At 32.1% G+C, this 144,179-nt stretch overlaps 3 protein-coding genes and 2 long non-coding RNA genes across 28 annotated transcripts; 3 read left to right on the top strand and 2 right to left on the bottom strand.

Moving 5' to 3' along the window:
• Positions 1-9,660: 9,660 nt before the first annotated feature.
• LOC121219874 (uncharacterized) lies at positions 9,661-10,676 on the top strand. Its single transcript, XR_005916880.1, has 2 exons — positions 9,661-9,986; positions 10,310-10,676. It is a non-coding gene; the product is annotated as an uncharacterized lncRNA (long non-coding RNA).
• Positions 10,677-33,511: 22,835 nt separating this feature from the next.
• On the top strand, positions 33,512-39,191 carry LOC107901322 (uncharacterized). The gene is made up of 3 exons (XR_005916879.1): positions 33,512-35,319; positions 35,581-35,635; positions 39,133-39,191. It is a non-coding gene; the product is annotated as an uncharacterized lncRNA (long non-coding RNA).
• A 21,812-nt stretch (positions 39,192-61,003) lies between these two features.
• LOC107930641 (inactive poly [ADP-ribose] polymerase RCD1) lies at positions 61,004-67,106 on the bottom strand. Of its 20 annotated transcripts, none has more exons than XM_041098463.1 (9): positions 66,830-67,106; positions 65,586-65,786; positions 65,399-65,440; positions 64,180-65,330; positions 63,525-63,766; positions 63,065-63,162; positions 62,164-62,349; positions 61,549-61,644; positions 61,004-61,457 (listed from the first exon to the last, which is right to left on the bottom strand). In XM_041098463.1, the coding sequence occupies exons 4-9, from the start codon at positions 65,322-65,324 to the stop codon at positions 61,377-61,379; spliced, it is 1,848 nt and encodes a 615-aa protein (XP_040954397.1). In that variant the 5' UTR covers positions 65,325-65,330; positions 65,399-65,440; positions 65,586-65,786; positions 66,830-67,106; the 3' UTR covers positions 61,004-61,376. The 20 variants fall into 20 exon arrangements, 18 of the variants coding, with proteins under 18 accessions (XP_040954397.1, XP_016717804.1, XP_040954402.1 ...); XM_016862315.2 differs by having other exon boundaries at positions 61,004-61,439; XM_041098468.1 differs by having other exon boundaries at positions 63,065-63,123.
• A 15,264-nt stretch (positions 67,107-82,370) lies between these two features.
• On the bottom strand, positions 82,371-97,654 carry LOC107930628 (uncharacterized protein At1g32220, chloroplastic). 2 transcript variants are annotated; one of them, XM_016862300.2, is made up of 7 exons: positions 97,422-97,654; positions 96,925-97,027; positions 96,758-96,846; positions 96,562-96,617; positions 95,957-96,103; positions 95,740-95,865; positions 82,371-82,677 (listed from the first exon to the last, which is right to left on the bottom strand). In XM_016862300.2, the coding sequence occupies exons 1-7, from the start codon at positions 97,526-97,528 to the stop codon at positions 82,442-82,444; spliced, it is 864 nt and encodes a 287-aa protein (XP_016717789.1). In that variant the 5' UTR covers positions 97,529-97,654; the 3' UTR covers positions 82,371-82,441. The 2 variants fall into 2 exon arrangements, with proteins under 2 accessions (XP_016717789.1, XP_040954395.1); XM_041098461.1 differs by lacking the exon at positions 82,371-82,677 and adding an exon at positions 89,731-90,182 and having other exon boundaries at positions 97,422-97,650.
• Positions 97,655-132,218: 34,564 nt separating this feature from the next.
• On the top strand, positions 132,219-139,882 carry LOC107930654 (glycerol-3-phosphate acyltransferase, chloroplastic). Of its 4 annotated transcripts, none has more exons than XM_016862346.2 (13): positions 132,219-132,733; positions 133,765-133,862; positions 134,438-134,524; positions 134,649-134,746; positions 135,295-135,352; positions 135,941-136,042; positions 136,141-136,202; positions 136,285-136,395; positions 136,523-136,601; positions 138,338-138,457; positions 138,527-138,637; positions 139,130-139,300; positions 139,420-139,882. In XM_016862346.2, exons 1-12 carry the CDS (start codon positions 132,454-132,456, stop codon positions 139,262-139,264), a joined length of 1,341 nt encoding a protein of 446 aa, XP_016717835.1. In that variant the 5' UTR covers positions 132,219-132,453; the 3' UTR covers positions 139,265-139,300; positions 139,420-139,882. The 4 variants fall into 4 exon arrangements, with proteins under 4 accessions (XP_016717835.1, XP_040954394.1, XP_016717837.1 ...); XM_016862347.2 differs by lacking the exon at positions 132,219-132,733 and adding an exon at positions 132,742-133,608; XM_041098460.1 differs by lacking the exons at positions 139,130-139,300; positions 139,420-139,882 and having other exon boundaries at positions 138,531-138,638.
• The last annotated feature ends 4,297 nt before the right edge of the window (positions 139,883-144,179 follow it).

The raw sequence follows: 144,179 nt of genomic DNA, 5'->3' as shown, positions 1-144,179 counted from the left end.
GGTTACGTGATATGGTAACGAATATAATGGAATTACAGCATGTGTATGGAAAGTATGGGAGTGCCTCTTGTTGATTAATTGATTAATCTTATGAATTTAATTAAATGCCCGATTGAACATAGTAAACGGTTAGGATACGATTGGAACACCAATAGGGTTACAATACGCATGTAACACCCCCATACCCAACCTGGTCGTCAAGTCAAGGCATCAGGATGTCACATTGATTGCCGAAGAAACTACTGAAAATTTCAAATCAATTTATCATATTATTTAATTAATATAGATCATTAACTCATTTTAGTAATAATTGAATTTACGATAAAACTAATAATGAGATAAAGGATCTCATTAAAACATCCACAACTGATCAAAGGCCAAACTATAAAGTTCATAAAAATTTTTTGAATTGTTGTCGCGACGTTGGGGTTTCCATGTCATGACATAACAAACTTGTCATCGTGACGTTGTCTCCATTTTTCACACTTTATTTTTATTTATTTAATTTTATATATCATTACTTGAATATATATTCAGATGTCATAACCGCCACTTCATTTTACATATCATCCACTTACATCTATTCCTAATATCAAGTCCTCATAAAAAATTATATTCAATCAAAGATAACAAAGTATATAAAATTAACACAAATATTAAAGTTTTACAAATAAGATCATTGAAGGACTTGCACTTTGAAAAGTAGTTTACCCACTTTACGTATATTTCATATTTATTTCTAAATTGTGCCAATCAATTTAATTCTTCATAAAATTTTAGCAGAGAATCCAATATCACATCAATTAACAATTATTCACTTATTATTTTATCAATTCATTTAAACATACTCACATGTATTAATCATCCCATCACTTACAACTATTTCGAAACATTTCAAATTCATCTACTATATATATATTCGTATATTTTTTTCCTCCTCCTCCTCTCCATTCCACACCCTTTATGTATATATTTGTTAGAATTTTTAACTTTTATTATATAACATGCTTATATGTAATATTATCTATAATTCCACTATTTACTTATGTGTTCATATCAAAACTGTCCACTTGAGTCATAGTCACTAAATTATATATATCTTGAGCTAAAAAATTCGAAATTAAGATCCGCTTGATATTTTTGAAACTAGAATCAAATATATTTTTATCATAAAAAATTTAGAATTTATGACTTAACCAATAAGTACAGTAAATTCTTCAAATTTGTCCCCGTTCTGCTGTTTGACAACTTCAACCTTTCTTTACTAAAGATTAATTATCTCTTAGTACGAGGTTTGGATGATGTTTCTATTTGTTTCTCTTGAAAATATACTCATTAAGAATTTAAAAATATAAATTTAAAACCATAAAAAAATTTTACAATTTTTTTATAATTTTCCAAAATTAGAACAATGGAACCCGAATCTTCTGACCTTGCTTCACAAAAATTAATATATCTAAAACTATAAAATTTTGTTTCTTTCACCGTTTCTTCCATATGAAACTAGACTCAATAAGCTTTAATTACATATTTAATTAAATCTCTAACTAAATTTCTATAATTTTTGGTGAATTTTCAAGTTTAAGTCACTGCTGTTGTCAAAACCATTTTAATGAAAAAAAATATTTTCTTTTCCATGGTTCTTTGCACTATCTTTCATTCATTCACACATAATTTTCATGCTTTTGATTACTATACAATTTAGACACTTATGTTTATGTGTAAATGTAACGCCCAAAAATTTTAATTTTTGGTATTGTGAATATGTGACACAAAATATCTGTATGCTTTAGTGGTTATGTGTTCTGGGTGTGTTTGGGAGGTCTCAAGTTCAAGCCAGAACTTGAGAAAATTTTAGTATTTTATCTTTGGTCAGTAGGCTTTTAAGTAAAAGTTGGCAAATAATTAACAAAATGGGCATGTTGGTCTGGTGGATAAGTGGAGTGTTGGTGTGAATGAGGTCTTGTGTTCAAATCTTGGCGTGGGCATTATTATTACTCTTGCATCCAGGAGAGTTTGAGATAGACTAAAAATCTGAGTGGTGGATTTAGTGGGGAGTTTGATGGAGAGAAATAAGGGATTGGGATGGTTATCAACTCGTGTCGCTCTACGTTTGTCTGCGATCGTTCGGTAAGTTTTAGATTAAATTATAGGCTTTGGAGTGCTCGGGGACTGTTTTAGCATCAAACAAAACCAGGTGTGTACCCTAAATGCAGAAAATGGGATTCGGCGAAAAGCTAAAATTTCTTGCTATTTGGATGACAGCAGTAGGCTAAATTTGAAAAATCACCATAAATTGTGGAAATCGAATTAGAGGATGAAAAAAATATGAAATTAAAGCTTATCGATTCTAGTTTCTCATATAATAAATTTTGTGAGACAAGGTCAGAATGAATTCGAGTTTCCCTATTTTAACTTTGGAAAATCATCAAAAAATGGAGAAAAATAATTAGGTGTTAAAATTTATATTTTTAAATTATTAATAAGTTTAATTTCAATAGAAACAAATGGTAACATCATCCAAATTTTTTACTAAGAGATAATTAATTTTTAACAAAGAAAGGTCGAAGCTGTCAGACAAGAGAATAGGGGTAAGTTTGAAGATTTTATCGTACTTATTGGCCAAACAAAAAATTCTGAAAATTTTATGGTAGAAAGGTATTTGAGTCTAGTTTCAAAGACATGAAGCGGATCTTAATTTGGTATTCTGTAGCTCAATATATAAATAATTTAGTAATAGTGACTCAAGTAGACAGTTTTGAAGGAACATATAAGTAAATAGTGAAAACATATATGAATATTTAGCTAGCACGGGTTACATTAAAAATGGACCACGCGGCCAAGACCAACTTGGGCCGAGTGAGTCACACGGGTAGACCACATGGGCGTGTGAGCCCATTTTTATTAAATTTATTGCTAAGGTTGCACGGGTCACCCAAGTCGACTGTGAATCTAATGTAGGATCGGTAAGCATCACTTAGACCCCTAATTGTACGAGCTGACTGTTTTATTTATATATGTGTTGAGCATGATGATAGTATGCTAGTATACTGAGCTGGTTATATGTACTGATGTCCTGAGATAGCATGTCATGACTTGTATGTTGTATTGCATGGGGTTGGGTTAATTATATTTAGAGGAAGTGTACTGAAAGGCTCTTAAGCCTAACATACTGGCAGCTTAGCTGCAAATTACTGTTTTGTACGTATTCGGTACTACCTGGAGTGTAGGGATGGGTGGGTTGATTTGATCCCCACATAGAGTGTAGGGTTGGACGGAGATAGTGTGTAGAGGCTGGTTGGGTAGGACTTTGTTACTGAATACTGCATGACTGCTACTTATACTGTGATGGGCTAAGGCCCTACTGCATATATGATACTGTACTGAGATGGGCTAAGGCCCAAACTGTTACTGATAATGAAAAGGGCTTAGTCCGAGGACTGCTTTAACTGTGCACTGTAATTTGCCATTGTTTATTTTCTGTGGGATTACACACTGACTTTTCATAAACTCACCCCTTTTGTTTAAATGTGCACAGGTAATCCCCAGATCTAGACGGATCAGTGCGGCGGAGGACTCGGCAGTGACTTTTTGGACTTTCATGGTTTTTAACCCATATTTACGATAATTGGTTTTATTTCTATTCTATTTTACTGGCTAAGTTTTTGGGTTGTAATTGGACTTTTGGACTTTGGTTTTGGGTTTTCATTGTCTTTACCTTATGGATTACAACTACTAGTAGTAGGAAACCCCCGTTTTTAAAAGAAACAAATATTTTTCCTAAACGCAAGATTGTTTAATATGTTTTAAAAGCTTCCGCAACGAATAACGTTTTGAAACTATCGATTAAATGAGAACACAATCTTGGAACTAATAAGATATTAAGATAAGGAATTCAATGGAAATGTTTTAATGTGTCGACACGGTTTTCAAACACCCTATCATGTGACATCGCTAGATCCGACCATAACGTCTGGGCCGAGTCAGGGGTGTTACAGTAAATTACATATTTATTTCTTAATCTTAGTACTTTTCACCATACAAATCACATTCTCTCTTACCAATTTAGTGTTTTAAGTTTCTATTCTTCATCAAATACTTTCTATTTCTAGTATTTAGATTAAATACATGTTTCATACATCTCACTCAAAACATTGTTAACTCAATCTATTGAAATACAAGTAGGTTTAATATGAAACTTACCTCCTTTGTCAAGAATTTCTTCATTTCTTCTTTATTTCCATGCATTTCTCATCTTCACCACTTTTCTTCCTTTTTCTTCTCATTTTCTCCACTTTCATCTACTATTTTCTTTCTTTTAAATTGATGAGCATACTCTCCAGAATCTCTAATTCATCTTATCTTTTTAATATCTAAGGAATTTTTCAAAAATATTGTGTAAAAAGGTAAGTTTTCATTGCAAAAGACTAAATTGTAAAGAAAAGAAAACCTTTTTTCTCACCCTTTACTCATGTTGGAAGGATGATCTATTTCCTTCATCCTTCTTTTCTTTTTATACTACCATTTTTCTAAATAAAATAATAATAAGTATCTAAGCAAAATTTTAATAAAATAATATTTAACTAATTAATTAATTAAAAAAATCACCAAAATATCATCAACATCATCATTACATTCTAGAACTCTCCCTCTTGCTAATTGATCATTTTTTCCTTTATGATCTTTCAAAATTTCATCCTTCAATCATCACTTAATTTGGCAAAATTACGATTTAGTCCCTCACAATTCTTCACCTATTCAATTTGGTCCCAGCATGCCAATTCCATATATTAGTAAATTGGATTATTTTCACTTTTGGTCCTTCAAATTTCTCATTTTTACACTTTGATCCCCTAAATTTTGAATATTTACACTTGAGCCAAAAACTTTCCACATATTTACGATTTAGCCTTTACTTTAAATCAATATACTAAAACCTACTTCTTAATCATTATTATTATCATTTTAATACTCCTCAATATCCTCTTTTATCCGCTTTATATCATTTTCTCATTTTACCAAAAAATCAATTATACATTATTCAATTTATTACTACTTTTATTATATATCAATTGTAGGGATGTTACATTTATGCTTGTGCTATAGAAATTTTTGCATATTTGCAATTTAGTCCCTTCCTTAATACATCATGTCATGCTTCGTAATTTAACTCTCTTTTGATATATTGTAACTTTCATTTTCTTTGATCTTATACCTTATTTCGCTAAAATTTTATCTCATATTATTTACGACCAAGGGGGTTTTGAGGATGTTACAGCGCACTTGTACTGGATTGCACTTCGGTGCCTCTATTTTTTTTTCGATGCTCTCTGGTGCGTTTTGGGGAAAACCCGAGTATTCGAGTCAAGTTGCTACAACTCAACGGGCCATGGAATTAGATGTTTAAGGTTGAATGATTCATTGAATTAGATTTATGTTTATTGATATGTTTGTGTGTATATATATGAAAGTATGAGATGCTTTGGTTTGAATCATTGTGGATTATGAATTATTTAATTGAATGTTTTGGTTCTAATGATATGTGATTTTGGAAACGGTTGTCAGGATTTTAACAATTTAAGTTCATTTAATAATCTTTTATAAATTGAGGTAAGTTGAATTGAATTTTAACTATGGACTTACTAAGCTTCTTAAGCTTACTCGTTTGTTTTTCTTGTTTCCTGTAGTTTCGTTTTGCGAAACTGGTCGGGCGAATCAATTTCAAAGCTTACACTATCAGACTCTCTCTTCAGTAGCTTTATTATTATTATTATTATTATTATTATTATTATTATTATTATTATTATTATTATTATTTTGGTTTGTGGCATGTATATAGTGATGAAGTAAGAAGTTATGTTTCATGTTTACCTTATTTGGTATGGTAATGTTTTGTGCATATGTCTTGAGTGATTGAAAATATGAAATAGCCAATTTGGTAGATGACTTTTATTAATGAAAATGATTGATTTACTTTTGGTAAGTGGCTTGGTTAAATGGTATTTTGGTTGAATTGCTTGTTGTGTATGCATAAATTGAGGTGCTTGTGAGGGCATATTGGTTAGGCACATAGGATGTGTTACTTTAATATGTTTTAGGCGTGTTCATATGTGCTTTTGAGTAGTTGAAATTGATTGTAAGTGGTATGGCTTGGTGTCTAAGTAATAGTGGTTGATTGGGCTTGAAAATGAAGTCATTTGGTTGCACACGGCCTGAGACACGGTTTGTCACATGGCTGTGAGTCGCACATGGCCACCTCACACGGTTGTGTGTCTTACTAGTTTTAGGTGTAGGATTTTCCACACTAGTACAATGTGTTACACGACTTGGCGACATGACCGCGTGACCTTATTTTGAATTGTACACGGTGTGTGACATGATCGTGTGACCCTATTTCGATTTGCACACGATCTACGACACGGTCGTGTGACCTATGTTTTCAGTTTTTATTGAATTTTTTTGTTTTATTTAAGATACGTCTCGAATTGTTCCCGAATTGATTTTTAGGTTTCGTAATCTCAATGCAAGGCTCGTATTAGTGTATATGCTATGAATAGTGATTGGTTACTATTAAAATTAATAGTTGAATGAATGTATGTTGTTATTTGTTCTGATATATATTGTAATATTTCGTAACCCTATTTCGACGACAGTGACGAATTAAGAGCGTTAGAAATGTTCATCATGTCTATGCTGATTTGACCTTGAAAATATGGTCCTTTAATGTCAATAATACTAATCTTAAAGAATTTTAACTAAAACATGCACCCATTTTAATATTAGCTTAAATAATTTATGGGACAGCAGGATAGTCATATTCTACAACTTAGGGTCCGTTTGTTTACATGTAAAAGGTTTTACGGAAAATATTTTCTGCATTTTCCTGCGTTTGTTTCACAGAAAATAGCTTGGTCAACGAAAAACGACTTACAAGTCAACGGAAAATAAGCCTTTTTCCTTGTAAAATGACTTACCCTTTTGAAAAGCGTAAGTCATTTTCTGGAAAAGAACTCATCAATAGATAATTTTACTTTTATATAAAAATTAACTTAAATCAATTTTAATATTAGTATATTGATAATAAATTTTATTTTTATTTTTAAAAATATTTAAAATTATTAATATATTAATATAAAATATTATATTTTTAATATTATTAAACATAGGTATTTAATTATTTATATTTAGCCATGTAATAAATTATTAATATAATTTATTATTTTTAATAAATTATTTAATAATTAAAATTTATTTTAATAGTAAATTTTAAAAATAATAATTTTAAATAATATTATTCACATATTATTGAAAATATCAATATTAATATTTTAATACTAAATATTTATTACAATTATAAATATATTAATAATAAATGTTTTGTAGTATAAATGTTAAAATATTTCATAAGTCTATATACTCTTCACAAATTTGCAATTTAGTTTCTGTACTTTTATTTTCAAGAATTTAGTCCCTCTACTTTCTAGATTTAAAAATCAAGTCCAACTGTTGACATTGTTGATTTTTTTTGTCCATTTTGTTAATGTCACATTTTTAAATAATAATAATAATACTCAGTTGGTAGTCATAGAACTAAAAAATGATCGTTGCAATGAACCTAAATTTAACAAAATATTTTTAATATATGTAAAAACAATGTAAAATATAAAATTATTGATATAAAATAAACTCAATTAAACAATGAAAAAAATTCAAATGTATGTTTGTTTAATTGAAAACGACTTTTATGAAATATTTTTAAAGAACCTGCCAAACAAAAAAAAATATTTTACTAGATTCATCCAAACACCAGAAAATATTAGCTTTTCCAAAAAAGTAAGTTATTTTCCAAAAATTATTTTTCGGAAGCCATTTTCAGTGAAATAAACGGAGTCTTATTCTAACACACCATGGAACAATTTTCTAACATATATTATCGTGCTTTTAATTTCTTAATCATATTATTTGTGAAATGTTATAATTTTAAAATATTAAAAAATAATTAAAATAATTTAATCAATACATATAACTAATCAATGAATATATAAAACACCTTTATAGTAGATGTTGAAACCATTTTTAAAATTTGATTTGAAAATGCGAATGGGAGTCGCGACCAATCTTTTATTGAGGTGTGATCGGATCACCTTAAAACAATTTTAGGTCTACATATTTAGAGAAAAATAGGTTCGGGAGTCGGTTACGCACGAGGAAGGGTTAGCACCCTCGTAACGCCAAAAATTGGTACCGAATTGATTATTTAATGTTTCAATGCCAAAACTTGAAAAGATTTTAAAATACGATCCCTTGAAATGAAAACCTAAATAATTGAATTGGTTAAGTGGACGGACCCATTTCAAAGAAACAAATCGCCACACTCAGTGAGTTAGAGTGCAACAGTTAAATCTTCGAAGTTAGGTTCGTCCCTTTTTAAAAAAAATTTAAACATGTTTTAAGAAGGATATTTGACTATTTAAGTCAATCGAGAAATCAGAATCCAGTAAGTTAGGGTTCAATTTCTCAAAATTCTTAAACATCAAACATTGCCTTTATTTTAAAATCGAGATAACAAAATGTCGTATCCAGTAAGTTAGGATCCCACATTTTGAAATCTAAAGAATTTTATTTTAAAATTGTATAAAATGGATACTTGATGATATAAATTCATCGAGAAGAATTGAAACCCAGTAAGTTAGGGCACAATTCTCTCGAGAACTATTAAACACCAAGCTTTTTTAGGAATTTTGAACTGAAACGATTATAATGTTTTAATGAAATGCAATGCTTACAAACAATATAATTGAATAGCAATATATAATGCAAAAGATAAATAGTAATCTAAATTTACATTAAAGAGCAACCAAACATATAATTCATCCATATTGATAATTAAACACTTAATAAATCAATAATCAAATTCCTAAGGATGCCTTGATTTAAACAATAAAATAAAATGAAAATAATAGTTAATATGAAGATTTAAAAACAAATTTAAAATGCAATGATAAGCTAAATGTTAAAATAAGGATAAAAATGATGAGTTAAGATATGAATTAATTTATCTAAAAAAACTTTTGTAGACAACATTAGATATGAGAAAAATAATTTTAAAATTGATAAAAATAATTATGATAATATTAGCCAATATTAAAAGATATTAAAAATAATGAATTATTAAAAATTAATTTATTTAAAAAGAATTTGGAAGCAAAATTAAATACATAAACATTTTTGAAATCGAGAACCATGATCAACAAATTTGAAATCAAATATCAAACAAAGTTAAAATGACAGTATAAAAAATATAATAGACTTAAAATATTAGTATATAAAGAATCTAAAATACAAAATACCAACTAAAATAATGATTTATTTACACTTTAAAATATAATAATAAATTTTAACATTATCAGAAATAAATATTATAAGAATATTAAGTACTATAGTATACAAAAATAGAATTAATTATAATAAATAAAAAAATAACATTGAATTTTGAGAAAGAAAACTAAATTGATATTAAATTAAATTTTATTTAAAAAAAACAAGGGACCAAATCAGTAATTATGCGCAAACATTAAGATAATTTCAATCAATTATCGAAAACGGCACCGTATGATCTTGGATCCAGACATAAATAGAATAAAATGTAAGGTAAAAATTACAAATAAATAAAGAAAATCAAATCATAATCCCGTTAAACACCGAGGGACCTATTAGAAAAGTAGACCAAACGACGAAAGGACGCGGATCCTACCCCATATCGTCACCGCATGGATCTAATCGTCAAACGACGCCGTTTTGCAGCAACAAACGGCGACGTTTTAGTCCTGGGTTTAAAAAACTAAAATCCTAAGCATTTTCATTTCAGAAAAACCTAAAGAGAACAAGTGTTCTCTGCGCCGTTCTGACGATTCATCGCCTCTGGAGACCTCCAATCTTCGCCTCAACTCTGATGGCTGCGGAGAGGGAAAAAATCCGGCCTTCAGGTACGTTTTCCCTCCCTTTCTCTTTCCTATTTCTCTTTTAAACAACAATTGATGAATGTACGAACTAGAAAAAGAAAAAAAAAAGAAAAGAATTAAGTAACCAGCAAGATAGAAAGGAATAAAAACGCAGAAAATCACCTTTTTGTTTTTTATTCTTTTGTATTTTCAATTTTGTATATTGAATGTGTAAATATTTTACAGTGTTCGAATGGCTTTCTTATAGCCCGATTTACAGAAAATAAAATGAAAAAAATAATTAAAAAATTCACCCCTATGCTGTTGTTTTTCTATTTGCTGTTGTTTCCGTGTGTGTTTTTTTACAGGTACTCGGCCAGCCTGGAAGTACGGAGGTGGCCGTACGGAGGCATGCGTGGCTTGACGCAGCGCATGGAGGCGTGGCACGTAGCGGTGGCGCACATGAGAAGGCGCACGCGAGGGCAAAGGCTCGACACATGGGGACGAAGGCCTTGGTGGCTGCGGCGCTGTAAGCTGTCAGAAACCCTAGGGTTTCTGTTTCCGTTTTGGGCTGTAATTGGGCAGGGGTATTTGGGTTTGTAACCGGGTTTGGAGATTGGGCTAATTAGGCTTAGGTTAGGTTTGGGCTAGGGGTTTTGGTTAACTATCTGGACTGATGTTATTTGTAAATGGACTTTGAATTTGGTTTTATTTATTTATTTATTTGGGTTTTAATATTTGGGCTAAGGCCGGGCAAAATTTAGGTATTACAGCAGACGTTAGAAATTGTATTCTACTATTAAATAATGTTGCACACAATGAATATAAATGTTCGTCTTATTTCGCAAATTATATAATCTGAAAACTATCTCAATTAAACTACTCAAGACTAAAATTTAGATTATTTTACGAGTGAAAATAATTTCGTAACATATTTATTAAAGATTGACATGAAAATCAAATTTTGTTTTGGTCGAAATTGTAAAATTAAGAATATATATGTTATGGTATTTCGGGTTTAAATCCTATTATAAACATGTATTTTTTTAAATTTTATATAAAGAGATAAAAATATTCTCAAATTAAATATTTATTACTATTACTTTAAAAAAATAATGATATATTGGTAATTTAACAATTGAGTTGAGACCCAATTATAAATAACATCAATTCAATCAAAATCTTTATATATAATATAGATATAGATTATACCCTTTAGGGTAAAAGTACCATGGAGGTCCCTATTTTAGGAGTCGGATTGGATTTTACCCTCTCTACTCAAAAAATGTGTAAATTAGTCTCTGTATGTTAGATCAAAGAGCAAATCGGTCCTTATGTTAAAAATTTCATTCATTTCTACTCTTAAACACTAGCCCATGTACGTCAACATGAGATACACTACACATGCCATGCCATGCCATGCCATGTGCCACTGTTAGGTTATCCCATCAACCACATTAGATTTTAAAATATTACAAATGGGTAACATTTTTAACAAAAATGATCAAATTACTCTTTGGTCTAACGTATAGGAATAAACTTACCCATTTTCTAAATAAATGGAGCAAAATACAATTTGACTCTTAGTCCAAAAATACATATACACAAGAATATGGCATGACAACCCTAGACAACATGGCACATGTCACATACATGGGAATTATGCCAAGGAAAATCTATTTTATATATTATTCCTATGCGACACCCAAAATATATATATATATAAAAACAATGATGTCGATTTAGTCTTAACTCGATTGATATCAGTATTATTTCCAATGTAGGGGGTGGGTTCAAATGTACTGAAACACGTTATTCTCCAATTTAGGATTGGAGAGGGGCTATGAATAGTTTTAGGCATTATTTAAAAAAAAATTTAAAAGTAATAATTTTTAATAAAGTAATAATTTTTAATTTTTATCAATTAGATTTTAGTTGTACTGACAAGGTTGGGATATTAGAATTTTGTACGTTCAAGTTCAATTTTTTAAGATTGAGATGTTTATTTTATTTTTAAAGTAAATTAAACTATTTATATAATCCATTTAATGTATGACTTTTATTTTTAAAGTTCCATTATTTATTAAATTTTCAATTAAATAGGTAATTGGTTAATTCATGATATCAATTTGGCCAATGACTTAAATGATAATATAAATATAAAAAATAGATTCTATTATACTCACAATATGGATGAAAGAAAAAAAAACTCACGGGTATTTTACATAAATAATACAAAAAAATTTAAAAAAAAAAACCAAAATAGTACAAGCATTTTATTATGTACCAAAATGGCACAAACAGTAGTGGAGGGGCTGCCACAGGCGGCACCAATGGTGCCAGTGGCAGAAGCGGCACCAAAGGTGCCATTGCCACAGGCGGCACCTCACCTTTATTCGTATTTTTCTTATTTTCCGATTTTTTTATAAAAATAGTATTAAACATAAAATACCAAAAAAATATGTTTATGAAAAAAAATACGAAAAGAAATAAATTACGAAAATAGGATATTTACTGAAAGTAATAAAATCCGAAAAAAATAGAAACAAAGGGCCAAAATAAAGGTTTTTCACTAAATTTATATAAAAAGCACACTAAAATAATACATTTCAAACATTATGTACTAAAATAATATAAAATAATAAAATACGAAAATAGTATATTTTTGAAAGTAATAAAATCCGAGAATAAGAAAAATACGAACAAATGGCCAAAATGAGGGTTTTTTACTAAATTTATATAAAAACACACACTAAATTAATACATTTCAAACTTTATGTAATAAAATAATATAAAATAATAAAATAGTATTAATTTAGTGTGTTTAAAATGTATTAATTTAGTGTGTTTTTTTATATAAATTTAGTAAAAAATCCTCATTTTGGCTATTTGTTCGTATTTTTCTTATTTTCGGATTTTATTACTTTCAAAAAATATACTATTTTCGTATTTTATTATTTTATATTATTTTAGTACATAATGTTTGAAATTTATTATTTTAATGTATTTTTTTATAAAAATTTAGTGAAAAACCCTTATTTTGGCCCTTTGTTCGTATTTTTCTTTTTTCTGGATTTTATTACTTTCAGTAAATATACTATTTTTGTTTTTTTATTTTTTTTCATATTTTATTTTTTCATAAACGTATTTTTTCGATATTTTATTTTTAATACTATTTTTATAAAAAAATCATAAAATAAAAAAATACTAATAACCACTACTATTTGTACCATTTTGGTACATAATAAAATGCTTGTACTATTTTGGTATTTTTAAAAAAATTTTTGTATTATTTATGTAAAATACCCAAAAACTCTATATTAAAAATTATGTTTATAAAATATTTTATTAAAAAATTGAATTATAGACTTTTTTTTTTTTTCTCTCAACCTATCTACTACCGCTTTAAAAAGAGAATCTTTCAATGTCGCGTGAGCGACTGCTTGGCTATTGGCCAACATCGCTTGCCCTCTGTCGTTTCCGATCTCCGTACTCTTTCCCCTCTTTCAATCCACACACCTTCCATCTCTTTAGTTTGCATATATGTTTTATGTGCATTTTTGCTATCTCCGTGGGATGTGATGAATAAACAATAATGTTTACCTTCGTTGACCCTTTACTGGTCACCAACAATTCCTCTTGGAAAGTAAATTGACTGTAGATACTTGAATGATAATCTTTTGTTACTTCTTATTATGTTTTTGCTTTGAGGGTATTTTGAAATAATAAATGATTTTACGAGTTAGTTTGAAATCAAGTTCTTTTAGGTCTTATATATTTTGTGTTCTTTTTTTCCTTTGTTTAGCAAGTTTTCTCTTTTTTTCTTATGAAAATGATCGAAGTTTTTGCCTTGTCCTGCTTTCGCATGTAGCCTTGCTTATACAAGTAATTTTAGGGATGCACTTGTCATCATCCTCTTTCATTTTGTGGATGCTTGATCTTCTTGTTGATTCTGCCTGCACCCCGCCAAGGTTGATTTACTTATTGTGATATGTGCTTGTAGTTACCCTAGATATGCGTGCTTAAGTTGTGACAAAATCGTTTATCAGTGTGTTGTAATTATTCTATTCTTCTTAAGGCTGAAACCTTTGTTTATGTTTACTTTCATCCTCAACAACATGTGTTTGTTGTATCTTTTTTTTTCTTGGATTGTATGATCCTATTCATGACAAAAATGAATAAATTTTCCTTTTAAAAAATTGAATCATAGATGAAGTGGTAAAGTACTCATGAGTAAATTTTTATCAATCTTCGTTTTAATTCCTAACACTTGGTTTTTAGTTGTTTTATTTAACCATTTCATATAAAATTAGTAAAGGACAAAAATACCACTATAACAAAGTCTCTATATTATTAGATTATGGTATGCCTATGGTGAGCGTGAAAAAACTTTATATAACAAATATATATTATCTTGATTGTATCGAGCATTGGTTAACTCTCTTGTCAAGCACTCATGTGACACGAATTCAATTATTCCTCAACTTCAATATTGTATCAAAACAAATATATTTATTAAAATTTTATATAAAAGTTTAATATTCATATAGTTATTTTTTTATAAGAAAGGAAATAAACAGCAGCCCATTCCGACAGGCGAGTGTCTTCTCTCATATCAACTTGTATGAGTCCACGAGTCTCGATCGGAGCCTCCATAATTTTTATTGATTTATAAGAAATAAATATTTTCATAACAATAGAATTTATTTTATAAAAAAAATGATTTTTAATAATTTCTTAACTAATTATTAAATGAATTAAAAGCTTTATTAGGAGAGATATAGTAAAAACAAGATGTTTTGAAGTCCTGTTATCACTCTTAATTGCTACCCTCAACTAACAACCTGTTGATATATATTTCATCTTCCACTTAAAAGAGAGAGAGAGAGCCTTTAATGTGCAATAATGCAAGTACGTAGTATTCATTCATATTATTATTTTCTACATTTTCCTCTTATCGAGCTGCTAATACTTGTGAAATGTCTCGTATTCTTTAGCCCCCAACTATTAATATAGGCAGAGTAGCAGAGTATGAAGATTCAAAATTGACCCAGACACACAGACATTCACTGCACTATTTGCCTTGCTATTGCGTATAGCAGTAGTAGAGTAGGCAGTGCCCATTCCAATGCCCTAAACAAGGACCATATTCAATGACATGGTCGTATAAAAGATTTAAAATGGTTAATAAAAAAGCAGACTCAGTCAGTCAGTCAGTCAGTCAGTCACTCACCCCCCACCTAAAAGCATAAATAAGGTAGATGTTTCGAAATTCAAAGAGAAGGAAAAAAGAAAAAGAAGGGGTGGGTATAGGTGAGAAATAAACAGCAAGTAGAGTATAAAGACAGAGAGAAGCGGACAGCAAATAAACAAGTACCGTAGCAATGGAACAAATAAGAGTATAAGGCTATTCAAACACCCCCCCCCAAAAAAAAAAACCTCATCAGCATAGGTAGGTAGATAGGGAAGAGAGGCCGTACTCATGGGGAGGGCTGTTTTTTTGTTTTTTTGGGGTTTTGTGGTCAGTCTCAGATCACCAATTTCACCCATTCATTAATAAAACCATAACTGCATTGCACTGAGCACCACTGTCATATGCACATATATTCACAAATATACAGTCCACAGAATGTCAAAACAATTATTTTATCATCATTACACTATCATTCTCCGTCCACGACCTTCTTACACGTGTCAAAATCAAGCTGGTTTGATGTGGTCGATTCAAGAGGCTGCCTGCCATCCGATTTATTCATTGATTGGGCAACTCGATAGCTCTTTTTGCATGAAAAAGTTACAGTGAGTATGAACCAAAGGAGAGGAGGGGGGAGGGACCATGTTTTTACCATACGGCCTCAGGGAATGCTATATTCATTCATGCAATAAAACCTCTTTTAATTTAACAAAATTCTCCTGCCCCACAAATAGAATTTTTTTTCCATGTGGCAATTAGCTTGCTAAAACTAAAAACAGTGCAAAAGATAAATAAAATTTTGTCGATTAAATTACTAAGTAATCTCTTTGATTATTTTTTTCTTAATTACACTTAGAAAAATGTTTTTATTCTTTTGTATATATATTTGCAGTTCTTATACATATCTTTCTTTTATCTGTATAAATTTCTTAATAAAATCATGCAAATATCCATTCAAACCTCAATAGATTTCAATGCAAATCAGCAAAACATCCACCAGGCTGAAGTCAGACAATTTTTAAGGGCTGAAATTAAATTGTAATTTTTACTATAGTAAAAATACAATTCCACCATTTTAATAGTCTATATCTTTCTAATTTTTAAAAGATTAAATCAATTTTTTTTCATTTTTTGGGGAGCCAAACTGTAATTTTACCTTTACTAATTTAAAATTTTAAAAATTTTAAAGGGTCTAAATAGAAAATTTTCCATTTTAGAGGAAGTGGTCCCCTGCTAGCCCCCTACGCCCTGCACCAAACCTTTTTTTTTTACATAATTAGGTTATATTTAAATAAAAATATGCTATAAGTCACTGTACTCTTCGTAAATTTAGAATTTAATTATTGTATTTTTTATATTTTAAAATTCAAGTCTAACTGTGAATACTGTTAAAATTATTTTGTTAAATTATGGTTCATTACAATTCTATTTTTTAAATTAGAATGCTACCAAGAGTTTTTTTTTTTAGTTTAAAATGTCACACCAACAAATTTGATAAAAAAAATAGTCTTAACAATTGAACCTAGATTTTGAAATCTGAAAAATAGAGGAATAAATTCTTGAAAATAAAAGTATAATGATTAAATTTCAAATTTGTGAAGAGTATAGGGACCTATGACATATTTTAACCTTGAATTTAATACAAGACAAAACCCAAAATTCTTTTATATTTGGGATATATCTCATAACTATACATGAACTATGGTTGAATGTGCAATTGTATACATGAACTTTGGTTTTGATCAAATTCTTATAAATTATTAACACAATTATTGACATAACATCATTTTATATTTATATATTGCATACATAAATAATTATATTTATTCAATATAAAAAATAAATTGATATATTTACTTCTTTAAATGTGTATGATTAAATCAAAATTAAAGTTTCAAGTATGCATTTGAACCACAATTAGATTTTCACATGTATAGTTGCACCAAATTAAAATTCATGCATACAATGGCACATTCAATCAGAGTTCATGTATAATTTTGAGATTTATCCCTTTATATTTATATGTAAAGTGGGTGAAAGTAGCATAAAAGCCCCTGCAGTGCATCTTAGATTACAATTTGGCCCCTGATGCTTGTAGCAAAATGGTCCCCGCCATAATATTGAACTTATACGCTGTTATGGATTAAATGATGTGTAAAAAATTTATTAAAAACTGCACATTGCGAAGAACCCTATCTCGGGATTTGCTATCCCCAAATCACTCTGTAGACTTTGGAACGATTGTTTTGTTTTGTTACATTGTCATGAGAAATTCAGACAGATTTCTTCTTCTTCGTTTCGAATCTAATTTGCTGTTTTTCGTTCTTTGAAATTCTTTTAGCGCTAATTATCTGTTTTTTCAATAATTAAATTAATTTTTTTATATTTTAAACAATTTTGCCTCATATCATTACCTAAAATCCAATTAATAAATGATAAATAAATTAGCAAAGTAAAAAAAATCCTTTATTATGATAATTTCACACAGAAATGGACTTTGAAATTATGAGACTAGACACCATATAATTGCTTGAATTCAAACTAATTACCTAAATTTCAATACTTAAATCCTTTAATTTATTTGTATTTTCTCTTAAACACTTCATTGGAAATTATGCTGTACATAAATTTAATGGATTTAGAAATACAAAGGAAACGCAAGGCATTTCGGATAAACTTTCTTCCTTTTTATTGCGCACAACAATCAGAAAATATTATTCCTACTATATTATACCTTTTCCTCAAATTCAATCATTTATATTGTACTTTTGAATGATTCTAAATTAGAATCAATCTAAATGACCCAAATTTTAGACCAATCACAAAGCTTCACTGTTAAATTAAAATTATTGGTATAATTATTATTTTTAGTTAATTAAGAGATAAATAATAAAAATTTTATATTATCACTAATTAAATTAAATTAATTATTTGATAATATTAATAATTATTTTATCTCTAATTAATTATATTAATAAGAGATGAGTAATAAATAAAGAAGTTTAAATTCTTATAAACAAACCAAATAAAGTAGTTAAATTCTACTATAACTTTTTTTTATTCAAGTAGTTGGCATTATAAAAAGAGGTCATTCTACATACACACAAGTACAAGAAGCCTAGAAGATCTCTTGAGAGATCTCTAAAAAAGTTGAAGGACTTAAAATTCTAAAGAATGTTGCATTGGTTCTTAAGAAAGCCCTCCTTTCAATCTAGTACAACCGTGGAGGGGGAGATAAAAGTTGTTTTTTAGGAAAGCCGTCTTTCAATCCAAATCAACTGAATAAAGGAGGTCCAAACCTATTTCAAGAGCTAGTCAATGATAAGTACTAAAAGTAACATGTTTTATATTGCACTCCAAATAGCAAAAAAAAAACGAGATTTTCAAAGTTTTTCGGGCATTCTGAGACCTATATATGACAAAAATAAGAAGACAGGAGTGAGCCGTCATAGAATACTCAAGAAAATAACTCGAAAAACACTATTGAAGCGGACTCTGAAGCAGATTTCCATCAAGATTGAAGATTCACATTTGATTTCTTCGGAGATTATCATGAGTTTCTTTGTTTCTTGTCGTTATATTGTGTTTTGAATATTTTTATTTGCAAGCATGAACTAATTTTTTAAATACCTAGGTAGATGAACCCTATGATGAATTTTGTCGTTTGATTTCTATTTTACGCAATAAAGACTTAGATATTGTTCTCAATTATATCTGCTTAATTCTTGGTTTAATATTTCTTGACTATTGATCCATGTTTGATGTGTTTAAATCAGAGGAGGAATAGACCATGTTTAAAAGTAGATCTTGCGTAATTGAGTGGAGTTGCATGCAGTGTTAGAAATAAGACGACATAAATTTACCGGATTAGAGTCAAAACTAATAGGGGAATCCATAGATAGAGTTAAGGCGATAATAGGAGTTTTAATTAGAAAGAAATTTCAATTAATCAACCTAGAGTCAATTGGTCTTATTCTTGAAGAGAGATATTAGCATAATTTAGGAATTTCTACTGATCAAGATACTAAGTGAAGAAATTGCATAATTTAGATTAATAATGACAGATGAAATTTAGGTGAACTCTTTCCTGCGTATTGTTTTGCTTCTTGGTTATTATTCGATTATTTTCCTGATTTGTTTGGTTTCGCGTGCGTAGTTAATTAAATTAGTTAATTTTAGTTTTAATCAATCACTCAAAATTATCGGTTAAATGATAGAAAGATGGTAATTACTAGTACTTTTAGTCTTCGTGGGAACGATATATTTGCTCACCGTAGCTATACTATTAATTGATAGGCGCACTTGCTTTAGTCAGATTTTTAATTGGTTTCGTGGACATTAGTCAATATGACACTTAAATCAATTTATATCCATCTAAGATCAAATCAGACGAACCTTGGATTAAAACTCAAACCAAATATTATAACTTTATATTTAAAAAAAAAATTGTCAGAAATTATAACTTTGTTTTAAAGTTATTAATAAAATTTGACTCCGAATTTTCAAGTAAAATTTTGACTCGAAATTTATATGTACAATATTAAAAAAATGTTTTGTAGTGAATATTTTACTCACAATTTAATTGGAATGAATTCAAGAAATAAATTATTCTCAAGTCTCCAACAAAATAATTTATTATATGTAAAATGGCACAAATATTCACTAAAAGAAGATGCCAAATAAACATATTGTTTGAACAAAATGAAAACATTTATTCATTCAAAACTTAAAAAAGAATTACCTAGAAAATCACATAACTTTCCCAACTAATTTCATTCCTTTCTCACGTTTCGTATATACATATTTCTTTCCCTTTCTTTCCGCTCTAGATTGTTGCATATTGTGAATTATAAATATACATTATACATTCATATATAAATAATATTCTAATTTTACTTGAAAATATTTAATATACATTATATATTCATATATGTTAGATTTGGTGTCCTAAGTGTAGCGTATTTATTTGTATATTTATAATATTTCTGAATAGATTGGCTAATAAAATTATTCTTGAATTGCATTAATATCATTTGTATAATGTCCTCTTATGGTTTTTGCATGTAAAGCAAAATAGAAACAAATATTAGATCACTAGTTGTCTAATGTTTAACTAATACTAAGTGGTATTACGTGGTTGGATCATAATACAGAAAGACAATTTATATTAGTAGACAAACCTAAACATGTCCTTAGTCTAATCGAAAATGAGAAAACCGATTGAAAGACTAATATGTCATCTATCAAGTCCAATTGCGAAGATGTTTTGTATTGGGTATCGAAGTGAATGACTCCTAGAAGATAGAGACATAGATGTGGCTGATTGAAATGATAACACATCAAACTAGATCCAAATAGAATAGATCCTGAATCCGTTTATGGATTTACTCATTTGTGACGTTCATAGTGTGGCACACATTAATCCTAAGTGGATGATGGACTATGTATGCATGACTCATATATTTTGATGTAAGTAAAAGCCCGATAGTAACTGACTTTTCATCTTTGTGATGAATGACTTAATTACTATTTTATAGTAATTGACTTTTCATGAAGGGAGATATAATGTTTATCATGAGGTCAAATAGGATCATATTGGGTGAGCGAATTTATCTCAAAGAGATTAAGGATATCCTATGAGGGTAACACATTTATGACAAGGTCATTGGATAAGAACTGATCGAGTAGCTTTCATAATGGTATGTCATTAGGGAGAGCTCAGTCATGATACTATAATGGAATGACTTCATGACTAAATGAGTTTATAATTAATAGGTGAAAAGTTGGAACTTAATTATAAATCATTTGAGCCATAAACACATATGTCCAATCGGTCCCTCTGCTAGCTCGTTGAAACCAGAAATGAATTGCTTGTTGAATGAAATGAACAAAAAAGGATAGAAATGGTAAAGTTAGAAAAATGAGAAACATTCATAAATGAATGTGGTTTTCTCACTAAGTACGGAAATGACCTGAGAGTTAAGTTTTTAGTTTTTTGAATTATTAATAGATTAATTAAAGTTCGAAAATGGAATTAAATTAATTGGTCATTGTGAATCCGTTGAATGTAGAAAATTAAATATATTTTCTCTTAGACTATTTTACGGTAAAGTTGTCATGATTTTAACAAAATTAGAATTTAGTTGAGAAAATTATTCAATTGGAAAATTAAATTAATTTACCAAATAATATTTATTTTGGGAATAGAGAAACATGTATTGGATTGGATAGAATTATAAAGTGTTATGTTAAAATTTTAGGAAACACATATAATTGGACCCAATATAGGAGAGACCCGAATCCCTATCATAATACATATGAAGGAAGACACACCCTATTAGGCCCCCACTCTCCTAGTTCAACCAGGGGATTGGTTTTTCTATTAAATTAAGTATTATTTCTGTTCTACTAATTCATCTATGGTTTCACTTCATTTTTCTATAAATAGATGACACTGTTAGGGCTACAAACATAATAAGTTACATACAACTTTTGAGATATTGTTATTATGCACGAAAATAGTGAGAATTTATTTCTAATTATATATTCTATTTTCCAGGAATAAAAAATTTTGCCGGTTTCTTTTAGGGAGAGTTTTACTTTCCCACTAAAAGTAAAGGAAATAAATTTTAGATCTGTGTTTGATTTGAATTTTTCTGAGCCCATACTCGAAGCAGTTCGTGGTATGAGAATAGCAGAGAAAGCTATTCGGTTGAAACTTGGGAATGATAAGGATCCATCTAGCCCAAAACACAAGTTGTAACACCCTTTGCCCGACCCGATTGCTAAGTTCGAGTTATAGGATGTTACATTTGTTGTCGGAGCAACTACCGTCTAATACACCGTAAATAATTCATTCAAACATTCAATCATATAATCAACATTTTCACATTATGATACACAATTAAATTCAAGCCTTAATCGAGCTTATTAAAGATTTTTTGTTAACCCGAGCATGAAATATGATCAAACTGTAAAGTTTTGAAAATTCAAGGTTGACGTCGTGAAGTCACCTCATCCGCATTGTGACGTCACCAAACAGTTTTTCATTTCGTGACCTCAAGCCACTCGACATCGCGACGTGACTCATTGTCGGTCGATGTTGCGACGAGCAATGTTGTAACACCCTGATTCTCGACCCGATCGTCGTGTTTGAATTACAAGATGTCACATTCGTTGCCAAGGCAGTTACGATTAAAGCTCAAACATTTCATAGCAGTCAATATTTGAAATTCAATTAAAACATATATTTGACATGAAATATAGTCAATTTCGAGTCTTATCCAAGCTTACATAAGTTTTTAAGCTAACTTGAGCTACAAATAGGACCTAATTGTGAAGAATTCAAAATGCAAGATCGACGTCGTGACGTCCTTCTTACCACGTCATGATGACGAAAAATATTTTGTCACGTCATGTGGTTAGGCCACTTGACATCACAACGTCACTCACTATAATTGCCTCATCGAGATGACAAGTTTCCTGTTACACCGTGACCCTTTAGGTCATTCCTCTTCACTACGATGTTCGAACGACATTGCAATGTCACAAGCTATTTTGACCAAAATCTACCCATTGGTACCTATTTCTAACCCATTCCCAACCTTCTATCATTTGTACCCAAAACAATCTTTCTTTACCTGCATTAAAACATACCAAAATATAAACAAATAACCACATTAATCACAACACCGACACCGACACCAACACCAACTTCAACATTCAACCTTTCATTTAACCAAGTCATTCTAAATACCAATACATATACCTTAAACACATTCCAACCATCACGAAAATATGTCATCTTTATCTAATTATCAACATATCATACTGGACTTCCATATTAATTTTGCATTCACACATCATTATATGCATTCACACATAAATTCAATCTAAATCAAACTTCAACTACCAACTTCATATACATACACAAGAATATAAACATAATTAACACCAAAATGACTCAACCTAGGTACATGCCTTTCTTAACACAAAATAAGACTGATATAAACTTTCTTGAGTCCAGGATTGGTGGTTTGATGTTGAGTCGATATTCAAGATCTGGTACATAACCTAAATTGCACATGAAAACAAAAGAAGATTGCACCTATCTACCATGAACTTATAACTTGGACCTAACAAGCTTTATATCTTCAATACCGACGTGTTTGAAACCGTTTCGACCCCCAGGGCTCAATTTCATTTGATTCACATACTCTATTGTATGACTACAGAAATTCGATTGCATTTAAACAAAAAACACATTGATATAATCCTATTAACCTAAATCGGGCTTTCAAGACGGATACTAGAATTAGTCAATCTGCATTTCAAACTAGTACCCGTAATGTATCATCAGTTAACCCGAAATATAGCCCTGTACATTTAATAGAGTAACCAATTTGCAATAATCCTATTAACCTGAATCGGGCTTTCAAGACGGATACTAGAATTAGTCAATCTGCATTTCAAACTGGTACCCGTAATGTATCATCAGTTAACCCGAAATATAGCCCTGTACATTTAATAGAGTAACCAATTTGCAATATCATCACATAATTCAATTCACATCCCATCATTCTCAATTCAACATCAATTCATCATGTAATATAACATATTGATTGCCTTCAGACATACTAACATCCACAGTGTGAATATTGCAGCAAAAGATATAAAATTGAGGTGGTATCAATACGTATACAAGTCGAGTTGTAATATAGTTACAACGGAGTAAGTAAGTACTTCAAGGATCGAACCCAAAGGAGACTAGATCAATTTCAACCTAAACACCAAAAGATATAAGTAGTACTGGAAATAGATTATATTACAAAAATATAAATAATAAGGATTTTTAAGGGTTTTTATAGTAATATAAAACTCATGCCAAACTTATCATTTCTCTTAATCATTCACATTCATTCATACCATGATTCAAACACTTAAATAAGGTTTATATCACATGACCAAAACAACTTTCTATGAACATATTCACACCAAGATTAAAGGCACCTACACAAGTAAGCTTATACCAAGCTTAAAATATAACATTTGTAATAAGTATCTAAACATATACAAAAAAACACCTATAACATGCCATATAACCCAAAATAAACATATCAAAATCTACCAAAATGTATCTGGATAGTGTGATCTTCAAGTTGATCCGATCGCTCGACTCCACAAAACGTTATCTACAAGGAAATAAGATAAATAACATGAGTAAGCTTCTATAGAGCTTAGTAAGTTCAATAGTTAAAACGAAAAAGCTTACCGAATTAAACATAACAATACTAAAAAGTAAGAATTTTCTATCAACCACAATCCATAACAGGTGAGTATGAGATACCCATACAAAATCATTCATTTACAAGCCACAATACTATCAATAAATTCATGAATAATCATCCAATGAATTTATCAACAAGACATTTAACACAAGCAACATTGCCTGATGAACGATATATGGATATGAGTACACAATTATCAATCTAAAACACGCCAAACGCTCAAACGATTCAATCCAACCGAGAACATGCCTCGGCACCCAGTGCCTAGCCCGCAGGCTACCATCCCTCCAAAAACATGCCTAGGCACTAAGTGCCAAGCCCGAAGGCTTTACATGCATCCCCGATAACACGTCAAAATCACTGTAATTTATCACGATAGTTCGCAACAAATGCTGGATTACAATATATTAAGTGTAAAATCATAGGTCAGGAACCATCATCTCATCTCTAAACAATCTCCATACCTCACGCACTATAACCTATTGGCATGTCAATCATATACTCTATCCTACATTCATTAGCTTAAGAGATATTACTGCTAAACAATGTCCAACAATTTATTATTCTCATTCATACTAATTTAACATCGAAATATTTAATTTAACAATCAGTAACTAAATTATCATTCAATTCATGTTGTAAAATTTATCAAAATAAACTGAACAAATTTACCAGGGCTAGACTACAACAGTGAAAAAAAGTTCAAAGACTATTCCACAACTTTCCCTTTCCCTCAGTCATTGACTTGTTCTTGATCAATAAAATAATTTCTTTCAATTATTAGCCTTAATTTCATATATTATTCAATTTAAAACATATGACTTCTTATTTACAATTTTACATATTTGTCCCAAACTTTTACACTTTAATCAATTTGGTCTTTAAGACCAAAACAAGCATATTTCTCATGATTAAACTTTAAACCCGTTTAACCTAAGTTTTAACCATTCTAAAATAGCCCTAAAATTCTAGATTTATCAAGAAAAACCATGTCTATTTTAGTTTATTTTCAATTTAGTCACTAAAGATGAAAATTACTAAAAATCACTTTACAAATTAGATGAAAAATATTATCAAGCTTCATGCACAAGAAAAAATATAAAAAATACTTCAAGAACATTAATATTAATTTTTCTAAACTTTGGAAACTTTACAAAGTAGTCCCTCAACTAGTTAAATATCAATACAACAATCACAAAAACGTAAAATTCATGAAAAACGAACCAAGAAAACATTTACATGCAAGCACGAAATCAAACCAAAGCTCCCCCAATTCTTTCCATGGAGCTTCAGCAAACATAAAAGAAGAAATGAAAAAGATGACACCATTCTACATTTTCTTTTGTTTTAATTTCAACTTAATTACAAAAATACCATTACTTCATATTTTTAATTCATTTTCATTTACCTACCACCCACTATTATTAAATAAGGTTTAATTACCTTGTAAGACCCTCACTTCATGTTTAAATATCCATTTAACACATATAATCTATTAATGGCTTTCTTCTGCGACTTTTACAATTTAATCCTTTTTACTTAATTAACTATCTCAACATTTAAATTACTAGTCTAAAATTTGATACAATACTAATAACCTCCTAAATATTAAATAATTAATATTTACAAACTCACACGTCAGAATTGTGGTCCTAAAACCACTGTTTCGGACAACACTAAAAAACAAGCTGTCACACTAGGTACATATAAGCATGTGATGTGATAAGTAAATTTACCTAAACATCTTACATTCTATTAAAGTTTCAATAGCACAGCAAGCAATCCATAAAATTTGACATAAAATTAATTTTGATTAAAATCTACATTAAGATCAAATCTTTTACCATCCTTAAAATATAGAAATAAAATAAATTAAACAAAATCATCATAATTATTTAAGACTTTTTAAAAAATCCAATATGAAACATTAAATAAAATCTCCCCGCAGGCCTCCACGTACCAAGTGCCCACATATTTCTTTTGGAAATCTTCTTGGAAATATTCTGAGGTTATGCGTTCAGCTTACGTACCCCTTACCACAAACTAGCACCAACGATAGGCCTCTTCTCTAAGCAAGGACACAGTGTCTTTCAGCTTTTGCTTCGGAGTACAATCTAGATCCTCCAAAATCCTTTTCATCGACTCCATCCAATATTCTGGCATAGTAGGAGTCGTTCCAACAACACCTCTGAAAGTTTTAGCCCCATTCGATCGAAGCCTTTCAGTTATAGATCCACGGCTCCCTAATTCAGTTGACATAAATTTTAAAAAATATATTATTCAGTTGTAAACAAGTGATTGGATAATTATTTGAATTATAGTATCTCCAACTTATTATTACACTTCATAGGTTCCACGTTCCATAATTTAACCAATCGATTTAAATGTGCTATATTCTGCATTAAATCGGGATTATTGAAGGGGAATTTATGATAAAAACGTTAATTTCTTCACTTCCCAATTTTTTTTCCAAAACTCAAACTAAACATTTTCTTCAACAAAACTAAGCATTAGATAATAAATAAATCCCGAATTAAAAAATTATGTTACTATTTTCAATTGAATCTTACATTTTTATCACACCATACATATGATTCTCATAAAGTAAATATGTTATATCAGAAAAATGGGGCTTTTAAGGGCAGTATCATATCATGTATGATATATATATAGTACGTACATAGGCATTTGAGGAAATTTTAGTTGATGATGAGTCCACATGATAACATGTCTTTGAGTTACACATTAGCATTTTGGCTAGATCAATGGTGTAGGTCCTGTTTGTTTAAATTTCATATATTATTTAAATTAAATAATAAAAATAAAAATATAGGCCCAGAAAATAGGCTTGGGAAAAAAATAAGGTCCATTTAAAAAAATAGGTTGGGCCTCGGGTAAAGCTTTCTTGGCCCGACCCGAATATGCAAAAAAAAAAAACTACAGTTTTCTTTTGTTGTTTTTTATTTTTATTTTTACTATCTTCTTGTTGTTTTTCACTATTTTGCTACTATTTTGTTGTTATTGTATAACACTTATTTTATTTTCAATTTTGTTACTAATTTAAAGGCATTTGCTTGTTCATTTGCACCTATCTTAGTGTTATTTAAGTATAAATATTTTTAAAAAACTTTATTTTCAATTTTTTGGAAAACATGTATTTTAATATTTTTAGTATTTTTAATGTATTATATTTTTAAAAAAATTACATTAAAAAATAATATAAAAATTAATACTGGTCGAGTCAAGCAGGGCTTGGGTTGTAACATTTTTATCCAGGCCTAGCTTGGGCAAAATTTCAGGCCCATTTTTTCGGCTCGGGCCTAAAATTTTGGCTGGACCCAGCCCAATCCATGAGCACCTCCAGACACACGGCCATGTGACTAGACCGTGTGGAAAGCCCTAGATTGTGTAAAGGGGGTACACAGTTGTGTGGCTAAGCCGTGTGACAGACTGTGACTATGTGGTAATTGCAAAATCAACCTACAGGGAAGACACAATCATGCAAAGGGTCGTAGGTCGTGTGAGAATAAAAAAACTAGGGTTTCAAGGGGGACATGGTCGTGTATGAGGCTGTGTTGCCCTATTTTGAGGCACAATTTGCCTCAAATCACTTGTAAAATAATACACACATGTTATAAGGAGACCGAACGACATCCCTCTCGTTCAAATCTGATTCGGGGTACCTAAATCGAGACCTTCAAACAACATTTATGCAAGAATTAGTAATGGATTTCAAAATTCGTCAATATTGTTGAAATATTCGATGAAAAATCAAGAGAGATGGTTTAATCGTTCACAATATTATCGTTAGATAGAAAATCTATAAAGATTCAAAATCAAACTTCAGGATTTGAGATGTACTTACCGCTTCTTGGTAGATTAAGGGGTTTCTAACGACGATTTTGAGTCTGAAAAAAATGAGTTAATATCAGGGATGGACTTTGATTCGGGTTGCAAAACAAAAATAATTTCAACAATGGGAGAAAAATATTTGCAAAGAAGAATAAGGAAAAAGAAAGGGGGAAATAAGGAGAAGAAAGCAAAACTTTTAGTTTAATTGGAAAAAGGAAACTATAGTTCTATTTTGATTTGAAAAAGAGACTAAATATCTAGGGTTTTCAAACTTTAAGGGCTGTTTGGGCAATTAATCCATCTAGGTGAAAATAAAATGGAAATAAGAAAAGAAATGGTGTGGCTTAAACATGGGTGCAAGGGAAAAGGAGGGTGCTTAACCATTGGGCTGCTACCCGTACTTAATAAGTTTATACTCCATTTAATATTTATTTTAGAGTGTTTTTCATCCTAGTTTGCTGAAATATAAAAGAAAAGAAAGGGATGAGGTATGGATAGGACCTAAGACCTCTATGATATGAGGGTGGTACCTAACCATCAAGCCTAATCATTTTCTTGATTATTTATTTCATCTTATTGAACAATATCAAAACAACCTGGAGGAATTAGTTTGTTAAAGAAGTTGTTAAGTTGTTAAGTCAGTTATGAAAGCTTTTTGCTTAGTTCCTTGCTAAGTCTATAAAATCATACTTTGCATACATTGGAAGAGTAATTTTTCTGAAGCAATACATAAACCAAATTTTCTTTTATTCTCTACTGTTATCTATTTCTAAGTCGTTAACTTTGTTGCTGCTGTTTTCCTTGTTATCTTTGGTTGTCTTCCTCATAGCTGTCACCGGAGTACTGTCATTTTCATATGGTATCAGAGTATCTATTTTTCGACTAGTAGATGGACAATTATTTATCTTTTATGGATTTATCATCTATTCCTATTGCTAATCAGGCCAGTCCATCCTTTACAACTAAGTAAATTAGTGTTTGTCTTAATGATCACAATTTTCTTCGCTAGAAGCAACAAGTGCTGTTTACGGTTCATGGTAATGATCTCAATGGTTTTCTTGATGAAACTGTGGTTGTACCAATACGATTCGTCATGTCCGCCACAGGTGAGGCAGTGGTGGTCAATCCTAAGTTTCGTAGGTATAAAAAATAAGATTGTGCTCTTGCTTCTTGGTTGTTGTCCACTATCAATCCATATATTTTTCCTAGATTGGTTGGTGTTTAAACTTCTCATTCTATTTGGAATACTTTGCTGAGGTTGTTTTCCACCAGTACAACCACCAAAGTCATGCATCTCCATTGTCAGTTACGTGCCATGATGAAAGCAGATCTTTTAATACGTGATTACATCACAAAAATCAAATAAGTCTATGACACTCTAGCTACTTGTGGAAATGCCGCAACGGAAGTTGAAAAAAATGCCACAATCTTGAACGATCTACCATTTGAATATGATTCTTTTGTGGCTGTTATAACTGTTAGTAAGGAACCCTATGATCTTGAGAGCGTGATTTCTAGTCTTATGGATGCTAAATCAAGGTTACGAGACTCTCTGTGTGTTTCTCTGAACATCAACGATGCACAATTTGTTGTGAAAAATTTTGACCAATCACTAGGCATTTATCCTTTCTCGTCTGGTTCGAACTAAGTACAACAATGCATACCTCGTGCTCCGAGCAGTTATGCAGGTAGAGGACGAGGTCAATATAATAATCGATTGCAATGCCAACTATGTAGGAAACTTGGACATCTTGTGGATCGATGCTTTCATCGTTTTGATCAAAACTTTACTGGGTGACAGCTCAAGCATATAATCTTTTGTAACACCGCTAACCCGTATCCGTTGCCAAACTAGGGTTAAGAGGCATTAACGAACAATTCACATCATTATAAAAAAATTTCATATACATTGATCATGTATCATCATATCACATTTATTTATAACCACATTGTCTCTTAAATAGGTGTACGAGATCTAAAACATGCTTTTAAGAAGGTTCGAGACTAAACTGGTTACACATAAAAATTTCTGAAACTGATGCAATTTTGTTAAGGATTGGTCAAGCAATTTAACCTACTTTTTCCATTGGTGCAATTTAACCTACTGGATCTTCTAATGAGATTGGTCAAGCAAATTCAGTTACTGTTGTTGTTCTATCTGTTTCCTCTTGCTTTCCTGACTCTGGTGCAACACATCATCTAACCAATGATTTTGCTCACCTTCATGTCAGTCAACCTTATTCCGGGTCAGGTATGATAACTGTAGGTGATGGTGCTTCTTTAAATAGTGGCATTAGCGGCGCTTTTTGAAAAATGCCGCTATAGGTCGAGCATTAGTGGCACTCTTTGAAAAACACTGCAAAAAATTAAGCACAACGGCGTCGTTTTATGTTGAGCTTTAGTGGCATTAGCGGCGTTTTTTGAAAAACGCCACTATAGGTCGATCATTAGTTGCGCTTGTTGAAAAACGCCGCTATAGGTCGAGCATTAGCGGCGCTCTTTGAAAAACGTCGTAAAGAAATTATATTAATTAAAATGCAATTTATTTTTAATTGAATATTTAAATTCTTCAGTAAAAAATAAAGACACGTAGAAAAATTTTGAAAGTAAAAACATAGAAAAATATTTGTTAAAAATGAAAAAAATTAAGAGACTATTATTTATATATTAAATTTTAAAGTTTTTTGGGTACACGACTGGTTGTTTTTTAATTTATATATTAAATAATTTCTTATATAATCGTAAAAGAGATAGTATTAATTTTAAAATATTGAATTAATTATCATTATAGTTTAGGGTTGATGGTTTAGGGTATATGGTTTAGGTTTTAAAATTTAGGGTTTATAAATTATGGTTTATGGTTTAAGGTTTAGGAGTTACTATTTAAGGTTTATGGATTATGGGTTTAGGGATTATGGTTTATAGTTTAGGGTTTAAGGGTTTAGTATTTAGGGTTTAGGGGTTAGAGTTTAAGGTTTAGAAGTTGTGGGTTTTGGGTTTAGGGTTTAGAGGATTTAAGAGTTAGAGGTTTAGGGTTTAAATTAATTAGTGTTTTTTAATCAAGCCTTTTTCACCCATACTTGTAGGGTTCTTAGAATGTCATATGTTCGTGCTCATGTTTGAAACAAGTTTCAGACACGAATACTTGAAGTAAAATCAAGAGTCAAAGGAATAGAATTATCATTTCAATTAACCAATCATGAACTTCTTTTGGATTGTTTTGATCCTTCTAATTTGTTCGATTCTATCGTAACATCATAAGCTTTGTCTTCTTTGATACAAAAAACTACGTATTCTTCCTCAAGAAGACATATCCAGCTCGAGTTTTCATATTATTTAAAATTATTTTCATACACAATTATAAAATTTTACAAATTAAATATATAATTTGGAACAAAACAAATTTAATTTAAAGGAATTTAAGAAATAATTAAACCTTTCAAATATAGAAACAAATTTAATTTAAAGGAATTTTGTTTTAATAAAAACGGTGTCGTTTTATAGGATTTGTTAGTGGCGTTTTTGGTGAAACACTGCAATATGTCGGGCTGTAGCGGCGCTATACTAAAAATGCCGCAAAAAGTTATTCTGTTTTTATCAAAACGATGCTTGTTTATTTGCTTCTTTAGTGGCGTTTTTGGTAAAACGCCGCAAAAGATCAGACTTTAGCGGCGCCAGGTGAAAAACGACACAAAATGTTATTTTGTTTTAATCAAAACGTCACCGTGTTTGTAGGTTTTTTAGTGGCATTTTCAGTTAAACGCCTTAATATGTAGGGATTTAGCGGCGCTATTAGATAAACGTTGCAAAGTTTGATTTCTTTTAGGCAAAACATCATCGTTTTGCTCTCCTCCGTTTTCCCCCTTATTCTGAATTTCATTCCCCTTTTTTCCCAGCAGCCCTAAGTTCCCCAACCTTTTAGGACGTGTTTGGTTCGCCGTATTACTCAATCCATTACGCCCCGATTACGTGCGTATTACATTACGCCCCTATTCCGGCGTTTGGTTCGCTGTAATAGGTATTACGCGCGTAATCGGTTACACCCCTAATCCCCAAATTCCCGTGTTTTCCAATCCCTTCCCTTTTCGCTGTATTAGCTATTACTTCCGGCCTCCCTCCCCATCTCCCTGTTTTACCCTCCCTCCCTCCCTACCCGACCCTCTCCTCTTCCGTCCTAATCATTTTCTCCTCCCATTTCCCACTGCTTCCGTTGATTATTCTGTCGTCATCGTTTCTTCTCGTCTCGGCGTCTAATTTCCCTTCCCCATTTCCTCCCAACCCTATCTGCGCCGCACACCAAAACTCTCTCTTTTTCTCTTCAATATGTTCACAAAATTGGAAATTCCTGATAGCTTAATCCATTGAAAAAAGAGTGAAGCGTTTTTCGGGTCATCACGTAGCATCCAATATCAGGTGAGTTTTAATTCTGACCTAAAATAATCTGCCAATTGTAGTACATGTATCTCAATGTTTTCCCAATTGTAGATAACCCCTCTGCATGCTTTTCTCTTTACTTTTTTAAGCTTAATCGTCACCTTAAGTGTTACCTGTTTTAGTTCCTACAAGTTAATTTCTGCTGAAATTGCTATTTTATTTTATTCATTGTTGCTTATTTCATCGAGATTATTGTGTATATGGATGCACTGCTTTTAAAGCTGCTTTCATTGGAATTATTGTATAATTGCGCTTGTGGTTTTTTACTCTTCAGTAGTTTAATGCTGATTTCATGGTTATGAATCTTTTATTCTTCAGTAGTTTTAGTTATCGAACGAGGTTATATTAGAAAAAGAACGAAGCATAAAACGAATATTAGACCAAAGAAAGAAAAAAGATGGCAACTGAACATTTGTAATCTGCAATTTTCTCTTTTACTTCCATTGTTGCCTCTGCATAATTTTCAACTTTACTTAAAAAGAAAGAAGAATATATTCCAATAGGGATTCAATTAAAAGGGTAGACCAAAAATGGAAAGGCAGAGATATTGGTCTGGGATTTTCATTTTGTAAAGCTAATTGATGATTGCTCAACTTGTCCACTATCAACCCCTATTTTCTGTCACCAATTAAAAGAAAAAAAAAAGAGTCAATGATTTCATCAAAAGATGTGGCTTTTCATTTGATATCATAGATGTTTGATCCTATTTTTATTAATAAAATTCATCAAAAGAACATTTTCCTTGTGCAAGAATTCTCCATTCAAGACTACCAGAATATATTCCATTTATATGGACTGTGACATAGCCATTAACAATGTCAACTAGAGTTTGCTTTTAAAAATATATAAATACCAAGAATTGTGTTCACCATTGGTGTGCATAAAAACTGAGAAGGAGAGAGGTCTTACATGATGAAAAGAGTCGTGTTTGGTAGCCAATGATGACTTGCCTGCATCTTTCAAAGAGGTTCAAAATCTCTGTATCAACCATGGAAAAGAACCAGAAGCTCTTTGTGAGGGTGCCAGGCAGTCACCTTGGCTAATCTAACAGGTTCTTGTCCCTCATGTTAGACTTTCTCTGCTTTGTCAATTATCTATCTGAAATTATTTATTTTTTTATAAAAAAAGGGGTCATAGTCTGATATATGAACAAACTGGGAAGATTCTCAGGTACTCAAAACTTTGGTATAATATGAAATGACATGTATTTCTGAGTATTTGCATAATCCAAAATAATAGTAATACATTGAAGTGATTTTGATTGAAATGAAGTTTTTGTGTGTTCACTGATCAAAAAGTTATGATAATGAGGCCTTGGCATTGGATCATGATAAAAAGGTAACACTTGTATCATACTAATAAATTCTGCAAATTTACATCTTGTAGATGCCATCAAGTATTGGATGACTTTTTAAATATACAGTGAAATTCTGCTCATTATAAATATTATATACATATATACAGTGAAATTTTGCCTTGCGGACTTCATTTAAATTAAGAAAGCTTACAAAAGACACTCCCTTTCCATTTTTTGTTATTCTTTGCTATGAGTTGGAGAAAGAATAAACAGGAAACTGTTTGCAGATTTTGCTTTATTTTTTCTGTACAGTATGGGGGCTTGGTTCTTTATTAGGAAGAATTATTGTAATGAAAAGAGGACACTTGCTCCTATCCTAACAGCCATTCCCTTTTTTAATGTTTAACAATGTTGCTTCTTTCTCTTTTAATTATCTCTTGGATACTGGCCAAGGAACATCAAATGATGATTACTTTGTTCGATGCTAAGCTTTGTCTTAACTATGAACCTCTAGAATCTAGATAATTGCATGCTATTGCTCATGCTATGAACTAGAAATTTTTGGTCATGTTTGATGATTGCATATCTAAAGCAAATGATGTTTCTCCTACATTCTTCAGCCAAATCATTGGCTAAATTAGCTTATCAATTGTTGTTGTCTCCTTTTGAAATTAGGTTTGATGGATAAATTATGAGCATCAAATCACTTTTGTAGTTAGTTTGAATCTTTTTGCTCGGTTGATGATACATATGCCTGCATTGTGTTGTTTGCTAATGGGGATGAATGTGGGGGAATTAGAGGCCAGTGGTTTGTTATGTATTAACTGAGTGCAACTTACTACATGTAGGATGTTAGGCACTGAATTTACTTAATATGGTTGGTTTTATGGTTGTGCCATGACTGCTTCCAGCATTCTTGAAAAACAAAAGAAAAATTATTATCTAGTCTTCTCATATTGTAATGAAAAGAGGACACTTGCTGGTTCGGCCTTTTATTAGGAAGAAAAGGGAGGTGAGAACTAATTACAAATAATGAGGGAAATGAGGAGGCAGTTCAGTGTAGGTTATTGAACTTGGAATTGGGTTTAATGGTTTGTCGCCTGGTATCATACAGAACAAAGAAAATCCAGTGAATCCTTTGAAAGCTATGCAATTGGACTTAATAGTTTCATAGTTCCCTCTTTTTGTGTTCCTGCTTATCAGTATCTGCTATAAGCCTATAACCAGTGGCTAAATGTTTTATTTTTCTTATGTTTTTGCAGTAAGAGAGAGGTTAATAAGAAAGTTCTCAAAGTTCCTGGAATAGAGCAGAAGGTAAGACTACTCTAGAAAGTTAACGGTCCATTTAAGTACTTAAAAGGTGATTGTTGCATAATTGTAAGTATTGATGATTGGTAGGCAAGGGGATTTAATAAACTATCTAGATACTGTTTTGATCGATATCATATTTAAAATATGGCTCATGGATGATGATTGGTGTATGGTTGTTCTGTGCTTTGATATACTATATTTAGCTATAGCATAAATATTTTCCCCAAAAAAAAAAGGTTGATCCGAGCACTTTTCTCATTACAGGTAACATTTTTCCAACACTTCCACATCGCAGTCGTCCCAGATTTGAGCATTACAGGTTAGTATTGATGTAGTAGGTTCTGTTGTTTCCCAAATGAATATGGTTTTGTTTGTATGTTTGTAATGCTCATTAAAGCTTTTGTTTGTATGGTTATGGTTATTGCTGCATGACCATTGTTCTTTTTGAATTTATCAGCCAAGTTATATGTTTTTACTATTAGGTAACATTTTGTTTAAAGAGCATTATGCCTACAAATCTTTTATGAGATAAATTTGTACATGTAAATGAGATAAAAGTTATATATTTTTTATGAAATTATATTACCATTTAAAATGTTATTATCTAGTTTTAAAACTTCAATTTCATTATTAAACTAAATCTTCATTCTTCATTTTATTTATTTTGAAATTGGAAAACCTTAACTAAACTAATCATCAATAAAAAAAAATTTCAATGATCAAACTTTGAACATGCTTTAAGTAACTAATCAATATATTTATACGATATCATTTTAGGTCAATTAATTTGGGTGATTTTAATTAACTAATCAATATATTTAAATGTCCAAATTATAATGAGTTTAGTTATAATCTAACAAATACCAACCTTCAAATTTTACCTCAATTAATTTTACCTCAATTATACATAATATATTAAAATTTAATATAAGTTTTTGAAGAAATTAAATGCTCATGGATTATAATTAACCTTTTATGCACGCAATACATGTTATTTAAAACAAATGTTAATTGATTCAAACATTATTTTTCCCCTATAATGGAAATAATGTTATCTTAATTATAAAAATGGATAAATGGACTGAAATTTATTATTGTCTAATTCTATCTTAGATTTTAAGTCAATTACATTATACATAAAATATTCCTCATTCATAATATGATTTCCCTATAATACATAAATTATAATTGTGAAAGTGTAAGGAAGTTTTTAAAATTAACGTATATATAATATGATAAATAAAATTATACAAATTTTACTTAAAAAGTCAAATTTGGCTGTTAAATTAATAAATTCTATAGAATTCTGAAATTTTAATAATAATAATTTTTTGATGAAAAAATGCTAAACATGTATTTTTAAACTTGATACTAGACAGATAAGTAACAATTCTTGTAAAAAATAAGTCCTCTTCAAAGTTATATATATTTTTACAAAATGAAATTACCATTTAAAATGTTATAAAAGTTATAAAACTTCAATTTCATTATTAAACCAAATCCTCATTCTTCATTTTACTTATTTTGAAATAAGAAAACCTTAATTAAACTAATCATCAGTAATTAAATATACTCTTTCATTATTATTTGGGTGATTGATAAAGAAATGAAATTAAAGTTGCAACGATATCATTTAGTAGATAATTTTTTGCTTCGTGTGTTCTAAATTTGTGCTGTTTATTTTTATTCGATAATGTGTAATTGCAACTTCAATTCTTTGATAGTGTGTTCTAATTTTAAAATGTTGCAGTAATGGCTCGTCTGCCTTTAATTGCACAAAGTGAGGCGTAAAAGAATTAGTATTGCTGTGACAATATGGTTGGAAATCTGTAGAATCGCGGTTTGGTTCTTATTTAGAATGGGTGCCAGCCTTAGCCTACATAGACCAAGGATTAGGTCCTATACCGTAGATTTTTATGCAAAACGGGATTATGTGAATAGGCTTGTATATGCTAGTGACGAGACTTGTATTGAACAAGTTAGGATGAATAGAGCTGCCTTTTTTAAATTATGTGAGATGTTAGAATCGATAGGGGGATTGAAGTCGACAAGGTTCATGCTTGTTGACGAGCAAGTAGCAATGTTTTTACATATCATCTCCCATCACCTGAAAAATCGAGTTATCAAGCATCACTTTAGAAGGTCCGGGGAAACTGTTAGCAGAGCATTTCATAGTGTTTTAAATGCTGTCATACGCTTGCAAGATGTGTTATTTAAAAACCCGGAGCCAATTACAGCCGATTCTTCTGACACAAGGTGGAAATGGTTTAAGGTATAGGACTAAGTTTTATATATAGCTTCAACAACATTTACTTGATTTAGATTTAAATTAGTATTCTAACTCAAGGTTTTATATCATGTGATATAGAATTGCTTAGGTGCTCTTGATGGAACCCACATCAAGATTAGGGTTCCAACAGTTGATAAACCTAGATATCGGACGCGAAAAGGTGACATAGCAACAAATATGCTAGGTGTTTGTACACCTGAGATGCAATTTGTTTATGTTCTTCCTGGTTGGGAAGGTTCAGTTGCTGATGGACGGGTTCTTCGAGATGCCATTAGTAGAAGACATGGATTAAAAGTTCCTCATGGTAAAGTGTATAGTTAGAGGACTTTGATTTATTCATTAAGATCACACTTTGTGTGCTGAATTAATCATTTTTTAATATGAAACTTATTTTATAGGTTGTTATTATCTAGTTGATGCTGGATACACAAATTGTGAGGGATTTCTTGCACCATTTAGAGGACAACGATATCATTTGAACGAGTGGCGTCAGGGTTATCAGCCAAGTTCTCCGCAAGAGTTTTTTAATATGAAACATGCCTCAGCACGTAATGTCATTGAAAGATGCTTTGGCTTATTAAAACTTAGATGGGGAATACTTAGGAGTCCATCGTTCTATCCTGTAAGGGTGCACAATAGAATTATTATTGCATGTTGTTTGCTCCATAATTTTATTCGAACCCATATGAGTAGTGATCCCATTGAAGCGGAGGTGGGAGAAGGATTACCTACAATTAATGTGGTGGATGACGATGAACCGAATATCACAAATATTCATCCATCGGATGCTTGGGCTACTTGGAGGATGGAACTAGCCAACCAAATGTTCGATGAATGGCAAGCATCTAGAAATTAGTTTGTGAAACTTTTGTGAAACTTTTGTATTGATTTTTGTATTGTACTAAACTACAGAAATTATAATATAATTTCTTCTAATTCAGCATGTGTTATAATTTTAAATTTTTTGTGCTATGGAACTTTTGATTCATGATATTCAACTTAATTACTTAGATTTTATAAAGTGTTGACCTTTTGAATCATGATATTAAAATAGTAATTAATATAATTTTTTTTTTTGTTCTTAAGATCATTATGTCAGGTGTTCCAGAATCAAATGCTCAAGCTTCTCGAGGAAGCAAAAGAAAATGGGTTCCCGAGGAAGATGCAGCATTAGTTTCCAGCATGGTGGACCTGCACAATGTTGGAACATTTAATGCTGATACCGGGTTCAAAGCCGGTTATTTGAACGAGTTGGAAAGAATGCTACAAACGGTTTTACCAAATGCAATGTTGAAGGCGAAACCTAATATTGAATCAAGGATTAGGTTACTTAAAAGGGAGTGGTCAATCGTCTACGACATGCTTAATGGCCAAAACAATAGCGGTTTTGGTTGGGACGAGCATAGGCAGCTCGTTGTTGCTGAAGATGCGGTTTGGGAGTCCTATTTAAAGGTAAGATTATTTCAAGTCTTTATTATATTATTTTTACCAAACTTACGACTAATATGATTTCCTCATTTTTTTAGAGTCACAAAGAAGCCGCCCAATTCAGATTTCGTACTTTCCCTTACTATGACCAGCTTACTACCATATACGCAAGAGATCGAGCAACTGGGAGAGATGCTCAAACAGCTGCTGATGTTCTTGAAGAAATACATGCTGATGATGAGCGTACTACAGATATGAATGAAGAGAGAAACACATTCTATGACTGCGAAGCTGACGTCTTTTTAGATGACATGGATGTTTCTGGTACGGATCCGCGAGGAGATCGAGACCAAGGGGGTTCCTCATCTTCAAACAAGAGAAAGAAGAAATCTGATGCTCGTGATAATGTGTTTTCTTCATTTAATGAGGCTGCCACTTTGTTCGGGGAGAAAATCCAGGCCGTTGGCGATCAAATCAGTAGGAGTTTTGCCTCCGAGGTGGTAGTTCAGCAGAAGTCAGAACAACATATGGAAGAGAGAGCTTCAAATTTATATTCAGCCTTATGGTCAATTGAAGGTTTAACCGACGATCAACGATATGATGCATTGAGTAAAATTCCCGACCATCCAACTCAAATGATCGTTTTCTTTAGTTTACCTTCAGTTGCCCGATTGGAATGGGTTAGGAGATTTCTTTCTTACCATTAAATATCAATGTTCAAACTTTTTGATGTTGTAAAACTATATAACATATGGATTTTAATGTACAATTTCATTTTCATCTAACCTTTTCTTAATATAAGTTAATTATGTTTATGCATAATATAATTCTCAAGTTATATATTGATTTTAGTAAATTCATATAAGAACATTTTATTATTAAGAATTTTATGAAATTATATATCACTATATAATTATATTTAATATTAATTATTTTAAATTGTATAAATTCATATAAGAAAATTTTTATTATCAAGAATTTTATGAAATTATATATTATTATTAAATTATATGTAATAATTATTATTTTAAATTATACAAATTCATAAACTATAATCATATTAGTTATAATAATTTTAAATTTTATTAAATCATATATTTAATTAAATCATATTAGTTATAATCATATATTATGATTTGAGTAAATTCATATAAGAATATTAATTATTAAGAATTTTATTAAATTATATATTTTAATTATATTATATTTAATAATAATTATGTTATTTTATATTTTACAGTATCATATATTATGGTTTGAGTAAATTCATATAAGAATATTAATTATTAAGAATTTTATTAAATTATATATTTTAATTAAAATATATTTAATAATAATTATGTTTAAATATGATTAAATTATTTATTATTGATATTAATCTTATTAAAATTTAAATAAAATAATTTACCAAAACAAATTTCTGCTAATTATTAAGAATTTTATTAAATTATATATTTTAATTAAAATATATTAAATAATAATTATGTTTAAATATGATTAAATTATTTATTTTTGATAATAAATAATCTTATTAAAATTTAAATAACAATAACAATAATCATTTACCAAAACAAATTTATGCTAAGGGTATTCTGGTCATTTTAGTTTTCTCCATTATGCTATTACACCTCTATTACATTCAACCAAACACAGTTTTACTATTACGCCTCTATTCCATTACATTCAACCAAACAGTTGATTTGCTATTACACCTCTATTCCATTACACCTCTAATCTAATCCAATACATCTCTAATCCAATACAGCGAACCAAACGTGCTCTTAATAAAGTTCTATGAACGTTCATAGATATTTGTTTTGTTACAATGTTATTTGCATTATCCGCCTTTGTTCTGGAAGGTATCAAGAACTTAATGAACTTTAATTGCTTGAGTCAATTGGAACAAAAGAAACGTTAAATATTATTTTATCACTGAGATTTCTGCAGTTTGAATTCTGAAATGCATTGTAGGATGACTTCCCTTTTAGAGAAAAAGCTTGCTAAGCTTACTTCATCAATAGTGTTAGCAGTCTAATCAATTATTTGTACTTCACAATTAGGATGGAAACTAGAGTTTAACAAATTTAGAATTATCAGAAGGAATTGTTCTTTATCTCAAAATGTAATTAAAACATTAAAGGCTGATTAATTTGTTGACTTTGGTATATAGGAGAGAATCTGTGGCATACCTGAAATAGAATGTCAAAGGTATAGTTTTTATGAACTTGCTTAAATCTTAGTTCTGAAACATTTTTTGTTGATCGAAAATATTGAATTAAGAATTTCCTGCCTTGATTTCAACTTGATTTCAGTTTTTATGAATAGTTAGTACCTGTATTAAAAATGAAACAATCTGTCCATTAACAAGGAATTTGTTTTGGGAATGTGATCAATTCAAATGAAGCAATCTGTCCATTAAAAATGAAGAAATTTGTCCATTAACAAATGAAGCAATCTAGTTTTTCTTATGTTAATTCAAAATTTGAAAATCATTTCCGGCTGATTTGCGCTATTGTTGAGTTCGATTTTGAGTTTAACTTATTCAATTAAATTATTTAAATTGTTGATTAATTTTTGGTTACTTAAGTTATAATTCAGCCTAAATTGATTAGAGACATTTTATGCCGTAATAATTTACTTGCACTCCAATTCAACAATTTAATTTTAATTTTATTTCATGTGCAGGTTGATGCCCGTATAAGTTCAATTAGGAAGTTAATCCGCATGAATAAGCTGCTGAATGACGGTCATATGCTGGTTGAAGGAATTAAATTAACATTGGAGGAACAGTCGGTCCAATTAGAAGCCAAACATGCGACAAAATTAGCAGGGGAATTATTATTTCCTTCTTGCTAAGCGGTGGCCGACTTCAATTTAATCAAGGAAGCCAAATCAGCTTTGAAGAGTTAAATTAAAACTCTACTAAGCTGAAGCTATTTTTATGCGACGGGTTCAGCTAGGAAACGGGGGATAAGATTGAATTTAATTTTTGAATTGTTGAAGGTTATTATCCCATAAATAGAGAAGACCAGCAGCTGGAAAAGGGGGAAAAAGCAGAGAAAAAAATATACAGCAGCGTAGAAAGGCGTGACACAAGCAAGCAGAATTTTCTAAAATTGGACCAGCAACCCGATCAAGGAGCTGGAGTAGCAGCTAGTAAATTCGGCTAATTGGGAGAAGGGAAATCGGACGACTTGAAGAACTTCGCCTTCCAAGAACCAGTTTGTAATTCATGTTCTTTCCAATGGATTCGTGTTCTGTTTTACTAGCTATGAGTGGCTAGTTTATTTAAGCTTAGTTAGACACTTATGAAACCGAGCACAAGTGATTTGAAAATTTATTTTGTTCTAAAATCGAATTCGGCATTCTTGAATTGTTTGATTTTATCTTCCAAGGAATTTTTCTAATTCAATTGGATTGATCACCTAATTAATTTGGGAATTTTTCTTATAATCATTTAAGTGCAAATTGATAAATCGAATTTCTCAATTATGCTTAGAATTAGTGATAATTAATTGGCCGCAGCTAATTAAGACAACTTCGGATTTAATCTTAGAAGCCGCTGGTGGATTTTCTTTGGTTAAGGCTAGGCGAAGTCTCTAAAACTCTAAAAAACCTTTAACAAGTCGACACAAAGATAATTAAAGGTAGATTTCAATCATGAACGTTCTCTAATTGAATAATTTACTGGGGATAGGAAGTCGCTTCGTAAGTGATTTTTCAGCCTTACTGCTAATTTGAGCAATCGTAAAACATAAACCCCCCTTTTCTCTTTTTTCGCATGCCTTTTACATTACTTTAATTTTAAATCACTTCAAATAAATTTGTTGCAAGCTTCTTCGTGGGATGATTCCCTATTTACCTTATATTACCAGTTAATGTTGGTTAAGTAAGTGGATTTAATTTGGTGGCCGTAACGACAGCTATCAGCTATTCTTTTCTGCGTGTTTGGTTTGATGGTCTTTTTCTTCTCTTATAAATTTTCAGAAAAAATTGTTTTCCCCGATGATGAAACATGTTCTAGTAGCATCCTAGTCTTAGAGATAAACTGTTTATATATTTCCAGTTCTTCACAACTCAATTCTTTCTGATTGTTCCTTATTTCTTGATAATTTGTGTTGCATATAGATTTGAGTTGTTAACAAAAGCAATATATTTTGTTCTGGTTTGGTAATAAGACCTTATGATACTAATGCTTCATACTTATTTGTTTTAATCTATAAAGAAAAAGATTTGTGAGCCTAATGGATATTGTTGTTGATATTAATACAAGAAGAATTTAAGGTACTAATTTACCTCTGTTTTTTTTTCCAGAAGTTTGCTTCGAATTTGAGTAAATTTAAGGTATTTATTCCTATGTTTCCCTAACATGTTTTCTTAAAAAAACATCTCCAATTGTGGAAAATTTTTGTATGGTTATATTTTAGCTTTATATTTTAATTATTATTTTTGAGTTTTAAAAGGGAGTTTTAATTATCATTTTAGCTTCAGCTATATATTTCACTTATTTTGATAAATATAGACAAATTAATTCTATTTTATTTTGCCAACTTAAAGTCTTATTTTTTTATATTTTACTTATTTTGATAAATATAGACAAAATAATTATATTTCAATTTCTTCCCCGACTAATACAAGGAAAGCAAAATCAAAATTACTCAATCATATAAAATAAGATAAAATATATTCGTCACAAGATTATTAATAAAAGCTACAAAATGATCTTTGAATTATTTGGAAATTAAAACTTCTATTTTAAATGAATATATAATTTACATAACTTACATAAATATATATCATATCAAAAATTACATAATTTATATAATTTACATAACTCACATAACTTACATAATTTAATAACCATATCACAACTTACATAATTTACATACCTTTAAAGAATTAAAAAAAAACTTTGGATCTTAACTTAATACCTTATATATATATATCAGATCATAACTTACATAACTGACATACATACATAACTTAATAACTTATATATATCATATCATAACTCACATAACTTACATAACATAATAACTTATATATATCATATCATAACTCACATAACTTACATAACTTAATAACTTATATATATCATACCATAACTTACAAAACAGACACATAACTTACATAATACATAAATATATATCAGGTCATTACTTACATAACTCACATACATACATAACTTAATAACTTATATATATCATATCATATCATAACTCACATAACTTACATAACTTAATAACTCACATACATACATACATAACTTAATTATACATAACTTACATACATAACTTAATTATACTTATCCCTAAACCCTAAACCCGTGTAATTTATTGTTAACTTTAGACTTCAAAAACTACGAAATGGACCGATCTTGGATGAATTTGTCAAGGGTAAGTAACGACTATCGAAATGGAGTACAAACTTTTCTAAATTTTGCATTTCAAAATGCAAGCCAAGAGAATATGATTCTTTCCCGTGTAAGAAGTGTGGCAACATTAATTGGCATTATCGTGAAGTTGTCTATGACCATCTAATTGTTGATGGGTTTATTCAGGGTTATAAAAAATAGCTTTTCCATGGAGAATGCACACCTAATACTTCCTCTTCAACGATAGACGTATCTTATCCTCGTACTGCTTACCATCGGTCTGTTAGAGAATATGCCATGGAAGGTATGTTGCAGGATGCATTTAATCTGCGCAATCATGATTTCCATTTGTTTCCACCCGAGTTTGTGACATCCGATGATTTTAATCTCGGTGGAAATGCTTTTACTGAAAGGGGAAGAAGTGTACCTCATGAAGAGACGAATGGAGAAGCAGTAAAGTTCTACACATTACTTAATGAAATGAGTAAAGAACTTTATGAAGGATCAAAATTTTCAAAAATATCTTTCTGTATTCGTCTTTTTCAGTTAAAATGTTTGGGAGGGTGGACCGGAAACTCTTTGACAATGCTGTTAGAGTTTTTGAGAGATATGTTTCCGTTTGAAAAAATCCCTCATTCATGCAAAGATATTTAGAAACTGATAAAATATTTAGGCCTTGGGTACAAAAAATTCATAGTTGCCCAAATAACTACATGTTGTATTGGGGTGATCGGAAAAACCAGCAGTGTTGCCATGTATGTGGCCAATCTCGTTGGATGAATAAAAACATAGAAGATGGGAATGACGATGAAAATGATGCATAGTCAAGGAAGAAGCCAATTAAGATTTTACGATATTTTCCACTAATACCAAGGCTTCAAAGGCTTTTCATGTCGTCGAAGGCAGCCGAGTCTATGACGTGGCACCATGATGGACGAACCAATGATGGATTATTAAGGCATCTGGCGGATTCTTTAGCTTGGAAATCATTTGACAGTAAATTTCCATGTTTTGCAAGCGATCCTAGGAGTGTGAGGCTTGGGCTAGCATCTGATGGATTTAATCCTTAAAAAATCATGAGCACTGCGTATAATACTTGGCTTGTAGTGCTTGTTCCTTACAATTTACCTCCATGGATTTGCATGAAGCAATCTTCCTTTATCTTATCTATGATTATCCCTGGAGAGAAAGGTCCTGGAAATGATAATAAATTTTATTTAAAGCCACTGATTGAAGAATTAAAACAATTATAGGCTGGTGTTGAGACATATGATGTACTGAAAAAAGAGAACTTTAATTTACGTGCAGCTTTGATGTGGACTATTAATGACTTCCCGGCTTATGTCAATTTATCTGGTTGGAGTACCAAGAGACATTATGCTTGTCCTTGTTGTGCTGCACAAACATGTTCGCAATGGTTATATAACGGGAAGAAGTTCTCTTACATGAGGCATCATCGGTGGTTACCGGGAAATCATTGATTTTGATTTCAGAGTACTCTATTTAATGGTACTAAAGAGTTCAGAAAAGCTCCTTCGCAGACCTGTGGATCTGAAATCTTGTTTATGTTGAAAGATATGAATTTCAGTTATGAGAGATGAATCAACCGCCCAACACACAAAGAAATAGAAGATCAAAGGATGAATCTGATGATGACTCTAATGAAGAGGATGATCCTAATGAGGCGGACTTATGGAAAAAAGAAGTATTTTTTTTAGTTACCTTATTGGGAGCATCAGATTTTACAACACAATCTTGATGTCATGCACATTAGGAAAAATGTTTGCGAGAAAATCATTGGGGTAATTTTGAATATCGATGGAAAATCGAAAGACAATCTTCAGAGTCGACTTGATTTAGTCCACATGGGAATTCGGCGTGATCTTCATCCCCAAGCACTTCCGAATGGGAAATATCGGTTGTCGCCTTCTATTTTTTTAATGTCGAAGACGGAGAAAGAAGTGTTCTGCATGGTGTTGAAGGATATAAAGGTTCCAAATGCGTATGCATCAAATATATCTTGATATGTCAGTATTAAAGATCGAAAACTATATTCCTTAAAATCGCATGATTATCACATCTTGATGCAAGATTTACTGCCAGTTGCTTTACGATGTTATATGTCAAAAAAGGTGACATTTTGTATAATTGAACTATCCAATATAATGAAAGCCATTTGTGGCAAAGTTTTGGATGTTCAAGACCTTGAGAAAGTACAAGATCGAGCCACTTTGACTTTATGCAATTTGGAAAAGATCTTCCCACATTCCTTCTTCACTATTATGGTGCACTTGCTAATTCATCTCCCGCATGAAGAAATACTTGGTGAACCCGTTTTCTATCAATGGATGTATCCTATAGAAAGGTGTTAATTTATTTGTAAATTATTCTTTCATTCACCTCTATGCCTTTAGTTACAACTGTTGATAATGTTGTATATCGTGTTTAGGTTCCTATCTAAATTGAAGTCTTACTGTCGCAATAAGCGTTATCCAGAATGATCAATTGCTGAAGGCTACTTGGCAGAGGAATGTATGACTTTCTGTTCAAGATATTTGGAAGATGTTGAAACAAGACTGAACAGACCAAGTAGAATGTTGGGCTCACTGATAATAACTTCACCGAAACTTATTTATTTCAAAGTTATGGAGAACCAATCGACAAAGTTAAAATTGCAGAATTAGATGATAGATCATGGGTACAAGCACATCGATATGCTCTGTTTCACCACGATTCAATAGAACCATTACGGTAGTAAGTTCTAGAATTTGATAAATATTCATCAATTATAAATTATTTATCTTCTAACAAAGTAAACCTTTTTTTAACATAGTGAGTACAAACAAATCTTGAGATCTCGTTCACGCTCTCGAAGATTACAACATCGAGAGATTAATAAGTTATTCACAGAATATTTTCATGAATGGTTAAGCCAAACGGTATGTAATTGAAGCTTTCATTGACAAATAATAATGTTTTCTCATAACATTTATAATTACTCAATTTACTTTTGATTCAATAGGTTTGGAGTGGGAAGGACGTCAATGACAAAGTTAAATGACTTTCCTAAGGTCCGAATAGAGTAGTAAAAAGATATAGTGCCTTCCTCATCAATGGATTCGTATTTCATACAAAATATCGAGAGAGATTGAGGAGAATCCAAAATTGTGGAATAGTTGTTAATTCTTCAATTACAAGTTATGCTAGTGCTATGGACAGTAATCCTGTTGAGGGAAATGTGGAGTATTACAGACTTCTTACTGACATAATTGAGTTGGATTACTATGGCAAATGGAAAGTTGTCTTATTTCGATATGATTGGGCTGATGTTAATACTGCTCGCAGAATTAAACAAGATCAATTTGGTTTTACAATGGTGAACTTCTCTCGATTGATTCACACTTGACAACAATTGATAGATGAGTCGTATGTCTTTTCTTCTCAAGTGAATTAAGTTTTTTACTCAAAAGATCGAACTGATGGGGGTTGGTACGTTGTATTTTGTAACATCCCTAGAGACTTGTTTGACATGGGCAATGGAAGTAGATATGACATCGACGAAAGATTAGAAGCTTTGCCTTGTCCAGAACAAAACTTAAACGAAAATATCCCTAGTACTAGTACACAATTTCAATAGGTTCGCCAGGATGTTGATGAAGGTATTTACGAATTATGACGTAGTAAGATTTTATGATTTTTTAATTATTTGTAATATTATAATTTAAATCTTGGTCTTATTAAATATTTCAACTATTTTATATGTACTGTTATTGTTGTAATTAGTTACTGAATTTTCAACTATTTTATGTGTATTGCAGATAAAATACCTAGAAGAAGATTGCGAGATCTAAGTATTGTTCAAAATACTCCAAACTCGGAAGAAACAATTAGTGAACAATAGATTGCTATTGGATCTTCGAATGTTCTGAATACACCTGACGAACCTGCAGAACTTCAAAGTAATGTTAAATTTAATTTACATGCGTGTTGATTTTGATTATTGATTCCTTTTTCAAATTCTTATATTATAATATATCATTTTTCAGCTAAAAGTGGTGGGACGCGTAGAGGTCGAGGACATATGCTACTTAAAGATTTATACGAGTTAGATCCTGTTGAGCGTGTCAAAGTATGTAGAAACAGTTTTGGTCAGCCTATTGGATCAGGAGCTCGACTTTTAGCAGGATATTTGGGCATTATAGCACGAAATGCCAATATGTTGCCTATCAACTACGAGTCATGGCATCAAATGCCTGATAGTAACAAAAAATAAACTCTCGATAATATAAACGTGAATGTAATTTATAATACTTTGGTTTAAGTTTCATTTATATTTACTTTCTAAACTTGTGTTTTTTGTAGGCGAGGTTTCCTTTAGAGGTCTCGAATAATTATGTCAAGAAGGCATTGGGAAAAATATGGAGAGACCATAAAAGTACTTTAAAGAAAGATTATTTTAAGATAAAAACAACCCTCGAAGAGAAATTACGAAATGTCCCGCCGGGAATGCTGAGGTACCAATGGAAATATGCGGTTAGATTTTGGAATTCAAAGAAAGGAGATGTATTAAGTACTTCCAAACTCTTATAATTATTTCGGTTTATAGTATTTACTATATACGTAATAATAATTTCATAATGTAGGATCGTGAACGAGTTGGAACAAATAGCAGGCAAAAACAGAAATTCACTCACACAGCTGGGTCGAAAAGTTTTGCTTGTGTAGCTGAGGACAAGATATTTTGAATTTATGAATAGTGTCAAATATTTATTACTTTCCATTAAATAATATTTTTACTACTATATTGTAGGAACTGTCGTCTGGTCAAAAAGTTGGACGCCTTCAGCTTTTTGACATTACACATAGGAAGAAAGATAGATCTCCTATGACTTCTGAAGCTGTAGAAATTATGGTATGTTTACTTAATAAAATTTGAATTATTTTAAATATTTATAAGGTTTAATTATAATGGTTTAATTCGTCATTTGTAATGCAAATAATGTTATGTTGCATTTGTTTTTATTATATATTTCATTTCTAACTCTTTGATTAATTTATTAGGAGAAACTAAATGATAAAAAGGTGGAGTATAAAACGATTGCTTCGAGTGATAGTTCTGTTAATGTTGACGACATTGATAATCAGATTATTACTGACGTTTTGGGTCTTGAAAGGTATGATCGGGTTCGATTTCAAGGATCTTTTGTTAACCCAACCCAATATTTTGGATCCAACTCGCAGCAATACATGTCATCGGGGAGTCAAGCTCAAGTTGAAGTTCTGAGGTTAAGAGACCAGATGGCTCAGATGCAAGCGAGCACAGTTGAGCAAATTACTCAACTTAAAGCGGAGGCAACATCGAGAGAAGCTGAGGTTCAAAGAAAAAATGAAGAACTCCAGCTTCAACTTAAAGCAGAGGTAACAGCGAGGGAAGCAGAGCAGAGCAGAAAGTACGACGCACTCCAACTACAGCTTCAGAATACGATGAAGATGTTTCAGCAGTCGCAAAATCCACCATCTTAGACTACTATATGAATATTTTAACATTTTAACTTTTAACATTATTGTAAGAATAATTTGAATTATACTTCATTTACCAATTTATATCATATATCATTCGTTGAATTTGAAGTATCATTTAGATTTGCTATTTTTGGTTGGTTTCCATGTTACAGGAAGGGTTGCATATGGATGAAAATTGGATTTTAGATATCTGCCAAAGTTAGTGGCATTTTCTGCAAAACGCCACTAAAGAACGGTACTTTTAGCGGCGTTTGCCATAAAAGCGCCGCTAAAGAACATGACCTTTAGCGGTGTTTGTTATAAAAGCGCCTCTAAAGAACATGGCTTTTAGCGGGGTTTGTGATAAAAGCGCCGCTAAAGGTCATGTTTTTTAGCGGTGTTTATGTGAAAAAAAACACCACAAAAAATAGCGATAGGGATAAAATATTATCTATTATATAGGAAAGATATCACTGAAATTGAGTTTTGTTTATTCATGTCTAATTTATATGGTAGTTAATCAATATTATCTATTGGTGTTTTTATTGAGTTAAATTATTTACCATGTAGTAGGGTTAAAATAAAAGTAGATCACAAAGCTAATTTGAGAGCTATAAAATAATATTTAATAAATTTAAAGGGCTCATTAATAATTTTATAAAACTTCATTAATTCTATATGATTTTAGACGTTTAATATTTAATTAATTTTTAAATATTATATTTTTATTTGCATTTATTTAGCGTAAATTAATATTTTTTATTTGAATTAGTGAATATAATTAAAATATCAAATCATAAATCAACATACAATATAGTTTTATTTTATGTAATTAAAATAAAGTAACATTCTTCAAAAAAATAACTAATTAACATAATTAACTCTAATATTAATTAAATGATAATTAAGATGCTTAGAATTCTGTTCAAGTAATAACTCTATTTTACATCAATAAAATTAGCATAACTATTTTAACTAATAATCATAAATTAAACTATAATTATTTTTAAATGTATAATTATCATAATTTCTATTTTACTTCAACTTTTTTAACTAATATTTTAAATTATAATTATTTTTAAATATGAATTTAGTAATATGATGGAAATTAAAAGGTGTTCCCACCAGTTTAAAAGTTTCCCCAAACTCATGTTTATATATATATATATAAATGATATAAGGAGAGGGATCCGCTTATACTGGTGTAAAACTAAAATATTACACTCTTCCATATATTTATGTACGATTAATATTTTAATAACCCAACCATCATATTTCATATTTCATTCATATAAATCATGTATGTTAAATTTGACGTGAATTTAAAATTTTTAACTATTTGTTTTATGGAAAAGACTTTCAACCTTTTAATAAATACTAATATATACAATATTTTAGATTGATATGATAGAGATCTCGAATTGGTTCGAAAATTCACATAAATGATAAGTACAATCATATCGATAAATTCAATAGTTTAATCGTTAAAATATTAACCGTACAAAATATAGTGAAAGTGAATTCTTTCCCGGGATATAATATATAAATTGAAGTAAAAATTTTGTTTTAAGATAAATAATAAATAAAAAGTTGCATTTCACTTGTCGAGAAAAAAATTAACCGCTCAATTTCCTAAAACCAAATCTTGGCTTTGTTGGCGGTAGCACTAACCTCCGAGTTGGTTGCTGGTTGCAGCCTCTTCAACAACATTCTTTGATTTTTGTTTACGTTTCCGTTTCAGTTCATTCAATTATCTTCAAGAGCTATGATGATTATTGTTACAGTCCACTCTTTTTTTTCTTTTTTGAAAAAAGTGATGATTTTAGTTTTAGATTTTAATTTTTAGTTTTTTTTTTTGGGCCAAAAGAAAAAAAATTATTAATAAAGATGGAATGCATAGACCAGTGAAATAAAAAAAAAACAGTGCCTCAAACAATAACAGCTAAATTAACTAAGCAACACTTACTTGTTAAGTTTTAGGGTAAAAAATTACATTATTTATTTTCTTTTTTCACGGTTAACATAATGAGACTAAATGAATAATAATTTTTAAATTCAGGTATGAAAGTAAATAAAAAAAATTTCAAGAACCTACTTATCAAATTGGAGGCCAAAAATTGATGATCCCTTTAAAAAAGTTGTATCGGCTCCTATAATAATACTATTACCGACTCCTCCAATATATTAATTAATGTGAAGAATTTGATTGAAGCTATATATTTTACTAACAAAAGCAAATTGGCCCAGCAACAATTTTATCTTTTATGTGTTGGATTTTTTCAATTTCGACCAGCCTTCACCAAATTTGACTTTTTTTTTTCTGGTTGCCAGCATTTCTGCTGTTTCTCTGACGCTCTAAACACTGCCAGGTTTTTCTGTGCAGCCGGCAATTGCATTTTACTGACCGTTTCTTTAAGATTTTTATAAAAAAAAAAATTGGGTTGATAAAATATTTTTAGTATATAACCTATAAAGTTAATTTTCGGTAATAAATTTTAATTTAAAAAATGATGTCACACATTTTTATAACCTTTTAATTTTGATAGTAAATTTACAAAAAAAAAAACCTTCACTTGTGGTGTATGATATAACAAAATAAAAGTCAGTATTTTATATTATTTTTCTAATACATAAAAGGTATGTGTTATCTTATTAGCTTAGTTCCCACTTTCATGAAATAAACATTAATGGAAACGAAAAGACAAAAAAAATAAAATAAAATAAAATAATAGGAAAGGAACAAACCAAATCTCAAAACAAGGTAATGGGATGGTCTGTTTTTGTTTTGTTTATTTCCTTACAACACAACGCATAATAAGGCGAGAATCTCGCGGGAGGCAAACCCATCATTCTTCATCTTCTTCTTCTTCTTCATGAAAACAGAACACAAGGCATGTAATCATAGATAAAAAAGTTAAATCTTAATATTTATACACACGTGTCAAAAAGGTGGACCCACACGGTTTTTGGGGAGGGGATACAGTCAAAGACATATTGTCAGTGTCAGAACCAATAGGAAGAAGAGAGAGAGTGGCAAAATCATTTAGCAATCCATTGCTTTATGATTGACGTGTCGCTGACAGTGCTGTCAGCGTAGCAGCAGTATGAAAACAGTAGCAGAAACAGCAAAAGCTCTGTGGAGCAGTTCAATACGTACCTGCTTAGCATGGGATTTGGCTTTATCTTCTGCTTTTTGCATGGACAGGTGAATGACTGAATACCCACTTGCTTGCTTCACATTATAATAATTATTATATTAATATCGTTTTTTAAAAAAATTATCACTTAAAACTAGGAAATTTCAAATCCCCAGCAGCAGCAGCAGGAGGCCAGGCCCAGTCGTGTGCACTGCGCTGTGCTGTGACCTTTGCCTTCCAATTCAATAAAGGCAAGTCAAGGGTTTTTTCTTTTCTTTTCTTTTTTGAGTTTAAATTTGTAACATGATGTAATTTGTTTTAAGTTATTAGTTTGTTAATTAATTAAATCTTTATAGTGACCATAATAAACATAATAAATTTTATTGAAATAATTAATTTTCAAGTTTCGAAAATTAATTGACTTGCAATATATTTTTAGATGGTATCTAAATATTTTTGGGTCAAAATGTCTCTTACCTGGTAAAAAAGCTATCTCTTAGTTTTTTTAAAAACACACTTTGAATCACTTCATTTTAAGTTCGTAAGCTCAATATTATTGTTTTAGTGTAGACTGCGCAAGTAGAAAAATTTTGAACAGAACTATTACTAAAATTACGAGTTTTAGACTTTGTTTCGTATTTAATTCATATTGGGATATATTTTAAGGCTTAATTTTGATTATATATAAGTCCAATATTGTATTTCTTATGTTTTATATCTTTTGTATTTATTTATTCCGAATTTTATGATAGTTTTAAGTATTTTAACTTCTTTAGAAGTTTTATCTTTTTTAATTAACAAGAAAGTTTAGTTTAACTAGAATTACTTTCTACTTAGCTAATTAAATTAGGAGTTTGTTTTTCATTAAATCTACAAATAAAAAGGCACTTTCATTATTTATTATGTATGACAATTTTTAATTATTTGATTAATAAAAGCCATCTTTGAAGTATTTGATTTTGCAAGATTAAATTCTTATTTTTCTTCAGAAAATTCTTTTTACTTAATCTTCTCCTAGATTTTGGGAGAAGTTCTTCACACTTCATATTGCCAATAATTCATTCTTGGAGGGTCATTTAGAGCTATTAATTGGGTTTGTCGAACACTTATCCTCCTATTCCGCATTCCATGGATTTTATCTTTCCATCAATTTTCAATTGTCTTATTTTATTTTATCATTATTACTTGTGTTTCTCCTCTTCTCTTTGTTGTTTCAGGTCCTAAAATGCCCTTGCTTGCTATCCAAGCTGTAAGAATCGGTTTAGAGCCTCCTGAGTAAGAAACGGGTCTTATAAAGCTCAAAACAACTTTGAATCATCTTTGAACTTTTGGGATTTGTGTAGACACTACCTCATATAAACATAAGTGTTCTACTTATGATCTAACTAAAAATGATCCATGACTAAATCATATTATGGAAAAGATTCAGTAGTGTTAGTAAAGGCTAAGGTTTCTGAATCTTAAGTACTCAGGTTTGAATCATACTATGTGTATTTATGCATATATAGGTTCTCAAAATAGATTTTTTTCTAGATTTAAGTCCCGCCATTTGTGTTTTTTTTTTTGTCTAGATTTAGTCTAATCCAAGTCCAAATTTATGTTGCTTATCAATTTATCCATTTGTGTTTTTGTAATAGTTTGGTACTATGCATTCATTGAAAAAAAATCCAAGTCTATAACAATCCGAGCCCAAGAAAATTCAAATCCAAGCTAATCCAAGACTGAGCTCAAACCTAAGATAGATCTTATTTAAAACCTGAAAAGCCAAATTTATAACTAAATAGTAATTAATATAATTATATGATAATATTTAAAATATAGATGAACAAGTGATAATTATTTAACATATTCTTTGGTATTCTCCATGTCTATTTTGGAGCCCATGGTCGAGGTTCAAGGTTGCCTCTTCAACAATGTTGTCTTCAATGTTTGAATCTGTTTACCCTTGTCAATGCAATATGCCTTGCCATTACACCCAACACTTGTTGGAATAATTATTTAATTTATGATAATGTATTTATAAATATAATATAACTATATTGAAATTTTATTCTTAATAATAAATCTTTATTTAAATTATAAACTAAAATAAATTTTAAAAACTTTAATTATGAATATAAAATATTTTGTAATACAATGTATTATAAATATATAAAAAATTAATTTTATAAATTTCATGAATGATTAAACATGATTTATTATGTAACATGATAATATAATTAAGGTCAAAATATGTTATTAGTCCTTATACTTTTATAGAACTTAAGATTTAGTTTATACACTTTAAAAGTTAAAAATTCAATCCTCCTATTTTTTTCAAATTAAAAATTTTAGTTCAATCATTCATGTTATTGGTAGTTTTTGTGAGTATGTGTCAACTTAATATGCTTATTTCCCATCAATCGTATACCACATCATATTAGAGAACCCTAATTAATATGCCTTGGTGACAAATTTTGACAAAAAAGTAATACTAACAATATTAACTATTGGACTAAGATTTTTAAATTATAAAAATATGACTTAATTTTCAAGTACAATGACTAAATATCAATTTTTTATTAAAGTACAAGGAGTAACAACTTATTTTAACCTATAATTAATAAAATATATTTTTCATAATTAGGGTGGGGATGGTGTTGCTTGGTATTGAATCTAAACTCTTATGCCATGGTTGGCACTAATAAATTAATTTTAAATCATATTTATCTTAATAAAAACATTATTTGTAATTTAGATTTTAGGTTAATTTTAATTTTTTTACTATTTACTATTTAATGTTTATGGATTTGGGTTTATTTTGGATTTGTATTTTAAATTATATTTGTTTGAGTTTGTGCTTTAGAGAATAAATTTGGGTTTGGGTAAAATATTTTTGAGTTGAGATTGGATATAAATTAATTTTAATAGGGTATCTCCAACTAGCTCAAAATTAGAATCAATTTAATCAAACTAATTGATTAAATAGACTCAGTTAGGATTAATTAACTTCTGCTCACCTATAAGGTTTTAGGGTTTATAAATTTAATAAAATATTTTTTTAATAGTCAATAATTGATAATATAATAAATAATATTTTTATTAGTTCAAAAAAGTATGTATAAAATAATTACTTACATATTAGATTATATATGATATAACTTTACATGGTATAATAATATGGAATGCATATATATATATATAGTATAGATTATAGAATTATAAGTATAACACATTTATTAATATAATATAATAATTTATATTTTCTATATTAATTTTTAACTAAATTCAATCAAATTAATTTGAAGTTAAATTATGCATATCATTTTCTTATAAAGTTAATATACATTTCATTGAAGATAAACAAATATTACAATGATATCCATGAAATAATATGACATAGTTCTGGTATATAGTAGCTTATAATATACATAATATGAATATAAATCCTCTGCCCCCGTGCCCCTTCTATACTTTTTTTTTTCATTTTATATCTTATAAACATTAATTAAATTTAAATGTTATCTTTTCAATTTCATATTAATTGTAAAAGAATTAAAATAAGAAATAAAATATTTATATATTTTTTAATTTATAGAAAATATATTGAATTTTGGCAAGATAGTAAATCTACAACATTAAACTAAAAATTAATTTTTTTATTAATACAAAAACTCATATCAATGGAAAAGATTGTTTTTTTTTTGGCGAATTACAATCTTTTCAATTGATTTAAGTTTTTTAATTATAAAAAAATAGTTTTTTTACTTTAATGTTGTAGATTTAATTTAAAAATTATGTTTTCAAAATTCGATCTATTAAATTATTTATATTTTTCATTTAAATATATATATGATGAATTGATTTAATTTCTATTTTATTATTACAATTCATTATTTTTATCTCTTATCAATTTTAATTCTTCTATAATTAATATAAAATTAAAAATAATTACAATTTTAATCAAAGCTTATAAAATTGCCTTAAAAATAAAAACAAAAACTTGGCATCATTTCATTAAAAGGTGATAGAGGGGCACAAGTTTATAAAACCGTTGGTATGTATCATTTATTAAATAAAAATTTAAAATACCAATAAAAATTTAATATCATATCATAATATTAATTATGTTATATATATTATATAATGATAAATGTTGTAAAATATTCAGTTATGTTAAATATCTCTATTATAATAAAACATCTATATAAAAGTTATACTTTTATGAAGTTATCATCATATTAATAACTTATAAAACATTAAAATTATTTGAGCGAATTTGATTTAAACGTAAAAATATATATTATATATATTTAAAAAAATATGAATGGTCAGTGTGTTTATTTGCTATTAGTGTAAAAACAGTGGTGTTGATGAGATTAGATATTATAACAAAACTGTAGTGTGAGACAAAAAGTAAACTAAGCGCACCGCACCCAATCACCCATCCAGACTCATTTAAACTAATTTATATCAATTATACACCTCTAAGTTTGATAATTAAATGTGTGAACACGAGGGGAAATGTATATTACAGTACCCATACTAAGGAAAAGAACCTTAAATATACAAATCCCTCTCACTCTGCTGCTTATACACTTGTAAAAATGCCTCATATTTCTTTAACCCTCCCTCCCCTATAGCCCCCAACTATGAGTATAGGCAGAAAGTACCACAGTTTTAGTTTGACCTAGAGCTTTTTTGTTTTTCGGTACCTGCAATTGTGTGCCACTGTTTTATGCACAGTATTTGTTCATTTGCTTCAATTTTAATAAAATTCTCCCGCCCCCCCCCATTTGCGTTACTATTGCGAATGCCATTAACATAGTAGATAGAGGTGCGCCCATTCCAATGCCCTAAACAAGGACCATATATATTCAATGAAATGGCCATATATATATAAGATTTAAAAGAAAGAAAGAAAGCAGATCTCAGTCAGTCACTAACTCACCGGCCTATCTAAAAGCATAAATAAGGTAGATGCTTCGAAATTCAAAGAGAAAGGGGGATGGGTGCGTAATAAAGAAGCAAGTGTATAAAGACAGGCAGCAAATAAAGAAGTATTGTTGCAGTGGAACAAATAAAAGAGTATTGAGCTACTCATCAGCCAGCCAGAGGGGAGATAGGGAAGAGAGGCCGTACTCATGGGGAGGGTTGATTTTTTGGCTTTTGGGGTTTTGTGGTCAGACTCAGCTCAGTAGATTCATTCATTCACCCATTCATTAATAAAATCATAACTGCACTGAGCAGCACTGTCATGGGCACATATATTCACAAATATACAGTCCACAGAATGTCAAAATAATTATTTTATCATCATTACACTATCATTCATTCATTTTAGTTCCGCCATCTTCAACCACGTGCCAACATCAAGCTGGTTTGATGGGGTCGACTGGAGAGGCTGCTGGCCATCTGATTTATTCATTTATATTGGCATTGATTGAGCAACTCGAGAACCCTTTTATTTTCTTGTTGTTGCATGAAAAAAGTTGTAGGGAGGCGAGGGCCCATTCTCTACCATACTCTGTCACAGCAGGATGTATGGCTATTCATGCAATAAAACCTCTTTTATTTATTACCTTTTTGTAGCAATTAAAAGTGTCTTTAATTACCAACAAATTCATTATTATTCTTGCCTAGCAACTTTCAAATGAGAGGGGGGGGTAAATGAGTGGTTGTATAGCAAACATTAGAAAAAGGGTCATCTTATCCAAAAGCAAGGCCAAGCAAGACACATTGTAATCAAGGTCAAAGTTGGATAGATTTATTAATTCCCAATCCATTGAAATAGGCTTTCTCTCTTATCAATCATTAACCAAAAGAGGAAAAGGGCTATAATCACTTGGATTCACAAAAAAGGGTGCCTACTCTCCTTTCTTATCGACAACACTCCTACATAATGAAGTATGAAGAAATGCCTTAATCTGCCCTACTTTGGTTTTTAACTTAATAAAAGATTTAATGGGTTCCCTTTTAAGAAAGATTAACCCGGTCGTCACTGTTTCAATTTATTTATTACAATCCCGAGAATTTGATCTCCCTTTATTACACATTTTACTAGGCAAAAGCATGTTGGTCTTCAGTTTCGTCTAGCATTAAATAAGTTTAGACTTTTTCTTTAGTTGCCAGCGATTGTGTTGTTTTCCGGACCCTCTAAACATTGCTCCAACCTACTAATCATCTAGAGAGAGTGAACTTCATATATGTTTTTTAATTAATGAAGTTGTCTTGTCTTAAAAATATTCAGCGTATAACATTACAAGCTTCTAAAACAATGAACTTGTCTTGTCTTAAAAGTAATTTTTTAATTATTCCTATATTAAATTAGTAGCTTGTTTGAAGATATAATTCAGTGCTGACACCGAAAGAATATTCCAAAGGAAATATTAAAAACATGACATACTGAGGCAGGTAAAAGGCAAAAAAGCAAAAGAAATAAAAGAGTAGTTGTAATTAGTTGGGTTTGATTTTCCAAGTCCAACTTGCATTAATGATGATAGAGCATCATGCCATAAATTAACCACACCAAACTTTTACTATCCCTGTTGATTGATAAATTAACCACTCTTTTCTCTTGGCGTTATATGTACATAGTACAACAAAACCTAAAACTGTCATTCATGTCATCTCTCTTCTTTATTTTATTTTAATATTAGTAACAAATATCATACGTACGGTTTTAAAGATTCATTGCAACTTCTAATACAAAAGGGATGAATTAGATAGTGGAGGAAAGATTTGGGGGTATGTTTTGAGAATGTGAAAAGCTAAGGGAAGGTGAAGTGAAGATGTCAGAAGACCCCTCTTTTTTTATTTTTTAGTTTTTGAAATATTGAAAGTCAGATATGAATCATTCATTCATAATTAGGAGCTTTTAATGCAAGGTGATGGTATGATGTGACAAATGCTGAATCAATTTATCTTCTGGTGGTCCATGGGAAGGAGACTACCACAACCACTGAACTCTCTCATTAACCCTCCCCACCACTCAGATACCGTAAGTGGACCACCCTTTTTTTTTTTAGGTTAATTTTCCCTTTTTTTCTATTATTATTTCAGTGTCGTAGACTAGTAAACTAGCTGGTTGATTCTTTTGGTCTATGTTTTTTATGGATTTTTTTTTTGGGTGTGTGTCAAAGGTGTAAGTTCGGATGTTTACTCAAGATTCAAAGTTTCAAACCCGGGGAAGGTACAAGAAAAGAATCTCTCTAGTAAAAGAGAAAAATTTCCCGTTCTTCTTTACAGTTCATAATGAAGCAACAAAGAGAAATCTGTAAAGCTGCTCATTAATGTGCTCTGCTCCCCATCCAAAACAGATGTTTTCATCTTTTGCTCGTAATACTGCAAAGTCTTCAATCACTTTCATTTTCTGAAGATGGATCATCAGGCCTGGGTCTCATTGAATTGGGTCGAAAACTAAAGCCCTCGTTTGTCCTAGCCCATTTCCTATATCATGAACTAAAGACTTAAGTGGAAAGCCAGATATAATGAAACGTCCAACAGATTTTATTTGGGGGGAAACTGAAGATTAATCCAACTTCAGTTTGCTGTGAAGTAAGCCGGTGCCAATTGCACTCTTTTTCTTTTCATTGCTCGAGTAAAGGAGAACCAATGGCTGGTGCAATTGCAATTTGCAAATATACCACGAGTCATGGGAGTCATTGTCATCTAGTCGGACCCATGCAACTCCATAAAGAAACATCAATCTGAAGTGCTGGGGTTTCCACTGACATTAACCAAATGGTTGCTCTTAGGCATTTATCTACATCTTACCCGATGATTGACTTCCTCATTTCATACGACTTAATCCCTTATCTTTTTCCTGGCGTGCCATCCTAATCTCGCACATGACCATGGGATATGGACAGGCGGCACCAAGTTTACTACAATTGATCTTCGGCACGTTTCTTTTACTTTTGGAAGCTCCCCTCCACTCCGGTATAACATTTAAACGCCCAAAAGAACTCGTAGAAATGTCAGGCAACAATTATTTATTTATTATAAGAGAACGATGCACCACGTCCACATTCAGAAAAAAAAAATTTGAAAACCAAAAAAAAAAAACAGGATAGAGTTGGCTAGCAAGCCGGTTCAGGTTGAAAATGAGTTCGTCGGTTTTGAGCAAACACCAAATCAATGCTACTAGAGACTAGGAGATATACCAAACAATTACACCATTAAAAAACAAAGCAGTGCTAAGACTACTACAAGTACCTTCAAACATGTCCTTATCATGTCGACGCATTTTGATAACAAGAAGCAAGCTAAAGTCACCCAATAGCACCAACAGCTTTTGAGGATACCAAGCAGCAAAGCCTTCCTCACCTAAACGAGAAAATGGTAAAACTCAGAGGCTTCCGGGACCCTTCATGTTCTGCTTTGCCACCTCTAATTCATGCCTCGATGGTATCTGCAAATTGCCAGAAAACTAAATTAGATTAACGTTAAATCAAATCAAATTTTGTAGTTGTATTGCATTGCAGAGTAATTAAAACAGACCAGGGATTTTAAAATCATACCTTGCTTTGCAGTGAAGTTATTGTTGACCTCAGCAAATTATCTCCAACTATCAATCTCAACTTTTTGACAAAATCATCACGAGTTATCTTCTTTGCCTTACAGAGCAAAAAAGATATAACACAGAAGAATCAGAAGCTTTATTTAAAACCATAGAGAAACCAATAGGGGTGTAATCAAGCCGAGCCAAGCCCGATAATGCCAAGCTCAAGCTCGATACTCGGCTTGAGCTTGATCCAACATCTATTTTTAAGCTCAAGCTTAGCTCGAGATATAATCGAGCTACTTAAGCTAGAGCTCAATCAAGCTCATTTACCAATTTTTGTACTCGAGCTCGAGCTCGAGCTCAACTCAATAATTAAGCTTAGGGTTAATAATATATATTACGGTAATAACATAATTTAATAGTATAAAAATATGAAAAGTTCGATACGGCTCGCGAGATGTTCAAGTCAAGTACTACAAGCTCGAATTCGGCTTGTTCAATAGCTCGACTTGGCTTGATAATTATCAAATCAAGTTCGAATTTTCTCGAAGTCGAACTCGAGTAGCTTGCGGACACTAGTGTCTCACTTACACCCCTAGAAACCAACAATTAAACATATTACTAAACATACCCTGAACAGTTCATAATGATTAGCAACTTGGTCCATATCCATACGGGGAATCTTATTTGAGATAGCAGCAAACAACATAGGGAAAGGCATCCAAGGGGATTTAGGGGTCTTTGAAGTGTTTGAACCCAGACTAGGATCATTTTCTTGGGATCCCCCTGAATCTGAATTTTGGTGTTTAGTACTCCCCTAAATGACAAGAATATCAGCAGCAAACATAAGTAAACCTCAGAAGATATACAAATTATCAGGACTGCCATTTCCGCCTGAAAATATCTTAAAAGTACAAAGGTTGTTTTGTGTTGCTGTATGACACAAAACATAGGAATAAAGACTGCCTCAGGGTGCAGAGACAGATAATATCATGCTCTTCTATTACAAAATTCTTCTGAGTGCCACTTTCCTTCCACCACTCTTGCTAGCATAAGTCAACATCACACAATAATTTGCTGCATCTACACCTTCCATACACAGATTTTAAAAAGTAAGCTTTTGGAATCTGAGTGCTCGAACAGCAACCACCTATTGCACATACATTGCAGGACAAAAGAGTAGGCAAATGAACTAGTACAAACCTAGCATCTCAGAAATTTAAGACCTTAACACAAGCCATATGGTATCTTGGATACTTTGCGTATCAGTAGATAATGTACAATAATTTGAAATGCTTGTCAAACAAGATAAAGTTCCTCCCATTTGTGCCAAAACCATAAAGCTAATGACGACAATCAAAGTATCCATAAAGTCCAACTGTTTTCTGACCAAAGACAATCCCACAAAAATCCACAGCTAGGAAATAAGAACAGGTGAGCATCCACCATAGAGTAGGATCAAGTTCATTAATCATCCTGCTTATCATTACACCATGACTTCCAAATGTAAATACAGAAATTATATTACTCACCAATTCACCAGCAGATGCTGGTAAACAACCTTGGACTCCTTTTGAAGATGCAGTGACACCTGAAATAGCATGATTAGCCTCACTTCCAACCGAATTCCCTGTGGTACCACAAAAACTTCAAGAGATAAAGAACCGTAAATGTTTATAACAGAAAAGGAAATACACGATATCCATACAGAATTCCCCAAAAACACAGCCATTGAACCACCAGTTGGGAGTGATCACTGATCTCAAGCGGAAAAAAAATCCCGCACCAAGAGGTGGATGACAATGCATCGTGAAGGAAGCGTTATTTTCTTAAATAACAAAATTAAAAATTTAGATATCAAAGTTGATTGCCAACCACCAAAATTAATTTTCATGTTCAATGAGTTGAGAACAGTTTCAATTTGATGTTACATAAAAGAAATAATGCATATCAGCATCAAATAAACAGCATTCCAAAGAAGAAATATATCACCTTTAGCATTCGAGGAGAGTTTGAAACTAACAATAAATTCAGGATAAATGTGGGTGTTAATATTCATGTTCCAGGTAATATAATACTTCGGATGATGAAGATCATCCACTCCACTATCAACATCCTCACTGCTAGGAAAACATTGTCCACTTTCAGGGAAAAGAAGCTCCGTCTTTCCCATTATTACGCAACATAATATCATGTACTGTACTCCATTTTCGTCAACATCACAATACTTTGCACTGCACAAATAAAAGATAAACATTCAGACTCAACATCACCACAGTATGGAAAATAAAGCATGAAAATGTTTTAGATAAATTAGTAAAATTCATCTGGATAGGATTCTTGGAAACAACTGGAAGATCAATGAAGCACTGAAGAAAAAAGATAGAAGCTAGTAGAAACTAGCACTTACGTGAAAAGAGAGATCAGGAACAGAAAGCAAGAAAATTTCTCGTAGAAAGAGGAAGTCTATGTTCAGAGTGAACCTAATAAAGACATGAATCATGATATGCAACATAAAATTTGCCTACATTTCTGTAGAGTTGAATCCATAAAACTATTACTGCGGCATTAGTAAACTCTGCCACAGCAAGATGAACACCAGTGCCATACATGTATTGATAGCAAAAAACAACAAAAGAACTCCAACCTGCCATTCGTAAATTCTGCTGCAGCAAGATGAACACCAGCGGCATATAGGCCTGGGATTGAAGAAAGACGGCAGTCTGCAAGCCCATGCTTCATGATGGTAGGCAATGCTTTTTTAGAGGAAGCAAGCCATGCACGTTGAACATTTGCAGTCCCCCGATACTTCTTCATAATTTGGACCTGCTTCTGGAAACGCTCTAATCTATATTGTGTACTGGAGCAGGGTCTTATATCAAGAATATCCACACCTTCACAAGTGTTCATACCCATAAGAAACATCTTTTCAACAGTTGAAGACTCCAATGGCTCATTGAACTGTACATCAACAAACTCGCTTTCTGGAACTAAGTTTTTCTTTTTCTCTTGAATATCCTCAACAGCTTTATTGGGTTTTCCATCGGCACTCCTATTGCAATTATCCTCGGCTTCCACAGCAGAATAACTGGAGGCAGGTTTCTGAGCAATTTGAAAATGTCTCACAAAAGAACTCGACTCCCCACTACATTCCAACTTTGGCTGCTCAACACCATTAATGCCAATCTCAAGATGTAGCTTGATCTCATGAGGGGCATAAGATTCACTAAACATGAATTCTTGGTTATTCGCACATTCATCTTTGCAGCACGGGTATGCTTCATCCTCACCAGTAAAAATCTCAGGAAAGAAACAGCCACCTGCTTCATCAATCCAAGCAATGGGATGTCTCATGCCAGTTTTCAGCTCCAATCGAAACATATGCAAGAAATCTAGCACAAAAGATTGACTGTCTATCTCAACCTCAATAGCTGGCTTCTTTGTGACGAGATCTTTCCTGATTGAGGCAATAAGATCGTTGGGAAAATCAGTCCATTCACCTTTCTCATAGAACATTATGCGCTTTGGAATGCCTGTTTTCTTAAAATTTGAATAGCAAAGTAACAAAGATCTTTTTGAAGTATAACCACAACTCACAACTCTGCCTTCCCAATCCTCCAATCTCCTGCGCTTGTCATGTTTCTGGAAAGCTAAACACAAGCTGGGAAACAGTGGTGGTATCACATGCGAGGCCCCAGGAAAATATGATGTATGCTGTGTTTCCCGCTTCCTCTTCATGCCATGTAGAACCAAAGGCTTACTATCCAATAGCATGGCGTTCGGTGCTTCCATTTCTGCCTAGATCAATCCCTATCAACAGGTTTAAAACCAATAGTTCTACCGTAAAAACGAATAGAAAGTCTAACCTTCTACCGAACTACAGGAACAGTCTCCTAAAAGTTGAAATCCTGAAAAAAAGAAATAAAAAAGGTCAGGGCATTAAATGGCCTAGATATTAACTCATACTAATTGGAATATAAGCAATAATCAAACAACTGATAGCATATGAAACCAAACTTAATAGAATCGCCACAAGGCAAGAGGATTGCATACCTAGAACTGCAGTTAGTGTCAATCCTGTACATGTTCATGTTGCACATATCCATGTTGTACATGTTGATGTTGCACATATTAATCTTGGACATGTTACTCTTCATTTTCTTTCCTTACAATTATTTCCTAGAAGAAATAGCAACTTCTTTATTACTCTACAGCATTCGGTACCCTGCCTCCCACAGCATCATATAACAGTACCTACAAATATTGTAGGAAATAAATTTATAAAAATTATGTTTCAACAATTCTTTGGTTCCCATTTTTTATATGTTCAAACGTATAAAAAAAAACAGAAGAAAATTTTTTCTTCTTTGGAGTTTCTGAGCAATAGATTTTACATATCAGACATCTGACCAAAAATAAATTACAAATTTTCACAAAACTGCAAAATTTACTCAGAGCAGAATTAGTATGATACTAATTACATAATTATCGAAACACAACCAACGTTGACCTGAGAATATGAGCTTTTTTGAATAACAAGTATAGTTACGAAAATCCCCCGGTTGACCTCGAAAAGAAGAAAAAAAAAGCAGCCAAAAATATTCCAAAAATTTAAATCCTATGCTGATTTCTGTCAAGAAAATTGAGCAAAAAATAATGAAACCAAAGAAAATTAAGATTCAGAAAAACTGGAAAATTCTCACAAATACATAAAGACTCGAGTGTGTTCTTTTAAGAGAAAAAAATAGAAAAGCAGCCTAAAAAATATTTCATCCAAATTATCAAACTAAATATATTCCTACACTAATTAAAAAGAACTAAGAACATAAGATGACAAGAAATCTGGTGTTTCACGTGATTAGAATGGTGATCGAGAATTAAAAAAAAGAAAATACAAAATTTCAACCTTGGAATATAGAGTCCTAAAATTAAAAACTAAAAAAATGTTTTCTATAACTGAACACTGAGTCAATCAAAAAAAGAAAAAGAAAAGGAGAATATATCAATATTCTACAAATATGCAATTTCTCACAAAAACTGCAAAAAGGTTGAAAAAAATACTAAAATGAAAATCCTAAAGCAAAATTCTCAAAATTAACATATCAAAATGTTTTTATTGGTCCCCCTAGAAAACCAATTATCACAGAAATCAACCATCAAAAGAATTAACCATTCAACAAACGAAGTCAACGCCTTCCAGATGCCAAGCTAAGGGCCGATCTATATAATCCGCTGTCAAAAACTTAATCAAAGAAATAAAACGGAAAAAAAAACTAAAAGAAAATGGAAAATATTACCTGCAGATGAGATAAATTTTGGAGTGATTGATTTACTTTTCTGTTTTCTAGAAGGGGGAGGGATGGGAGAGAGAAGAAAATAAAAGAAAAAGAAAAATTAAAAACCCTAACTCAAAGAATTAGTTACTATTTTCATTTTGCGCTGTCTCGCGTTCTTGGACGAAAAGCAAGGGCGAATCGAACCATCAAAACGAGTTGAGGATAAAGTTACACGCCTGTCACAAATTATGCTGTCACCAAGTCTATCTTTGATTGGATCCGTCATCCACGGTCTAGACTTCGAAATTGATTTTAAAATTCATTCATTTAAAGCGTAAAGGCGGTTGTTAGGAAGGGTAATTAGGGGAACTAAAAAAAATTAGCTGGAAAAACAAGGAGCTAATACTATTATAGGTTTTTATATATTTGGATGAAAGCAAAAATAACTCAGTGTAGGCCCCATTAGAAGATAAACTTCCTGTCAAATCACAATTATTGACTGAAAATTCCTTTTTTATGATTATTGATTGGATTTTGCTTTTAAGAGTGATTTTAGATGAATGGTACATTTAGTTATAATTAGTGTAATGTAAAAGTAACTGTAACAATGAGATTATATAACGGTAGTGTAGCATGAGAAAAAAATTAAGCTAAATACATCACATTCTATTATCTATCTAAACTCACCCTAAATCAGATTAGATTAAAATATGTTTTAAACTTTTATATATTTTATATATGTAATTTTTTTTATTTTTACGATATAGTTGTTTATTACGTGGTATGACATTTTGAAATTAAGTCATGTAAAAATAAAAATAACATTGAAAATATTGATTAAAAGTTTTTAAAAAATACTCATTCAAAACTGTCTTAATAAAATATTTTTTCTTATGGAATAGTATATTTAGAAAAAGAATTAATGTCAGTATTTTGATTGAAATAGTTAATAATATTAATTAACTATTTAAACTAATTAATAACATTATAAATGTAGATGGGCTAAATTATGTCAAAATTTAAAGTATATATAGATTAATCTCGAGTTTCAACATACTTTAGAAGTTAAAATTAAAGTTTGACTATTATCTTATAAAGTCAAGAAAAAAGCAATGCAAATTTAAAGAAATAGGAATCCAAGTGTTAGTCTGCAAAACTTTTAAAGTATTCAATCCTATAAAATCCTATAATGTTTTAATAAAAAAAGTTAACAATATTGATTATTTGTAATAATTAATGACATATAAAAATATAAGGATTTAATTATATTAGAAATTAAAATATATAGATTAAACCTAATTAAAATATATTAGAGAGATCAATATTAAAATTTAATTATTTTTATAAAATAAAAGCATCGTGGATGTTCCACTTGTCGGCTAAAAGAAAGGTCATTTGAACCCTTTTTTTTTCTCTTTTATATAAGCATGTAGGCAAGGTCGATGATTAATTATGAGTTAATAGTTACTTTAGGGGGAAAAAAAGTAAGGTTTTAAAGAAATTATATAAAAATTACAACATATATATATATATGTTATTTTTAATAAAATTAAAAATCTTATCACGCATGTATGCGTGTGGAAACTACGTACTTGGCATGGATTCAAATCTTACCTCATGCAAAATTTTTATTTATTTTTAAATAAAAAAATTAAAATACTTTTAAAAATATAACTTATTTTAATTATAAAAAACACGTTCATAATTTCACTAAACAAGTTGGTGCCTAGTTAGCTCGTAACACTAACTCAGATATTTTATTAATACCAGTACAATCATACAAAATGCTCCCAAATTCAGAAAGATTTGTCATAGTAGTTCTCAATGACCACCTTCACAAAACCTTCTTGTTTTCAACCATGACTGAGCCTCACATATGACAAACAACTTAGCCATGTTATCGTCGAACCCCCAAAGTAGCGAACTAGAAACACCCTAAACAAAAGCCTCCATATGAGAACGGATAACAACAAATGAGGAACGTCTCTGCTCGTTGTTAACTATCGCATCCACGTTACACTTTAGCCATTCTCAATCAGGTCTAAACCAATGCTCACTGCTTTCGCGCTTCGACAATAGGTTGTTGTAATTTGTTAACAATGTTACGAGCATCCATCCAGTCCTGTAGAAAATGATCAGCAATCGAAATAACTGTAAGGTATGACGCTATACTTTATTACCACACGAAAAGATTTCAATGTAGCCAGAGACTCCCAAGTCATTGTCAGTATGCAGTGGTGAGAATGAATAAAAACGAAATCGAAAATGGTGCTCAAGGAGGAAAAAAATCGACTATGAGTTCACTACCAACCCCAACTCCCGCCAAACAACCATAGTAATCAGGCAATATATTAGAACATGCTCTACACTTTCGACAGTACCCCACAACGAGGACAAAGGGAACTGATCGAACAACCTCTGTCAGCAACGCCAACCTTACACTAGAGAAAACACTGTAAGCAACACCACTAGAAGTCGATGACCGTAAGAGGGACCTCTAAATTCCACAACTTGTTCCAAGGCCCCTCAACAATAAAATTCATAACATTGGACAGCGTGTTTAAAGCCAGCATGTATCTCGACTTAAACCCGTACTCACTCGATCATGTGAAGTGCCAAATTTGTCTATCTCTCAACTTATCGATTGCTAAAGGGATTGATAACACTCTTTGCACATCGAAGGGGCCAATAAACCATCAACCATCGCCACATCCCATCCAGCCTTGTTCTCATTGAAAAGATCGCACACTAGAAGCTCATCCATTCCATCCAAAAGAGTAGAGGCAACAAAAAAGTTTGAATCATCCGGAATCCAAGGCTCATTATAAATCTGAATATCATGTCCCAAACCAACCTACCATCAAACTCATCGAGCAAGCAAACATTTGGTTGCACGAATACTCTTCTAAAATAATGAAGGGGAACCCATAATTGGGAAAATATTTGGCTTTGATAACATGAAAAAGAAGAGTCATGATTGGACAAAAACTGTCAACTCTGCTTACCAAGCATCTCCAAGTTGAAGCAATGGAGATTTCGGGAAGTGATCACCTCTCCCCTACTCTCGCGAATGGAAGAGAGGAATGAACACTAAAATAACAAGCAAATAATCAAAATATATACTATCATGCAATTTCTGCAAGTGTGACGGGTCAATTGTAATAAAATTGTACAACGGGGTACGGAGTACTCCGAGAATCAAACCTAAAGGAGTCAACGATTGAACCAAATCTAGCTACAAGTCTAACCAACTAATCGCTAAAAATTATATTACGACAAACCATAAAGTTGAGAGTAATTACACTAATTTATGAACTAACTACAAAAGGACTAAATCGTAAAGCATGCAAAGTTATGAAATTAACAAATAAATGAAAAACGGTAGTTGATTGATTTCGATGTGGTTCACCAACTCTTAAATTAGAGACCTAAGTTGCTTAAATGTCTAAAATGATTCCATTTTACCTCTCGGCCTCAATTTTACCAAATTAGACAAGTTAATATGATTTATCTCTCAATTTCACCGGCTAGCCCGAAACTAATGAATAGATGCTTAACAAGATTACCTATCGGTCTCACTTGCCTAGATTTTCCCTTAGGGGCATTAATCCTAAGTTTTTAGGTTTATTTCATTTAGTCTAATTTATTACAATTTTGCCCCTTACTAAAAAATCAGCTTACCCACATCTCCATCAATAAACCCCTTTAAGGTTCAAGTACTCATGATAAAAAATAAGCTAACAAATAAAAAAAAGGAAACATGGCAGCCATTAACATCAAGGTTGACAAGAAAATGAAAGTTTGGATACCTAGAAAACTTAAAAGAAAAGTAAAGACGAGTATCTAACAGCCAAATAATAAATAAAGAACACTAAAGACGAAGTTTTTGACAAATGAAAATAAAATAAACTGAAATAGCATTAACATAAAAAGTTAAAAGTCATTACAACTAAATAAGAGGTACTAAAGGTGCAAATAAACCCTAGCTACAGTAATAACTAACTTAACTAACTTAGGGAATGGAAATAAAAAGAGAAAATACAAAAAAAATTACACTACAATTATGAAAAAGATAAAAAATGATAAATCCTAGAAAAGATGAAAAGAAACCTAAGAGAAAACTAGAGAAAAACTAACTAAAACTAAGCCTAATGATCCTTTCTCTCTCCTCAGCCAAAATTGGTTGTTTTAGCAACAAATTTTGACCCACAATTTTTTAGCAAAGTGCCATTGAATGTGCCTTTTTGATTGGTGCTTCGATTAGACAAAGACTATCATTGATGTCATTTTTTGTCCCCTCATGATATCGATAATGCGATACCCAGGGTAGGATATCGTGATATCATTATTAGTCTTGAAATGGGGTACTCTTTGGCAAGTGGTTATCGCGATACCCAAAGAGGATATCGCAATACCATTGTATGTGGTCTTCATCTTAGCCTGTTGAGGGTATTACGATTCCCTGGATTTGATATTGTGATGCCCTTTCCTTTGGTGATGTTCTTGCTCGAATTTGACCACCAACACGTTCCTACAACACTCAATCAATCGTTAGGCACCCAATGGCACAATTGGCCATTAGGGTCTCAAAATGAATAAAAAGAGACATTCACACTTATTTAATTGCAAAAACTAAGCTAAACTACTAAAAAGACATTCAAATTGCTTAAAAACAAGCTCGTCATTGTAACAACCCATTTTTCAGTAGAGTTGAAAAAAGTGGTTATGGGACCACAATTCTAACAAGTGAGTTTATAAATATTATTATGTAATATTTATGAGTTAAATATAATATTTTAATGAATCATGATTTGATAGAATTGTTAATTGGTCAGTTAGACATAGTACAAGTGGTTCGTACAGAAAGTTAATGGTTTTTGAAAATGAGGTATCGGGACCTCATCTGTAAACCAATCTCGTAAATATTTTCTTTGAATATTTACAGAGCTATTGTATAGGTGAATTGAAGTTTGGTCTGTTAATTTTGATGATTTGATAGTTAATTAAGGAAAAAATGACTAAATTATAAAACCGTAAAAGTTAATCGGTATTGGATTTTATTAGCTAAAATACTTAATTGGTAATTGCTTAAGGTTTTAAAAGGAAAATAACCCTTTGTATGAGAGCATGGACGGTTAAGCCTATGATTTTGGGTGGAATTTTTTTATGATTAAGGTTAAAATAGTAATTTAATAAAAGGTAATAGAAATAATTAAACATAGCAAAGTGATGGTTGTCATCACTTTCTTCTTCCACTGATTTTTTTTCACCATAGATAAGAATCTCTCAAATATTCAATCTATTTGGCCTTGCATGGTAAGGTTTTATAAACCCATTTTTCATAAATTTTGTGTTTTCAAAATCGTTGTAACTTAATCTAGCTATCTCGGGTACTAAATTGAAAATTTGTTAAAGTTTGTAAAAGTTACCATTGTTGATGTTTTAATATTCTTGATAGTAAATGATATATTTGTAAGCTTGGAAATGCTTTAGGACTATTTTGTTAAGTGATTTTTGTTAGTTTTTGCATTTAGGGACTAAAATGAGATGTTGATGAAATTGACATGAAAATTCTATAAATTTAGAGTTTATAGGGTTCTAAAAGGATATAATGTAAATTGGAATGAAAAACAAAGTCCAATTGTGAAAGTTATACTTGTTTTGTTTTTAGGGACTAAATTGAATAAAATGTAAATGTTTACGGAAATTGTGTAAAATGAAATTAAAAGGTCATATGCATGTATTTGAGTGTTATAATACATTTGGAATTGATAATTTGAACTTCAACTATTATATAGATCAAGTTGTTGATAATCGAGGAAAAAGAAAACTATAGGATAGTCCCTACATTTTAGTTCGTTAGCTGATTATGTTAGGTAAGTTCATAAGTTTAAAATTATTATAAATGTTGATTAATTGTATTATAAATACTTATATATATACTAAATTAATCTTGGATGAAATAACATTGGTATAAAGGTTGAGTTTGGGCTCAATTGAAAGATAAATAGACATGTATGTGATAAACATATTATGTGTAGAGTAACGCATGATATTGAGATGATTTTGATATATGCCTTCGTACTTGGGAATGTTATAGTAACATGAAAGTCCTGAATCCTGTACAATTTCCCGTTTAAACCTAATAAATGTTTAGGATACGATTATCATGCCAATAAGGTAAATGTGCGCTTATCTTGTTAGCACTATGGTGCTCATGATAGTACTTTCGTACTCCTGTTAGCACTACGATGCTCCTGATAGCATATTTGTGCTCCTGTTTGTACTACGGTGCCCCTGATTGCACATTTTTGCCTTGTTATGCACTCTGGTTCCTTGTTTGCAGCTCAGAGCTCCTGTATGCACATTTGTGCCCTATTTAGCACATCGGTGCTCCCTGATACTATAACCCATGTATCTAAATCTTTTTACTATTTTTATTCAATTTCTCTTGATTAAATAAGAGAAGTGATTAACTTGTTGACCGGAATATGCATTGAATATTAGGATTGAACTAATTGAAATGTTTTAATGATTGTCCGGTTACATGAATATATAAAAGACTTACCTATTTCTTATGAAATGAAATGTCAAGATTAATTATGCCATGAATACTTAGTTATATAATTGTATTTCTAGTTTACCAGGTAAGTTAGTGTGTATGTTTTATATGAACTTACTAAGCTTTCATAAAGCTTAGTCGGTTTTCTTTCCTGTTTCTTGTAGTTAACATTTTGTAAAACATGGCTATCGGATCTCTACAAAGCTCACAGTATCCAGCATCAACCCTGTAGACTCTTTTGAAATGTTCTTTATTGGTTATGTGGCATTTATATAGGTTAAATGTATAAGTGTTATTTTGGAAAGAATTGAAGTGAGATATGTGATGTTACATCCCGAAAATCAGGTTAGAAGAAATTGGGTTAGTGGAGCAAAAGTTGTCACACTCTGACTTCTAATTATAAGCTCATAAAATTATTTCAAGAATGAGCTATTGGCCTAGTGGTTAAGGGAAAATAAGGTAAGGGCGTAATTGATCACTATTTGATAGTGATTGACTTTTCATAAAGGAAGATGTAATGATTACCATGAGATAAAATATGATCATATTGGGAGAATAGATATTATCCCAAAGAGACTAAAGATATCCTATGAGGGTAATACACTTATGACAAGGTCATTGGACTAACACTGATCGAGTTGCTTTCGTAATGGAATGCCACTGGAGAGAGGTTAGTCACAATACTATAATGGAATGACTTGATGACTAAATGAGTTTATAATTATTAGGCGAAAAACTGAAACTTATTTATAAATCATTTGAGCCTCAATTGCATATGTCCAATCGGTCCCTTCGCTAGCTCATTGAAACCATAAATGAATTTCATGTTAAATCAAATGAACATAAATGAATAGAAATGGTGAAATGAAGAAATAGGAAGCATTTGGAAATGATTATGTTTTTCTCCAAAATAAAAATAAAAATGGAGAAATTAAATCATTTGAAAACGAATGTGGTTTTCTACAAAATGAAAATGACCTGGAAAATAAATTTATGTTTTTCGAATTAAATGAAGTTTGAAAATGGAAATAAATTATTTGGTTATAGTGAACCATTGAATGCGAAAATATTAAATATATTTTCTCATAGATTCTTTTACGGTAAAGTCGTCATGATTTTAATGAAATTAGAATTGGGTTGAGAAAATTTTTTAATTGGAAATATATTGAAGTTTATTTTTGGGAAATAGAAAAACAAATATTGGTTGGATCAAATTATAAAATATTTGGTTAAAAGCCCGGGAAGTACTTGTAATTGGACTCGATATGGAAGAGGCCTAAAAGCCTTTTTATGTAATAAAGGCGGACAACAAACCCTAGTATAATTAACTAGGGTTGTTGCCCCTACATCCTTGTTGAATTAGGGTTTTGTTTTTCTAGTTGAAATGAACTTTTATAATTCAAAAAGGGTTTTACCTTCTCTCCCTATAAATAGATGGCACTGGTAAGGCTATTTATACAACTTTCAAATATCATTATTTTGCCGCTAAAATAGAGAGACTTTTATTCTCTAAGAATTAAATATATTTTTCGGAATAAAAATTCTATCGGTTTCCATTTTGAAGAGATAATTTTTATTTTCACCCTAAAATAAAAGAAAACTATTTCTAGTTTCTTTATTTGATTCGTTTTGTTCGAGCCCACACTCAAAATAGCGGAGAAGATCATTTGGTTGAAACCCAGAAATGACAAGGATCCGTCTATCTAAAAACACATGTACGATTTTGATCTAGGGTTTAATAGAAACTAAATGGGAAATAAGGAAATAATATTATTTCTTATATCTATACAATTGTGATACAACACCTATATATAGGTAATAGTAGCCTAACAATCTAAGAGTAATTTAATCATTTCCTAATCTATACAAGTTAATTATTTTATATTTACAATAATCTTATAACTAGCATATCTTAAATTAATCTACTTTCCTTTTTAACACTCCCCCTCAAGCTGGTTTCAAAATATCTTCCATTGCCAACTTGCCAATTAAGTGATCAAATTGCTTTATATGTAGTCCTTTTGTAAGTATGTCTACAATCTGTTCAGTCGTTGGTACATATGACATACAAATCAATCCCTTTTTAAGTTTTTCTTTGATAAAATACTTATTGAGTTCTATGTATTCCGTTCAATCATGAAGAACATGGTTGTAAGCAATTGCAATTGCCGCCTTGTTACCGCAGTAGACTTTTATTATAACAACCTGTTTTCAATTATGTCAGAAATAGTGATTTTGGGACCAAAATTCTAACAAGAGAATTAGCATTTTATTATTTATTTAATATTTATGAGTATTTATTGATGTTATACTAAAATTTCAATGATTAATTAAGTAAAAAGGATTAAATCATAAAAGCTGCAAAAATTGATTTCTATTTGTTAAATGTGTCAAATGGTTATCAAAAGGTAAATCAATGGACTTAGTAGGTAAATATATCATAAGTATAGTTAATGGACAATTATGGACATGTTTTGTTAATAATTAAGTTAAAAATCATAAGGATAAAATAGTAAATTGATAATTAAATGATTAAATTTAACAAAACAAGTGATGGAAAGCCATCGTCTTCCTCATTTTGCCTAGTTAGAAAGAAATTACCATTTTTAGCTAGGGGGATGTTCGACAAAGCTTCAAACTATTGCATGGTATGTTTTTTTAATCTCGTTTTTAATGATTTTTATGTTTTGTTACCATATTAGCTTAATCTAGCTAGCCTGGGGGTCAATTCGTAAAATTATTAAAATTTTAGGGTTTTACCATGAATGAATTGGAAGTTTTTATGAATTTAGTTGATAGATTATTAAGGTTGGCAGTTAAAAATAAGTATTTTGTTAAGTGATTTTTAATGATTTTAATGTTTAGGGATCTACTTGAGAAAATAGTGAAATGCAATGAAAACAATGTGAAATGATGAAAAATATTGGTTTTTTAGAAGTCTTTTGAAATTCGGCTAGCTTGGTTAAGTGGCTAAAATTTGTAATTTTGCAAGTTTCGAGTTTAGGGACTAAGTTGTAAACAAATTAAAATATTAGGGGTAATTTTGTAAATTTACATTTAAATGGGCTATAAGCTTGAATTAATTATTTTAAGCTATTTGAATTATTTAATTGAATTAAATTACTATTTAGATCAAGACACGACTCAAACGGACTCAATTCACAGAAAAGCTAAAGTAACGGAGTAGTCACCAATTCGTGTTAAGAATTGTTTTGGTATCGATAATGTCGTACAATAGTTAATATATTTCTTTTGGAATTATTTTCTATTAAAGGATACTTATTTTAGGTAATTTTAATGTTTAATGTAACTTATATGTTAAATTGGACTACATTGATTCATAGTCAATGGATGAAATTGTTGATAATGTGGATTATATGTATGTGATATGAAAAGTGTCTCGTTTGAGCCTCATGAACACTTAGGATACAAATGACATGTCATTAGAAATTATACAGTTTCGAGCGTTGGTATTGGATGTCCTACCGATGGCGGAGGTCCTACATTTGTTGCGGAGACTTCACAGCTTGTGTGAGCAACATCGTGTAGCTTAACATCTCGACCCACAGCTCGTGTGAACAGGCCCAATTCATAACTTGTGTGAGCATATACGGTTACATGTTACAGTCACAGCACATGTGAGCATTTCCCGAGTATCTGATGTTGTTTCATATGGTTCAACGGGTATTAAAGGTTTCATCCATGTGAACCTGATTCCATGGTAAGTTATATGATTGATGGATGAAATGAAATATACTTGTATGTGCTTTGGGTTGTATAAATGTTACATTCAAAAAGTGTTAAATGGCTTATAAGTTGATAAATTCCAAATATGTGTTTCTTAAAATGTTAGAATTGATTATATATGTACAAGTTCACTAACCATTTGAATTTGGTGGTTGGAAATAGGAATCGTTAAATTTATAAGCTTGCTAATTGAACTTTTATAAATTATATAAATTATATAAATTGAGTTAAATTGGTAAGTTTACGTTTAAATTCTATACGAAATTACTAAGCACTAGTTGCTTATTTAGTTGTTTTCTTTTTTGTAGATTATTGGAAAGCTCGTTTGGTTGGAATTCTCGTCGGAGCATCATCACAATATCCATCCATCATTTGTTTTTGGTTAATTTGGCTAATGGTTATAAATGGCATGTATAGGGCTAAAATGTTATCTTGGTCCTTTAGTTGTTTTAAGTTTGTGCTAAACCAATTTGTGGTTACATGCATTAGTTGTTGTTGGTTTGTAAATGATGTTATAAATAGGTGATGTTGGGTTTGTGCATGTTTTTTTTAAGTAGTTAAATTATGGTTGTATGCTATGCTAATGAAATGGTTGTTTGCTATGTATGATTTATGTTAAGTGAATGAACTTGATGATGTTGAATTGGATTAAGTTTGATATGAAAATTGGGGTGCCTTTTGATGGCATATTGGTTAGATATAGGATGGATGATTTTTGGCATGTTCTTGATGTCCTTGAATGTGTTTTTAACCTTGTGAAATAAGTTATATATGGTGTGTCTTGGTGTGCAAGAATTAATGCTTGATTTGGCTTGCATTAGGGGGTAAATAGGAAGCACACGCCCTGGGACACGGGATACCACATTGCTGTGTGCCATACACGGCCACTCTACATGACCGTGTGCCACACACGATCACCTCACACAACCATGTGTCATTTATATTTTTAGGTGTAGAATGAACCACACAGTCTCAAAGAGTTACACGGCCTAGCGACACGACCATGTGACCAAACTTCGAATGCACACACGGTCTGGCACATTGCTTGCAACACGATCGTGTGACCCTATTTCAAATACCCACATGGTTGAACACACAGGTTGGGACATGGTTGTGTGTCCCATACATTGAATACTCACATGCCCTGGGCTATGTCACACAGCCTGGCTACATGACTGTGTGACCCCTGTTTTCAAAATTTTTCAATTTTTCCAAAATTTTTTGATTTGTTTCAAAATGATCCTCGAACATTGCCAAACTATTTTTAGGGCCCCGTAGGCTCAATTTAAGGCCTGTAAGTGTATATTTACTTTAATTAAAATGAATTATTTAATTTTTATTTAATTTGTTTAATTGTTTTTATTTGAACTTAAATGTTCCAATTTGTATAGTAATACTTCGTAACCCTACTCTGGCGACGGAAACGGGTTAGGGGTTTTACATTTATAGGCAAAGAACATGAAATTCTTAAATCTTCCATTAGCCTTTTAATCCATAAAACTTCACAAACACCATGGGCAACTGCTTTAAATTCAGCTTCAGCACTACTTCTAGCTACCACATTTTTTCTTTTTACTTCTCCAAGTGATTAAATTTCCTCCAATGAAAGTACAATAACCTAATGTAGACTTTCGATCTGTAACACCCCTTACCCATATTCGACACTGGAATAGGGTACGAGGCATTACCAGAACACATACACTTGTAAACGTATTGAACCGAGTTATAAAATTCCATTAATTATTAAAACTTTCAAATTATTAACATGCTTTTATAATTCTTCACAATATAAATAATGCAACATTTCCTGCCAACCACAATCGAGCTTCCGATAATCATTTCACTGCATCCAATAATTGTACATATTACCAATAATAATTCAATTTCAATAATAAAACACATATCTATATAATATTCATCACCAAATAACATTCACTTTAATTAAAATTATACAGAATATAGTTCATACGAACTTACCAGGCTAAATTACAGAAATACCAAAATTTAGGGACATTTTGGTAATTTTCTATTTTCTCGAATTTCCACCCAATCTTGATCTAAATTAATATTTCATGTAATTTGGTCACTTTTTGACTTTTTTACAAATTTGCCCTTAAAGTTTTACATTTGTTCAATTTAGTCTTGGTTTTGGGCTCTCTGGCCCATTTTATGATCTCAGGTCCAATTTTCAAATTTAATTACCCATTGGGTCAATTGTCTAACTTGAAAATTAACTTCCAAAAATATCATATTAAATTTAATTGATTTGATTAACTTAATTTTACTTGATCAAAATTAATTTTTCCAAAAATCACTTAGATTATCCAAATTAATTTTTTAAGAAAATTCTTTCATCAAATTCTCTAGTTGAACAATGCGCATGACTACCTAATTTAATTCCACATCGAATAAATCGACTCAATTAAATTATTCCCAAATTCGTAAATTTTTTTTGATTAAAATGTAGTCTGATCGAGCTTTTGTTGAGCTAACGGAGGGTCCAATCGGATATATACAATTAGGCTCTAGTGATTGCAATTATGTCAAGAAGCATCGTTCCGATAATTCGTAATTACTTAACCATGGAGTCAGTCTATAAGAAGTACCATGATTAAAAACTTATTATTATATACTATTTACAAAAGCAATTCGTCCAACTGCTTTGTCCAATGACCCCGTCATGTGTGTGTTACCCTCATATGATATCATTGATTCCTTTGACTTAAATCTGTCCACTTAATACAGTCCTATTTTATCTCATTGTCACAATTGTGTCTTTTTAATGATTAATATGATCACTGTCAACAAATGGCTGCGATAAATTGCTTGTTCGAGAACAAGCAACCTGTAGCCACATTCCATATTTATCAATCCACAAAATGCCAATAAAAGGATATCATTAACTCTTTAATTGAGCTATGAATTCCACTGTTGCTAGTAAAGCCATGCCATATACAAGTCATGTACCCAACATACCAGCTATGGGCTCGATCGCTTGTAGAGCATAAGCCTCCACTTATATCAAAGCACATGAATTGCATACGTATGGTCAGGGACTAACTCAGGATTTAGGTAAATCACACTATGAACATCACAAGTGAATTAATTCACAAACAGATTCAGAATTAATTCATTTTAGGTCCAGTCTAATGTATCATTCTACCAATGAATACATCTATGTCTCTACTCGTAAAGTCAACTGCTCCGATAGCCAAGACTAGTCATCTCCCTAATTGGATTTGTAGACGACATAATAATCCTTCTCAATATTTGAATCAAATGCTCACTTTGATTCTTTTACGGGATTACAGACTCATTTAGATTATCTACTAAAGTAAGTTATCTTTCTCGCAATATAAACGTTCTTTACAATGCCATTTATCTTCAGTTTGAACTTTAGACAATCAATGAGCTAATATTTGTTTGTCAAAATTTTGCTATGCATGAAAATATAAAAAACATAAATACAAAAGACATAATATTGAAATGTTAAATTAACTTTATTTATTTATTCATCGTTCAAATAAATAGAAAATAGTTACATGTTTACTACAATATGGACACATTTCCCAATAGGAATACTAGATGAGGAATTGGATTTTAGCAGTTTTAGAAGTTGATCTAGTTGCTCTTTATTGAATGGACCTCTCTTAGCTTCACTTGTAGATTAGGCTTATCACCGGATTTTTTACTCTTCCAATTTGCTGGTTTTCCATGAATTTTCTAGCAGGTTTCTCGAGTATGGTGTGGTTTTTTGGCAGAAATCACATCACACTTGAGACTTTTGTCCTTACTATTTCAACTGGGATTTATTGACATCAGAAGTCATTAGGATTAAACTCTCAAGTGGTATAACAGTCTCTCTTTTTCCAAGCATCACGTTTCTGTGACTTTCTTATCTTCTATCTTTTGCAAATACTTCACCAATGGGAGGTAGAGGTTGCCGACCTATAATTCTCCCCCTTACTTCATCAAATTCATCATTTAATCCAACAAGAAATTTGTAAATGCGATGATCTTCTGCCATCTTTTTATAGTTTTTGAAATCTTCTGGAGACTTCCATTCATAATCATTGAACAAATCCAAATATTGCCATAACCTTTTTAATGAATTGAAATACTTGGTGACGTTTTCCTCTCCTTGACAAATCTCTCCAATTTTTATAGTCAACTCATAAATTTAGGACTGATTTCCCAAATCAGAATACATCTTATTAACATTATCCCAGAGTTCTTTGGCTGTAGAATAGCATATATAGTTGGAACTAATATCTTCCTTTATGGAATTTACAAGCCATGTCATAAGCATGGAATTTTCAGCATCTTAAAGAGTATAAGAGGGGTCCTCCTTTGCTAGTCTTTCCTTATCTCCTATCAGGTAGCCATCTTTCCTCGCCTTCGAATATACATTTGGACAGATTGAGACCAACGCAAAAAATTATCACCATTTAATTTGGTATTGGTGATTTGAATAGAATGCGATTCAGAGTTGGAAACATGATTTCCAGTAGATTTTGGGTGGGCAGATGAGAAAGTAAAGTTTGATAAAGTTTCTGACATGACTAAGAACTACTAAAAATATTTTTTTAGGGTTTCTATAGGAGCTAGGAAACAAATTCTAGCGTTGATACCAAATAGAAACTAGATGGGAAATAAGAAAAGAATGTTATTTCTTATATCTTTATAATTGTGATACAACACTTATATATAGGTAATAGCAGCCCAACAATCTAGTAGTAATTTAATCATTTCCTAATCTATACAAGTTAATTATTCTATAATTACAATAATCTTATAGCTAGCATATATTAAATTAATCTACTTTCATTTTTAACAAGTTTATTGCTATAAATATCACAAATCGAGTCGGTTTTCAAAAATTTTATTTTTCGCTATACAAGAAAACTATTTTCGTATTGGATTTTTTCTAACAATATTGTTATAGGCTTTGCTAATATCTATATTCATTGCAACCTTGCCCATTTTACCCCGACTTTTAAACTTCATATGATGGATGAGTTCAAAGGCCACTTACACATTATCGATAACCAACCTACTAGGAACAAAAGCCAATTGCATTAGGGAGATGAGTTTATCTAGAATGATCTTCAACCGATTAGCAATAACTTTTGCGATGATTTTGTACAACACGTTGCACAAAGTAATAATGTGAAAATCTGGAATCCGAGTTAGATTACCTTCTTTGGAATTAGAATAATTAAAATGTCGTTAAGGGATTCCGACAAAAAATCCTTACTCCAACCACTAATAGCATTATGTAAATATATCATTCCCAATAATAGGCCAACAATGTTGGAAAAATGTTAGGTTAACTCCATTCGGGCTCGGAGCCTTATCAAGGTGCATGCTAAAAATTGCCTGTCGAAATTCATTAGCAGAAAAAAAAGAGCTAAGAAGAAAGCGTTATCAACATCAACCACAGAACATGGAAGCAACGACTGGGTCAACTCGGGAGGAGACAGATTCGGACGATGCTCGATCGTCGACAGCTGGGGTAGGTCAATGGCCATCAAATAGATGGGATGGGTAGAACTCAAACCTAGAAAATAATAAAATATTTTATTTTGGTTAATAATGGTATTGGGTAAATTATATTTTAATCCTTTAAAGTGGTATGCAACATTCATAAGTGGTAAATTATGCTACGTAACATCCAATGATTGGTCTACATACAAAAAAATGTCAAATTTTCATTAGAGTTTTTAATGGGAGTGACCAAAATGAACGAATTATGTAACGTGAGTATATAAATTGTAAACTTCTTATTTTCGATAACTAAAATGCGAAAATTTAATAGTTGAATGACAATATTGGTAGTTTTTCCCTTTTTTTAACTATCATCATAGTTTTTCTCTTTGACCTCTGTTTTTGGCAAATAACCCAAAGCCAATCCATCTTTTGGCTGATAACACTTACTTGTCAATGAAAGGTCGTGTCTTTGCTCTCTAAAGGCCCCGTCCCTTTTTGTCTCCGGCCACCTCTATGGTGGCATGTGAGTACCTTAGATTTTTTTTACTACTTTCTTCTCTCCAATTTGTGAAGTTTTGGGTCAGCCTGTTTCGACGTTGTTTAGCTAAAGTTTCCATTGATTTTGAGTTTTGAAGGTTATTGGTGTCATCACACCCGTGTTGCTTTGGTGGTCGTTCATGGTGTTAGTTCAAATCTCCGGTGAGAAAAATCTCGAACACACGAACGGAACTCGAATAGAAAAAAAAATAGGACAAGGCTCCAAGGCGTGTATCAAGCCACTATCTTTAAGGTTATATTCGCCCCCACCTATCTTCGGTGTGCAAATGAGTTCCAAGCAAATTAACATCGATGATACAATGAAGCCAATGACTATTTGCATTTTGCACTGATGAGAATAGTCCACTACGTACTGAACAATGTATAACAAAAAAACTCAATTTCTACAAAGGATTTCTGTAGTAATACTTTATAGAATAATCTAGTAATATTAGAAAATGAAGGAAGGAAAAAAAGAATATTAGAATTTTTTGGTGTGTTTTCCAAATGAAATCCCATGATCCTATTTATAGGAATTTTCATGTCTCTTCATAGAGACATCTTTTATCAATAGGTGTCTTTCGAAATCATAATGTCTTTAAAATAAACACATAATTATTCATGTAATATTATAACTGTTCAAATATTATTATTTAAATAGTTATAATTCTTTTTCAAAAAATCAAATAATATAACTTGAGATTAATTATACCCATTCATTTATAGTTATTGGAACACTATAAATATTTGAAAATGTTCCAACAATCTCCCCCCATTTTCAAAATATTTTGGATTTTGATATTCTTGGAAATCAATTTGCATAAATGAAGGTATCTTACGATTGAACTTTCACTTAGTGAAAACATGTTAAAGTTAATCGAAATTGCATGGTAGATTAAGCTTTGAACTAACTATTCCATTTGATTAATCGAACACATCTCACATAATGATTTCAACATCGATCAATTCATAGTATCTAGGGACACTATTATGGCCATGTGCCTATGTCCTCTTTTCATGAGTGCTTTCAGAGCCAAGCCCTTGAGCTCCTAGAAGCAGCCACACTTCCACTCACATAGGTAGATCCCATCAAGAGTGTTCCCGTAATTATAACAATCTAACATATTTATGTTATGGGTACATTAAGAGTATATTACTCATCCTTCCCTTATCATTACGGGTACCTAACACTTTAATCTTAGGATAGATTTATTTATAGTGCTAACATTCACATACTAATGATGTAATTTGTCTCATTGAACTCAAGACTTGACGTTATACCAAGCGTTGAGTCGAGTTTCCATCATGGGTGACTCTAATTAATGGGCTTGAGTCTCATCCCTTTTGAGGTCCTTTTTACTGCATCTCTAGCAAGACTTTTTGTCAAAGGATCTGCCAAATTTTCACTTGACCTCACATAATTAATAGTGATCACTCCATCAGAGATTAATTGTCAGACATAACTATGTCTTAATCCAATGTGTCTAGACTTTCCATTATATACTTGGCTATATACCTTTGCTAGAGTAGCCTCACTATCACAACGGATAGAAATAGGTGAAATTGGCTTAGGCCATAAAGGTACATCATAAAGTAAATTTCTTAACCATTTTGCTTCTTTAGATGCAGTGGCTAATGCAATAAATTCTGCTGCCATGGTGGAATCAGTAATACATGTTGGTTTCTTGGAACCCCAAGAAATGGCTCATCCACCAAGAATGAAGATTCATCCACTAGTAGATGCATGATCTTCCAAACTTGTAATCCAACTAGCATTCGAATACCCTTCTAAAACTGGAGGATATCCAATTATAACATAATCCATGTTAATAGTTTTCTTTAAGTACCTAAGTACTCTATTCAAAACTTACCAATGCAAACTACTTGGATTACTTGTGTACCTACTCAATTTTCCAACAGAATATGCAATATCTAGTCTTGTACAAGTCATTATGTACATAAGACAACCAATTAGACTTGCATATTTCAATTGATCAATTTTTCTACCAGCATTAGATACTAATTTATTTAAGGATCCATATGAGTAGATGCTGGTATACAGTTGAAAAGATCAAACTTTTTAAGCATATTTTCAATGTAATGTGATTATGATAAAGCTATAATGCTTTCATATCGAGTTATTTTAATCCCAAGAATAACATCTGCTACACCCATATCCTTCATAGCAAAATTGTTTAACAAGAGTTTCTTTGTGTTTTCTATTTGTTCCAAATCCATGCCAAAAATGAGCATGTCATCTACATAGAAGCAAATTATTACACCTTTTTCATTTTCAAATTTGTTATATATGCACTTATCGGATTCATTTATTTTATAATCATTAGCTAAAAAAACATTGTCAAACTTTTGGTGCCATTGTTTTGGTGCTTGTTTAAGTCCATATAAAGATTTAACAAGCTTACATACCTTATACTCTTGTATGGAACAACAAATCCTTCCGGTTGCTCCATGTACACTTCCTCTTCCAATTCACCATTTAAAAATGCAGTTTTAACATTCATTTGGTGAACAACCAAATTATATATAGAGGTAAGTGATATTAAGAGTCTAATTGTAGCAATTCTTGCTACTGGAGCATAGGTATCAAAGTAATCAATACCTTGTTTTTGTGTAAAACCTTTGGCTACCAACCTTGCTTTAAATTTATCAATGGTTCGATCGACCTTTATTTTTGTTTTTGAAGATCCATTTACAACCTATTGGTTTGGAACCTGGTGGAAGATCAACTAAGATCCAAGTTTGATTTCCCATTATTGAATTCATCTCATCATTTATTACTTCTTTCCAAAAAGCAGAGTCTTGAGATTTCATTGCCTCTTCAAATGTAATAGGATCAGATTCCGTATTATAACAATAAGGTATCTTATTGCATATACTTTCACATTTTCCTTCTACAAGAAATATAATAAAATCTGGTCCAAAATCTTTGACCTTTTTAATCCTCTTACTTGTTCTTAATTCTTGACAAGATTTATCATTATTATCAATTTGTTCCAATGGAATCTCATTCTCATTTGAAGAATGAATCAATTGTTGTGGCTGTACTTGTCTTGATATAGAATTAAATCTATTTTCATCAAAAATAGCATCTCTTGATTCAATAACAGTATTAATTGAAATTGAATCATTTGGTTCAATTAACATGAACCTATATGCCTTGCTATTATGTGCATAACCTATAAATATGCATTCAATTCCTCTTTCACTTAACTTTTTACGTTTAGGTGTTGGAACTTTGACAATAGCTCTACAACCCCAAACCTTCAAATAATTAAGGTTTAGTTTCCTTTTCTTCCATTGTTCATAGGGGGTTATTTTAGTTTCCTTATTAGGAACTCTATTCAATATATGACAAGCTGTTAGAATAGCTTCTCCCAAAATCTTGTCCAAGACCTAAATATGACAACAGTGAATTTATCATTTCAGTCAATACTCTATTTTTCCTTTCAGCTACACCATTTTGTTGTGGTGTATAAGGGACTGAAACTTAATGGAAAATTCTAGTGGATTCAAAATAACTTGGATTATAGTATTCTCCACCTTTATCCGATCTTAAGCACTTGATAAATGATTTACACTGAAGTTCAACTGCAGATTTATAAATTTTAAATTTATAAAGCACTTCATCTTTTGAATGCAATAAATATAGATAACAGTATCTAGAACAATCATCAATAAAAGTAACAAAATATTTCTTTTCGCCTAATGTAGGAGTATTATGCATGTCACATAAATCACTATGTATCAAATCGAGCAATTTTGTTTTCCTTTTAACCTTAGGAAAATGGTTTCTTGTAATTTTAGTCAACATACATGTATTGCATTTTTCAATATTATTATTAAAAATAGGAATTAAATCTAACTTATACATGTCATTCAATTTTTTATAATTCAAATGACCTAATCTATAATGCCACAAACAAAAAGATTCAACCATATAAGCAGAAATAGTATTTTTATTCTTATTAATAATATTGAGTTCGAACATTCTCTCATACATATACCCTTTCCCCACAAAAATTCCTCCCTTAGACAAAATAAATTTATCTGTCTCAAAAATAAGTTTAAAACCAAACTTATTCAGCAGGCTTCCAAACACTAAATTCTTCCTAACTTCTGGTACATAATATACATCATTTAAGGTTAATACCTTTCTAGAAGTGAATTGTAGTTCAATAGATCATTTACCTTTGATTGTTGCAGTGGAAGAATTTCTCATGTACAAGACATTATCATTTTCACATTGTGTGAACTTTGTGAACATGCTTTTGTCTTTGCACACATGTTTGGTTGCTCCGGTATCAATCCACCATGTATTATCATCTTGTGCCATATTAATTTCAGATATCATTGCAACGAACTTTTCGTTTTTATCAACCTTAGAAGATGATTTCTTCTTTAAAAATCGACATTCATTCTTGAAATGTCCCGGCTTTCCACAATGATATAATGAGCCCTTTTGTTTCTTTTGAACTTAGGTGCTCTATCAGTCTGTTTGAACTTTCTCTTGAATGGTTTAGTAGTCCGTATTTCCTCTGTAACATGCACTTTGGCATTTTCAGAATTTAGGTTCTGATCTTGTTTTCGATATTCTTCTTCAATACGAAGATGATTTGCCAAAGCCTCAAGAGATATTTCCTCTTTCTTATGTTTTAGATTTCTTTTAAAGTCTTTCCAAGATTGAGAAAGTTTGTCTATTATGGAGGATACAACAATCATTTCATCAATTTTCATATCATATTGCTTGAATTGATTCAGCATCTTTTCAATATCACGAAATTGTTCCATAACAGAATGATCATCAACCATTTGATAATTATTGAAACGACTGACAAGAAATTTCTTACTTGTAACATCTTCGGTCATGTATCTTGTCTCCAATTTGTCCCATAATTCTTTAGCGGTGGCCTCGTTTTGGTAGGTGTCGAACAAACCATCAGATAAACCATTCAATATGTGGCCCATGCACATGTAATTAGCATTGTCTCATTTTTGTCTTTCTCGGGTTCCAGCAACAGATTCGCTATCATTCTCTTCAGGTCTTGGAGTATCCAAAACATAATCAATCTTCAAAGTTGATAATAAGAAGTGCATCTTTTTCTGTCATCGTTGAAAATTGCCACCATCAAATCGATCAAGTTTAACAAAGTTGGAAGCCAACTCCTTTAGTATTCCACTTTCATGTGTTGTGGTAGTCATCATGAGATATAAACTTAAAATTGTTAGTTCAAATCTCCGGTGAGGAAAATCTCGAACACATAAACGGAACTTGAACAGAAAAAAAAAATAGACAAGGCTCCAAGGCGTGTATCAAGTCACTATCTTTAAGGTTATATTAGCCCCCACCTATCTTTAAGGTTATATTAGCCCCCACCTATCTTCGGTGTGCAAATGAGTTCCAAGCAAATTAACCTCGATGATACAATGAAGCCAATGACTATTTCGTTTTGCACTGACGAGAATAGTCCACTACGCGCTAAACAATGTATAACAAAAAACTCAATTTCTACAAAAGATTTCTGCAGTAATACTTTATAGAATAATCTAATAATATTAGAAAATGAAGGAAAGAAAGAATATTAGAATTTTTGGTGTATTTTTCAAATAAAATCTCATTCCTATTTATAGGAATTTTTATGTCTCTTCATAAAGACATCTTTCATGGTGTGTTTCTGATTAATAATGTCTTTAAAATAAACATATAATTATTCATTTAATATTATAACTATTCAAATAATATTATTTAAATAGTTATAATTATTTTTCAAAAAATCAAAAAATATCATTTTTAATTAATTACACTCATTCATTTATAGTTATTGGAACACTATAAATATTTGAAAATGATTTAACACATAGCCGACTGATTGGAGGATCTTTTCAGCTTTGTCTCCTGCAACGTCTGGCTTGTAATCGGTGCCGACAATCTTCGGTGTCCATGGTTTTCTCGGGCTTCACTCTGTTTCGTCCTCTTTCTTTCTAGAGGTAAACTCACTTTCAAAGCCAGTACGGCTTCCATCTGGCGGTTTCCCGATCACTCCCCCCCCCCCCCCGCCCCCACCTTTCTTTTCTGTTGGTTTAGTCACTATGCCTAGCATTTGGGCCTGGACATTTGTATCTTTTGGGCTTTAGGCCCTTTCTTGCTGTACTGGTTTTTATGAAATCTTTCGTTTGAAAAAACAAAAAAATCCAAACGCATCATTCAGAATTATGTTACAAAGCACAGTAGTAGAAGGCACATCTCAGTTATTGCCTGGGCCGGAGAAGGCAGCCCAGTTAAGCCAACCACGTTGGGTTTTCTATTAATACAACTTGAGCTTAACAAAATATTTCCTACAACAAAGCTCGGCTAACTGTCTTCCATCATTCTCAGTATCAGTTTCTAAGATTACCACTACCTTTTTGCAATTGTAGCCTTTTGCCAATCCAGCTTCAATCATCAATCTCCCATGCCACTCATACATTCTGTATACAATTGTTGATTTAATGATGTCTTTAAATAGGCAATGACAAGCACCAGATACAACAGCTAAATTTGCACATACTTTTGTAAAAGATTGGAAGCTCCATAATAGATGATTCTGCTTCATTATTATATATGAGTAAATTTTTGAACAACTTTACAACAGCTCAACTTTGCGTTTAGTCACATTTTGAAGGATCAGATCAAGTGATGTATGGTGGATGTTGAAATACTAGAGAGCTTATGACAACTAGTCTAATCTGTAGAACTGATTCACACTTTCACTTTTGCTGCTGCTTCTTTGATTTGTTCAATGGTGAAAACGCCGAAGAAGTCATCATCTCTTACAGCATTGACGACTGCATAAGCAACGTCATCTACGCTAACTGGTGGAACCAAGATCAGATCAGATGCTGGAAGAGCATTTAAAGGCTTGGTAAAGTTCTCCACAGCACTAAGGATTCTTTCCAGTGGTTCCCCAACCAGATCAAGTGGAAGCTCAAAACCATCCACTCGCCTCTTTCCATATATAAACCCTGGTCTTAGGACAACACCTGAACTCCAAAACCAAAAAAAGAAAACAGTTGGACACTCAATAGAGGACTAGTGCAGAAAAAAAAAGAGCGTTAATAATACAATTAACTTAAAAACGTGGCATTAGATACATGATGCTCATGCAGGCGCGAGTTGTAGAAGAATAAGATCCTTCTAAAGTTGCACATGTATTGATGATAACTCTTCTTCAGGAATTCTCATTTAGACGCTAGCAAGTTCCCTAGCCTCCCCCTTTTCCCTTTCCTTCTAAGTCTTAGGGCTAGCTTCAAATCAGGTGGGTGTATTATTAACATTTTTAAATTTTAAGACTGCTTGTTCATCCTGAAGTCACTTTTGACATTACCAGCTAATTGTTTACTACCTTGCTATTAGTTTTATGTAATTAGTCAGGCATTTAGAAAATCTTATATAGTAAGTGAGAAAGTGTTGCGGAAAGGATCGATTCGGGAACTCCGATATGACTACAAGTAAATTGACCGGAACGAAAAATAAAGTGAACACAAGGATTTACGTGGTTCGGCTTTAATGCCTACGTCCACGGGCAGAGGCGAAAAGAAATTTCACTATAACAAGATGAAGATTACAAGTGTTTTACACTCAAGACACAACCCGAGAACCTCACAACTCTCAACCCCTATAGAAAACCCGAAAGCTAAAATCCTAGCTTTCAAAGAACAAGCTTTGCTCTCTCTTGGTTTGGGATGATTAATATGGCTAATGAACCTCTCTATTTATAAGAGAGTTCAAGGACATAATTGTCCAAAACTTTGGCAAAGATTTGTGGTTGAAAATGGACACCAACAACCATCCACTAATCCACTACCACCAACAACCCACTACCAACAACAACAATCCACTACCAATTTTAAGCCATTTCTTAACAAATCTCCACCTTGGCTTGAAATTTACCAAGCTGAACATCATAGTGAATTCCTCGAACTGGATCACCTCTTCCAAACGCCTCTCTGGCGCTAATCAATCCCGAATACCTATCAAGTCCAAGCAATGCTTGAACTTATATGCAGGGATCACCTTAGTTAACATATCTGCAGGATTCTTCTCGGTAGCAACCTTGCTGATAACAATGTCACCTTGCGTAACATGTTCCCGAACAAAATGATATCTGACATCAATGTGTTTGGTCCGTTCATGAAACATCTGATTTTTAGTCAGATGTATGGCACTCTGGCTATCGCAAAATACAACAGTGAAATCCTGTTGTAAACCCAAACTGCTTACTAGACCTTTCATCCACAATGCTTCTTTCACTGCTTCTGCTAACGCCATATATTCCGCCTCAGTCGTAGATAAGGCTACGGTAGACTGTAACACAGCTTTCCAACTAATGGCTCCTCCAGAATAAGTGAAAACATAACCCGTCAGAGATCTTCTTTTGTCCAGATCTCCAGCATAATCAGAGTCCACATAGCCCGTGACACTGCTAGTGCAGTCACTCTGATCATATACCAAGCATAAATCTGCAGAACCTCTCAAGTACCTGAGAATCCATTTCACGGCCTGCCAGTGTTCCTTGCCAGGACAACTCATGTATCTGCTGACCACACTAACTGCATGTGAAATGTCTGGACGAGTGCAAACCATTGCATACATCACGCTTCCAACTGCACTCGAGTATGGAATGTGAGACATTTGCTGCTTTTCTTCATCAGATTGTGGTGACAACTCTGCAGAGAGTTTGAAATGTGGTGCCAACGGAGTACTCACAGTTTTCGCTTTATCCATGCCGAAGCGTTGAAGAACCTTTTCAATGTAGTTCTTCTGCGACACACGAAGCTTGCCCGCCTTGCGATCTCTGTGAATATCCATGCCCAAAATTTTCTTGGCAGCACCCAGATCCTTCATCTCGAACTCACCACTCAACTGCGACTTTAACTTGTTGATTTCCGACATGTTTTTGGAAGCAATTAACATGTCATCAACATACAGCAACAAATAAATGTGCGAACCATCTGAGAGCTTCCGATGATAGACACAAGCATCATAGTCACATCTTGTGTAACCATGCTGAATCATGAAGCTATCAAACCGCTTGTACCACTGCCTTGGGGATTGTTTCAATCCATATAAAGACTTCTTTAATAGACAGACATGGTCTTCTTTACCAGGAACTGTAAAACCCTCTGGTTGACGCATGTAGATTGTTTCCTCGAGCTCACCATGCAAGAACGCCGTTTTTACGTCAAGCTGCTCAAGTTCTAGATCAGACTTGGCCACCATGGCAAGTAATACACGAATGGAAGAATGCTTTACGACTGGGGAGAAAACTTCATTGTAGTCAATCCCCTCTTTCTGAGTGAAGCCTTTAGCAACCAATCGTGCCTTGAATCTAGTTGCTTCAACCCCTAGGATGCCTTCCTTTTTCTTGAAGACCCATTTGCAACCAACTATCTTCTGGTTACTTGGCGGCTTAACCAACTCCCAAGTATGGTTCTTGTGAAGAGATTCTATCTCCTCACTCATAGCAATTGCCCACTGTGCCGACTCATCACACGTGACAGCCTCATTATAACTGGAAGGTTCTATACCAATGGACTCCGCCACACTGAGCGCGAAAGACACCAGATTAGCGTAACGCGGATTTGGTTTGATTTGTCTCTTCGTTCTTCCAGTGGCAATGCTATATGGTTTTTCTTGAGGTGACTCATCTTCATCGGAATCTTGCACCTCAACTTGATCATCCTGGACTGAAGTACCTTCCGTAGGAATTGGAGCGTCCACCTGACACTCCACCTGCTTCTCAACACCGTGATCTCCCATTCTATCTGACTCCTCCTTTTCCCGGGAATTTGTGGTGGATCGAAGCATGGATGACTCATCAAAAGTCACATCTCTGCTGATGATGAACTTGGACGAAACCGGATCAGGACACCACAACCTGTATCCTTTCACCCCTTGGCCGTATCCAAGAAATATGCATTTCTTCGCCCTCGGTTTGAGTTTTCCCTCATTTACATGAGCATACGCAGGGCAGCCAAACACTCTTAAACCAGAGTAATCAGCAGGAGAACCAGACCATACTTCCTCAGGAGTCTTCAGCTCAATAGCTGTTGACGGAGATCTGTTAACCAAATAACAAGCAGTATTAACAGCTTCAGCCCAAAATTCTTCACCGAGCCCAGCATTTGATCGCATGCAACGAGCTCGCTCCAAGAGAGTTCTATTCATGCGTTCTGCAACTCCATTTTGTTGTGGTGTTCGACGAACAGTGCGGTGTCTCACTATTCCTTCATTTTTGCAGAACTCATTGAATTCACCTGAGCAAAACTCCAAGCCATTATCCGTCCGGAATCGCTTGATCTTCTTTCCTGTTTGATTTTCGATCAAAGCTTTAAATTGCTTGAAGTTGATGAGAACCTCATACTTGCTCTTCAGAAAATACACCCAAACCTTTCTCGAGTAATCATCGATAAAGGTAAGCAGATATCTGTAACCACCTTTAGAAATTGTCGGAGAAGGCCCCCAAAGGTCAGAATGGAAGTAATCCACTGTGCCTTTTGTCTTGTGAATCCCAGTGCTGAACTTTACCCGAGTCTGCTTACCGAAGACGCAGTGCTCACAGAAATTCAACTTTCCTGTACACTGCCCAGACAATAATCCTCGTTTGCTTAGCACCGATAAGCCTCTCTCGCTCATATGCCCGAGCCGCATATGCCATAACTTCGTGGTGTCAGAATCTAGATCATCTGATGATGACACTCCCGCAACACCTGTAACCGAGGAACCATCGAGGAAGTAAAGGCCCCGCTCCAAATTACCACGTATCACAGTCAAAGCACCCGAGAATACCTTGAGAACTCCACCTTCAGCAGAGTACCGAAAGCCTTTCTTGTCCAACGTACTCAAAGAGATCAAATTTTTCTTCATTTCTGGAATGTGCCGAACATCAGTTAGAGTTCTAACAATACCGTCAAACATCTTTATACGAACTGTGCCAATCCCCATGACTTGACATGCGTGGTCATTTCCCATTAGTACTGAACCAGAATGCTTCTCGTATGTTGAGAATGCATCTTTCGAAGTACTTATATGAAATGTAGCTCCCGTATCAAGAATCCATCTCCCACCAGCGTAAGAGTCGGATACTGCAAGAACGATCTCGGCATCACTTGAAGAATCTGCATCAGCTACATTCGCACGATCATTTTGTTGCTCCTGTGATTCTGATTTCTCCTTCCTTTTCGGACAATCTACCTTCATGTGCCCGTACTTCTTACAGTAGTAGCACTGTATTCTCTTCTTGGACTGCGATCTAGGATGGCTTTTACTTGAACTTCCACCCTTTGCCTTGGATCTTCCTCGAGCAACCAAGCCTTCGCCTTCATTGTTTTCGACCACCTTACCAGTGATTTTCTTCCTCAACTCACTGGAACTTAAGGCATTTTTCACCTCCTCTAGAGTCAGGTCATCACGACCGTACATCATTGTATCAACAAAATTCTCATACGAGGGAGGCAAAGAACACAAAACAATTATTGCTTGGTCCTCATCATCAATTTTGTTATCGATATTATTCAAATCCATGATAATGGAATTGAATTTATCCAGGTGCTGGGAAACAGGTGTACCTTCCTCCATCTTCAGGGCATAGAGTCTTTGCTTGAGGTAGAGCCGGTTCGTCAATGACTTCGTCATGTACTTGCTCTCTAACCGGAGCCACAAACCGGACGCGGTTTTCTCATCCGCTACTTCTCGTAGCACTTCATCTCCTAGACATAGCAGAATAGCACTATGTGCTCTTTCTAGCATGTCATCCTTTTGCTCTTCCGAAAGCGTGCTTGGTAATTTATCTTTACCAGACAATGCTTTTAGCAATCCTTGTTGAACCAGCACTGCCCGCATCTTGATGCGCCATAAACTGAAACTATTTTTCCCGGTAAATTTCTCGACATCATACTTAGTCGATGAAACACTTGTAGCCATAATTTGGAACCTTTGAATGAATGATAATATTTTCTTCCTGATGTGAAAGATCAGACAAAGCTGCAGTCACAGGGCAATTCAGAAAATATTATCACTCCTTCAACTACGCTCTGATACCAATTTGTTGCGGAAAGGATCGATTCGGGAACTCCGATATGACTACAAGTAAATTGACCGGAACGAAAAATAAAGTGAACACAAGGATTTACGTGGTTCGGCTTTAATGCCTACGTCCACGGGCAGAGGCGAAAAGAAATTTCACTATAACAAGATGAAGATTACAAGTGTTTTACACTCAAGACACAACCCGAGAACCTCACAACTCTCAACCCCTATAGAAAACCCGAAAGCTAAAATCCTAGCTTTCAAAGAACAAGCTTTGCTCTCTCTTGGTTTGGGATGATTAATATGGCTAATGAACCTCTCTATTTATAAGAGAGTTCAAGGACATAATTGTCCAAAACTTTGGCAAAGATTTGTGGTTGAAAATGGACACCAACAACCATCCACTAATCCACTACCACCAACAACCCACTACCAACAACAACAATCCACTACCAATTTTAAGCCATTTCTTAACAGAAAGAACCAATAAGCTTAGTCATTAAAAATTACCCGAGTTTGGATATTTGGATAGTACTTCTGATTCAGCTTTCCTCTTTCCTGTGAAGTATCCAGATGATAGTAAAAATGATGGTAGGTTGTAATCATGCACTGAGATTAAGATAAACTTTGGAATCCCTGCAAGGAAAAACATAAAAATTACAGAGGATATGCTCTCTACCACAAATTTAACTTAAGTAATTAGATATATAAGTTATCACTGGCTTACCAAAATCCTTTGCAGCATTTACAGCCACAACATTAGCCTCGCCATTAATTCTTTTCATCTGCTCCTCACTGCCAAAACCTCCAAGGGTTGAAACCACAGCTGTAGCTCCAACAAGTACTTCATCCCAGTTTGCATAGAAAACATCTCCTGTAAAACAGCAAGCTAAATTGTTAAACTGCATTCATGGAAAATACTGACAAGTGACAACTGAACTAAGACTAAGATGAACAGAATAACAAAGATTTTACATAAACCCAAACCCAGGTAAGGTCTTGTTGGTCAACAATGGTCTACTCAAAGGATAGTAGGACTGCAGGACAGATGCAAAATGTAAGCAGCAACAATAAGAGATATGTAGCTCTCTTACTGCACTTGAAAGATGAAACCAATATAGAAATGTTGATTCTCGAACTTCTATAAGAGAACTAATCATATACAATCATGTCATCCTTGCAATATAATTAGCTATCCACACCAAATGGAAGAAAGTTCCAAAAGCAAATTCAGGACCCTAACGTTCAATGTTATGCTATAGGACATTCTGCATTACAACTTGAATAGATATTGTAAGATGATAAAAAGTATTCAAGGGAAACTAAACATGCCTGGTACCCAATTAACCTGATCCACCCATGAGCCCGAGTAAGTAGGACGCCCTGACCTGATATAACAATCGAAATTTAGGATTTCAAACATCTTAAAATAAATAATATTTCAAAAGCTTATAAATAACACTAAGCTCTTAATCACACAGAAAAGGCAACAAAAGGAAGTTAAATAAGTTGAGATAATCTTTGACACCTGCTTAGGCTTATAACCTCTATGCCCTTGGATACCGCAGCCTTGCATATTGCAGAACCAACAAAACCGCTTCCTCCTAAGACTACAATCTACTAACAAAAACATGTTTGGTAAGTAATTTGCGCTTATTAACACCCAAAATATCGACTTATCCAGTCCGGGCATACCCGTTCGTTTCTGACATCAGCCACAACATCTATTGTAGCTGATCTTGAGTCATCACTGATTCCTGCTTCTGCATAGCTACATTTCACACCAAACTTGCACAAGCTGCAGTCGTGTTGAGAATAGACAGAAAATAACATCATAGGCTGGAAAGTGGGCAAAAAATTTTCAATTTTCTTCAAGATAAAGAAAAATTCTTCAATTTCCAAATTACCCCAAAAAAGTAATAAAGGGACCAATCAAATCAAATTTCAATAACATACTAATAATAATCATCCTAAAAATAAAAATAAAAAGTAAGAAGTTGCAAAATATATGTTAAAAAAATCGACATGCATAAATGATAAATTCAAACTGAAAAAAAAAAGATATATTGAAGGGGAAAAAAAACAGAAGCTCATTTCTTTGGTTTTTTACTGGGAATAAAAAAAGACCACATAAAATTAAATAGTGAAAATATCAAAGAGGAAAATAAATATTTGAGTGAAGGAGAAAGGACCGGCGTTGAGGAAGTGAGGGGAAGCGAGCAGGAAAGGAAGCGGTGGGGCCGAGAGAAGGAAGAGGGGGAACTGTAACAACAGGGAAGGCTCGAAACGACGTCCTCATGTTGCCGCAAACAGGAAAGAGGGAAACAAGGGCAATCTCCGAGAATATATTGCCGGCAAGTGGCTAATGGCAAATGAAATGGGCCGTTGCGCAATGCTCATACATGTGGGCGGTGTGTGGCATCAGCTTTCGGATTCTTTAAAAGATTTTAAAGCCCCTGCAATTACCATTCTATCCCTTATTTCCTTACCGAGCCTAGCATTCATTTGCGACTCTTTTGATCGTGGAGGGCATCAAATTGGGGATTGATTGCATTTTCAGTTCTTTACTGTAAATTAGTTTTTATATTTTTTTGAAATATGTAAATTCTTTTGTTGAACTTTATTTATTAAATAATAATATGGAATATTAATTTAAATAGTTAATTATTAATTTGGTCCATGAATTATACTTAAAAATATCATTAATTTTTTTTAAAATTTAACAATAATTTTTTTTAAAATCTTTAAAATAAATATAAATTATTAAAATTATTAAAAATATATTAAAAATTATGTTAAAACAAAACCAAAATGATATTATAACTATAGTTTAGGGTCTAAATTAGTAATTAACCATTTAAATTAGCATTCCACGCCATCACTTAACAATTATATTTTAAGAGGATCAATTTACATGTTTCGAAATGTATAAAGATTAATTTTTTTTTCAATAAAGGGGCCAAAATACAATCCAACCTTAAGTACAAGAGCTTCCATAAAACCTTTACCCAAAATATGAGGCATGTATATTGTATATTTGTAATGTAATTACCGATTTGGTACTTAGAAAAAGGATATGTCATTTGATATCTAAGTTTGATTTCAATATTTAATTTGATTTATAAGTTTTTTTTCGATTTGATACAAAAGGTACTTTTGTCTTAGTTAAGTATCCGAGTTTAGTTTCAATGTTCAATTTGGTACTTAAGTTTTTTTTTGTCCTAACTAAATACCTATTTCTTTTTATTAGAACATATGTGTTAAATATCTATTAGATCATATGATGCTGTTTGATTCAGATACCAAATTAAACATTAATACTAAATTCAAGTCCTAAATGATATATTAACCCTTAGCAAAATATATATTAACTCGTTATATAAAGTGCATTCATTAATTTTGTTTAAGAGAGTGAAGAAACTCATTGATATATAAAATCATTGCACGGAAAGGAAGAAGAAAAAAACCCAAGAAAATACATTAAGAAAAACAATATGAACCCACTGGAAAAAAAAAAATTAACCCTAGAATAAATGTTGGAAAAACCGCAAATGTCTACAGCTATGGGCATTAGCCATCAAGAAATTCAACACCGATAATATTATTCTTTTGGTTAACCTATAACATATCACAGATTGTTAATTCTGGGCAAATTACACATAAAAGCCCTATTTTTTAAAAATTTACCGAAATGAGCCCGGTATTTTATTATTTACTGGAATGGGTCATTTTTCCCGAAATCGCGTGTACGTCAGCGCGATGTCAGGAGATGTGTCAGCAAATCGCGTCCACATCAGCGCGATTACTTACGTGGCAACAAATCGCGTCCACGTAAGCGCGATTTGCTGACGTGGAAGCAATAATTCATGAACAATTTATGTTTTTTAGCTTGGAAAACTTTGAAAGGCCATAACTTTTTGCTCGGTTGTCCGATTGAGACGATTTTTTTTATTTCGAATAACTTTTCGAGATCTACGCGCTGACAAACTGCTGAAGGCGGTTTGCCGCAATTTTCGTCGAAAAAGATCCTTTTTTGCCTCTAAATTTTGATTTTTCAGTTTAAAATTAAATTTTGAAACATTCAAATCATTATTTTCCTTATTTATTTGAAGTGAACACCGGATTTTTTTTACAGAATTATTGTATTATTTTTTCTGATTTGACACGTGTATGGAATAAATCCGATAAATCATTAGAACGTAAGTAATATAATTAAGATAATATTACTTGAATCTTTGAATGTTTCATTTATTTTGAATCTTTTTTGTACTTGTTGCATTTATTTTTTTAATCAATTAACTCTTCAATATTACATTAATATATATTATTAGTACAATAGTATAGACGGATTGACAATTTGAGCTACAATATTATGAATATTAACTACAATACATAATTTGAACTACATATTACAGTAATACATTAATATGTATTATTAGGGGCAAAATACCAAAAAAAGGGGCAAATTACACATAAAAGCCCTATTTTTTTAAAATTTACCGAAATAGGCCCGGTATTTTATTATTTACCGGAATGGGCCATTTTCCCTAAAATCGCGTCCACGTCAGCGCGATGTCAAGGGATGTGTCAGCAAATCGCGTGGACGTCAGCGCGTTTTGCTGATGTGTCAGAAAATCGCGTGGACGTCAGCGCGTTTTGAGTCCACGTAAGCAAAGCGCGCTGACGTGGACGCGATTTTGGGGAAAATAGCCCATTCCGGTAAATAATAAAATACCGGGCCCATTTCGGTAAATTTTAAAAAAATAGGGCTTTTTGGTATTTTGCCCGTTAATTCTTACAAATTAGACATTGCAAAAAACGACTTGAGTAAATCGAGTCATAATGGACTTGAAGTTGGAAAAATACAGTTACTTAAACAGTTTTTAGTTATAACGAGAGTTTAAAAATTTTGAAACTCAGTTGGTTTGTGATATTTATAGTAATAAGTTTTTTTCGAAAGGTATTTGTGCTTTATGCGAGATGAATTTGTACCGTTCTCGACTTTCAACCAAACGACCTACTTACTACTCTCGTACCTCAAATTGCATCGAGTGTAAGCTCGAGCAACACTAACCAAACATGGAATAAGAAACATTTAATTGGTTTTTCATATTAGATAAAACATGATCATATTGGGAGAATGAATTTATATTAAAGAGATTAAGGATATCCTACGATGGTACCATATTTATGACAAAGTTATTAGACGGGCACTAATTATAGTTGAATGACTTCGTGACTAAAAAAGTTTATAATTAATAGATCAAAAGCTATTAAATATCATTTGATCTAATTTAAATTTGATCTATTAAAATTATTAAAAATTTATTAAAAATCATGTTAAAACAAAATCAAAATGATATTTTAGCTATAATTTAGAGATCAAATTAGTAATTAATTATTTAAATTAACACTCCATATCATCATTTAACAAATAAAATATAACGGAGGAGCTAATTTACACACTCTAAAATATATAAAAATTAATTATTTTATTTTTCAGTAAAGAGACCAAAATACAATACATCCATAAATATAAATACTTCTCTAATGTAAAATATATCAATATAAATATTATATTAAAAAATTAATATTATATTCAAAGCATAATGAGGAAATTTTCTAAATAAACATCATATGTGACCTATGACATATGTGCTATCTTTGGTATAAATGATGGTGATGTGATATATAACTTAACACATTGTAGGGTCGGATTTTGATTAACAAGCAAATTGATAAATTTAATCAAGTGGCTTTTTGTTTCCAAGTGGTATTTATGTTATCATCTCTTTTTATGTAAATTTCTTTCAATAACATCTTAATCCAAAACTAGAATATCACCCTTTTTTGTTGAGTTTCTAATAAAACCAAAAACACCTTGTAAACTCTCTTCTTGTCCATTTTGCTGTATTGCTCAAAATTTCATCATTATTGTGTTAAGTTATTTGTGAACACCCATAGTATTGGAAAGTTTCCTTAGGGACCTAGATAGAAATTATCCAAAGAACCAAAATGGTTAATAAACCAATTTTAAATGGTGGATAGTGGATGGTGATGTGGGATGTCATTGAGCTTAATTAAAAGATGATTACAGTACACTAATTATAATTAAACTAATTAATTAAATACTAATCAAAGCATATAAGTAAAAAGTTAGTAGAAAGATGAGAAAATTATCATCATCTTCCAAAATTTTCATCGTCCACCATGGTTGTGAAGAAGGAAAGCTTCGAAAACCCTTAAACAATTGGCAACTATTTCGTGCAAGTCCTTAAGCCATTTTGTTTTGAATTTTATAGATTTTTTTTATCATGAGAGCTTAATTTAGCTAGCCTATATATCAATTTTTCTAATTTTTAAAGTTTTTGAAAGTTTCCATTGTTGAGAGATAGATGAGTTTGGTGTGATGTTGATAGAAATTAAGCTTAGATTATAAAAATGACTAAATTATAAAGTTAATGGTTAATTTCGTACAGTAGGGACCAAGTTGAATAAAATTAAAAATTTTCATAAAATTTTGATAGGAATAGAAAGTAGAAGGACCTTAATGAGTATATGTGAAATCAAATTTTAATCTGAAGCTTTAGATCAAAAGTTATACTTGTCTAGAGTTTAGGGACTAAATTGAATAAATTGAAAAATATGTTTGGCTTTGTATTTGAATGTGGTTTGATATAAAATTTGATATTTTGTATTGCTAAGTTATTTTCGTAGCTAAAGATGGCGTCGGACCATCGAGAAGGAAAAGAAAGGTGAGAACCGACGACGAGGGACATAAGCTATCAGTTTGTATTTTTATGATTCAGAATCAATTTACTTATTGCATATTTGTGATATTTTTCATAATGTGGCATTAAGGTGAGTTGATGATGGTTATTTAAGTTGAATTGTTATAATTGAGATCGAATATCGAGAAAACGAACTAAATTGAATAGAATAGAAAATAGTGTGATTTAATGGATATATAATATTTGGTGTGGAATTGAGTTTAAATATGTTGTGTATACGATAAATTGATGGATTGATGATGAATTAAGAATAACGTAATGTGAATTGAACTATTTGATGAAATTGGATTATTAGGTACCTTATTAATTGTTCGGGAAGAGTCGGATATAATTGGCATTCCATAGGATTGATAGAGTACGGGTTAATTTGACTATATGTTGATGAGCACTAGGGGCATTTTTCTTTGGATGTTCCCATGAGTGCTGGGAACAACTTTTACTTCGGTTATACCAATGAGCGTTGGGCGCAACCTATATGCTTCGGACGTACCAGTGAGGCATTGGGTGTCAAATTGGTATGTTGGTTGGGATCCGTGTATCCGTTCAAATCCAAGTCACGTTAATAGGGGATATAAATTATGAATTGGTTAAATGGTACTCGAAATTATTAAATGTTATGAAATTGTACAATAGGTACATATATATGATATTTGATTATCAATAGCATGAGAAATATCATACAAACCGGTTATACGAGCCTGGAGGACCGAAACAAAATTTGAAAAATCAAATGATCTGATTTGGAAATTATGCATTTCTATGTTGTTATGGTTTTGAATATGATTGTGAACTTTATTGACATTAGCATGTTAAAGTGATATGCATATTAGATTGGTTAATTGAGTTATGTATGATTTGATTTATAAGATATAAATGGTATTCTTAATAGCATATGTTTGTTGATATATTGAATAAGGCATGAATGGCATATGAATTAGGTGATAAGAGAATTTGTATTGGATGTATACAACTGATATACTAAAGTTGCACTGTCACACTCCAAAATATATAAGGTTGGATGAAATAAATAATTAAGTAATTGACCAAGGCTTGATGGTTTAGTAGTTAGTGCACTTCTTAGAGATCCTAGGTTCTATCCATTCCTCTCTCATTTCTTTGATTTTTATTTAGGATGAAAAATCACTTTAAAGCAAATATTATTTGAAGTAAAAATCTATCAAGAGTGGGTAGTAACCTAATGGTTACGCATATACTGTAACAACCCGTTTCTAATGGTGTTGGAAACAGTAGTTTTGGGACCACAATTTCGATGTGTCAATCCATAAATATTAATTCTTTAATATTAATATTTATAAGGTCATTAGTGTTGTATTAAATTTTGGTTAAGAAATTTTAATGTTTAGATAGTTAATTAACTAAAAAGGACTAAATCGTAAAAGTTGCAAAAGTAGATTTCTATTAGTTAAAGGCACTAAATGACAATTGAAAGGTATAATAATGGATTTAAAAGGTGAATATACCATGTATATATTAATGGACGATTTAAGTGTGTTTTGAAATGAAATTTGATTTAAAATTAAAGGGTAAAAAGGTAAATAGTTAATTAAACTTAAAATTAAGTAAAACCAAAGTGCCATCTTTTTCATTTTGTTATGTTGATAGCTAAAACACCATTGAAAGGTGAAGGAAGCTTTCGGACAAAGCTTATTCATATGCATGGTAGGTATTTTTCCACTTGTTTTTCATGAATTTTATGTTTTTGAGATCGTTTTACCTTAATCTAGCTAACCCGTGGATTAATTTGTAAAACTGTTAAATGTTTTGGGAGATTTCATTGATGGTTTAGTGTGTTTTTGAAGTTTAATGGTGGATTACTATGCTTGGATGTTAAATAGAAATATTTTGTTAAGTGATTTTGTATGATTTTTAAGTTTAGGGATTTAATTGAAAATAAATTAAAATAAGCATGGTTTTCTTGGAAAATTTTAGCATGTGTGGATTGTATTTGGGTATAATTGAATCTGGTTTATTGGGTATAAGGATTAATTGTGAAAATAATCATGTTTCGGTTTTAATAATCAAATTGAATAAAGTATAAAAGTTTAGGGCAAATGTGAAAATTAGTAAATAGGAAATCATTTGCACTAAATTGAATATTATATGAAATTAAGGTTAATAAATTGAAATAAACTATTTTATAGATCAAGAACAAGTAGATAATTGAGGAAAAGGAAAAGTTGTCGAGTAGTCCCTGAACTTTCGTTTTCTCTATAGTTTAGCCCTGGTAAGTTCATACGGCTTAGTTTCGTATTAAATTAAATATTATATTAACTATGAATTGAGATGTTTAATATTTTAACATAATTGAATTGAAATAAGTTTATGTGAGTCGAGAAATTAATTGACTTGAACATTGTTATTCAATATCATATTGAGCCGAAGAACGTAGGATAGGATACAATTGGCATGCTAATAGGTTTTAATGCGCGCAATATGGGTTTGATTGTGATGAGATAATGATTATTGATTCGTTACTGTTCATTGAATATACCGAAGTCCAACATTTATTGCGAACTATTGATTTATACTTTCAGCGATTCTGGTGTGTTACTGGGGGCAGATGTAAAGCCTTCGGGCATGACATTTGGTGCCCGGGTGTGTTTCAGAGGGATGTTGGCCTACGGGTTAGGCACTTGGTGCCCAGGTGTGTTCTTGGTTGGTTAAGCTCACTCGAGCGTTCTGGTGTGTTTTAGATGGTTAACCGCGTATCTGAATCCGTTATGTGTTTAATGTTTTAGCTTAATGTAAAGTTGTTTTAATTTGCTTGTTTATGTGCTTTTGTCTTTGGTATAAATAGGTTACTTATGAACTTGATTTTTGATATTTGGCATAAGTCTCAAGGAAGTAATTAAAATATGATATAAGGTTGTGAATGGTTTGAATGGTAATTGTAGGTTTGGCATGGGATATTATAAGTATTTGAAAACTTTGAATGAAATCTAAATTGGTATGAAATATGAATTTGATATGGATGTTGAATTGTGGTGTCAATGAGGGCACATTGGTTAGATTTTTAAGTGTTTGAATAGGTGAAATTAGTGTCTCTTGTGTTATAGGTGGTTATGGAATGAAATGAACTTTTAAATATGAGATTTTACCATTTAAACTTAGGTATAGATATTTTGGCATCTGGTATCGATACTTGACCATATGAATAGGTTTAAAACAAACAGAATGCCAAAATGGTATCGATTTTGGCATCGATTTTTATTTGAGTATCGATATTTTTTCATAAAATATCAATACCCAAAATAATTATTGATGCCCTTATTTTGCGAAGAAAAAATATTCAATTTTGGTATCCATTTTCAGAAAGGTATTGATTCAGTATCGATACCAACTATGAGTTTTCATTTTTAACTTTAAAACTTTAGAATTTTGTAAACCTATCCTATTAAATGCTTGGATTTTATAATTAAGTACTTATAGAGTTTAAGTTTTTAATATGTTTGATTATATATGATCTCAATAATAAATAATTGAGTTTTGTTTAGTAAAGTAGTTATCAATTGTTGAATTTTCCCGCAGCATCTTTTTACTCGCGTCTAGCGATCGGGCCGGGTAAGGGGTGTTAAATCTGCTCCTTTCTCTTTCTTACCTGTGTTCAAGCCACACCATTCTCCTCTATTCCATTTTAAGTTTTGGCCAAAATTGGGTAATTTACCATGCAACCCCTTAAGATTTGAAAACCCTAATTACCCTAGAATTTTGATTTCTTTTCTATTTCAACTTGAATTCTCCCTCTTTTCCTTATATATTCTTCTTTTCTTTTCTCCTTCTTTTCTTTTTATCAAATTTTTCATTCCAATATTGAAATTATATTTGTTTCCCGAATCAAAATCTATTCTCGATTTCAACTCGTTTTTTTCAATTAGATCCATAATCTCTATTAGAAACATTCTCTGATCATTTCCAAGAATCAGAAAGTACATTTCAATTCTAATGGTTGATCTCGAATCTTTATAGGAATTTTATCTAATGATAATCATGTAGTCGATTAAATGATCTTTCTCAATTTTTCATCGAATCTTTCGACAATTTTGTTTTATCTTGAAATCAACCATTAATCCTTGTATAAATTTCGTTTGAAGGACTCATTTTAGGTGCATCGGATCAAGTTTGATCGAGAGGGACATTGGTCGAGCTTCTAGAGACAGGTGTGTGTTCTTTTACAAGCGAATTGAGGCAAACTGAGCTTTGAAATAAGGCCACACAGCCAGCCACACGTGCGTGTGGGCCATACGTGTGGACCACACGACCTCTCACATGGTCATGTACCCTGAAAACCTAGTGTAGTTTGTGAACCACACGGCTTAGACCTTTCTACGAGATTGTGTCTCCTCTGTAGCCTTATTTTGCATGTTCCACACGGCCTAAGTCTGTTACACAGCCCGGCCACACTGCCGTGTAACCCTACTTGATCCTTGAAGTGTTCCTAGGAGTTTTTGTGCACTTAATTAATCCTCAAATTAGTGTCTGTACAAAAATATATAATTTATATGCTCGAATGGTCACTATTATAATGTGTTTAGCGATATTGATTAGGTGAATCATTATGATGCCATGAATGAACATGTGTTATTAACCTTGCTTAATGTTATAACATGTGATAACATTATTATCACATTATAATTGTTATAATGTTATTAACATTAATGATGCCATATTTAATTAACATTATAACTGTTATAATGTGTTTAGTGATATTGATTAGGTAAATCATTATGATGCCATGAATGAACATGTGTTATGAACATTGCTTAATGTTATAACATTATTGATAAACTGTGAAACTATTATTACTGCTATTGCCCCACTAAATACATGATGAACATGTCTATTGCTAGTGCTGAACGAAATAAGTGTTAAGCATTGATCTTTCATAATTCAATGTGGCAAATTAGGCCTTTTTGACGCACTTAAGGAGCTCTTTCTCGAGCAAAATAGATTTTTTAGCATAGTTTTTTCGTTATTTTTGTTATTTTTATATTTTCGGGTAATAAGTGAAAATGTTTCGTTTTTGCTCATTTTGTGACCTAATTTGGCCAATCGTGCCATTGGGAACCTAACAAGTTAATTGAGTGTTGCAATGAGTCATCAAAGGCCCGAATATGAGCAAAAACATCACCTAGAATGGGGTATCACGATTTTGAAGCATGGAAGTCGTGGTACCCCTGACAGCGTTAAAATGAGGAGAATAGAGGCCATCTACAGTGGTATCATGATACCAAGGATATGTATCACGATACCGAGACCCCAAGGCTCTAAATTTTAATTTTGACTTGGATATCACAATATCTAAAATCGGATATTACGATATCCCAAGATGTTGCAACATCCAGTTCCGGATGTTGCAACATCTTGCCTGATGCAACAAAAAAATGACTGTAGGGGCAGTTTTGTCCAACGACCACACCAATCAAAATTAAGCGCCTAGGGGCATTTTGGTCTAAAAGTTAGTGTTGAAATCATCTATTTAAAGCCATTTTTGGCTGAATCAAAAGGGAGAGTTTTTTCACTTTAGTTTCTATCATCTTTTTCCTTAGTTTTAGGTTAGGGTTAAGGTTAGGGTTTCTTTTCATTTTTAGTTTAATTGTTCTTTTTTTCTTTTTAAAAAGATTTCATAGTTATTAGTCAAGTTAGTTCTTGTTGTAGTTTAGTTTTATTTACATATTAAGACTTTAAACTTTCTTGTAACCACTCTTTAATCTTTGCTTAATGTTATTTCAGTTTTCTTTAGTTTTAGTTGTTAAAGATTTTACCTTTAATGTTTCTTACTTCTTGCCTTGCTGCTAGTTGTTCATCTTTACTTTGATTTTAGTTTTCTCCATTAAAGATACAATCTTTTATCTTTATTTTCTTGTGTTTGATACTTATGGACATATTAGTTGTTTCTTTCATGTTTGTTAGCTTTAATATGGTAATGGATAACTAAACCCAAGGGGGTTGGTTGATAGAGATGTAGGCAAGTTGATTTTTGGATAAATGACTAAATCATAATAGATTAGACTAAATCGAATAGAATTAAGAACTTAGATAGTGACACCCCTAAGGGAATATCAAGATAATGTGAGATTGTAAGGTAATCTTGTCGCACACTCATTCAATAGTCTCGGATTAACTAATGAGATCGGAAGATAAATCGGAGCTAATTTTTCTAAGTCGATAAAATTGAGATTGGAAGATAAAATGGAGTCACTTAGTAATTTAAGCTATTTAAGTCCCTTGTTCGAGAACTAGTGAACCAGGTCGAAATCAACCAACCACCATTAGTTATTTATTTGATAATTTCTTAGTTTTGTGCTTTTTAAAATTTAGTCATTTGGATAGTTAATTTAGAAATTAGTGTTAAAAATATTTGTTTATGCTTTGTTGTACTATAGCAATTAGTGAGTAGCTAGCTAGGCTCATTTCTTGCATTTATTTTTAAATAAAAATCATTAAATCGCTGACTCATTTGGGTTCAATCCTTGGAATACTCTAGTGTTCCATTGTAACACTATAAATATTACAATTGACTTGTATGCTTGTAGTAAAACCGAGCTTTAAAAATTGTTTCATAAATTAGTTGTTTTAATGTGCACGCAGTCGATCAAGCATGCTTATGAATTTTTGCATTATTATGTTATAAAGTATGTCATATTGCATTGCATGGGGAGGGATGATTTGTAAAAAGGAAGAGTGGCAGTTTAATAATCCGCAAATAAGTGGTGGCTTGTCCACAAACCTAGTGGCAGTTTGTTTAATTTGCAAACATGTTGTGCACTCACAACAAGTGGCAGTAACTGAAACTTGTGGTTCGATCTCAAACCAAGTGGCAACTTAGATGCAAATGTTTTTATCCAAAAATACTTGTAGTTCACCCATGCTTTTTATAAACCCAGTGGTAGCTTTTATTTGCAGTTACATTGTGTATCCACAACAAGTGGCAGTTATCTGCAAATCAGTGGTGGATCATCCACAACCTGAAGTGATATGGTAAATGAGTTCTAAGGAACTCATAAGTGAGGTGTGTAGTGGAGTTAGGTAGGACCTTTCTGATAAATTGAACTTGCATTGCCATACATTAGCATATGCATTTGAAACTGTGTTTTCTGAAGTAGTGTAGTGAAGTGATGATATAATAAATCGTTAATTTGAAGTGCTTTATGATTTTTTTTATTCTCAGAATTGCTAACCCACGAGCTTTGTCTACGATTTTGTTTTTGTTTTCTTGTGACCGAACTCACACTAAGCTTCATAACTCACTCCTATTTACTATACATCTTTATAGATAACCCACTAGGTTTGGATACGAGCACGACATCCGGAGGGTCTTGACTTGGTTTTGTTTAATATTTTAGATATATTATTTGGTATTTTGTTATTATTCAGAGTTTGTATTATTTTATTTTGAACTGTGGCATGAGACTTTAGGTTTTATTTTTTTTAGTTTATTTACAGCTTGCATGACAATTAATTTAATTTTAGGATATTTAATTATTAAGTAGATATTCATGAACCCTGGTTTTTATTTAAAACGTAAGTAAATATCACTTTTTCCGCTGCTAAATTACAAATAGAACTTGAGTATTTAATAAACCAGTAATAAACGAGGTTTTCAAAAGCAAACACGATGTGTAGAATAGTTTGTTTTAATTGTTTTCTTTCAACTAGGGAAGTTTTTTCTGAAAATATTTTAAGTATTCTACTAAAATTAAACAATTGTTTTAAAATGGTTGTTTTATAAACCCTAATCACTACTAGGCCATTCCGGTGGCCGATGTAGTCTTCCAGATTCGAGCCTAATGTCTAGGTCGGGTTGGGGAGGTTACATGCATCATTGGGTTCTTTTGGAAACAGTCAGTAACATCACAACGATGAATGTTCAACGTCACAACGAGAAACAAATAGAGAGTTATGTCTTGACGATATACTCTCAATGTCGCGACAAGACCTAATCAGTGAGTTGCGTTCCAACAAGAAACCCCCAAAGTCGTAATGCCAACCCAACATTTTGAATTCTTTACAATATGGTCCTAATTCGACCTCGGATTAGCAATAGAGCTTTCATAAGCTCGTATAAGATCCGAAAATGATTATGTATCTTATTATACACATGTTTTACTTATATTTGAATGTTTAATGGTGTTAAATCAAATATAGTCTGATCGTAATTGTTCCGGCAATGAATGTGGCACCTTGTAGCTTGGAGTTGGCAATCGAATTGGGTATCGGAGTGTTACATTGTTGACATGGAATTAATGACACATCAGTAACTAATTTAAAAATAATAAAAATTCAAAAATTGTGAATATTTTATAAAATATAGAAGTTAGAAAATATTAATATTCAAAAATAAAATTTAAATAAATTAAGCAATTTCAAAAAATAAAATTTTATAAAAAAAAATTTAAAAAGTTATACAAAAATTAAAATTTTTATAAATTATAAATGAATTGTTATTTGATAAACTAGAGGTGGAGTTTTTTAACTCCACAAGCGCACTCAAAAAAAATCACCATGAGTCTTATTTATTTAGGTTTTATTTTTAAAATATCAATTAAGGATTTTGGAAGTTTCTTAAATCCACTTGTGAAGTTAAAAAACTCCTCCACCAATGTATCAAATAATAATTCATTTATAATTTATAAAAAAATTAACTTTTATTTATTTTCACATGCATTAAATGATGTGACAACTTCAATTAAATATATATGTAGTTTTTAGAAGTGTACTTGAGTTATTATTTGTCAATATATAACTTTTGATGGATTATAAAAAAAAGACAAATTAAAAATTAAAAAGAAAAATAAATCAACTAAAGTTCTTTCTTCATGTTCTACCTAGGAAGAAAATATGCTTCATCTTGGAAATCATCAAGAAAGTCAATTTTGAGCAATAAAGAACGAAAAAGAGTTTTCTTCAAGTTCCTCTTGTAGTATTAGCTGCAGAATCTAATCGAATCCATACACTGTTCACTGATAATGTCACCCCTAAAGATATCCACCAAAATTGTGCTCATATGTGATTGGAGATCTCATGAATTAGGTTCATATGATAATGGTAAAGTTATTAGTTAATTCGTTAAGCACTGTAAAATTATATCCCTCCTATAGTATAAATAGTGCTACAATTGCAAAGAAAGTGGGAATGAATAAAAGTTCTTAATCAAATTGTTAGAATTGTGTAACTCAAATTCTATTAAAATAAAATACAAGTCGCAAGTGGACTCTGTATAGAAGTTTACTTCCTCTATTTGATATTTGATTAGAATAAGGTGTTTTAACCTTACTGCATTACTTTTATTAGACTTCTATTAGAATATGGTTTGAAAAACCTATAAATAGACATAGTATATACTCCTCCTGTATCATTCGAATTCGACATAGTGAATTTTATTCTCCTTTTCCCATGATTTTTTTCTCGAAAGGGTTTCCACGTAAAATTTTGTGTGTTCTATTTTCTCTCTTTCTTTGTGATTCATTGTCATTATCGATGTTCAATTTTAAAATAAATCCATATCATTTATAGGTGATGTATTAATTTGCAGAATATACTTGAAGGATTGATCTATATGAGTGTGAAGCGGGGTTGCTTCTATGAGATTTATGATAGAGCCTCTATAGCACTCATAAAAACCAAGCACGCACACAGCCTATTAGCACACAATTGCGTCAAACAACAATAGTACATATATAATGTGATTGATGAGAATTTTAATTTATGTAAAAAATTCTTAGTTCATAAAAAAATTAAAATTATTCTGTAAATTATATCTCATTCTTCCTAATTCTGATTCATAGTCCAAAAGACATTAAAGTCAATGAATTATATCTCAATAGAAGGTACTCAACAAAATTGTATCCTTGGTTCTTTTGAAATATGTGGGGGATTATTGGAAATTAAGATATTTAAAAATAATTAAGTCTCACATTCCTTAAGAAAATCTTAAGATTCTTGTTTATAAACCATTATACTTGATTTTACTTATAAGAACCAAGTTGAAAGGAAGGAGACATGCATTGAGCCTAAATGGCTAATGTAATGTACATTTGAGTCATTTTGTTTTTGGACTTCTTTTTTACTAAATTTCTGAGAGTCCAAGAAAAGTAAATTACTTAACTAGTAACACCTATACTTAGCTAAGTTTAGATTTTTTTGAACCATTTTTAAACAATTTTTAGTTAAGTTAATCAACTTACCTCTATTATTTTTAGCTGGTAAAAGTCACATAAATCCCATGGCTCACTTTCACTCTAAACTTACCTCATAACTCTTTTCTTCTTCTCTACCTCATCATCTCCATTCTTTTGAGATTGTTGAGCATTTTTCTATTGTAATTTAGCATTGATTCTTGCTCCTATTTTATAATAGAAGAGCTTGTTGAATTCTTAGAGATACATTATACAACGAAATATCCTTAAAAATAGTGTCTAATACACTTCAATTTATTCAACTCATTCCCAATTCATCAACTTTCTTCAATATTTTCCAACATTATATAACTTTTTGAAAATTGATTGATCAAAAGGTAATTTCATTCTCTTAACAAAATTTAGGGACAATTACATTATGTTTGGTTGGGTATTCCATTCCCCTTATTCTTGGATGAGCAGTGAAGCATGAGTTTGGTTCATTGTATGAATTATTCAATGGTATCCTTTCTTATTCTTCAGATTCATCGAATCTTCATTTTGATGGAGGGGGTTAAGAATAGCCTATTCAACAATGAAAGTTTAGCAACATTTTGCTCCAGACAATTTTACCCTATATCATGTTAATCCTACTCATCATTTTCTTCTTCTTTCTTTGCATCAATTTTTAGAATTTTAAGAAAAAAACTAGAACCTACTTCCTTTGCCTCTTGTTTTTTTACTTTCAATCTAACACATTATTCTCTTCTCCTTTCCATAAATTTCCAAAAAAATGACCTAAAACCATTTCCCAGCCATAGATATGTAAAATGAATTTAGAGAGAGAGAGCTTCCTTACTCTCTTTTTAACATATTGCAAATAAATAAGAGGGAACACAAAAAGATGTGAAAATAGCTTAAATTTGAGGCATTTATAGCTGTTGAAATGGTGGATGATGGTGTCTTTGTGTTAGCTCTAGTTTTTCAAGTATTTTGATATAACAAAAAGTATATTAAAAATTCCTTACTTAAATCTGTAACAATTGTTTATAAGTCCTTAAAATTATTTTCAAAGTGTTGACAAAATAAATTGTTAAAAAGCCTTGAATTAACTTATTTTTAACGAGTTTTTGAAGTCTGAAGGACTTCTACCAATACTTAGGTGGACAAGTATCAGAAGAACTTAAGGTGAAAAGACCTTGAAAAAGCTACAGAATTCTACCAGTAGAACTGGGAGTTCTACCGATACAACCCGGACTTGTAGAGCACACTCTAGTAAGCAAGATAGTTTTGACCTAGGACTTCTATCGATACCTTGAGGACTTTTACTGAAACAAGTCAAGTCAGTAGCTATAGTTCAGCATCTCCTGCACTTCTATCATCGAAACAAGTCAAGTCAGTAGCTAAAGTTCAGCATCTCCTGCCCTTCTACAGATACCTTGAGGACTTCTATCGAAACAAGTCAAGTTAGTAGCCAAAGTTTAACATTCCCTGTACTTCTACCGATAATCTAATGGGTTCTATCGACACCAAACAAAACCCTCAGAGTTTTACTAGTACAAGAGAACTTATACCGATAGAACAAGCCCAACTGTCATATTTTGGAAAGACTTCTACCGATACAATGAAGTTGCAGACTACATTTAATGCTTGTTTTTATGGTTGCACCGGTTCCATTTTGTTTCTAACGGCTACAAACATCCACCAGGTTATTAAAGGACTTATATATAAGGTCAAGGCTCCTTAGTAAAATATAGAAACAAGTGCCTAAATTCCAAAAACTCAATTTTCCAATCTTTCTCAATCTTTTACTAAATATCTCTTGTACACACTTGTGGGTTAAGTCTTCTATCATTCTTTCAAGTGTTGTAACTTTGTGTGAGAGTGCTTAATTTTTGATTATCTACATTTTATAGGTATCATCTTATTCATCATTATTTTCTTTCATCTGTGAGGTGTTACTTAAGGTTTTGGGTAGTAAACCTTAAGGAGAAGTGGTTATATCTTACCTTTGAAAAGATAGGAATTTGTAAGGTTAAACATTGTCCTTAAAGGTTCAAATCTAGTGGATTTGGGAAATCCTCAGTTGAGGAAAGCTAAGGTAGCGGAGGTAGGCAATTGTGGCCGAACCATTATAAATACTTGAGTCGTTTTATTTTTTCTGTTTCCCGAAAACATTTTAATATACCAATTTACCCCCTCTTAGTGTATTTCGATCTCAACACATTGGTTGTTGACTGCTGGTAACTAGATTTGAATCATGGAAAGGATTAGATGTAGAAGATGAGTAGTTACGAGAGAAAGAGAGAGAGAGAAAGAAGAACAAATTAAAAAAAACAAAAATTTATGTAATGAAAACAATTGTGGAAGTCATAAGAAATTTTTGTAAATCCACACTTTTATGATAAATTTTAGGAAAAACTAATATGAAAAATAAAAAAAAAGGATAATTGGACGATCATTTTGGTGAACATCCACATAATTCTCAGTAGGTCACCACTAAAAACGACGACCAAGGTGGCGAAGATTGTTACTAGAATTCGGAGATTACAATGTTTTGTGACAATAATGCTCATCAAGGTGTAAATAAAGATATAGAGAGGAGGTGGATAGAGAAAGTGATAGTTCAAAATAAATTTAAAAAAAGGAAAAGGAAAAAGAAGAAGAAGATATAAGTGTTATAAAATAATCAAATAAAAGAACACTTAAAGTAAACAGATAATTTTCTTGTATCTTTTTTTCATTTACAAAAGAGTTCTATGTATAAGTAAATTGACATTCAATGAAAAACAATAAATGAAGCTTATTTAAGTGCTTCATTAACACATTAAACAACTTGCATAATGAATGAGAGGTTTTAACTTATAAAGGAGTGGGGGATAGAATATGGACATCCACATTTATTTGTAACACCCCCCTTGGATGTCCACTAGAGAAAGTTGTGTCTAATTAACACCTTTATTAGGAAAAACTTTGTGGGATAAAAACTTAATGAAGAAAAAAAGTACACAAGCTCCTATTACAAGTTGCCTTGTTAAAAACCTTTACTAAGAAAACCTAATGGGACAAAACATTGGTTAAAGGAAAAGAGTACAACGTGTTTTTGGCTTTTCCTAATGGCAATATCACATTACATCTTTCAGTTGACGCATTCCAATCTTGTATAGTATTCTTTCAAACGTTGAAGTTGGCAATGCCTTGGTAAAAAAATATGCTAAATTATCACTAGAACGAATTTGTTGAACTTCTATGTCACCTTTCTTCTTAAGATCATGAGTGAAGAATAATTTTGGTGAAATATGTTTCGTTCTGTCACCTTTGACATAACCACTCTTCAATCGAGCTATACATGTTGCATTATCTTCGTATAAGATGGTTGACATCTTTTCATATAAAGGCAAATTACATATCTTCTGGATATGTTAGGTTAATAACCTTAGCCAAACACACTCTCGGCTTGCCTCATGCATTGCAATTATTTTAACATGATTTGAAGAGGTAACAACTAATGTCTGCTTTGTCGAATGCCATGATATGGCAGTACCTCCACATGTAAATAAATATCTCATTTGAGATTGACCTTTATGTGGATCCGATAAATATCTAGTATTAGTATAGCCAACTAATAAGGATTTTGAATCATTTGAATAAAATAACCCCATATCAATGGTCCCTCTGAGATATCTAAATACATGTTTAATTACATTCTAATGTCTATGTGTTGGAGAAGAACTAAATCTTGCTAACAAGTTTATAGCAAAAGCTATATCAGGTCTTGTGTTGTTTGTAAGATACATCAATGCTCCTATGGCAATTAAATATGGTACATTAGGACCAAGAAACTCTCTATCATTCTTGCAATGACAAAATTGATCTTTATTCACATCTAACGATCATACAACTATTGGGGTACTCAATGGATATGCTTTATCCTTATAAAATTTCTTTAAGATCTTTTTTGTATAAGTTGATTGATGGACATAAATTCCATCTTTTAAATGCTCGATTTGCAGGCCAAGAGAAAACTTTATTTTTCCAAGATCTTTCATCTCAGATTCTTTCTTTAAATAATTTACTGCATTTTGAAACTCTTCAAGAGTTCTAATAATATTTAGATTATCAACATAAATAGCAATTATCACAAAGTTTGATCCAGACCTTTTTATAAAAACATATGGGCAGATTGGATCGTTTTTATAACCTTCTTTTAACAAATATTCATTAAGACAATTGTACCACATACACCCAGATTGTTTTAATCCATATAAATTTTTCTTTAATCTGATTGAGCAATTTTCCCGGGAAACTCTATATCCTTCAGGGATTTTAAATCCTTCTAGGATTTTCATATAAATTTCACTATCGAGTGTACTATACAAATAGACTGTAACAACATCCATTGGATGCATGTCAAGTTTTTCCCGTACTACCAGACTAATAAGGTATTTAAACGTGATTGCATCTACCACAGGAGAATATGTCTCTTCATAATCAATGTCGGGCTTTTGCGAAAATCCTTATGCTACAAGTCGTGTTTTATATGTTACGACTTCATTTTTCTCATTTCGTTTTCGTACAAATATCTATTTATATCCTACCGAATTTACATATTTAGGTGTTTGAGCTATAGGTCCAACAACCTTACGTTTAGAAAGTGAATTTAATTCTGCTTGAATTACGTCTTTCCATTTTAGCCAATCTTTTCTATTTCTACATTCCTCAATAGATTTAGGCTCAGGATCCTTGTTTCTTTTGCTATTTCAATAGCAACATTATAAGCAAAATTGTTGTCAGCAACTATATTTTTTTCAGTTCCATCTTTTTCCTGAAGTAACATAACTTATTGAAATCTTTTCATTATCACCATTTTCAGGTACCTGAACCTCTTCTGGGGTTTTTTGATTAGTTATATCTTTGGTTCTTGGGCACTTGCCTCCAAAATATTACCATCTTAAATAATTTCTCCTTTCCTTTTACGAGGATTTTTATCTTTTAAACCGATTGGTCTTTCACGCTTCAGGCGTGAATTAGTTTCTTTTGCACTAACAATTTTCCCTATAGGGATATCAATTCGTATTGGAGCATTTTCAGCTGGTATGTGAGATTTTGTAGTTCTCTTTAGGTCAGTAAATAAATATGGCAGTTGATTGGTGATGTTTTGCAAATGTATGATCTTTTGAACTTCTTGTTCACATTAACGTGTGCAAGGATCTAATTGAGATAATGATGATCCATTCCATGTAATTTCTTTTACCAGTTGTATTTTCTCTCCCCCTAATGTTGGGAATGTTGTTTCATCAAAATGACAATCAATAAATTGTGGAGTAAATAAATCTCCAGTTAATGGTTCAACATATTTGATTATAGAAGGAGATTCATAACCAACATATATTTCCAACCTCCTTTGATAACCCATCTTTGTATGTTATGATGAAACAATTGGAACATATACTGCACATCCAAAAATTCGGAGATGGAAAATATTTGGCTCCTAACTAAAAGCCAATTGTAGTAGGGAGTACTTATTATAACTTGTTGGCCTTAAGCACGCAAGTGCTGCTGCATGCTAACTAGCATATCCCTAAGCTGTAACAGAGAGTTTTGTTCTTATAAGCAATGACCGAGCTATTAGTTGGAGGCGTTTGATAAATGGTTCAACTAAACCATTTTGTGTATGAACATAAGCTACATGATGTTCAACTTTTATCCCAATTGATATACAATAATCATTAAAAGCTTGGGATGTAAACACACTAGCATTATCAAGACGAATAGCTTCGATAGCATAATCTGGAAATTGTGCTCTTAATCGAAATATTTGAGCAAGTAGTCTTGCAAATGCTAGGTTGCGAGTCGATAATAAACACACATGTGACCACCTATTAGATACAGCTATCAATACCATAAAATATCTGAATGGTCCACATGGTGGATGAATAGGCCCACATATATCACCTTGAATACGTTTTAGAAATGCGAGAGATTCAATCCCAACTTTAGCTGGTGATGGTCTAATAATCAATTTTTCTTGAGAATAAGAAATACAAGATAAATCATTGAATTAAAAAATCTTCTAGTTCTTTAATGGGTGTCCAATTGAATTCTCAATGATTCTTCACATCATAATAGATCTGGGATGGCCTAATCGGTCATGCCAAATAATAAAAGTACGTGGTTCTACAAACTTCTGATTTGTAGTAATGTGTGACTCAATTGCACTAATATGTGTATAATATAAACCTGATGAAAAAGCAAGTAGCCATTCCAAAACATATTTCTTTCCACACTAAACATTTGTAATATATATATTCAATATTTTTCTCATTCATAGTCTCAATATGATATCCATTAAGACGAATATCTTTAAAACTCAATAAATTTCTTTAAGACTTAGTGAAATATAAAACATCATCAATGACAAATTTTGTACCTTTAGGTAATAATATAAAGCATCATCAATGACAAATTTTGTACCTTTAGGTAATAATATAAAGCATCATCAATGACAAATTTTTTACCTTTAGGTAATAATATAATAGCTCTTTCGAAGTCTTCAATAAGTTTTGAACTACTCGATATTGTATTAACATGGGCATTGCTTATTGTCAAATGAGAAAAATATTTTTTATCTTTGAGTATTGTATGTGTTATAGCACTATCTGTAAGACACATGTCTCCATTGATTTTGGTCCCATCGAAATTTTGTTGAATATTCATATTCTTCATAAAAACAAACAAAATATAATATGAGAAACATTGCAAATATTTATTAAATATATAAATTATTCTTTATGCAAGAAAATAAAGCATACTTAAAACAATATAAAATTTTCAAAATAACATCAATTTTTTTTAAAGATTCTCAAAGAAATCTGCCTCATCTAGGTGAGGTATATTATTAAGGTCATTAAATTTATCACCCTAGTAGGCATGATCAGTTTTAGTATTATAGTGAATATCTTCATCTTTTGCCTCCATTTCATCATTTTGAGATATAAAATTTGTTTCCATATGCTTTCCCTTCTTTTTAATGGATGCTTGATAAAGTTTCACTAAATGCTCAAACGTACAACAGGTACGTGACCAATGCCCCTTCATACCACATCGGTAGCATATATTCTCAACAGTCTTTGAAGGATTATTTTGACCACTTCTTTCTTGTCTTTCATTATTATTCTTTTTCTTATGGTTAGAAGTATCATTGTTATAACCACTATGATAACGATTACTAGTACATCTTCGACCACGTCCCCCACTACGTCCATGACCACGGTCGCGATCTCTATATTTTCTATTTTCATAATTATTGTAAACTAATATATTCACTTCAGAGAATGGTGCAGAAACAGTGGGACGAATTCTATGATTTTCAATCAACAACTCATTATTTTGTTCAGCCACCGAAAGGCATGAAATCAATTCAGAATACCATTTAAAACATTTTTCACGATATTGTTCCTGCAGGAGCACATTAGTAGCATGAAAGGTTGAAAATGTTTTCTTTAACAAGTCCTCATCAGTTATGTTTTCTCCATATAATTTTAGTTGAGAACTAATTTTGAAAAGTTCTGAATTGTATTCACTGACAATCTTAAAATCTTACAACCGTAAGTGCATCCAATCATAACTAGCTTTAGGGAGTACAACTGTTTTCTGATGGTCAAATCGTTCTTTCAAATTTTTCCACAACTCAAGAGGGTCTTTCACAGTGAGATATTCCACTTTTAATCCTTAATGTAGATGATGACGGATGAAAATCATTACTTTTGCCTTGTCTTGATTAGATGTTTCTTTATATACTAATATAGTATTTCCTAGACCTTTAGCATCTAGGTGAATTTCAGCATCTAACACCCATGACAAATAATTTTTTCTTGAGATGTCTAAGGCCGCAAATTCAAGTTTGGCAAGATTTGACATTATAATCACGAATATAGTTTAACGGGAGTTATACGTGCAAATTATATAAAGTCGAAATGACGTGAACTTCACTATGAACTTGTAGAAGCTCGTGCTGATAACGTGGTATAAAATAATCAAATAAAAGAACACTTAAAGTAAACAGGGAATTTTCTCGTATCTTTTTTTGATTTACAAAAGAGTTCTATTTATAAGTAAATTGACAATCAATGCATACAATAAATGAAGCTTATTTAAGTGCTTCATTAACACATCAAACAACTTGCATAATGAATGAGAGGTTTTAGCTTATAAATGAGTGGGGGTTAGAATATGGACATCCACATTTATTTTTGACAATAAGATAATATTTAAGACCATTTTACCAAGAAAGGCCCATTTCCTACTTTATTTACGGAAATGGGCCACTTTATTTATTATTTACTAGAATAGGCCAAAACACTAAAACGCGTCCATGTAGGAGCGTTTTAAAGGGAAATTCCAACAAAACACGTCCTTGAGGGAGTGCTTTTTCCATGTCAGCAAAAAATACGCTGATGTGGACGAGCTTTGCTGACATGGCTAAAGCGCTTCCTTAGAGACGTGTTTTAGCCCGTGTTTTTGACCCCCAACAGTCACCCTAATGGTAATTTAAAATTTTGACCGTTGGGGGGTCCAATGGTAAAAAAAACTATAAAACCCCTTCCTATTTTTTTCACACAAACATTTCTTCCAAAATTCTAAAAAAAGCTCTCAAATTTCTCCCTAAATTTCTCAAAGTTCTCTTTAATTAATTATATCCTTTATTTTTTTTAAATTAGTATTATTATTTTTTATAATTTCTAAGATATTTAATCGTGTTAGCAATGATCAAGGAATTAATTCGTCTCGATCATAAACATATCTCCGTCAAACAAATGAAAATGGTAAGGGTTAATTTCAATTTTTGAATATTATTTAATATTTTTTCAATTATGTAATTTTAATTAATTTTTATTTTATAAATTTTTATAACAGTTTGTAGATCGGGTGTTACAATGTTATATTCGTAATATGTCTGGTCCTCCATCATCGTTGATAGAAAATTACTTGAGGGAAGCGGGTTTTTGGCACATATAGGTCGGGGGAGCAAGTTGGACCTGAAACTCATCAGCACGTTCATAGAGAGGTGGAGAACCAAGACACACACATTTCATCTTTCATGCGGTGAGTGTACCATCACTTTGGAGGACATGCAGTTACAATTGGGATTGCCGGTAGATGGGTCTATACTCACCGGGTCCACTCAATCTGCTGATTGAGGAGCCATATACTACGATTTTTTGGGTGCGATTTCGGATAATATTTACGGAGGTTGGATCGAGATGGTTTAGTTACGAGACACATTCCCGGAGTTGGGGGATAATTCCACTGAAGTAAAAAGAATACGATATGCTTGGGCATACATCCTTGAGATCATTGGAGGTTATCTGATACTGGACTTGTCACGAGACCTCATACATCTGAGGTAGTTGCTAAAACTCGTTCATTTTAGAGCAATTGGAGAACTTAGTTGGGGGTCTGTCATGTTGGAAACATTGTATCGGGAGATGTACGGGGGGATGAAACCAAATAAAGCCTAAATCAGAGGTTATTTGTCACTACTACAATCATGGGCTCGGTTTTGCTTTCCATTTTTCCTCAAGTGAACCACCTATATACATTCCCACTCATAACGAGATAAAATTTATATTAGATTTTACAATTATTACATTCATTTAAAATATAATTTTATGCTAAAAATTTATTTAATTAGGTGGAACCATTCGACGAGTTATGTTGGAATACTTATAGCTCTTGAAGATATACGACTTCTATTAGACCAACAGTCGGAAGCACATGTAAGTATTAAATGATATATATACATAACATAGTCGTTTCGTATTTAGTATTTAGTATTTAGTATTTAGTATTATGTATATAACTAATATTTTTATCACGTTCATATAGTTTCAATGGACACCATACGAGGATCTGGCAATTCAGGCAATAATTCCGGATAAATTCTTTCAAAATTTGAACATTTGGCATGCTAAGGTCTCATTGGTCAACTACGCTACTGTCGAGATGTACCAAACGAATAGAATGTTACAGTAATTTGGATTCCAATAACCGATTCTCGTAACACCTAAGGTGCGCGATGATGAGCACAAAATCAACTTACGGCAATCGAATACGTATTAGGCGCTATTCTTCTCGGAATATCTCAAAATATGGAAAAATCAGTATGATCATATACCTACTCGTGAACCGATCATCGTCCCAGAGTTAGAGTGCGCGCTGTATTACATGCCATGGTTTAGGATCCATAGCAGACCATATTTGCTCTCGGAAGAACTTTAAATTCAAAAAGAAGGGATAACGGGGCGGGCCTATCAATAATGCCCACACAATTATCGGGCCCAACGCCTCAAGTGACAACACCTACACCACAACCCCTTCAGATTATGCCAAATGCGTATCCTAACCCTTATATGTTTCCTTTTCCCAGTCCTATTCCAGGTTGGAATGCATGTCTCAATGCATCTCCTTTCCCCATGACTCATACTCAACTGACGATATATAGGCCATCGTTGTAGGAGGGATCGCACGAGGCATCATCGGGGAGCTCATCTCATTTTCAATCCCCATCGCCATATGAGATTCAAACACCTCCGCCGTGGGTGATGCAAAAACATTTGCATTCTTTGTTCTATCAAGGTGGGTCATCCTCCCAACACCCAAATCCAGAACAACCACAACCCCTACCGGAGCAACCACAAACCCCGCCAGAAGCTGAGCCAAGAAGGAATCCAACCCGTAACCGTTGACTACCCCTATGTGGCACTAATTTCGATCGGCACATGCATTAATTTTTTAATATATTTGTACAAATTATGTTTATTATATTTCATTTAATAAAATAAAAGTTGTTTTGAATATTTTAATAGTAAATTATTTTTATATTTTGTCCTATTTAATAAAATAGAAGTTCTTTTGAATAAGGCAATAGAAATAATGCAACATAGTTTCATTTAAGCAATTATCTACTCTTTCGATTTGGACAAGTTTGAATTGTGTGACCTGGGTTCCTACACCATCCGCATAACTTTTGTTGGTTCGTTCTTTCTCGAATATTCATATTATCACATATTCTACTTGAGTAAGGTCAACCTTTTGGTTTGCGACGCAATTCTCTATCTGATAATAACTTAAATGGAGCAAGAGATACAGACGGTCACTTACGTTCATCTGGGACCGACGGGAATACGTGTCTCCACACGTTTTACATGTATTCTATTTTGTACACTTTGTCGACATAACTCATGGGATCAAAATGGAGATTCTGACAAGCTATAATTACATAAGCGCATGGATAACGAAGTGTGTCAAACGTCCCACAGTCGCAAGTCTTATTTCTTAGGTGTACACGATATTACCTGCCGGTAATACCTTACTTTGATTTGTCGAACTCTGTCACATGAAACCATAGGTTGTCGCGATAGTGACACATTATACGTATGGTGTTGGCCCGCGCCTTCGCCTTGTTAATTTCTTGTAATACCTTCCGGCACCATACATGGCCTCCCTATATTTTGCCTTTATAATTCGATGCACGCTTTGGAAATAGTGCTGCCAAATAGAAATATGTTTCTTGCACAACCGAGGTTATCGGTAAATGACGCATTCCTTTTAGAATAGAATTTATGCATTCAGCTAGGTTTGAGGTCATATGACCATATTGTAGGCTACCGTTGTATGCTTGTGTCCACTGATCGAAAGGTATGTTACTGAGGTAGTCTGCGCCTTGATCGTTGACTGACCACAAAATCGCCAACATCTCATGAAAACGATCCTTATTGATTTCATACACTGTTAAAATAAGTTGATAACGAAAATTACATATCACTCTTCCATTAAGAATAAATTGAATATTACAAACGAAATTATATTAATGGAGATTAAATACCCATGTTGGTCACTTGTCGTCATTCAGTGGTAGACCGATATTGCCCTTAGTAGTTAGACGTAATGTATCTTAGACAATACCGATGGTGTGTGCAATCCCATAGGCTTCCATGTCGCTCAATTGTGGCTAGTATTCTAGTGCCCTGATCTGATATAACGTAGATATCAAGTTGGGGGTAGACATGCCTCATCAACCTAGAAAGAAAGAAATCTCAGTCGTCATCTAACTCTTTTGGTGTTATTGCAAACACAATTGGAAGGATTCTCCCACCGCCATCCTATGCCACAGCTAGTAAGAGCCGATGGGTATATCTATCATACATAAAGGTACCGTCAATTTGTACCAATGGCTTGCAGTACACAAATGCATCCCAACATTACTTAAAGCTCCAGAACAGACACTTGAACACTTGGCTTCCATGGAGCAAGTGGTCGTTATAGTATGCAGGGCTCGTTTCAAGGTCTGTTACGCAACCTGGGACGTACCTCTCTAACACCTGACACCACTACCACACTTCATTATATGAAGCATCCCACCCACTATGCATCTTTTTCAACGCCTTCTGCTTAGCTATCTAGGCCTAGTGGTAAGAAGGCGTGTACCTCAATTAGCTACAAATATTGGCAATTAAGACCGATACATAAGTCTTGGGATTCGCCTTCACCATCGGTAGTATTAAGCCAGCTATCATATTTGAATTCATCTTGGGATGATCTTTTGAAACACCAGTCAACGAAGTACGTTAAATAATGCAACATTAAGTAAGAACAGTATTATTCAAAAACCCTAAACACCCAGTGATATTGTACTGGCAATACACGTATGTTGACCTTTGTACTTCTTTATCTCCCACAACCCTATCTTTTTCCTAACTGAAGCCATGATTTTCCATGAACATGTACTGTTTTGCACTACACACTTAGCCTCAAACTTCTCGGATTTAGATTTAACCATGTGGTAGTTAACCCCGTTCATGATGTTATATTGTTTCAATGCACCAAGAAAACTATCATTACTGGAAAACTCCTTACCAAGTTCCAATTCACCCGAATCCAACAATAAAATTGTACGGTCGCGCCTTCTGTGTGGTAGATATGAAAACTCTAACGCATCATATGCTGATAGATCGACATTATGCATGCGGGCTGGAGGTGAGTACACCGTGAATTGTAGATCTTCTTCTTCATCTGAACCCCCTTCACTGTCTTTAAGTTCGGTTGGAATAGGCTTCGGTTTAGAAATAATACAACTTCTGCACCATCGGGGTCGGGCTCTCAAGGTGGACTCACATCGGACTCATCATCCAACTCACCATTATCTGTAACGTACGAAGTCCCCTCGTCGGTGGACGTCGTAGGGAGTACATCATCCTTTCTTGTGGATGTTTTGTAACATCCCCAATCAGATGTGGATTGCCAACCACTAAAAGTTGATATCATTCCCTAGTACGTATTTCCAGCATCGAACATCGACCAACCGAGGTGCATGTCCCATCCACTAACCGAGTGTCGTGCAGGAGTTGTGTATTTCATTCTGCCACCAAACACAGATGCTTCCATGTTCTGCCTCCCACTAATGGAGTGTCGGGTAGGGGTCGTGTATTCTTCTCGAACAACAGTAGATGTTGAAGTCGTAAATGCTTCATTTGGCGATGAAAATTGTACATATAACTCAAGATAGGGTGATCCACTAGCGAGATGAGTCTGCACCATCGCCTCCAAGCTACGACCACCTTTGTTATCAAATGAGTCATATGTCACGGGATCAACCGAAGCACAAAATTGATACTTAATAAACGAAACTATCATTGGCGTCGTTTCAAAGATTTTGCGCCTAATTCTTTTACGAAGTTCTATCAAATCTATGTTCTGGTTAAAAGTCAGTCGCGTTGTGTTCTCCGATAAAAAAACAACATCGTTCTCGGTGTCACGAACCTCACCATCATAGTAAATAACAACACTAATATGTTCACTCATCTTCAATTTCTATTCTGCTTAGCCTCTCTAATTTTTCTTGCTGTAATTTATGCAATATGAGAATGAAATTTGGCTCATTTATAGCCTAAGGCCAAGTAGGAACTACTGTAGAAAATGAGCGTCCACGTGGAAGTGTTTTTGTCACTATTTTTTTAGAATTGTCTTATCAAAATTAATTTTTCAGAAACTATTGTAGAAAAAAAAAACAAAATCCTTCCTATCAATATAATTTTTTCAAGACTCGACCGTAAACCCTTTACAAAAACCTTGAAAGCTAAACACAACATTATTTTTAAAAAACCCTAAATCCTAATTTAATTAATTTTCTTAAAACATCTAAACCTTAATTTAATTAATTTACTTAAAACCCTTAAAACCTAATTTAATTAATTTTTTTTAAATTCTAAACTCTAATTTATTTTTTAAAATCCCTAAACCATAAACAAATAAATTCCTAAATTGTTTTAACAAAACCCTAACCCTAACCACTAAAACCCTAAACTTATAAACTTTGGGCACTAAACATGCAAATAGCCTTAACCCTAGAAAAACACGGGATAAAACGCGTCCCTAAAGGAGCGCTTTTGCCATGTCAGCAAAGCACATCCACATCAGTGCGTTTTTTGTTGACATGCCAAAAGCGCTCCCTCAGGGATGCATTTTGTTGGAATTTCCCCTTAAAATGCTCCTACATTGACACGTTTTAGTGTTTTCAGCCCATTTCGATAAATAATAAATAAGGTGACACATTTCCGTAAATAAAGTAGGAAATGGGCCTTTCTTAGTAAAATGGTCAATATTTAATAACTATTACCGTATATAATGTTTAATAGGTCTCAATATTGCATATTAATATGACCATAAATAATATGCTTTTATATATATTTTTTATAAAATATTTATATAATTAATATTATATAAATTATTTTGTTAATTATATTTTTATAATTAGTAATTAATTAATGCAAAATATAATTTGACTTAAATGTTTTTACAATAAATTAACAATATATAAAATATTTTTTTTATTTGTAAGGATAAAATTATCATTTGAGATCTATTCATTATTATTATTCTACCAGACTAAGCAATATAATATTATTACAATAAAAGTAACACAAAACCCCTGTACTATACATTTGATTGCATTTTAGCTCATTTATTAAAAAAAAATTAGTTCCTATATGTTAGATGAGTGAACAAAAAACCCTTTGTTAAAATTTGGTGTTTATATATAAGGTATGATAACCAATTTAGTCCTTAACATTTACAAATTTATTTAATTTGACCCCTGCTCTTTTATTGGAAGTAAATTAAAAAAAATTAAAACTAATAAGGCTAAAGGGTCAAAAAGGCCTTAGTAACAATTTTAAAAAATTCAATTAAACCCTTTTAAAATTTAATATTTATTAAAAATCATAAAAAATTATAATAAAATTTATTATGAAATAACAATACTGTCCCATTAGAATCTAATGTTTATAAGATTTAAAAAAATTTTGACTCCTACTCTTTAATTGGATCAGTATTGTTATTTTTTTATAAAATTTATTTTTTAAATTTTTTTAATAATTTTTTTATAAATTTTATGATTTTTTTAATAGTTTTTAAATTTTAAAATAACTTAATTGATTTTTTTATAATTTTTTACTAAGGCCTTTTTGACCCTCTAACCTTATTAGTTTCAAAATTTTCTAATTTACTTCCAATAAAAAAGTAGGGGTCAAATTGAATAAATGCGTACAAATTAAAAATTAAGTTTGTTATTATACCTTATTATAAACACCAAAATTTAACAAAATGTTTGTTCACTCATTTAACGTAAAAGAATTAATTTATTAATTTTTAAATAAAAGAATTTGGATTAAAATCTAAAATATAATACAAAAAATTTTATGATATTTTTACGCACTATTATTACTAGTTTATTCCATTAAATGAAACATATTAGTGTAGATTAGGCTAAATTAGAAAGATATGTATTTTTTTTAATCGGCCTTTTAGGCTCTTTTTTTTTAATTAGGAAAATAGGTCATTTTTTGAGAGAGTGTGTGATTTTTCTCCAACTATCATTTTTCCCAACGACTTTTTAAATGTTGGCAAGGGTAAAATTTTTTAAAAGGGCCAACGATAATTTTTTTCCTATAAATACCAGACCATTTTTCATTCTTTTAACTCAAGTCCAACTCTCTCTATTCTCTCTAAACTCTCAATTTTTGTTCGAAATTTTCTTATACAGTTTGTTTAAAATTACTATAGTTTTATTTAATTATTTCATATATTCATTTCAATTAAATTTTCACAAATGACAAGCTCTTTGATTTGTTTCAACCACAAGCATATTTCTGTCACTCAAGCGATGATGGTAAGAAGAATTTTTTTTATTTTCAATTAAGTTAAATTCTTAGTTTTTTTTAATTTTTAAAATATATTAAATAATTTTATTTTGTTGATATAGATAGGCGAATGATCGTGTTTTGGAGGGGTTCATACATAATTTGTTGAAGAGCCCAAACACCGAAATTCATGGTTATCTGCAAGACGTAAGATTCTTACATGCTACTCGTATGCTCGGGGCTACAAATTGGATCTTACACTCATCAGCGTGTTGGTGGAAAGATAGAGACTCAAGACACACACATTTCATATCATGTTGTTTTGTATACTCGCTTTCACCATAGGTAGAATAATGTTAGATATCATACCGGAGTCTAGCCTTGGATGATCATGACTTACACCTACAGATTACGAGTTAAAGTTACGTTATTGGAAAAAAATGAAGACCCAGGTCAAGTCATATTATGTCAGAAAATCGGGTGATCGCGTCACGCACCTGCTGCAACATAAGTATGCAAACCAAAATACTTCTTTATCACCCACAAGCTCATTTTCTTCTAAAATGATGTCATGGTTTTCCATTTACACCTCCTGTCGCACATTGCGCACTTTCCCTTGAATTTCTACAAATAAGATTTTGTGACTTGATAGTTCACGTCGTTCTTAAAGCTGTACAGCTTCAGTGCAATAAGAAAAGCATCTTTGTTGGGGTATTCCATGCCAACTTCCAATACCCGAACATATAACAATCAACTTGCATGGTCAGGTGTTCTGTGCAGTAGCTACCGGAACTCTAAACAACCTCAATAGAGAGATTGATATTGGTCATGTGGGGTAGAGGTTCATTTACCTTGAATTGTGGATCTGGATTTGGAGCCTTGTTCGAATTGTCATCGTCAACTGCAATGTTCTACCTTAGTTGGAACCTGGTTAAGAAAAAAATGCTACTTTTGAACCATCTGGACCGGACTGCCGAATTGGATTAAGGTCTGACTCTGATCCGTCAACTACACCCACTGCCCTTGCTTTCTCAGCTGCATCTTCTTCCTCAACTGTGCCTTCATTGTCATCTTCAACCAAAGGGTTTAGTTTACCCTTGTCGTACCTGATCGTAGGGAGTAAGTCATTAGTTCTTTTATACCCCATGTCCCTAGCAAAATCTGCATCAGATTGTGAACTGGTGTAGGTTGATGGCCCTCCGGTATAAGTGCTTCTACCCCAAGACATCAAACCATCAAAGTTGAAATCGAACGCACTGACTGCATGTCGTGCTCAAGTGTCGAGGTTTGGGTTACACTCATACCCCGACTAATAGTGGCCGCTAAAGTTTAAATTGGTTCCAAAAATCGAAGAATGTCTACCCATTGATGCTTCAGGGATATCATAATAGGAGCTTTCTAACAAACCAATGAACCCATCACACAATCGTGTAGTAGGACCTTTTGCTTCAGCTTCGATTCCCGTATTAGCCGTAATAGTGGATGAAGATGGACCAGCTCCATCAGCCTCAACAAACTCGACATATAACTCAATTACAACATTTTTGCTTAAGTAGTGCGATGATATGACTGCCTCCAGCTTAAGCTTGCTCTTTACATCAAATAGCTCACACTTAAAGGGGTTAACTGATGCCAAATATCTACATTGCAAGCTCAAAAATTTTCCCCAGCTTGAACCCCCAACTTTCCTCCTGATTCTAGTCCGTAGCTCACATAATTGACTGGTACGGTTGAAAGCAATTCCACGAATTAGGCTCTTGTAAATACGACCCTGACTTCCGTATTACAGATTTGACCGTTATAGTAAATGATGGATTTCATTCATCGACTCATTTCAATTTAAAACGAATTAGATATTTAAAAGAAAAAAACCTTCAGATGGTTATCCAAAGAAATGCAAACAACACTTGCAATGCGACTTTTCAATGTTTGATATGAATTTCTTGTGTGTCTAAGTCTTGAATATTTCAATACTTTAATAGCAAAATAGAATAAGGAGAGAGGGAATGTGTGCTTCAAAATGCATTTCAAAAGACGCACTTTCATTGAGTAATAATAATAAAATGCTCTTCGATGCTCGAAAATACGTTTCACAGATCAAATAATCTCATCAGACGCATGCTTTAAAGGGTATTCAATGCTTCAAATCTTACCCGTGGTCAGGGTACTTTTCGCAGACTTTAGTGGAAATGGTAAGAAAGCTTGCCTAATTGGACGAGCTTTCTTACCATTTCCATTAAAGTCTACCAAAAAAGTACCTTGATCTCAGGAATCTGGGGTAAAATTTGAAGCATGTTTTGAAGATATTCGATGAAAATGTTGGTCCTGCGACGTGTTTTCGACCACGAGGATTTTTTTCTTTTCAATCTCACCCCTCTCCCGCGCCTATAAAATGGGTCTCCCCTTCCATACTCAATCATCCCTAAACCCATCATCTCTTCCGGCCTCCATCCCTCCACTTTACAATATTTCTCTTTCTTGGTTTTCCCCCTTTTAGTGTTAAAAATTTTCAGTTTGAGATATTTTTAAGTCATCGATGATGCGATATCGCTTCGAGACGAACGCATTTCATTATCGTACCGAGATGGGACCATTACCTCGAAAACCTATCCTGTGTAAGTTGGGTTCCGAGGTGATTTTGCTTTATACGGTTACGAGTGGAAGTCTGCATAGGTGTCTCAATCGATAAACATTATGACGTCATAGATCAGAGTATAACAAAAGCCAGTTGACAGTCGTTATGCGGGCATAAGCTCAAACTTTTCTGATAACCGTAGATGTTGCATTATAAATACCATACAGAAATTTGAAGGCATAATCATAGGGAAAAACTGTGGGGCTTTCCGCTATAATTGGCGTCATTTTTTTCTCCATTTCCACGTAGCTGGTATCTTTAACCTTTCTTTCTTATTTGAAAGCCAACATTGCCGTGGACGTAGGAGGACTCTCAAGCGGGCAACGATTGTGACGTTGGAGTAAAAGTGATGCTCTTTTTGGGACGATAACGATTTTTGTTATTAAACAACCCATTAATAACTACAATCGTTGCCGTGCCGACTTGAGTTTGACCTTTACTCCGATGGAACATCTTCTCTTTGCCTAAGAGCCCTCTTGTATCAACCTCGATGTCAGCCTTCGGATAAGAATGAAAGGTTAAAAATACCAGTTGCCTGGAAATAGAGAAAAAATTACGCTGATTACACCGGAAATCCCTCTATTTTTCCTTATGATTATGAACTTAATCTTATGTATGATATATATAAGGCATCATTTATGGGTATCCAAAATGCTTGAACTCGTGACCGCATAACGATTGTCAACTGGCCCCCGATTATATTCGAACCCGTGACCGTATCACGGTCGCCAACTAGGACCTCCACTTAGACTTCGACACATAATCGTATCAAGCACTGTCACCCCGAAACTTGACTTCCATAAGATAAGTTTCTAAGGTAATGGTCCTATCCCAAAATGACATATGAAATGTATGTATTTTGAGACGTATTATCACACTATCAACTCTTCAAATCTACCTATAAATTTTTATGGTTTCACTCTTAAAACCCTAAACTCTAATTCCTAAAAGAACCCTAACCCAAACCCCAACAAAATTAAAAAAAATCAAAGAGAAATCCAACTATTTTCTTAATTTTCAAAAAAAATCCAAAAGACTAATTAAAAAGAATGGCATATATATATAACTAAATTAGACTGTAGATTACTCGATTACCCAAAAACGTTATACAAGAAATAATACCCAAAAACAAAAGTAGAAAGTAGTGGCAAGTGGCAAGTGGAGAATGGCAACCATTCGATGACACGCATCTCGATAAACACCCCCAATTCGTTCCCGTACACGTCAGCAATCTGCAGCTATTTCCCCTAATCGTTCGCTCTTGTTCGATGTAAACCACGTGCTTGCTCACACACCACCGCCGTTGGAAAAAACAAAGAAGCTTTAAAAGAAATAAAAATGAAATGAGATTCCTATAGTTCCAATTTTTTCCCCTTCTTTTCCCCTCTCCCGGACTGTTCAGAGAGATAATAAAATAGAAGAGGATTTCGTGTTCTTTCAATCATATACAAAAAGACTCTCCAATGTCTTCTACTTTGCCTCTCCCCTTCTTCGGCGGCACTTGCACTAAGGCTGCATTTTCTTTCTCACTCAAATCATCTTCTCCTTTGGTTCCGTTTCAGCGTCTCCAGCTTTTTCGATCTACTTCCAGAACAACAACAAGGATTCGCTCTTCCTTGTTTCACTCATTGAAAGCTAAAGCAACGGCCGAGCTAGTTCAAGATAAGGAATCAGGTGTAGTTGCCACCGGGAAGCCGGTGGTCGAGCATTCCCGTACCTTTATTGAAGCTCGCTCCGAGCAAGGTCCAGTTTCCTTTCAGCTCTTTTTCTTTTCTTCATTCATTTTTCAAAAGAAACTTTTTTTGTGTTAATTGTTTAAACAAATGCGCTTTCGAATAAAATATTGTAAATGTTACTGTATGATGCCTTTTTCTGTTTAACTACTAAGCGTTAAAACAGTTATTATAAATATTATGTTGTTTTCTTTCTTCTTCTTCTTCTTCCTTCCTTCCTCCCAAGGAAAAGGAGTTCGTTATAAAAACTGCCAACATAAAGATTTGCTGATGGCAATTTAGTTGTATGTGTTTATGTGTTAGTCAACAGCATTTTTCTAATATAGAAAAGAATACTAAATTTATTACATCATAGAAATAGCCTTTAAGAGAAGGTCGCTTTAGTATTTAATGAACACTTTTATGGTTTAATGGCTTGACGCTATTTTTATTTTTTTGTTTTTATGGTTTTCCAAGAAGCTTGGGTTAAAACAAGTTTGTTTAATTTGGTGCTGAAAACATAAGCAGATTAATGAAATGAATAATTAGAAACCTTCTTGCGAAAATTTGCCTTGTTTAAGAGTACTTGTTTATTAATACGAATCTGCTATAGAAATTAAGTTTACCGGACTCAGATTTGATGAGAGCTGTCCATTCTATTTATCCAATATTCTATGCATTGATAATTGGAGAACATGTCCAAGCAATGTAATAGCTGCTTTAACCAAAATTTGTTGATTAAGACGTTAGCAAAAGAATACTTGAGAGTTATCTCCTCTGTATTGAAATGTCATGAATAATATTTTGATGGTTCCAAAAATGACAAACGGAGTCGGGTTTCTTTGAGGAGCATAAAGAAGGGAGATAGACTGGAAAGGGGATTTGGACATCAAGAAACGTAGAAAGGTTTGTTGATTGAAAGAATAAGTGACCAAGAATATAGAAGAGAACATTTCCTTACTTTGAATAGTCCTGTTTCTTAATTTGAACTACAGCCTTTCATAGTTCCAAAGCTGAAGTAGAGTACTTGTTTTATTGTCTCGTGCTGCTTTTTGTCTACAGAACTCCTATCTGGACTTAGGAAGGAAGTAGATGCCGGAAGGCTACCTCCAAATGTTGCAGCAGGGATGGAAGAAGTGTATCAGAATTACAGAAACGCAGTAAATTAATATGCTTAAACTCTTATTTTAGTGTATAGTATATGTTTTATGTATGATAGGCTCTCCTCTGTGTAGACTACGTTTTTTTTACGATCCATTATCAAGCTTCCTTTTCTTGCTTCTAGAAACTGCTAATAGTGTGTTTTTAATAATATCATATTTTAGTAAATGGACATCATAGGTTTTAAAATATCTGTATTATCCGGAACTCAATGCATGGTTTTTACTTGTCTTAAGATAGGCTATGTGTTATGGGATCTAGGTGAGTAAACAACATAATGCTAAATAGTCAAATATAACTTCTCTATAACATCTGTTTTTACTTTGTATGTATATGTTTGGGGAAAAAAACCTAGTTTCTTTTGGGTTATGTTTGGACCTGAATTTAGATAAGGAAAAAAAATGGTGCATTTGTACTAAAAAGTTGGTGGGACAGTATTCAGTTGAACTGCACGGTTTTAATAGTTTATCACCTGAGGATTTCAATATTTAGGAAACATTGTCACTCAACACTTACCTTTTACATGTACCTCTGACAACTTAAAGAAGATTCTTTTCCATATGTCAACATTTAGGTTTTCCAAAGTGGAGATCCTGCAGCTGTTGGGGTTGTATTGTCAAACATGACTGTTGCATTTGACCATTGGCTTTTGGATGTGGAGGTAATTGTACTACAATGCTGTTTCAAGATGATTCTGCTGTTTAGAAAATATATGCACTTTATTTTCATTTATTGCATACAGATTTTTATAAATTTCTGCATGAAATATGACAGTAACTTTTCAGGATCCTTTTGTCTTTGAACCCTACCACAAAGCTCTGCGAGAGCCATTTGACTACTATATGTTTGGTCAAAATTATATCCGTCCTTTGATTGATTTCAGGTGAGTGGACAACTCCCACACTGTTGTATCCGGTTTCTCTGCTGATATCAATTTCATTTGTAAAAGCTTCCTGAAAATTAAGGATGTGCTTTGCTGATGGAATTTGTATTTTTAAAATTTCGTAAATCTATTTTGTAAACCATGGTAATAAACTTTAAGGTTCATGGATATATATATAGAGAGAGAGAGAGAAGTGCAATAGGGACTGTAATTCTTTCTTAATTATTAGCTACCATTTGAGACCATCAAGGTTAAGCTTATTCCGTGTTTCTTTCTGCATTCTTTTTTGTTTTTTTCATTGAGGTTCATAGGTCTTTAGTAGTTTTTCTCTTCTTCATGTTTGATTGTTTATCATCAACCGAATTGACAAAAATGCAAAGAAAAAGAAGCATGTATTTTGTATATTTAACTTATTCACCCTCTTTCATGTGCTTCATATAACATTTATGTTATTCATATTTTAAATCACTGAAGGACATGTTTGGTCTCTTTTTTTAAAATTAAAAAAAGTCACTTCTCTTAACATCTGTGTATTATGTTCTTTGCAGAAATTCATATGTTGGCAATCTTTCTCTTTTCTATGAAATAGAGGAGAAGCTTAAGCAGGTGACTATGCTCAGTTTTCTTTTTCCTTTTACTTGATTCCTCTAAACAAGACTGAGTTTTGCTCCAGCATCTTTTTCACTAAGATGTGGCAGGAGGATGTCCTTGTCATTGTTTACATTTTTGAACAAACATACTGTTAAAGATCATAACATGATTTATCCATCATGGAGCTGCTTGGTAGTAAGTTGATGAAATTTTTTATTCTGCGTGCTACAATACTTGCATATTCTTTGATTAATAACTAACAAGAACGTGCATCTGAGAAAGAAATAGAATAACAGGTTTGTATGTTAAATTTGTGTCCATTTTTTTTTTAATTTCTTAATTTTCATCAGCTTTAGGTCATGTCAATTTTATACTTTTGTTATGCAAGCAAGGTCAAAGTTATATATTAATATTCAGAAGGAAGTTTAATGGTGTTTTCCTTCCGAGTTTGTATTGGCATTAGCTAAACATGGTCATATTAAGTTTTCAACATTCAGGAAACTTTTACGTGCAACTGGGACTTAGGAAGTGTGCAGTACTGGCTGAATCTTTCACGTTTAAACTGGCTTTTTATTGATCTAATTGTCAGACAATTGGGTGCAGGGTCACAACGTTGTACTTATATCAAACCATCAGACTGAAGCTGACCCAATCATCATCTCATTGTTGCTTGAGAAAACAAATCCGCATATTGCTGAGAACATGGTGATTCTCTCTTGAATTAATTTCTCATTCTGAGCCTGCTGTAGTAGCCTTCATCTATGCCCTTGAGGCCTTGACTGTACTTGGGTTCTGTGCTACAGATCTTTGTTGCTGGGGACAGGGTCATAACAGATCCTCTTTGTAAGCCTTTCAGCATGGGAAGGTACTCAAATGGTTCTACCCTTTTTGAATTGATTATTCAAAAATATGCTTAAGAGTCACAAAAAGTTTACCGTTTCTCTTAGGAACCTTTTATGTGTGTACTCCAAAAAACACATGTATGATATTCCTGAGCTTGCTGAAATGAAAAGAAAAGCAAACACAAGAAGTTTGAAAGAGATGGCTTTGCTGCTAAGGTACTTTAATAATAATGACAATTCTCATGCATTTAGAATGATAACTTGTCTTAATGTGCTTGAATCTGTGCTGTCGTTTTTCACTATAAATATGCAGACTTAGACAAAAGAATTTGTTTTGTTATAGGGGTGGCTCGAAAATAGTATGGATTGCTGCAAGTGGTGGCAGGGACCGCCCAGATCCCTTTACAGAAGAATGGTATCCAGTAAGCTTTTTCTGCCTTTCTCTTTAACATGTTTTATTGTTTTTCAAGAATTTCTTCAGTTTGTCTTATATCAATTTCATCTTGTAATGAAGATCTGATAGGTATAAGAAGAGAAATGGGTTACAGCTGCTTTATTAGCATATTGAGTCCAATTTGGAGCATAATTTCAAGTAGGATGTGCTTGGTTGAGTGGAAGAGTAGAAGGATGGAAAGAGAGTAGAAAAGTGAAGAAAATAAATTGAGTGTTTGGTAGGAAGGAAAAGTGAGAGGAAAAAAAATAGGGAAGATTGGCCATTTTTCATTCTAATGCACAAAAACAATTCTTTCCAAATTGGAATGACGAGAGGACAGAAAATGAGAAAAATGGAGGTTAAGTATGTATTTTATAAGATTATGCAGTTTTTTAAAGATTTTCATGTTCTTTCCTCTCATTTTTCAATTCTACCAAGCAAGGAATGAAAGAAATTGTTTCTTCTTTCCATTTTTCTATCTTTCCTACTAAGCATGCCAATAAAAAAAAAAGTATTTTTTTTCTATCTTTCTATTTTTCTCCCCTTTAATTTTCCGTTTTTCCAATTTTCTTTTCACCTTACCAAGCAAAGCCTTAAAGTTAATATGCCTCTAAGCATGCCAATGAAAATAAAAAGTATTTTTTTTTCTATCTTTCTATTTTTCTCCCCCTTTAGTTTTCCATTTTTCCAATTTTCTTTTCACCTTACCAAGCAAAGCCTTAAAGTTAATATGCCTCTAAGAGATTCTTTGGAAGAGGCAATCATTAAATGAACTTTAGCAGTATCCTTTTGGAGTTGAAACCAAATGTTAATTGCTTGAGTAGAAGATAGAATCACAGAATCTTGTTCCAACATCTGAAATTCATGGATATATATGGATGAATGGATGGATGGATGGATGGAGAGGGAGAGGGACTGGATATGCATATTATGTCTCAGTTTCCTACCGTGTTATATTAGAATAAATAAGTACATGGAGACAGATATGCATTTTAACTTAAATTCATCTTCATAAGTTAACACTTAGCAGCAAGATATTTCTTGTTGGGAAGGGGGAATCTAAAGTAATCTAGAATTGTATGCGTACAACTATATGGATGAATGGATGGATGGATGGATGGAGAGGGAGAGGGACTGGATATGCATATTATGTCTCAGTTTCCTACCGTGTTATATTAGAATAAATAAGTACATGGAGACAGATATGCATTTTAACTTAAATTCATCTTCATAAGTTAACACTTAGCAGCAAGATATTTCTTGTTGGGAAGGGGGAATCTAAAGTAATCTAGAATTGTATGCGTACAACTATATTATATGCAGGGTTAGTGGTCTGAATGAGGTTATACTTTTGGGTGTTGGGAATCGACATTTTGGTAGACCTTTTCTACCCCTTACTGTTTAAAATGTCTTGAGGAGGTCAGAACTTTAGGTTTTATTGGCATGTTATGCTGCAGTTAACAAAATGTAGGAATAGTATGCATTGGCATGTTCAAGATTTTGCGTTGTTGACTGCAAAGTTTGTTGTGTAAAGTATTTTAGAATACCATGCATTCGAAGTTTTTTTGTTTATACAATGAGCAATAAGCATTCTGTTTAAATTCTGTCTTAATTAGATCCCCCTCCCCCCCCCCTCTCTCAAAAGACCTCAACCTTTTGACTATGCGTGTCTCCTTGTTTTTTATGATAAGCTTGTTTGCATACTAAATAAACAAGTTGTGTTAGGCACTCTTTGATTCTTCTTCAGTGGACAATATGAGAAGGCTCATAGAACATTCAGGTACCCCAGGGCATGTCTATCCTTTGGCTCTATTGTGCTATGACATCATGCCCCCTCCGCGACAGGTGTGTATTTGCTTGTCAGCTTGGCAAATAAAATTTGTTCATCTTGTGACTCAATGGCATTTTTTTAAGGTAGAAAAAGAAATTGGAGAAAAAAGAATTATCACCTTTCATGGGGCTGGATTATCAATAGCACCACAAATCAGCTTCCCAGAAATTGCTGCTGCCTGTGAAGAGTCTGAGGTTGGTTGTATTATGTTCTTATTATACATGCATTTTCTTATACCTGACCTCAGTATGGTATCTGGAAAGTTAATCTAGTCCTCTGGAGCAAGAAAAATTATGTATCTTGCTTGTTGCATGACACAGCATCTCACTGGTGCAGACTTAATTTTATCACTATAATTTTCTCATGACTTTATAACCTATGTTCAAAGATCAGCCACACTTCTTGGTATTGACTGTAAAATCATATGCTGATGAAATGACTATACCACAAAGACATGCTTAATTATGTTTAGGCACACTATAGTGTTTCAATGGGGAGTGAACCATAATAACTATTTGTATCAAAATTAGCCAAGACTCTGAAACCTGGCTCATAGTATCTCATCAGCAATGGTCTTCATCAGTTTTAGTGAAGTTTCCATTCATTGCTATGTCTAGAACTCTAGAGAGTTTCTTTATTTGTGCTTGTTGATTGCTTTAGTATAAGTTGGCTTTCCTTTTGGGCAGGCTAAGGATGTGTACTCACAAGCTCTTTATAAGTCTGTGAGTGAGCAATACAATGTCCTCAAATCCGCAATACATGGAAAACAAGGGTTAGAGGCATCAACTGCAGGTGTCTCTTTATCGCAGCCATGGAACTAGTCAAAACCATGTCATGGTGTAAACATCTGGTTGTAGGTAATCAGTTGGAACTTTTTTATTGTATCAAGTGTACGTACAACTAATGCTTTCTATCTGTGTTAAGGTGAGAACCTCCCAATGTTATAATTTATTCGATTTGGTTTAATCTGGTGCAGGCCAAATCTTCTCTGATGCATAAACTTTGTACTGTTTAACAAGAAAGCCATCAGATTCGTAGAAAGATTTCCCTGCAAAAGGAACCCCATATATATTTCTTGATAGTAGAACATCAACAGTAGATTTACCTTTTTATGGGAGCCAAATCCATCAAAGCTATCTCAAAAGGTTCTGCTTCAGGTTTGTGCTGTACAGATTTGTTTCCTAGAAAGAGTGAAAGCCAATATAATAGTCCATAGGCAATTCTTGTGTGCATATGATCTATTCAAATTCGATAAGTCAAAAGTCCAGATCTAGAAGCAAACATGTATACCTAGTAAATGGAAAGTAGGAAATGCTAAGAAGGCACCGTTTAGAGCAGATTCTCTCAAATTGGGACCATTATTTTTTTGTTTTTTTGTTTTTTAAAATTTAAACTGGCTCTTGTAATTTAGAAGCTGAACATAAATTACCTTTCCGTAACTCATTATTTTACAGTAATTTACTGGAGAAGATATGCCTTATTTCTGCAACTGATATTTCAGTGATGCGTGAGGGGATCAAACCCTCATTTTGTTGGAAGCTAGCTCTTAAATCTTAAAACAGCAGACGAATTTACATTATATTTAGAAAATTAGCATTAAAGTGAACCAGAATTCTCTCATGACCATGTCTTCTTAATACTGTCACATCATTTATCAAGAGACTAATCATAAAAAATCAACAACTTTTAGCTACGGTTAATGCTTTCTTTTCTACATTATAAACAAACAAATATTCAAAAAGACATGGACTAATCCTGAGCGGAAGGAGATTATTAATTTTATAAACTTTCAGTTTCTTTAAATTCGGATTTCAAAGTCAATTAATTTTATTTCACTGTTGTGACCAAAATAGAATTTGGTGTGATTTTGTGTTTAGTGGGAAAAGGGGGAAAACAAGGTTTGGGTTCATGTTTGTAGGGTAATGAACTTGAAATGACCATTGTAATTAGTGTACAAGCAAAAACATGAGAATTCTTAACGCGGAACCAGTTATAACATTGCATACAAGAGTCAAGTGGCCAACGTTGAGGTAAAAAAAGAAGAGGGGTTTTGCTGTTGAAATCAATTTGAAATAAGTAATTGGTGATCTAAACTTGAGAAGATTTATGGTGTTATGTTAAGCATTTCTTTGATATATAGGAATTGTGATCTTGGCATAAAATTAATTATTTGGAGTTAAAATTTGGTAGACATTTTTGCAAAAAAAATAAAAATAAAAAAAATCTTATGTTTCATGTATTTCGATTTGACCTCGTGGTATTGGTAATTTAATTAGCCCAAGGATTATTTACTATGGTGAAAGGAGCTTAGTCTTTGGAGATGGCTTAGGTTTATTTTGGATTGTCAGTACGTTTATTTGTGGTTAGTGTAAAAATAACGATGATAGTGAGATTAAATATTATAACATGTGACAAAAAGAAGAAGCTAAATGCACCTTATTGGAGGTAAACGCTCATCCAAAAGGGTATTTAGACACTCAAAAGAATATATTTGAATTTTTGTGATGTTGAAACTTGATTTATTTTGGTTTATCTCTGTCTTGATTTATTAAGTGCTAAGAAATATTGTTATTATCAATGTAAAATTGCATGCAATTATGACTATAAAAGTTTTATAATAATAGATATTATGGAAATGAGATTAAAATTAAGAAAAATATTAAAATGCGCAATGAAAGCGGGAATTTAGTGTTAGATTAAGTTACAAATGCTTAATTATTGTGAAGTAGTAAAGAATTCTTTGTTAAAGGAAATTGAGAGTGTGATTAATAGTGAGAAGATGGTGGATTTTGATATTTGAAAATTTTAAGAATATGCCTAAGCTGTTGAATTATGGTATATATGTTATATTTGATTTTGCCAATAATGAGTTAGTCGAATAAAGGTGAAATTACATTGGGGAAAGGGCTTAGCCTTTGATGTGCTTTGGAGAATATGAAATATATATGAGACTTCATTAGATTTTGATATGCTTTTCATGTACACTAATCTCTTTTTATTCTTGGTTTCATCTATGTTTTTCAACCAATTGCTATGAATCTTCGGCACTGCATGTTACCGGTAATCCCACGAAATGGATTAGTTTTATCAATAATGGTGTAAAATTAACATAGTTTTATGTTATTTTATAATATTTTTATTATTGATATTTTAACAATTTAACCATTACAATTTATTGTAACATCCTTTACTTGGTCCAGTTGCCGGACTCGAGTTACAAGATGTTACAATAATTAACAGAATTAAACACATACATTTATCGCAATAACATTCAACAAATAAATAAATACAGGTCAAGATTCATGTTTAATATGAATTACAAGCAATTTCAAGTTTTAATCGAATATACAAAAGCCTTTGAATTGACCCGAGAACAATTTAGGACTAAATTACAAGCTTTTTAAATAACTAGAAAAAATCATAAGACAGAGTCAAACGACCATGTGACCAGGCTAAGGCCATGTAGAGCTGAATCACACGGTCAGGCAACCAAACCGTGTCACAAATTGAAGTTGTGCAAAACAAAGTCACACTGCCGTGTTGTCAGACCGTGTGAACCTAAATGTAAAATCTTACCAACATTCACACAGTTGTGTAGCCAGACCATGTGAGAGATTGTGATCGTGTTTAAACAAAACCACTTTGATCATACAGAGCACCCAGCCGTGTCACTTGCTTGTGTGTGACACACGGTCATGTAATATCCAGTGTGTGCCCAAAAGGTACCTTAAAATGTAAGATATTAAATCAACACCTCAACTATATCATGAATTTGCAATAAACCATACCTAAACCTATCCAAAAATGCACAAAACTATGCCAAAACACATTTCTAACCAATATGCCTTAAGACACCATCACACATCATAAACCAAGTCTAAAATACATGACCATTCAATCCAATTTAGAAATGACCATACACATGCTTTATATGCAATCAAAATACCAAAATACCAAAATGCTTTATATGCTTTATAATGGCAACAACATCAACTTACAAGATTGGTACTAAACATTTACACTTAATCAAATAATAACACAACAGATTCGATTATCAAATATTAAACCTTAAACAAACATACCATACATTCAAGGTTACCATTTCAAGTCATAATCAATTTAACAACTTGCCAAAACACACTTATACATATGCTTATATACATACCATCATCTTTCATTTAAGCTCATTACAAAGTTAAACATCAACTATTTCCTAAAACATTCAAAACTACTTTCAACATTCATTAGCCATCAAAATATTCAAGTGAAAACCCTAGTTACATGCCAATTACATAACCAAAATAGGATACAAACTTTAGGGAGTCTGGGGCCTAGGTTGGATGTTGAAGTGAGACTCAAAACGTAGCTACGAACCTAGCCTACGGATGTTGAAACCATTTTTTTTATATGTTGAAAAACGAGAGTCGACTTTAAAAAAAATGAAAATGGAGTCGCCACCAATCCTTTTTATTTAGGTGTGATCGGATCACCTCATAATTTAATTATTTTAATAAAAGGTTAAATTTACTAAAATGATAAATTTCGGTCTACAAAATCCAGAGAACGGGTTCGAGAGTCAGTTACGCACGAGGAAGGATTAGCACCCTCGATACGCCCAAAATTGGTACCTAGTTGGTTACTTAATGTCTTAATGTCGAAAGTTAAAAATTTGAAAAGATTTTAAAATACGATGCCTTTTTTATTAATGTTAATTTTAAAACGCTTGAATTAAATTAAAATGCAGCAAAGGCCCACTCGTCCTGCGATAACAATATGCCATATCCCGTAAGTTAGGATGCGACAGTTGAACCCTCGAGAATAAGTTTGCCTTTGATTCTTAAAACACATGTAGTGAAGTTTGAAAAGGATATTCAAATGTTTAAGTCAGAAGAAAAATCGAAGCCTAGTAAGTTAGGGCACAATTTCTCAAAATTCTAAACATAGAATATTACTTTTATTTTTTTAAAAAAATCATCGTCTCGAGAAAACAAAATGTCATATCCAATGAGTTAGGACACAACGTATCGAATCCCCGAGAATGAGCTTTTTATTTATATGTTTTGATTAAAAAGGGATACTCGATTACTTAGATTCAACGAGGAAAATTGGAACCCAATAAGTTAGGGCACAATCTTCTCGCAAACCCCAAATACCGAGTATTGCGTTATCTTGAAAGCTTTTGAATAAAATGATTTCAAAACTTAAATGATTTTAAACGTAATTTTTAAGCGAATAAGACGCAATGGAATGATAGCACGAATAAGCGAAATGACAATATATCTATAATAATTAGACAACAAATAATCGATTAAATCTAATGTTAATTAATCAATAAAAAATAATAATAAAGAAAGTGGAAGATGCATGATAACAATAAATAAATGTGACATGAAAGTATCAAAAAAAGGAATAAATAAATAACAAAGGAGGATTAAAATAATATAATGATGATAATGGTAAACTTTTGCGTAAATAAAAGATCATGAACAATTATATTTTAAAAAGGACATACGTATAATAAATAACAAGTAAATGAATAAATAATAGATAAAATGAAATAATAAAGAGTATGTATATAAAAGAGAATACACCGTAAAACCATTTTGAAATACTAAGAAAAAATAATTGAAATAATGAATCATTAAAAAATTGACTAAAGATTGAAAAAAAAAATCGAACAATTTGAAATAATACCAAATTTGAAGATAAATAGATATTTAAAATATTTTAAAAGTA

Source organism: Gossypium hirsutum, chromosome D08 (genome assembly GCF_007990345.1).
Source record: "Gossypium hirsutum isolate 1008001.06 chromosome D08, Gossypium_hirsutum_v2.1, whole genome shotgun sequence".
Taxonomy (NCBI): domain Eukaryota; kingdom Viridiplantae; phylum Streptophyta; class Magnoliopsida; order Malvales; family Malvaceae; genus Gossypium; species Gossypium hirsutum.
The sequence above is the reverse complement of the archived record's forward strand: the minus strand, read 5'-3'. Positions and strand labels throughout refer to the sequence as shown.

What these genes read in the sequence shown, in the direction of transcription:
- LOC107930641 (XM_041098462.1), bottom strand. Translation starts at nt 65,324, where the DNA reads ATGGAAGCACCGAACGCCATGCTATTGGATAGTAAGCCTTTGGTTCTA. An exon ending in GCAGAATTTACGAATGGCAG is followed by an intron (nt 63,767 to 64,179) that starts GTTGGAGTTCTT and finishes TTATTTGTGCAG; the next exon opens with TGCAAAGTATTGTGATGTTG. An exon ending in TAACTTCACTGCAAAGCAAG is followed by an intron (nt 61,458 to 61,548) that starts GTATGATTTTAA and finishes AATCTAATTTAG; the next exon opens with TTTTCTGGCAATTTGCAGAT.
- LOC107930628 (XM_041098461.1), bottom strand. Translation starts at nt 97,528, where the DNA reads ATGAGGACGTCGTTTCGAGCCTTCCCTGTTGTTACAGTTCCCCCTCTT. An exon ending in CCCTCACTTCCTCAACGCCG is followed by an intron (nt 97,028 to 97,421) that starts GTCCTTTCTCCT and finishes ACACGACTGCAG; the next exon opens with CTTGTGCAAGTTTGGTGTGA. An exon ending in AAATGCTGCAAAGGATTTTG is followed by an intron (nt 95,866 to 95,956) that starts GTAAGCCAGTGA and finishes TTTTCCTTGCAG; the next exon opens with GGATTCCAAAGTTTATCTTA.
- LOC107930654 (XM_016862346.2), top strand. Translation starts at nt 132,454, where the DNA reads ATGTCTTCTACTTTGCCTCTCCCCTTCTTCGGCGGCACTTGCACTAAG. An exon ending in TGAAGCTCGCTCCGAGCAAG is followed by an intron (nt 132,734 to 133,764) that starts GTCCAGTTTCCT and finishes TTTTGTCTACAG; the next exon opens with AACTCCTATCTGGACTTAGG. An exon ending in TAGAGGAGAAGCTTAAGCAG is followed by an intron (nt 135,353 to 135,940) that starts GTGACTATGCTC and finishes AATTGGGTGCAG; the next exon opens with GGTCACAACGTTGTACTTAT.